The sequence below is a fragment of the Mobula birostris genome, chromosome X (genome assembly GCF_030028105.1).
Source record: "Mobula birostris isolate sMobBir1 chromosome X, sMobBir1.hap1, whole genome shotgun sequence".
NCBI classification, from domain to species: domain Eukaryota; kingdom Metazoa; phylum Chordata; class Chondrichthyes; order Myliobatiformes; family Myliobatidae; genus Mobula; species Mobula birostris.
The window spans coordinates 48,927,638-49,071,816 of NC_092402.1; the positions used below are offsets into that span (position 1 = coordinate 48,927,638).

General features: G+C 44.1%; 2 protein-coding genes across 12 annotated transcripts; one reads left to right on the top strand and one right to left on the bottom strand.

Moving 5' to 3' along the window:
- Positions 1–2,441: 2,441 nt before the first annotated feature.
- On the bottom strand, positions 2,442–68,545 carry cdk4 (cyclin dependent kinase 4). 11 transcript variants are annotated; one of them, XR_011883890.1, is made up of 9 exons: positions 68,273–68,452; positions 49,822–50,078; positions 48,757–48,892; positions 43,867–44,034; positions 40,741–40,850; positions 39,202–39,252; positions 20,819–20,996; positions 19,115–19,200; positions 15,553–16,310 (listed from the first exon to the last, which is right to left on the bottom strand). XR_011883890.1 is itself a non-coding variant. In XM_072249406.1 (8 exons), exons 2-8 carry the CDS (start codon positions 50,037–50,039, stop codon positions 2,468–2,470), a joined length of 867 nt encoding a protein of 288 aa, XP_072105507.1. In that variant the 5' UTR covers positions 50,040–50,078; positions 68,273–68,452; the 3' UTR covers positions 2,442–2,467. The 11 variants fall into 11 exon arrangements, 10 of the variants coding, with proteins under 10 accessions (XP_072105507.1, XP_072105506.1, XP_072105504.1 ...); XM_072249406.1 differs by lacking the exons at positions 15,553–16,310; positions 19,115–19,200 and adding an exon at positions 2,442–2,473; XM_072249405.1 differs by lacking the exon at positions 19,115–19,200.
- LOC140191722 (tetraspanin-31-like) lies at positions 15,794–31,879 on the top strand. The gene is made up of 6 exons (XM_072249410.1): positions 15,794–15,957; positions 19,726–19,893; positions 22,644–22,724; positions 24,712–24,849; positions 25,528–25,635; positions 28,159–31,879. Exons 1-6 carry the CDS (start codon positions 15,895–15,897, stop codon positions 28,231–28,233), a joined length of 633 nt encoding a protein of 210 aa, XP_072105511.1. The 5' UTR covers positions 15,794–15,894; the 3' UTR covers positions 28,234–31,879.
- Positions 68,546–144,179: the final 75,634 nt, after the last annotated feature.

Here is a 144,179-nt window from a genome sequence, read left to right on the forward strand (position 1 = left end):
TCTCTGCAACTGGATCCTTACCTTCCACAATGGGAGACCACAGTCTGTGTGGACCGGAAATAATATCTGCTCCTCGCTGACAATCAACGCTGGTGCAACTCAAGGATGCGTGGTTAGCCCACCGCTCTACTCTCTCTACATCCACAACTGCGTGGCTAGGCACAGCTCAAATACCATCTATAAATTTGTCGACGATACAAATAATGTTGGCAGAGTTTCAGATGGTGATGAGGAGGCGTACAGGAGCAAGAAAGATCAGCTGTTTGAGTGCTGTTGCAGCAACAACAACCTTGCACTCAACATCTGTAAGACCAAGGAATTGAATGTGGACTTCAGGAAAGGAGAAGTTGAGGGAACACACACCAGTTCTCATTGAGGGATCAGCAGTGGAAAGGGTGAGCAGTTTCCAGTTTCTGCATGTCAACAACTCTGAGGATCTATCCTGGGCCCAACATATTGATGGAATTATAAAGAAGGCACAACAGAGGCTATACTCCATTCAGAGTTTGAGGAGACTTATTATGTCACCAAGGACACTTGCAAATTTCTACTGACATTCCGTGGAGAGTGCTCTAACCAGTTGCATTACCATCTCATATAGAGGGACCAATACAAAGGTTCAGAAAATGTTGCAGAAAGTCGCAAACACAGCCAGCTCCATCATGGGCACTAGCCTCCCCAACATCAAGGACATCGTCAAAAGGCAATGCCTTAAAAAGGCAGCATCCATCACTAAGGACCCCATTCACCTTGGACAAGCTCTCTTCTCATTGCTGCCATCAAGGAGGAGGTACAGAAGTGTGAAAACACACACTCAGCAGTTTAGGAACAGCTTCTTCCCCTTGCCATCAGAGTTCTGAATCACTATTTCTTCCTCCCTTGTTGCACTACTTACGTAATTTAATTTATAGCGTTTTTATTATGTATTGCACTGCACTACTAATGCAAAACAACAAATTTCACAACATAATGCCAGTGATATTAAACCTGATTCTGATATGCAGAGTTTGGAATATTATCCTTTGATATACTTAATTTCTCACATATTTATAAGCACCGTGTCCTCATCAATAGTCAATTGTACATCCACATTCAATTTTAACATTTGATTAAGGCAAAACTATTCCTTCGTTTTCCTTTTACCCACGGTAATTGCCCTTCACTGTCCATTTTGTGCCAAATCTGATTTTAGGATAAGCTGATGAAGTAATGGTTGTGCTATCTGGCTCAGTGACCTGGTGCAAGTATCCTAGAAACAGACAAGATGATTCTGGCCGACTCAGCTGCAGTCCTTGCCAATTCAAAACATGTGGAAAGAGCCATGGCCGATATTTCAGGACATTACAGAGGCTGAAAAGAATAGGAGAGAAAACAGAAAAAATAGCTTAGGGACCACCAAAAAGTAGGTAATTAACACATAGATTGTTGGAAGGAAAAAATACAGAAGGGAGAATAAGAACACTAGAACAGGATAGAAAGAGGATGCAGAGCCTCAATTTTGGCAGAGAATCATAACACTGGTGTTTCTAACATTGAGCCCTAGAGGGCGACAGAGTACCATTATCTGATATAAACCTTCAGTACACTAGTGTAAAGGAGAACAAAATTTTACTTTTATTTTCCAACAGGATATACAGTGGATTCCAGTTAATTGGGACACATCTGGACCAGTACATTTTGGCCCAATTAAACAGACGCTCCAATTATGCAAAGTTTCATGGAAATAGTTAAAAAGGTATAAAAAAGACAAACTACTATTGAACTGAGTAAAAAATTATGTATTTAAGTGAAATACAGAACCAATTAGAACATTACTAATTTTACTATAGTAATATAAAACTGTGTATTAGTTTGTACTGGTTAGCAAAGGAGGAATTCGTCAAGTGTACTCTGGCATCGTACTCGATTGGTAAACTATCCCCTAAAGCATTGAGGTTTAACCAACAATTTCTTCATATCAGTTCCAGGCATATTTGAATAGTTATGTGATCCATTGCTTCCTTTGAACCTGAAAATGTTGTATGTTTTGTAGCAAAGGAAACTATCCAGCGCAATATGATTTAAAAAAAAGGCCTGTTTCATTGGCATTGTAAATACCATCTGCACAAAATTTTTTTAACATCTCTGGAGCAACCATCTGTTGCTTTGAAATTTTTGTGATCTAGCTTCTTGGCTAGCTTTTCTGAGTTTATTTTTTAAATACTGGTCCATTGGACACACATGCCTCGTCCAGTTACAATGGAAAACCATTGATTTGAGGGCCTCTTCAACATCTGGATTCTTACCTTCACACTTTCGTTTTTGGGACATTCCCTGTTGTCCCATTCTTCTCGCAGTTTATCTTGCTGATGTATCAAGCGTGCAATTGTAGATTTCGGCACTCTAGTTATCTCTGCTAGCTGGCGATCAGTGGTCTTAGGTGGGTGGCTTTTAATTTGGTCCAGAAAGGTAAATTGTCCAGCTAGTGTCAAACCTGTTCATGGCGAGAGTTTCAAAAAAATTTAAAGTCAAAATTTTTAAAAACCAAAATGATCAAATATCATTGCTTTTAAAATCGGCATCCGTCAGCCTGAATGGATAGCATAACACAAGCACACACAACTGACGAAAATGTTCACTCTAAGCACTGTGTAGCATCTAATGGCCATACAAATGCACATGACTGACCGTCTCCTGCCCCAATTAAGTGGCAGAGTGTCCCAAATAAACAAAGGGAAGCTCGGCTACTTTCTCGATTTATTTTCTTTAAGAGTTGTCCAAAATGAATGGCTGTCCCAATTAACCAATGGCCCAATTAACCAGAATCCATTGTACTTTTTTTCTTTTGCCACTCATCAAAAGTGAGAGGCATACTACACAACCTACTTCTACTGCTCTGTCAAATTCGTGGTTATCACTGCTCTGATATATTTTAAAGGTAGTGGGTAGTGGCTCCATATGTCACTACTACAGGGCGTGACAACCCTGCCTTACACGAGTCCCGGGCTCAGCTGGCTCTGGCTGACAGTACCCGGTATGGGTCCCTATCCAGGGTTACGGATCCCACTGCCTTGTGGGTATCTTCGGGAGAAGAGAAGGCTAAGGAGGAAACCCTACACAAATCCGGAGTGGAGCCCCTAAGGCGGTTGGATGATGTCACCTCCCGGCAGCTCCTGCAGCCAAGATGATGCCAAATGTACTGCTTCACATTCCTTTGGACCACATCCACGAGGCTGAGAGGGGGATCTTGATGTCTGAGCAGCCCAGGATCTCCATATTCATCGCCCAGGTCTGCACCCTGAAAACCAGGCGCATCCATTGTCTACTTAGACAGACGGAGCCATGATCCATTAGGTATATGTTTTAGTAATATGGGAAGGAAGGATAAAGTTGAGATGCTACTAAATATCAATAAACCCTGATGGTAAATGCTTCAAAAACTATGCCTTGGGAAATTGTTCTTCTCAGCTAATTAAGAGTATACAGGTTCCACAGCATGACTGAGAATTCATGGACACAAGTCAAACAACTAGTGATATTGAACAGTAAAACAAAGCAATGATTGCCTTTAAATTTAATTAAATGTGCGTTATATGTAAAAATAAACTAAAACTCAGAAGTCAAAGTAAACCTATTATCACAGTATGTATATGTCACCATGAGATTCATTTTCTTACATTTACAGGAAAATAAAGAAATACAACAGAATTTATGAAAAACTACAGACAAACAAAGACTAACAAACAACCAATGTGCAAAAGAGGACAAACTAAACTGAACTGTTCAGTTCAGGAGCTTGATCGGTGTAGGGTAGTAACTGTTCCTGAAGCTGGTGGTGTGGGATCTCAGGCTTCCGTAACTTTTGCCTGATGGTAATAGTGAGAAGATGCTCCTTATAAATGTGCTCATTGGTGGGGAGGGCTTTGCTTGTGATGGACTGGGCTGTATCCACTATTTTCTGTGGACTTTTCCATTCCTGGGTATTGGTGTTTCCATATCAGGCTGTGGTGCAATTAACTAGGATACTCTCCCATGCTCATTTACAGAAGTTTGTGACATTTTTTGGTGTTATGCCAAATCTACAGAAATCTCCAAGAAAGTAGAGGTGCTGTCATGCTTTTTCTGTGGTGGCACTTATGTGCTGAACCCAGGACAGGTCCTTGATTTGATAACGCCAAGAAATTTAAAGTTACTGACCCTCTCCACCTCCGAACCCCTGATAAGGACTGGCTCATGGACATCCAATTTCTTCTTCCTGAAGTTGATAATCATCTCTTTGGTTTTGCTGACGTTGAGTGAGAGGTTGTTGCTGTAGCATCAGTCAGCCAGATTTTGAATCTCCCTCCCATGTGCTAATTCATCACCACCTTTGATTTGGTGTCATCAACAAACTTAAGTACGGCATTGGAACTGTGTTTAGCCACATAGTCATAGGTACAAAGTGAGCAGAGCATCTGCAAGTTTTTATTGAACTGACAAACCTAATACTAAATTGAAGGTCAAAACAGTAAATTAGAACAATCCATATGAAAGAGTAATAGGTTCAGCCAGACCCTCTTGGTCAAAATTACATGGGATAAGAGTAAAGGTAAGGGTAAAAATCATGTTGATTATCTGATTCTTTCAAAGAGATCATGAGACCTTAAAACTTCAGATCAATGTCAGAAAGTGCTGGGACATATACTGCAGGTATGTCAGCATCTGAAGAAAGAGAAGACAGGTTAATGTCTCTGACCAGCATAGATTTGATTTTTTAAGCAGAATCTCAAGAGCTTTGCAGAAGCCCCACTATTATCATTAGAATTGTCTGCAAATATTGCCTCATTCTGTAGAGCAAAGAAAAAGAAATTGACAAAGGTGAACAAGATCATGATGTTATGCAACACACATAAAAGTTGCTGGTGAACGCAGCAGGCCAGGCAGCATCTCATGATGTTATGGTTTAGTTAGGATAAAGAAAGGGAAACTGTTCTCATTAGTAAATGCCTTGAGAAATGGGAACACTGATTTAATGTGAAGGGTAAATGATATACTGAAATGTGAGAAAAAATTCTTATTTTGCAGAGTGGTTGTGATCTAGAACCTATTGTCTATGAGGGTGATGGAAACAAAGTCATTTGTGGTTTTCAAAAGGGAAATGGACAGCACTTGAGGGAAGTCACGTATAGGATGGGCCAAATTGCCTCAAGCTGTATAATAATTCAATAATTCTAAAGTTGAAGTCAGAAGTTAACATACACTTAGGTTGAAGTCATTAAAACTCATTGTTTAACCACTTCACAGATTTCATATTAGCAAACTACAGTTTTGGCAAGACGTTGAGGACATCTACTTCGTGCATGACACGAGCAATTTTTCCAACAATTGTTTTACATACAGGTTATTTCACTTTTAATTGACTATATCACAATTCCAGTGGGTCAGAAGATTACAAACAAAATCAAAAGAAATCAGCCAAGACCTCAGAAAAAAAAATTGTGGGCCTCCACAAGTCTGGTTCATCCTTGGGAGCAATTTCCAAATGCCTGAAGGTACCACGTTCATCTGTACAAGCAATAGTACGCAAGTATAAACACCAGGGGACCACGCAGCCCTCATACCACTCAGGAAGGAGAATAATTCTGTCTCCTAGAGATGAATGTACCTTGGCACAAAAAGTGCAAATCAATCCCAGAACAACAGCAAAGGACCTTGTGAAGATGCTGGAGGAAACAGATAGACAAGTATCTATATCCACAGTAAAAAGAGTTCTATATCGACATAACCTGAAAGGCTGCTCAGCAAGGAAGAAGCCACTGCTCCAAAACCGCCATAAAAAAGCCAGACTACAGTTTGCAACTGCACATGGAGACAAAGATCTTACTTTTTAGAGAAATGCCCTCTGGTCTGATGAAACTAAAATTGAACTGTTTGGCCATAATGACCATTATTATGTTTGGAGGAAAAAGGGTGAGGCTTGCAAGCCGAAGAACACCATCCCAACCATGAAGCATGGGGGTGGCAGCATCATGTTGTGGGGGTGCTTTGCTGCAGGAGGGACTGGTGCACTTCACAAAATAGATGGCATCATCAGGAAGGAAAATTATGTGGATATATTGAAGCAACATCTCAAGACATCAGCCAGGAAGTTAAAGCTCGGTCGCAAATGGGTCTTCCAAATGGACAATGACCCCAAGCATACCTCCAAAGTTGTGGCAAATTTGCTTAAGGACAACAAAGTCAAGGTATTGGAGTGGTCATCACAAAGCCCTGACCTCAATCCGATAGAAAATTTGTGGTCAGAACTGGAAAAGCATGAGCGAGCAGGGAGGCCTACAAACCTGACTCAGTTACACCAGTTCTGTCTGGAGAAATGGAACAAAATTCCAGCAACTTATTGTGAGAAGCTTGTGGAAAGCAACCCAAAACGTTTGACCCAAGTTAAACAATTTAAAGACAATGCTACCAAATACTGACAAAGTGTATTTAAACTTCTAACCCACTGGGAAAGTGATGAAAGAAATAAAAGCTGAAATAAATCATTCTCTCTACTGTTATTCTAACATTTCACATTCTTAAAATAAAGTAGTGATCCTAACTGACCTAAGACAGGGAATGTTTTCTAGGATTAAATGTCAGAAATTGTGGAAAACTGAGTATAAATGTATTTGGCTAAGGTGTATGTAAACTTCTGACTTCAACTGTATATACAAATTGTATGCCTAGAAGGCTATCCTTTGGATGCCCTAGGGGATAGAATCATTCTTTGTCTTAGTATTTATAACATTGAATTGCTGACATTCTTGCTACTGCTATTCTTGCTTTAGTTGCAATGCTACCGTTCAGACCAGGCAAGAATGTACTCGGCATAATCATTCTGAGTTATACCATAAATATGAGAAAAATGTTAATCCAATAAAATGCTGTCACATTCACAACTCAGATTTGGAACTATTCCAGCAACACCTCTGAAACACACAGCTTTGACCACCTAGAAAGATAAGAGCAGAAGGTGCATGGGAAGACCACCACCTGAAAACTCTCCTCCTGACTTGCAAATATATTGCTGGGCCCACTTTCCTGGAACTCCTGCCCCAACAGCAATGTGGGAGAACTTTCACCCGAAGGGCTGCCACGGTTCACCGCCACCATCTCAAGAGCAATTAGGGACGGGAAGTGACACCCAGATATTGAATGAAGAAATATAAAGGAATGCAAATTTACTAAGGGCTTGCAGGGCCATTTCACGAAGGCCATTAGTAAACCAGGTGGGTGTTTACAACAATGGTTATCATGACAGATTAGTTTTTAAAATCCAGATCTATATCATTAATTGGATTTAAGTTTGCTAGCTATTACGCTGGGATTCAAATTCAAATATCCAGATCAACCGTTCAGACCTCTGAATACTAGTTGAGCACTTAAGCAAAATGCTCCCTTACCTCTTTAATTTTTTTTTAAATTTTAGCAATACTACATGGAGTAGACCCTTCCAGCCCTTCGAGTCACACAACCCCCAACAAACTCAATCAACCCTAATCTAATGGGGACAATTTCCAAAAACCCATGAACCTACCTGGTACGTGTTTAGACTGTGGGAGGAGACCAGAGCACCCGGGGAAAACCCGCACGTTCCACAGGGAGGACGTATAGAGACTCCTTACAGAACAGCAACTAGAATTGAACTCTGAACTCTGAAATGCCCTGAGCTGTAAAGGTGTCATGCTAACCGCTACATTACTGTGGTGCTGATAGGGTATCCTCCTTCCTTCATCCTGCTTGGGCTTGGGGAAGATAAAGCCTATAGATTTAGCAGAATGAAATGCAAGCCATAAACAAGTAGCTTTCATGTAACTTTTCCTTTTCTCGTTTTTCCTAAAGCACAAAAGAATGAGATTCTACGTTTGGAATTTCAACATACTTTATTTTCATTTAAAAGCAATTTTCAGCTTTTCTAATTCTAAATGGCAACTGCGAATTTCTGCCAAGACCAGGTCATTCAGCAGACACCAAGTACGGTACGTTCAACTAACAATTTTTCCATGGTGAAGCAGCATCCAAGAGAAAGGACAAAAACCTTGTCAAACCTTAAGAAGTTATCGTCCATAAAGAAGCTTGAAACCATTGTTAGAGCACAAAGTCATACTATTCTTAAAAACAAAGTTAATGTGAAAGAAAAACCACAGGTCCATTTTGTGTTTAAAAGTAAAGGGGAGATAGAATGTGAGAACCTTACCTTTGATTGTGGTAGAAGTAAAAGGGAAAAGTGAGAATTCAGAAACTTAAAGAACATCAGCTTGACTTCCGATTCTTTTGTACAACCACATTTACACAATGTTATTGAAACCACTAATCAGGTCTGGGGACAGTCAAACTAACCAGTAGCAGAATGTTTCTAATTCTTATTCATGGTTATCTATAAAGCAATAATCGATTTTCAGGGCTTGGATTAAAGGTAGGTGCACCTTCATGTGAATTATTTAAGCTTAGGAACTAAATCAATACCCACTTCCCATTCTAGCATCCCGGATACAACTTACTTCAAAATAAAACTCAAAGATTGCCAGAACTAGTTTGATTCTGGCGCATACCATCTCTGAGGTCAGAGCAGAAAACCTGGGGCCTAAAGAACAGATGGTGGGGTGGAATGAGCACAGGAGGCTCAGCAACTTGCTGACAGGTTGCCATGCTCTAAAAAACATCAATGGCCTAAACACCTAATGCCCCACGTCACTGAGAGCCAAGAACACTTGTGAACCCATCAGGGCCGGATAGGCAGTCAAGATCCACTGGAATGAACACCACCTCAACCATGACCCTGTCCTTATTGGTGAGACCCCTTGACTCCATCCCACAACAACTTATTTGAGCCACCATCCTAAACAGCAAGAAGTTAAGAAACCCTTATTCCAGATCAAAAATAACAAGGCCTCAGGAATAAATGGAGTCTCCACTGAGATCCCAAAGCTCTACAAAGTCACAATTCCACAACCTCATAGTCTGCATCTGAGAAGAAGAAGATCCACCAGAGGACCCCAGAGATGCTGTAATTATGACTGTCTTCAAGGAAAGACAGATTTCCCATGGGTGTCTCCCAGCTTTTTGCTACAGGGAAAGCCATTACTAGGGTCTCTGTCATCTACCTCCTCACAGTAGTCAGAGAACTGCTCCATATTTTAAAACATAGATTCGGATTGTAGAAAGGCACAATGACCTTTTTCAATCTCCATTTTATGTTTGCTTCATGACACCATACAAACAATGATACTACCAATTGGCTCCCAAATGTACTCTATTCTAAGCTCTGACATGGGAACAGATTATTAGGCTCTAACCTCAGCAGGCCAGGCAGCATCTATGAAAAAGAATAAACAGTCAACGTTTTGGGTCGAGATCCATCATCAGGATTGGAAAGGAAGAGAAGTCAGGATAAGAAGGTGGGGCAGGGGAGGAAGTACAAGTTAGCAGGTGATAGGTGAAGCCAGGAGAGAGGGACAGGTGAAGTAAAGAGCTGGGAAGTTGATAAGTGAAAGGGATACAGGGCTAGAGAAGGAGGAATCTGATAGGAGAGGACAGAAGACCATGGAAGAAACGGAAAGGGGAGGAGCACCAGAGGGAAGTGATGGGCAGGCAAGGAGATAAGGTGAGAGAGGGAAATGAGAATGAGGAATGGTGAAAGGGGGTGGCAATTATCAGAAGTTCGAGAAATCGATCTTCATATCACCAGGTTGAAGGCTACTCAGACGGAATATAAGGTGTTGCTTGAGCGTGGCCAATACCCACCCCTTCTCAGCAGGCCAGGCAGCATCTCTAGGAAGAGGTACAGTCAACATTTCGGGCTGAGACCCTTCATCAGGATTAACTGAAAGAAGGGATAGTAAGAGATTTGAAAGTGGGAGGGGGAGGGGGAGATCCGAAATGATAGGAGAAGACAGGAGGGGGAGGGATGGAGCCAAGAGCTGGACAGGTGATTGGCAAAAGGGATATGAGAGGATCATGGGACAGGAGGCCTAGGGAGAAAGAAAAGGGGGAGGAGGGGGAAAAAAACCCAGAGGATGGGCAAAGGGTATAGTGAGAGGGACAGAGGGAGAAAAAGGAGAGAGAGAGAAAGAATGTGTGTATATAAATAAATAACGGATGGGGTACGAGGGGGAGGTGGGGCATTAGCGGAAGTTTGAGAAGTCAATGTTCATGCCATCAGGTTGGAGGCTACCCAGATGGAATATAAGGTGTTGTTCCTCCAACCTGAGTGTGGCTTCATCTTTACAGTAGAGGAGGCTGTGGATTGATATATCAGAATGGGAATGGGATGTGAAATTAAAATTAATAAGTTCCCTGGCCCCCTCCCCCTTTCTTTCTCCCTGGGCCTCCTGTCCTATGATCCTGTCATATCTCTTTTGCCAATCAACTGTTCAGCTCTTGGCTCCATCCCTCCCCCTCCCGTCTTCTCCTATCATTTTGGGTCTCCCCCTCCCCCTCCCACTTTCAAATCTCTTACTAGCTCTTCTTTCAGTTTTAGTCCTGATGAAGGGTCTCGGCCTGAAACATCGACTGTACCTCTTCCTAGAGATGCTGCCTGGCCTGCTGCGATCACCAGCAACTTTTATGTGTATTGCTTAAAATTCCAGCATCTGCAGATTTCCTCATGTTTACCCACCCCTTCTCATAGCCCTGTTCCAACAAGGCCTAACTTAAGTTTGAGAAACAGCACTTCATCTTCTGTCAGGGCCTTTAGAGCACATATTGAATTCAACAACTTTGGATCACTCCTTTTCTCTATTAGTATCAGAACTGGCAAGAACTGCTCTTAGGTTACACAGGACAACCATTTTTTTCAAAAATGTTGCTTCCTCAGAACTTTTTATTTGTTTATGATAGACTGTTTGAAGCTGAACACAAGTATAATTTCAGAATTTGGAATTTGGAGAAACAAGAAATTAACTTCAATTGAATATAATGTGTTTAATTGCATAATGGTGCTGATGCTTTCCAATAGCTTGACTAAGCTAAAATGGTTTGTTGATGATTTTTGTTTGTACTCAGTGTCTAAGGCTTCTCGCTTACGTGTCCAACTTTAATCAGCCAGCATTGATGGATTCCAGTTGCCCTGATACCGTTTCTCCATGACCGCAATGCCCTGGTGAAACCTTTCACCGTGCTCGTCACTGATAGCGTCAAGATTTGCAAGAAATAAATCTAAATAGGAATGTAGAAAATAAACCTTTAATGACATGTTGCACTTCATGGTTTTGTCTGCTTGTAGCATGTTGTCAACCAGCTGCATGTAGATTGCTGCTCTGTAGTTGCCAAGAAAATTTCAACAACATCCTGGTATGCCTTCCATGCAATTTTCTCCAGTCCCACTAGGAGTTCTTCAAATTGCCTGACATTGATGATGTGGTTGATTTGTGGGCCAACAAAAATGCCTTCCATAATCTTGGCATCAGTACTCTGGGAACCGTCTGTCTCAAGTATCGAAATCCTTCACGGAAATTTTTGCGCCTGGTGACAGCAGATCCCATCGTTGCAGTCTTGAACCCAGTAATTCTGCTTTTGCCTTTGACAAACCCAAGTCTCTGACCAGATCATTTAACTCAGATTGAGTTATCAGATGAGGCTCACTTGATGTAAAGGGTTCAAAAGCTGTATCACTGTCTGTCATTTTCCATTCCTGGCTCGTGCATCATGACATCTTCGTCTACCTCCGCTTGACTCCTTGTCTCTGGTGGCTTTGGTACTGGAAGATTATCAACATGGCTGAAGGGAGATTGAGGTACTCAATGGATTTCTTGTTTTTAGCAGAGGAACCATGGTCACACTGGTCAGACAGAAGGAGCAGTCTGTCATCTGATCCTTTTGCTCATGCCATAGCATCAGGACAGTGAACGACATTGACTTCCGAGTACCTTTGAGCCAAGGTCTAAGATCAACAGCGCATGTTGCACAACAAATGTGAGGAGCCCATGCTTTGGACCCCAATTTTACACCCAAATTAGAGCTCATAGGGTTTCTTAGTATGAGGAGTCATGCTCCGTCTTTGAGATTTAAGCGTATACTCGCCACAAATATATGCAGGAAGTATTGAGGCTGTTGCAACATTGGTGAGACATTTTGCTGTCACAAATACTCCTGAAAATACAATTACTTTTTTAAAATGAGTCCACGCAATATGCTATGAGAATAGAGCATGCATATTAATGTGATTGCAAAGCGATTTACATGTAAACACAATGCACAGAACGGTGTGTGTGTGATGCTTTTGTAGCCTTTCTAAAACCTGTCCTGCCATGCAGCATCCACCCTGCCTAGGAATGCCCGGACAAGATAAAAAACTTCCCAGCTTACATTGTAGGTAACATTTTAATTGTCTTGAGTTATGAATTGAAATAACAAATATCGGCAATTACAAAAAGATGGTGCACGATAGGGAAATGTCATGGTGACATTCATGATCAGCAGCCCAAAGTCTACAAGACACACCCAAAAATATCCAGGAAGCAAAATCTTTGTTGTGAGTGTAATAGGTTAGTTTTTCTCTCTCATCTAATACTTCCTGATCTGCTGAGTATTCCCCATAGCTTTGAGCCACATTTCATAGCAGTTACATATCCCTTTCTTCTCTGACTTTTCCCTCTCATTAATTAACTAGATGGTTTCATTCCCATGGCATCCTAACACAGATATGCCCTTTGCCCCATTCTGTTGACAACTTAAAATTAATGCTTTCCCAGTTCTGATGAAATGGCTTTTCCCTCCGTCTCTCCACAGATGTTGTCTCCTTCTGAGTCTTTCCAGCAGTTTCTGTTTTGAATTAACATTTCCAGTATCTGATTTTCAGGAACAATCAAAACTCCACGTTTAAACTTCATTATAATCCTTAATGAAGACGTGATGGCATAAAAATGAGTGGAAGGGCAAATCATGATGAGGATATTGTGACTCTACAATGGGATTTAGATAGACAGAGAGAATGGGTGAAAACTTGGCAAATGGAGTTTATGGAGGGAGGCACTTCAATAAGTGGAACAAAAAGGCAGATTATATCTAATGCAAATAAAACAGATCTTGTTCTCATGCATGAATCCCAAAATGCCAATATGCAGGTGCAGCAAGTAAATAAGAAGGCAACTGATATGTTGGGACTTCATTGCAAAGGTGTTGGGAGTTCAGAAATCAGGAAATTACAAACAGGGTTCTGGTGAGGACACGCCCAATGAGGGATATAGCAGCATTTGAAACAGTCCAAAAGAGATTCAGTCGACTAATTCCTGAGCTGAGCAGACTAAACAATATTCTTCGAAGTTTAGAAGAATGATGATAGGGTAGATGTGAGGATGTTTCCATTAGTGGAAGCGTCTTGAACAAGACGTAGCTACAAGATTAGAGGACCATCATTCAAAAGCAAGGTATGAAAATTTTTCTCACAGATGGTGGTGAACCTCAGGTAAATCTCTGCCCCAGAGAGTAGTGGAGGCTGGATCATTAAAGGTGCTTAAAGTGGAGGTAGATACATCTTTGAAAGATCAGAGAATTAAAGGCAATGGGGAACTGAGAGTTGAGCAGGGTTCGATCAGCCATGATCATTTCAAATGGTTAGGCAGGTTTGAAGCACCAGATACCCCACTCCTATTTTCTTGTGAAAAGACTACTTGAGGCATAAACTTAGTCACATTGTTACAAAATCTATTAATTATATTTCCTTCTTTAAAATTATTTACTTTAGCCTTAATTTTGGGTATCTGAAATATCAATCATGGACCAAAAAATAGTGGGCAGGAAAATAATTTTAAAAATAGTTTGGGAAATTTCTATACCCTACAGTTAAATGATATCCTTCCAGTATTAGACTACAAAACAGTGCAGCAACTGCTATGTGCCATACAATGTGTAGTATCCTTAAAGTTGAGTGTACCTAGTACAACAGCACTATCTACAGCAGTAAATGTATTGCTGGATTGGTAATATTAATGTCTGTGGTAGGTATACTCAGGAAACATCAGCTGCAGATAACATGATTACCTTTTTAAATGGAATTATTGGGAGGTATTCCCAAAGTACAGATTTTTTAAACTCCCAGAGTGAGAATAAGCCATCGGCTTTGGCAAATAACATGAGGCATCTGAAATTTGAATCCAGTCACAAGCAGGCATTAAAAAATTCCTGCATTCCTCTCAGCTTGGCTCCTTGTGCATCCCAAACACGATCGGTCCACCACTGGCTGCCATGCTTTCGTTTGTTTAGACCAAACATCTCCATCTCTCCTCCCTAAAGCCTACTTTGTCCTCCTGCCTTAAGTGGCTCAGCTTCAATTTTTGTTCGTAATTCTCTGACAATCTTGGTACATTTTACTACATTCAAGGACAATGTAAAATGAAGTTCTTGTTGCTTTCGTAGTTTCAAGTCCTGGTCTTCTCACGTCTACTTTATTAAAATCACTCAATAACCTCAATCAGGTCACTTCTAAACCTTCTAAGGTGTGTGGAGCCAGACTTATTGTGAATCATGAAATTTGTTGTTGTGTGGCAGTACAGTGTAGGCAGATCAAACTACTGTAAGTTACAATAAAAATAAGTAAATAGTGCAAAAAGAGGAATAGTGAGGTAGTGTTCATGGACTGTTCAGAATTCTGATGGCAGACAATATGAAGCTATTCTTAAATCATTGTACAAAATTCTGGAGGAACTCAGCAGATCAGGAAGCATCTACGGAGAGGAACAAACGGTTGATGTTCTGGGTCAAGATCCTTCATCTATCCTGAGGACAGGGTGGTAGATGTTGCCTACAAGAACTTTAGCAAAGCCTTTAACAAGGTCCCAAATGGCAAACTGATCTGGAAGATTAGAACACATGTGGTCCTGCATGAACTGGCCAATTAGAAACAAAAATTGGTTTGGTGATAGAAGTCAGGGGACGATGGTGGAGGGTTATTTTACAGTTTGGCGACATGTGACCAGCAGTGTGCCATAGGGATTGGTGCTGAGTCCACTATTGTTCATCACATATATTAACAATTTGAATAAGAATGTAGGTGGCATGAATAGTAGATAATCTATTTGTGGATATTTTAGTGTCTTCTACTGCAAAGGCTGGTCAAAAATTACTATTTAGAATCGCTGTCACTTTTCTACTTCCCATTACTAATTCCCCAATCTCATCGTCCAAGGGACTACTGCTATCTCACAATTCTCTGCAATCTTTAAGCAGAGGAAATCCTAGATGCTGGAAATCTTAGAACACACACAACGCTGGAGGAACTCAGCAAGTCAGGCAGTATTTATGAAGGTGAATGAACAGTCGACTTTTCAGGGCAAGACCCTTCATTTTTGTATTGTTTGCCAGTTCTCACGGTGATGGGCACAGATTTAGAAAAAAAAAGGTTTAAAATACTTTTTCTGGAATAATGGGTACCTTCTGAAGAGGGTAAATAAAATAAGAAAATACAAACTGCTGAGTTGAGAACTATCAACTTAGTGCTTAGGATAGTCGACATCAACGTACCTGAGAATCTAAGTTAATAAAACCAGTTAAAATTTGTAATACTCTGAGAAGCAAAGAGCTTTCTCTTTATTATCCCGCCTACCATTGGCGAGTGGATATGACGCCAACATAGGACAACAAACATATGATTGGCAGGCAGGTAAACCAATGATAGGCCATGTTGACTTGCTAGTCTTCCGGGTTTGTCGCCGTAAAAATGAAGTCATAATAGTCATCATATGCCCTTCAACCAATTAGTCAAAGGCTTTCAAAGTAAAGGCAGCGCAGAGAGATTGACTGTCAGTATTTTAGACCAATAACGATATGAATAGACAGAGCGCTTCCAATAGCACCAATGAGCTACAAGAAACGGAGTCTGGGTGCGGTCGCCATTGTCATTGTAGTCAGTCCGATAGCAATTGCGACTTATTGACAGAGGAGAACCTGAGAGTCGTCAAGATGGTTTGTGGTGGCTTTACCTGCTCGAAGAACGCTCTCATCGCTTTAAACGTGGTGTATATAGTAAGTGAGGCCAGAAATGGGAATGAGCATGTGGAAGTGAGGGTTACCATGGGTCCGGTGTAGCGTTTGCAACGGGCGATCTGGGGGCCCGACTTTCGGAGCATGCGTAGCACGCGTCTCCTTACCAGCTGACAGCAAGAAGCCAGTCCGTTCGCTGAACTGTCTAGGACGTTTAGTCGTTTCTGCGACTGCTGACATTTCAAACTGTAAACTTAGTTTACTTTTTTTTTAATGTGTTTGTGCTCTTGTTTGTTGTAGCATTTTATGCTCAGAATCCGATTTAGGTTTATTATCACCGGTCTATGTCGTGAAATTTGTTAACTTAGCTGCAGCAGTTCAATGCAATACATAATCTAGAAGGAAGAAAAAATAAATAAGTAAATCAATTACGGTATATCTATATTGAATAAACTACAAAACGTGCAAAAACAGAAATAATATGTTAAAAAGTAGTGGGGTATTGTTCATGGATTCAATGTCCATTTAGGAATCGGATGGTGGAGGGGAAGAAGCGATTCCTGAATCGTTGAGTGTGTGCCTTCAGGCTTCTGTACCTCCTTCCTGACAGTAACATTAAGAAAAGGGCACGCCCTGGGTGCTGGAAGCCCTAGATAGCTCTGGATAGTTTGTGCAATTTAGTTTAATAAGTATTTTTACAATTAGGAAATGTTTAGTGGAATATGGGCAAAATGTAGAGAAATAAAGTAAACTCAGATTAGTTGGTCGGCACGGAATATTTGGGCTGAAGGGTTTGTTTTCGTACTGTGTAGCTCTGACTAATTAGGTTTGCAGTTCACCAGATAAAATAGTGGGTAGTGTTTTTTTTATTTGAAAGATCGTGGACTCTTCTGACGTAGAGAAGATATTTTAATCATTTGTGGAACTTGTGCCCTCCATGATTTTGTCACACAAGAATGCAAGAAAATAGAAGTAGGAGCAAGCAAAGAACCCTTTTTGCCTGCCATTTAATGTAATCATGGCTGATTTCTACTTTCAAATTTATCCAACATCATCTTAAATGCACATGATCTAGTTTCCGTGACTCTTGGGAGTGGGTAGGACAGCGAATTCAAAGATTACTCTTGAGTAATGGCTCTGGCCCTGATTTGTGCTGAGATACTGGAGCAAAAGTTGCTTCCAACAGTGAATACATGAGTCTGATACTGAATATAGCCTTAAAAAGGGCTAAAGTGGGGAGCTAGTCTACTAACCTATGTTGCAATTTCAGCGTGGCCTGTGATTCTACTATTCTGCAATCAATATTGTCAATCATTGTTAATCTGGTTTAGTGAAAATGCTCTAAGATTTTGTTGGGTGGTATGCTTGAAGCTGTAGGTGAACAAGTCTCTCTGCTCTTGATATGCAAAAAAAAAATCTGGTAATAACTGTTGCCTTGTGACATCATCTGGTTCACATTTCCTGTACCCATAAATGTTAAATTCAGTTTATTTGAATAAGCAGATTAAATATTGCTTTATGCTGATAGTGAAAGTGTGATGTGACACTTCTACCTACTGTAAGAGAATAAAAGAGAAGTTGAGAGTGCTTCTCCAAGTAAAGGGTTGTAGAAGTTTGGAACTGTTTTCTGAAAATGGCAATTGGGGCTTAAATTTGTACAATTAGAAATCAATAAGCATTAAAGAATATAGAGCATGGGTACAGTATGTGTGACTATCTTTTCTGACTCCTTGGTCTGTTCTATGATTCACACCAACCATCAGCATTTTCCCTGCAACTACAGGTGATGAAGCACTTCTTCCACCTCTCCCATGCTCACCATTCAGGGTGAAGCAGTGATTTTAATTGGTTTTGCTATCTAGTTTACTGTATTTGGTGTTTACAAGGTGGTCTCCTCTGTGTTAGAGAAACCAAACAAAGGTGGTTTTGTAGCGCATCTGCATTCAGTCCGCGCAGTGACCGTGAGCTTCCTGTTGTGTTCCATTTTAATTCCCTGTCCCATTTTCACTCTGATCTGATAGTAGCCTTTTTTTTTAAAAACTCATCTTGGCAAAAATAATCATGAAACTATCAGGTGAGCTTTTGTTTAAGCCCATTTGATTCACTAAATTTTATTGTTCCTACCCTATCTGATTTATGATTCCAAACTCAACAATAAGTCGAGCTCTTAAGGTCCAGAACAATTGGTGATTAAACATAAAAAAAAATTGCCATCACCCTGTAAACAAATAAAGTAGCATAGATTTCTTAGTGTACTTTCCATGTCATCTTTTAATTGCTTCACTTTTGAGAAAAGCTAACGGTTTGTGAAGATGGTTGGAGGTAAGGAAGAGGGGCGACTGAAAAGTTTGTGTGGATCAATTGAATGTAATGTGCTTAAAAATGTGTGCTTTTTTTGTGGACTTGTGGAGAATGCCTGGTCACATTGTGATGTTGAGGAAAAATGACTGGCAAGATTCATCACATTAGCAATTTAGAGTGACTGGATCCATGCAAAGAAAAAAAATCTGTTTTTAGGCATCCAGAGCGCTCCTAAATTTGGGAGAGGAATTGGTCACTGCAAACTGGCATTCGTGTAGCCTTGCTGTGGACAAACCATGCTTTTTGGAAGCCAAAGTTGAGGCAATGAGGAAACAACAAGACATTTGTGGGTACTAGGGGAGAGATGGGAGTATCATTAGAAGATAAAGGAGAGAGGGGTGTTGACTGAATACTGCAGAGACTGCTGAAGGTTTGTCATGGTTATGGGTAGGAGAGTAGATTAGATGTAATAGTCACATATACATTGAAATGTGCAGTGAAATGCATCATATGTGCTAAAAGGATGTGTTGGGGGCAGCCCACAATGCTGCCACACTTCTGGCGCCAATATGGCATGTCCAGTGTTCAGCAGAAAGACACAACCAACATACAACAGCAGAGCAAACTCCATCAAACCCACCCCAGGGGGTCACTGGCCTTCATCCTCAAGGCCCAACCAATCTCTGCCCTTGAACTTGGGGATTGCAATTCTTTGCAAAGAAGCCTTCATTAAAAAGTAATCAGAAGGGGAGTAGATCTAATTAGCAATAATAATTAACTTCTGAGTGGTCTTTGACATGTGCCAACACAACTATTAAGTTCAAATGTTTAACAGCAAATTAAGCATTAACCTTTGTATAATCACTTAATAGAATGTGATAATCTTTGAAGTTTGTACCTTGTTAGCTGACAGCATGCTCTGATCCTGCAGCAGTAGTCTTCATTGACGTTAATGCCTTTAACCTAAATACCTCAAGGTGATAACTTTATATGGAGACAAACAGAATTGATGAAATGTTGGTTTTATTGCACAAAAGGGCAAAGTGGATGTTAATGTCCAGATACATGTTAGCAGTAGTATACCATCCTCTTAATATGGTCTCAAAGAATTTGGAAGCAATCTTGTCAGGGAACCAATGATTATTTTAATTTTAAAAGAAAAAGTTCCATTTAATCTGTTCTAGATAAAGTTGGTGGTGGGAGAGTAGGGAGTGAAAAGAAAATCTTTTCACATTTAGATGCAGATTTTTGATATTAATATACTTTGTAAAATTCTGCCTTTGGTAGATTTGTACAGCCTCTTTTTTTAAAAAAAAAAATAAATAAATCCATCAAACTTGTTGAAATGCCATCTATTTTATTTTGTCTACAGATCCAGTATGCACTGCAAAACGTTGGTCCTGATCGTAAATTGCTGGAGGAAATGTAGAGGATGCCACCATTTACTTCAGATGTGGTTTGCCAGTGGGTGGATGTTATTTTTAATTCCTGTTTTTTTTCCTCTTTCAGTTAGTCGGGCTACTGCTTATTGGAGTGGCAGGATGGGGGAAAAGCTACGGCATAGTTTCCAGTATAAATGTCATTGGTGGAGTCATTGCTGTGGGAGTGTTCCTTCTTGTCATTGCTGTTGCGGGGCTTGCCGGAGCACTGAATCACCATCAGGTCATGCTGTTCTTTGTATCCTTTCATTGGCCTTAACACTGAATTGAGTATAATTGCTGTATTTGCTGTTAATCTTCTTTCCCCTACTTCCCCCTGCCCCTCACACAACCAGATGTGAGCTGGACTTGTTCTCAATCTCCCTTTTCTGTACACACAAGCTACTATATTTGTGTAATATGTTTGATGCTCTACTTTTGAGACAATATGAAACTGCCCACTGAAGGTTTGTGAAAGTGACCCTCAAAGACATTATGTATGAAAGTGCCTGGCTGGTGTTCACAGCTTCTTAGCAGGCTGTGATTAAATGTATAATTTTGGTTTCTGTTTGGGTGGGGGGGGGGTGAGAAAATAATTTAGAACTGGGTTTAATATCTCTGGCATATGTTGTGATTTGTTTTGTGGCAGCAATACATTGCCATACATAATTAAAAGAGAACTACAAGTTGTTATTTTTTTCAAACACCTTATGGGTGGTGTGTATGTGTATATCTTGGTGCAAAAAGAGAGCAAAAAAATAGTGAGGTAATGTGGAAATCTGGTGAAGGGAAAGAAGCTGTTCCTGAAATGTTGAGTTTGTTTTCATTCCCCTGTACCATCTCCTGGATGGTAGTAATGAGAAGAGGTCATGTCCTGGGTGATGGGGGTCCTCAATGATGGATGCTGCCTTCTGGAGGCATTGCCTTTTGAAGGTGACCATGCTGCTGAGGAGGCTAGCACCCATGATGGAGCTGGCTGAGTTTACAACTTTCTGCAGCTTTTTCCAATCATGTGCAGAGCCACCCTCCATACCAGATGGTGAAGCAAACAGTTAGAATGCTCTCCATGGTATATTTGTTTATATTTTTAAAAAATCGTCAGTCTTTGGTGTCATACCAAGCCTCCTCAAACTCTTAATGAAATATAGCCAATTCAGAAATGTTGATGCCCAGAAACTGCTCACCTTTTCCACTGCAAATCCCTCGATGAGGACTGGTGTGTGTTCCCTCGACTTGCCCTTTCTGAAGTCCACAATCGATTCCTTCGTCTTACTGACATTAAGTACAAGGTTGTTGTTGCAACACCACTCAATCAGCTGGTATGTCTTGCCCCTGTACGCCGCCTCATCACCATCTGAAATTCTGCCAACAATAGCTGTCATCAGCAAATTTATAGTTGGAGTTTGAACTGTCTAGCCACAGAGTCATAGGTGTAGAGATTAGAGCAGCAGGCTCACATCCCTGAGGTGCACCGGTGTTGTCAGCTAGGAGATGTTATTTACAATTTGGCACTGACTGTGATCCCCTGGTGAGGTCAAGGATCCAGTTGCAGAAGGAGGTATAGAGGCCCAGGTTTTGGAGCTTGTTGATTAGAACTGAAGGTATGATTGTGTTGAACACTGAGCTGCAATCAATAAACAGCAGCCTGATGTAGGTATTGTTATTGTCCAGGTGATCCCAGGGCAAGTGAAGAGCCAGTGCAATTGCATCCAGTTTAGACCTATTGTGCAATGGGCAAATCCTTCAAATGTAACTGGGGGAAAAAATTGCACAGAATCTTGCTTGGGCCTTCTGGCAAAGACATTCTTTAAAATCGGACTGATTACAGTAATCCCTGGCACAATATTAGCTGCAGCTTTTCTAAGCCACATCTTGCAACAGAAATAAAGCCACTCTCACTACTTAATCCCTTGTCAGGGATATTTTATCAATATTAAGGAAATCCTGTGGAACAAAGTATATTCGTGATGTAACAGTTATCTTGGTTTTGTTATTGGTACTTTAATAATAATTGTTTTTGGAATGTGGGCATTATTGCATTTGAATGGACTAGCTTGCTGAGCCATTCCAGAGAGTACACTGCTATAAATCTGAAGTCATACACAAGTCAAGCTGAGACCTTTTTCTAAAAGGCTTTCCTTAAAGCTTTTTTTCAGGAACCAGGTTAGCTTTTATGACAATCCAATAATTCCATAGTGCTGTTATTTTACCAATTATTAACAATTTAAATTCCATAGTATTTAAACTCGTGCCTCTGGTTTGTTTGTCCAACTCTCTGAATTACTAAAGTAATTTAACAGCAGTACTAGAGCAGTAGTCATGTGACCAGTTTTGCTACCATACTTAATTGCAGATTTATTTCATTAACTCAATTTGTGTTTCTATAATGGGATTTGAGCTTGTTCATCTTTGGATTCCTGGTCCCACAACATAATCACATGCACTAGATCCAATGTGGTGTAGTGCATGGGTGAATGATTTAATCTTGCATATCTATGTCTGGAGAGTAACTATGTTGGCTCAATTTAAGGATTAGGTAATGACTCAATAGTTGTATTTATTTTAATGCTACTTGTAATATGTAGATAGAAAGAGAAGTAGAGTGGTAAAACTGCCTTTATTAAAATATTAAGAGTTTATCTAAACAGAATGCTAGATATTTAATTGCTCCGATAACAAAGACTTTGAGGGGTTTTGCACACTGGTATCATTTATCATTAAATTTGCTCCTACTACATGGGAGCAGTGTTGGTTCATTTTGGGCAGCTTTAATGTATTTCCAGTGACCTTTAAGTTCGAGTGTCATGAAAGCTTTGCATTTAAACTGTAATCTTTCTTGCATGAGGGCACTTGCTGCAGACATGGGGTGGAAACTGCTGATGAGTTGCAATTGATGTTATTAAATGTTAGCTGGCCTTACTAGTTTTGTATGTACAGCTTTGGGGCTGACATTTCAGTATTTATTTTTCATCAATTATTTCTCCTATGCTTCTTTGACTTTCATTGCAGTACATGGTTATTTTATTTCTAGTCTTTGTGATTCAGTTTGGAGTTTCTTGTTCATGTCTGGCACTGAACCGAGGTCAACAGGTAAGTTTCACACTATGCATTGCTCTGATATATTTAGTTTTATGCTTCCCTTTTTGATGCTTGATTGTACATTAGCTTTACAGATGATGCATATGGTATAGGAAACTCAAAAGGTCTAGTCCCTTCATCTGATCATTATTTTTTCCTTTGTATTGTTCTAAACAGTTCAAATTATTAGTGGCCTGTTTTTAATTGACATAAATCACAGCAAACCATGCTCTGTGTTGTCAGTCATTTTGTTTTGAAACATTCTCTAGTATGCCTCGGTGTTTAAATGTACATTCTTTTAAGGTAAAATTATTCTTTAATTCAAACCCGTATCCAATGCTTATAACTTTTCTGTAGCAGTCCCCATGTAATTGAGATTCACTTTAGGGTTAAATGGCTAAACTCAATGTGGGCTATACTACTGTTCGCAAAGCTGTGGCTTTTGGGCTTCTGTGCAATCAAAAGTATTGCTTTTAAGTGGATGCAGTGAGCCAGGTGGGGGAAAAAAATTGCATGATTTTGTGTTAGGTAGCATATTAGCCAAATCTTTCATCCACAGAACTAGAGTTGCAATCCAACGGAATCTAATGTGGACCAGAGTTGGAAGGGAGGGGAAAATGTCTCATCTCTAATTAATCACTCCGGCCTGATGAATGATTTTGTATACAATGTTTTTTACATGTGTTATATATGGTATACAGTATCATTCATCTTTCTGTATGTCAAAATTCTTTGATTTCAGTTGTGTTCAATACCATCGTCCTTGAGATACTGTAAGCGAAACTCTCCAAGCTTAACTTGCCAGTGAGCTGCAGTCTCCATGCACACCTCCATAGCCCACTCATTTAGCAATGGTGTGCCACAGGGGTGTAATTTCTCTGTACATCAGTGACTGCATCTCCAGTGTTCATCAGTTAAATTGGTAGTTTATGGATGACACCACTGTTATTGGACTGATCACCAGAGGCAACAAATCCAAGTACCACCAAGTAGTGTCCTGGTGCGATCACAACTTGGACCTGAATGCCCTCAAAATGTGAGATGCTTATCAACTTCAGGAGAAATATTTCCTCTCCACACATTCTTTATCAAAACTTTACAGTTTAAACATTCAGGTTCCTGGGCATCATTATTTCACAGGGCCTCATGTGGAAGAACCGTATCTCCTTCATTAACAAAAAGGCTCAGCAGAGGATGTACTACTTGCATAGTTGGTAAAAATTCAATCTTCTCCAGAATATACACTGCTGTCATGTAGAGTATCCTTGCATCAGCCGTTACTGTCTGATTTGATGCAGCATCCTCTCAATAAATGAAAACTACAGTAAGCTATTGGGTCAGTTGAAAAAGTCATTGGCTGCAGTTTACTATCACAGCAGGGCTTGTATGTGTCCAGGGGAAAGAAGTGGGCAATTAATCATTGCAGATATTACCCACCCTGCAAACTGCCTTTTCCCAAAGCTCCCTTCTGGAAAGTGTTGTAGGGCTATTAAAAGCAAAAAAAAAAACTTCGTGCCATTTTAAAAGTGACTCCTCTCCCTGCCCCAGACTGTTAAATCTGATCAACCATTTAATTAGTCCCTCCGCCCCCATTAACTCAGTCACAAACTGCAATATAAACACTTTAAACCACTTTTTATAAAGTGTCTGCATTGTAAATACATGTTGTTACAGGGATATTTGTGTTTATGCAGATTTTATTCCACATCTGTACCTTAACCTCCAACTTATTTTTATATAATTCTTTATAATTGAGTTTTTTTTTTGCATGTTAGTGCGAACACACCATAGCAAATCCCTAATACATGTAAATGTATATGATGAATAAAGGTGATCCTTGATCCTACTTTCAATCTGGAACTTGTGTCAACCTGGTAGTTAACCATATAACTGCCTCACCCATTCAGAATGATGTTTGCTTTAGGCATGCAGTGATGCACTTCAGAAATGGCTGTATTTGGGAGTTGGTGTGCAGTGAAACTCTTTTTTTTCTGTCTAGGAACATTTGCTAAAACTGACTTGGGACAGAATGTCAAATGCAACCAGGAAAGATCTAGAACACCAACTCAACTGCTGTGGATTTATGAATGATACAGAAAGTGCCACCTATGAGATGGATTGTTTGCTATGTGACGCAGTGAGTATCTTTCTTGCTGGATTTTATTGTTCTTGTAAAGATTTGATAAGAGTAATATGGTTTGCATTCATCATGTTTTAGGAAATGTATTTTCACTACATCCCGATTCCATCAGTCTTTTGTGATCAGAAATGTCACAATGAGCTTCTGTTCATCCACTGAAGTGGCTTTTATTTTATTTGAAATGGAAATAAACTGATCACTGCCCTCATTGCAATGAAGGAAGGTTTGAACTGCACTTGTTATGGCTATGGTGGTTGAGAGGAAAGTGAGAGAATGGCCTGTGGTCAAATCTTGGGTAAGACTGGTTAGGTCACAAAAAAATGACTGCACTTCAAAATTGCCTGTAAATACTTCAGGACCTCCTTAAAAGGGTTCTTGAGATTGTGTAACTGCAAGTATTTTTACATGGAGAAAATAAGGGGATTAAAGTTTCCAATCTTCCCTGCCTGAAACCAAAGTTAAAATTAGTTACATTATGTAAATCTTCCCCTATGCTGTTCAGCAAAATGGTCACAAACCAAGTATAATAGTGGCATTAAATGATTGAAAGGAATCCTCTTTAGCTGCTGAGCATCTATGATGGATGATGACCTCTGAAGGTATTATTTTTAAACTAGTGTAATCCTTGCAGGAAGTGCTCAGATTTTAAATGTCTATTTCTTTAACCTTTGACAGTCCTGCAAATCCACTCATTGTGAAACTTGTGGTGATGTCATGCTGACACATGCTGGCGAGGCTTTGAGGATCCTTGGAGGCGTGGGCCTTTTCTTCAGCTTTACTGAGGTGAGATTTGTTGTCTTGTAATGTTGTATTTGCTTCAAAGCTCTGAATTTTATAAATACCTTGACTGATGAAGTGGAAGGGTGGGTTAGTAAGTGTGCAAATGATAAGAAAGTTGGTGGAGTTGGGGATAGTGTAGAAGGTTGTAGATTACGATGGGATATTGACAGGATGCAGAACTGGGCTGAGAAGTGGCAGATAAAGTTCAGCCCAGAGAAGTATTAAGTGATTCACTTTTAGAAGGTTGAATTTGAGGGCAGAATACAAGGTTGTTGGCAGTATTATTAAGTGTGGAAGAACAGTGGGATCTTGCAGTCCCCATCCTTGGATCCCTCATCTTAGTCGGGGAATTGAGTTCAAGAGCTGTGAGGTAATGTTACAGCTCTCTAAAATCCTGATTAGACCACACTTGGAGTATTGTGTTCATTTCTAGTCACCTCATTATAGGAAGGATGTGGAAGATTTAGAGGGGGTGCAAAGATGATTTATCAGGGTACTGCCTGAACTAAAGAGCATGTCTGAGGATAGGTTGAATGAGCTAGGGCCTTTCTCTTTGGAGCAAAGGAGATCGAGAGGTGACTTGATAAGAGATGTACAAAATGGAGCCATATATAGACTGGACAGTCAGACTTTTTCCCAGGGTGGAAATAGCTAATATGAGGGATCATAATTTTAAGGTAATTAGAGAAAAGTATATGGGTGTGTCAGAAGTTTTAAGAGTGGTGGGTGTGTAGAATGTGCTGCCAGAGCTGGGGTAAATGGTAGATACATTAAGGGCAATTAAGAAACTCCTGGATGTACAGATGAAAAGAGGAAAGGATTATGCGGGAGGGAAGGATTAGATGATCTTGAAGTAGGTTAAAAGGTCAGTATAACATCATGGGTTGAAGGACTTGCATTGTGCCGTACTGTTCTTGTTCTATAATGTATGGAGATAAATTTTATAAAAGGAATTTCTCATCGGGGCTATTGAGTCATTGTCCTTCATTTTGGTGTAAAACCAAAACTTGAGCTATTAAAACATGTTTTGATTTTTTTTCCAGTATATCTGAAATTAAAAATAGACCCTGACTCTGTTCTTTGACATATTCCAGGTGTGTGCAATCTACAAAATGCACTGTAGTCAGTTCCCTCTGCTACTCTCAACATTCCTAAACCCATGAGCACTATCAACATGGATGGGGGTGTCCGATGTGTGGAAATGCCACCCCTTGCAAGTTCTCTTCCACGTTGCACACTATCCTAACATGAAAATGCACGAGTTCTACATCTTCAAATGCTCTCCCTACTGGAGAACGTTTTCCTTCACCAGAAGCTCACCACCACCTTCTCAAGGGCAGTTAGGGGTGGGCAATAAGTGCTTTTGTTGTGACATGATTTTTAAAAGATGTTGAATTGGTCTATGTTCACAAGTTTTGATAAGTTGTGTTGGAAAACTGAAGGTGGCACAGTTAGAATACAAGACTAGTAGATGCTGTCCAGTTGTTAAGGCAAATAATGGTACCCAGAGTAAAGTGACATAGTACCCGTAAACCTGTATCATCTGGTCTTGGAAATGACTTCCTTGGGGAAATCACTTATTATTTACATTAAATAATTTTATATACCTCCTTCAGCCTCTGCTGTTCTAGAGAAAACAAACCCAGCCTAAACAGTTAACTCTATTTTACGTTCCATCCCTGGCAATATCCTGGTGAATTTCCACTGCATCATCAGTGCAATCTTGTCCTTCCTATGAAATAGACACAATATTTAACCAATGTTATTATTAATGGCATAACCTTTCCACTCTTGGTTTATTCCATGTCTAAAGGCAGACAATCTGTATACTGCCTTCCCAATCCTCTTTGCTTGTGCTTCTGCCTTTGGGCATCTTTGGCCTTGTACCCAAGGCCCAACATAATAACTGATCAATACACTCATTGGCCACTTTATTAGATAACTCCTGTACCTAATAAAGTGGCTACTGAGTGTATGTCTGTGGTCATTTGCTGTAGCTCATCCTCTTCAAGGTTCGATGTGTTATGCACGCAGAGATGCTTTCCTGCACAACACTGTTGTAATAGATGATTATTTGAGTTACTGTCAGCTTGAACCAGTCTGGTCATTCTCTTCCAACCTCTCATTAATAAGGTGTTTCCACCCATAGAACTGCTGTTCACTGGGTATATATTTTTTGTTTTTCCACACCATCCTCTGTTAATTCTAGAGTGTGAAAATTTCAGGAAACAGCGGTTCTGGGATACTCAAACCACCCCATTAGGTACCAACAATCATTTCACAATCTGTCACTTGGGTCACATTTCTTTTCCATTCTGATGTTTGGTCTGAACAACTGAGTCACTCTTAGTCATTCTAAGCTGAAGACTGCCCTCAGCTCAATGTCCTTCTTGGCATGATGTAGTCAAACCTTTGATTATGGATGATGTCACATTCACAAATGCCACCCCTGCACATAAATGTTGTAGAATAACTTTTCTGATAAGTGAAAAAGATAACGTGCTTTGTTTTCTCCTCTTCCACCAGATTCTTGGAGTTTGGCTTGCAATGCGTTTTAGGAACCAGAAAGATCCACGAGCAAATCCTCGTGCCTTTTTGTAGGATCCTTCGCCATTCTTGTGACAGTTGTATCTTGTAGCTGCTCAAAGTTATCTTTCCCAGGGATTATTTTCATCAAAACCCTTTGATTCTTTAAAACAAGAGCCTTCATAATGTATGATTGGATGGAGCAAATGGTCACACTGCATGGATTATCTCGGTGCCATGGACTAGACTTAGTGAAAATTTACCCAAACCCACCATCCTTGATGTGAAGTTCTTGCAATATAATGCCATCGTACAAGACTAGGACTTGGGGGAAAAAAAAGTGCAAAGTGTTGGAAATTTTTGAAATTAATATGGAGCCTCTGTTTCTTTATCATGCAGCTATAAATACAGACTTGGCATAATTATAGCTACCATTGATGCTTGGCCAGTTCTTTGTTAACAGAGGGCAATGGAGTTGAGAGGAAGCAAGAATTCAGTCTATCCTCTCACAACCATTTTGAGTCAAAGCCTTTTTTAAATAGTACAGAATATTTATGAGCAACACGATCAGAGTTTAAGCTTGACAGTAACTACTTTTAATTTGCCAGCAAAACCAGCCATACTGATTTCAATTTCCTTCTGTGGGGTCAGGTTTAGCCTTGGGCTTTATCAGGCTATGCCAGTGAAGCCACACTTAGAGTCATAGAGAAGTATAGCACAAACAGGCCCTTTGGCTTATCTAGTCCATGTCAAAACTATTTAAACTGCCTACTCCCAATGACCTGTGCCTGGACTATATCCCTCCATATCCCTACCATGTACTTATCCAAACTTCTCAAGTGTTGAAATCGAGCTCACATGGACAACTTGTGCTGGCAGCTCACTCTACACTGCCATGACCTCTGGTTGTAGTCCCACCCAACTTCAGTGGAAGAAGCCTCCTTGTATTTATCGTATCTATACCCCTCATAAATCTAGATCTATTCTGTTGGTCAAAGTGAAAGCTGACCCGGTAGCTTGTTGCGTCCTCTGTGATGCCTGACCCCAAGAGGTATGACAAATTCTCAGACTGGCAGCTGTAACTCGGTGGTAAATGGAAATTGAGTACATGTGAATAACCAACTTCAAGTCTTTATTTTCCAAATCTTGGTTGTCATACTGTCATTGTTTAATGTATACCAATACTACTGAAATTGTTTTCTCACTTTGTAATTGAGGGAGCGTTCTAAACATGTTTGGAGCCACAGTTAATTTGATGGGGTATCTTGGATATTACAAAGTTGAGGGCTGACTGTTAGCAGTATTCTCCACAAATCTCAAACACCATGTCTTGCTCTACAGCACTATTAAGTAATCTTTCTAGAAGACTGTCAGCTATTTAGTGTATAGTTACATTTTGTACTGTATCTCTAATACAGAAGACTTGTCAGGTCAAATCACACAAACTATGTCTTTTGAGCTAAGAACAAAGTGAAATGTCAGTATTTTAGGGGCTGAATTATTAAGTTATCTAATAAATGCAATCAACTAGTTTTGTCAAAAATCCTGGTTGGTGATGTGTATACTGGCTTTAACTCACTGTGTCACTGCTTTGTTTAGGTGTAGTATACAGACTTGACTAGAGGAGAGCAAGACCAGTGTGATCTCCAAACAAGTGTAATTCTACTTTTTATTTAAACTAAGGCTTTTGTTCGTTTTGATGTTTCTAGTTTTCACTTGACTTTTTGACCAGGATGTAAGGTTTGGTAGGAGTAACTTCCTCAGACATCGCATAATGATGGCTTACTGGTCTCTTCAGGTTATCAATGATGTGAAAAGACAGCCCAAAGATTAATGTATAATGCCTATACAAGGAATTTAACAGCAAAATCTATAGCAATGTGCCAACATTGCCAATGCATACTGAATTATATTGTTAAGGATTGTTGTGTCTGAACAACTTATAGCACACAAGTAGTGTGAACAACTGTATTGAGGGCCAGATTCAGGCAAGGATTTTGTATGCTTGCCAATTGAACTAGTGTACATTTCCACATACTGATCCTTAAAAGCCTTTCAGTTTCTTATTAAGATCCTTTGTTAATTGAGGAGGGAATAAACAACATTTTGGTCTATATACAAGTCCTGGATATTAAGATGGAAATAAAAAGGCAGGGATCAATGAAATTAACCATAATCCTAATGGATTAAAATAATAAGGTCTCTACCCCTCCCCTCCCCACAAAATCAATATCTAGTTAGGTTGAGAAATTGACTTTGCACTGGCTTAGAAGGTCCTGTTGTGCAAAATTTACATGTAGCAGCTCTTTACCACCCAGCTCATGTGGGAATGGGTAACAAATCAATTTTAACTTTTTTCCCCTCCATTGAGGAGGTTGTGCATGAAATTCCTACAGTGCTCACCACAATTGATTTTCCTGGGAATTGTACTGATTTATTAATAACATTATACAGGTTAAGTTTAAACAATCTTCAGCACATATTCCCTGATAGCTTGATCCTCAATGTGAAAATATTCATTAAATATTTCAATTTATTTCATGTAATTAAGATTTTTGTAACATCTTTGACCTTTTCAGGGAGTATTTGCTTGACACTGAAATCTTAATACACCTTCCCAACCCCCCCCCACTCCAGTGTAATGGTTAGATTGTATAGGTGGCTGTCCCATTTCCCCTTCAAACCCCCCCCCCCCCCAAAAAACCACATGCACTTTCACAAGGGATAATGCAGTTGTATACTATACCTTAAAGTTGAAGCTGCATTCTCTGGCAGGGCCAATGATCCTGAGGAGAATCCAGCATGCAGAAAGGCAAGAGTTGCAATATTTGAGTTGGCAAAAGTTAATTGGTGTTAGTGAATTTTTTGAGAACTGTGGCCTTTATTCTGAGATGGGGTGGGGAGGAGAGAGAGAATCCAAAATGTCAATGAATTTGGTTAATGTTTATCCCCCAACATGGAGATGGGAAAGATCCTTGTGGCAGCGCACCATTTGTGGGTGTCATTCTTGAGCAAGTGTATAATCAAGCATTCTATGAATTGAGTAAAGTGACCCAAGGCTTCTGACGCAGTGACAGGAATGAGGCACAGGCTCTTGTTCTACAGCCGGTTTGAAACTTAATTTACACTCTGTATAACAGTTGCAGTAACATACTGTCGATCTAGAGTTTTGCACTTGATGGCTGCAGGTTTCACCAACAGAACAGTGTTTGTGTACCTACTGTGCAAGTGTGGAGGCCTTTTTATGGCACTGGTTTAAAAAAAAGTGGTGAGCATCATGGAGATTTCATGTTGTGGGTGTTAATAAAGAATTTGAATATATTTTTGGTTTGGAAATAGATCAAACCTAAGAATTACTACTAAACAAGTAGCAAGTTGGCCACAGCTTTCCATAGCCCAGGGCATTGATGTTTTCCTGTGTAAGGGCAATGTTGAAGAGCAAAGATGTTTAACAGGGAATGAAATAAACACGATGTAAGAGACGCTAAACCATTCATTTGTTGCTAAATTAGTGATAATACCTTAAGGCCTACTGAAGATTTCTAATAGCTGCCCCTAGCATTGCCTGAATCTGAGTGCCCAAAACCATTGCTTGCTCCATAAAGGTTGGCTGGATATTGTGTAAACATGACTTGGATTTCAAAAATGCAGAAAATGACAATTTTATGCAAAATAAGTGAAGACACCTTTTCCTGTAATAAATGCTTTACTAATTCACAAACATTTTTGTCAGTACTTTGTAGAATTAGTCAGTGAAAATCCTTTGGGGGTCAGAGTGGGTGACAAATGAGCATTATTTTGAGGGGGGGGGGAAGGAGAGGAAAGATCCAGTGTTTGCAGTACAGATCCAGATTTCTACCATTCTGTGGTTTAATTCAGCAGTGCTCAGGAAGGGTACGATCATAGTTTTATGTAATAGGTTTGATTTAAATAAAACTATTTCCATTGGGACTTGGGGCACATCTTGTGCCATAAGCCATGCTCTCAGCAATACTGTTCCCTCAAATTGTTACTTTTTCTCTCTCTCATTCCCATGAGCTTCAGTATGCAATAACTACTTAATGTACCACCCAGCACAAACACGTAGTACAACAGGACTCTTAGGCCGCCCATGACCTAAACTCGATTAAGAACAAAATCAGGAAACACTGTGCACACAGCGATAGAAATCTGGAACCTGCTTTTGTAAACAGCAAGTCATCCTGATAAAATTAAGGATTTGTTAACCGAAAGGCTCTAGGAAACACGTATAAAGAATTGGATCACATGAATGACAAACTTAAGGCTACTGGAAATAGTGTTTCAACCTGTACAGGCCAATCCCCTGTACTATGGATACAACAGATTACAGAAACATTGAGCTCCAACCATACCATTGAATTTTGAAAGAACAGGATCCTACACAACTTACAACCCTTGTCAAAGTCCATATCTACTGTGGGTACCTGGAATGTGAGAACCATGCAAGAATAACAAAGGTGACACTACAAAAACCGTAAGCCTTCATCAACCAGTGCCTGGGAAGGATCCAAAGTAACCAACCAGGAATACATAGATACAGAAATGAAGTTAACCAACATCATCTCCAGGCAGCCATTAAAATTGAATCCCCAAAGAAAGGGGGGTGGGGGGAGGGACATCCAAAGAACACATGGAGCAGAAATACTGAGGCTAAAATTAGAAAATTGGAACACTCCTGATCCGACCTTACAATTGACTCTTAAACAGAGGATGGAGACAGTAGGTCATCGATGGCCTATGCTCCACTGGGAGCTAAGGGCCCAAGACAATGACAACTGAGCATTAACACAAAACAAGACAATATACAATGAATACTGACTAAAGGTTTAAAATACTTGTGGCTTTCTATCATGCAAGGCTGTTATGCTATCAATCCACTTTCAAGTCATGTTGGCAATACTAGGCAAAAGTGCATCATCGTTCTGCCACTCCTGAAGGTGAGGAACATTTTCTGATACAAGGATCCACTGACAGTTGGTATACCTCAATGGCCCATCTTTGAGCTACTGCTAGCCTCTATCAGAGGAATAACTGAATTTCAAACCAGAAAGCATTCACCAGAGGGGTTGTGATGTGCAACTTTCTCCCTCCACATGGCTACTAAAAGCAAGTCCCCTATTTTAAGCTTGGTAGATAGAAACAAAACACTACAGCATTAGCTCTAAACATTGAGAAACACTCTCACCACACATGCTGGCTGACCTACTGAGAATGTGCAGTATTTAAGGTTATTAAGAGTAAATCTTTTGGCTATTTAAGGCTTCTATTGTCCTATTTAATCCTAAATATCCAATTATAATTTATCCCTTACAGTCACTGACTTGATTAACTGGCTATTACAACACTGATCACACAACAATACCTACTGGTCAAGACACTTTGGAATGTACACATAGTTTGTGAGAATTACAGTAAATAGAATCAAGGTACAGATCAATTCTGATCTAATTGTAAAGCAAGACAAGCTTGAGGGGCTGAACAGCAGCCACCTCTTGAAACAGGAAAACTGGCCTGGGAGAGGGGTGCCAGAGCCCGAGTGGCTGATTTCCCTCTGCCAGATCCAAATTGCACCAGACTAACAAAAGGTGAGGCACGTTGTAGTGGAGTTGAAGTTTAACAGCATTCCCAAGTTTAACAGCATTCCCAAGTTTAATCCAGGGAAGTCCAGAGACCATCAGCTATAGTGACCCATCCTAGAACTGGTGGGAAAGTGGAATTCTTTGTCAGAGACAAAAGACAATCAGAGGCCATTTATGAAAAGTCCCAAATTCTAGGTGGGTATTATTAGGAATTCTGAGGTTTGAAAGTGGCAGAGGAATAACCAACAACTTCACAACATGCAAGGCAGTTGGCCTTTGGCAGCAGACAGACTCCACCATTTATCTTGGCCAGGGAACTGGTACTTGGAAAGCCAACCTGGCATTCCTATAGCACTGTTCAATTTGGGGACAGCAAGATCCCAGAAGGACTGCGATAGTGATCCAATAATCTGCAAGTGTTCAAGGAGAGAACTACTGACCAAATTTACATTTCTCTTCACAGAATGGGAGGTGCTAGTAACACTGGCATTTACCGTGCAAGCCCACTTGGGCTGTGATTTGAAGTCATCGTACCTGTCTCTCCCCCCCCCCCCCCCCCCCCCCATTAGGTTTGGATTACATACAGGGCTCAAACCTATCCTCCCTGCACTACTAATCCCCTAAATTATGGATACTGCCAGGCCAAATAAGGATGCCCAGACATTATTCTAAGGAGCTGGATCTTAGCCTGAAAAACAAGCCACCAGGCAAAATAATCTGCCATGTTAATCAGGAAAATGTGCTTTGAGTCCTTTAGAAAGTTCAATACACTCAAATACAGCCACAGCAAACTGTTTGGAGAGGGGGAAAAAAATTACTTTCTTTTCCTCCTCCCTTCATTTTCCCCTCAGTTCCAAGCCAGGTTAAAGCAGCACAGGGTCACACTGTTACAGCACCCATATACCTTCCCGGAGAGGGCTCAGCCTCCCAATTAGAGGGGCAAAGTTGATTCAAGGTGGGAGTGTATGAGTTAACTTCAAGGGGTTTGTGTGTGTTTGGGGGGGGCGGGGGTAGCACTAAATTCCCAGCCTTCATGCACAGTGTCAACAGTGCCAAAAGATTGGCATGCAGACAAATGCAAGAGAACAATGCCAGGTGCAAAGCTGACAAATTTCAAGCTCCCCAGACCAGTGTCACACTGCCACCTGGTGGCTTTGGGCAAAGAAACCAGCTTCACAGATCAACAGCAGAACAGAAACTAGGGATATTCTCAAATGGTTAAAGCTCAATTTGCTTCTCCCCTCCCCTCCCCCCCCCACCCCATCCCCAATCCCCCTCCAGCAGTACACATCTGTAGAACAGCTGTAAACTGCTGTAGCACCCAAGTGTGGACAAGCAGGCAAAGCTGTTTACAGTTTCCTATCTACGGGGCACAATTGGTTGGCTTAAACATAAGGCTTTGGCCTAGGAAATAAGGATGTTGCAGGGCCTTGAAGGCAGAGATTCTTTTCATCGGGCTGAATGTCAGCAGTTCCTGGAACAAAGAATAAAGTAATATGTCAGGTGCACCCTCACGTGGATATTGCAGCCACCAATCACTTTGCCAATCAAACACAGCTCATTTTTATTTCACAAAATAATCCAGATGCGCTCTGGCTACAAGCAGCAAGGCCGACTTGCATTTCTATAGCGCCTTGCAGGATGTCCCAAAGCACTTTTCAGCCTGAAGTTACGAATGCGGGAAAAGCGACAGCAGATTTGCGCGCAGCCGGCTCCCAGAAACAGCAGTGTCTTAATGACAGGATAAACTATTTGGGAGTGATAGCACTGGGGGGATAAATACAAGCCTGGCACAATACACCAAACAGCTTTAGTTTCTTTTAATAGAGCCACTGGTTTCAAAGTTAAATCCACTAACTTCTTCAAAACAGGGCTCCACTTCTCAACTACAATATTTGAACTCTGCTTCCCTCGGTAACAGAAGCACAGCCTCAAAACAAAGTGGTACACTTTCTAGGCAGGTTTAAAGGGGTTGGGAGCAGCGAGAGTACAGTTGACTGGCATACAACAGCCTCAGAACTGTACCCAAAATTGCATTACCATTCAGCTCACTGGATGGCAGGGTTCCAAGTGAATCCCTGCCAGGAAGAATGGTGTACAGAAGCCAAGTAGTCCCATGTGGGGGACAAAAGAGATGCATCATTAACTGCTCATGTGGCTTCTAAAGTAGCCATGGGCAGCCCCTGCACCCAACTAAGTTCACAGGCATCATATCCATTAAGGATATCACACCTCCCACAGTGCCCTTCTTAGGATATTAAGCCAGAATAAAAATCGCTTGGGTGCCCACACTTCAGATCCTGGCATTCCATTTTAAACTGGCCAATTCCTAGTGTGCTTCTCACCAGCAGCAGACTTGCCCCCAAGTCATCGATTTCGGGTATAAAGTTCTTGACCGACTGTGGAGGCCGGTTGGTGAAGGCGCTTCGCGGCAGGGTCACGTCCTCCGGCCAGTCCTCCTCTGCTGGGAGCCCTGTCATGCTGAAAGCAGAGAAGTTTCCAATAAAGAAAAAAAATGACTAATTTCCACAGCATGACTTACACTCCATTCATGACGTCCCAAAGTGTTTCACAGCCAGGGAGCCATTTCTGAAACACTGCCACTATTGCAATGCAAAAAAACATAGCAGCCAATATGCGCGCAGTAAGCTCCAGAGACAGCGACGGAGCAATGCCCAGATCATCAGAAAGTTGTTTGAGAGGTGAATACTGATCAGTACACTAGATTATTACCTTGCTAAAACCAGGAACAATTTGAAGTTATAGTTGCAAGAGATTTGTACCATGACGCAAAGCAACAGGCCAGTTTTCAGAGATTTCAATGGTCAGACACCCTTCATCAGCTTAGTGAGCTGTAATTGGGCAAAATTGCTAATCACCAAAATGTCATAAACTCCAAGCCAGTTAGACATCCCAACCCTTCCTTAAGGCCTGAGGTAGTCCTGTGCTCGATCCAACCTGGATCTCTCATTTCTTCTCCAGTTGCCCCAATTGGATTTTACTAACTTAATTTGAGTTTTTTTAGCGAGGTGACGAGAGAGATTGCTGAAGGCAGAGCTGTGGAAGTAGTCTACATGGATTTTAGTAAGGCATTTGACAAGGCCCCTCATGCGAAGCTCATCCAGAAGATTAAGATGCATGGGTTCCATGCTGCATTGGCCATTTGGATTTGGAACTGGCTTGCCCATAGAAGACAGGGGGTAGAGGTTGATGGGACTTATTCGAACTGGAGTTCTGTGATTAGTGCTGTTCCGCAGGGATCTGTACTGGGACCTCTGCTGTTTGTGATGTACATAAATGACCTGGATGAAAATATAGAAGGGTGGGTTAGTAAGTTTGCAGATGATACAAAGATTGGTGGTGTTGTGGATAGTGTAGATGACTGGCAAAGAATACAGCAGGATATACACAAGTTGCAGATATAGGCAGAGAAATGGCAGATGGAGTTTAAACCCAGATAAACGTAAAGTGTTGGACCTTGGTAAGCCAAGTGTAAAGAGACTGTTAGTTGCAAGATTCTTAACAGTGTTGATGAGCAGAGGGATCTTGGGGTCCAAGTTCATAACTCCCTGAAAGTGGCAACACAGGTTGATAGGGTGGTTAAGGCGGCTTATGGCATGGTTGTCTTCATTCGTCAAGGCAATGAGTTCAAAACTCAGTAAGTTCTGTTGCAGCTTCATAAAACTCTATTTAAGCCACATCTGGAGTACTGCATACAGTTCTGGTCACCCCACTGTAGGAAGGATGTCAAGGCTTTGGAGAGGGTGCAGAAGAGGTTCATCAGGATGCTGCCTGGAGGGCATGAGCTATAATGACAGGTTGGACAAACTTGGGTTGTTTTCTATGGAGTAGCAGGGACTGAGAGGAGATCTGATAGAGGTTGATAAGATTATGATAGGGACAGACAGACAGTATCTTTTTCCCAAGGGTTGAAATGCCTATTACCAGAGGGCATACATTTAAGGTGAGAGGGGGCAATTTCAAAGGAGATGTGAGGGACAAGTTTTTCCCCTTTTTTTAAAAAATCAAAACTATAGAAGTTCATTTACAACACAGACACAAGGCAATCAATATTTACAAGACAGTAGCTACACTCAAATTACTATATGATTACTACCATCTATAAAACAGCCTATACTGCGGGGAACAACAGGAATTCTGCAGATGCTGGAAATACAATCAACACACATAAAAGTTGCTGGTGAACGCAGCAGGCCAGGCAGCATCTCTAGGAAGAGGTGCAGTTGACGTTTCAGGCCGAGACCCTTCGTCAGGACTGCGGGGAAACCAGTACTCACGGAAATTCCCCAATGTGCCCATCGCGACTGCGTGCTCCCTCTCCAATGACAGCCGGACACGGATGTATACTCGGAAAAGGAGCAGGCGGTCAGCCCGGGCAGCGCCCTCCACCTTCCATCGCCTAGACCCGTGAGTGGCCATCTTGGCTAGGCCCAGGACCAAGCCCAGCTGGAGATCCTCCTCTCGCCCCACCCCCTTCAAGCTTTTTTCCCCTCCCACACAGTTGTGGGGGCCTGGCATACACTGCCTTGGATGGTGGTAGAGGCAGAAACATTGGAGATGTTTAGATAGGCACACAACTATGAAAGAAATGGAAGAATAAGGACATTGTGTAAGTAGATGGGCTAACTTAGTTAGCCATTTGATTACTAACTTCATTGGTTTGGCACAACATTGTGGGCCAAAGGGCTGTGCTGCACTGCTCTATGTTCTAACACCGTGGCAGTTGAGAGTGAGGGGGGGGGGGGGGGGTCCCTGGTGGAAGTCCCTTTACTAGGATGTCCTTTCCATGTCCATTGGGGACCTGGTAGAGACTGCTGAACAGAGCAGTACCCTGTTACAAATTCATCATTTTATACATGGACCCCCAGCTGCCTGTCACTTCTGAGGGCTGGAAGACACCGTGTAGCATATGTACAAGGAGTGTGCGAGGCTGCAGCCCCTATTTGCCGATCTGCGGGGGCTGCCCCTCACCTTCCGGCTGCACTTTAGCCCCACCCTATTTCTATGTGGTCATCCGGTAAGGAGGGAGGAGGATGTCCTAGTAAACTTGCTCCTGGGGTTAGCCAAGATAGTCCTAGAAGCAGACAGCAGAGGTTCCGGCCGGGAGGACTGCCTAACGATGTTCCGGGACAGGGGGTGTCTGTGCCAGGGTGAGCGTGGAGAGCGAACACGCAATATCCATGGGTACAATGGAGGCGTTCCAGGACTGCTCGGCACCGCTGGGAATAAACGCCATTCCTGACAGAGATGGGAACATCTTAATTTAATTTTTGTTGGCATTGTTACTGCAGCTAGTGTTTAGTTGTAGTATTGTAATAATGTAGAAGTTGCAATAAACATACTTCAGTTTGGGGAAAAAAAAAGAGGATTAACTCATTCAGCCTGGCACTGAGCCCTGCTGGAATATATTAATTGCACTTACTCAAAAATTTTTCCTAATTGATCAACTTCTGATTTCCCACAAAACAAGGGCCTGCAAATAAGAAAAACAGAACAAATCATTTACACTCAAATGGATAGTGAAAGCCCATTGGCTCAACATACAACATCAGGAGATAAGAGCCCCTCCCCCACCCAACTACCACCTCATCTCTCCACCTCCCTGCTTCCCACTTTTCAGTTCACAGGTAACATCATTAATATTCACTATCAATTCCCAACACTATGAGAAAGCAGTGACAAGCCACTGCACTTCATATGCTGAGGCTGCTCCCATGGTGTTAGTACAGGAGAGGTTTCACCAACGATGTCTTTGCAAGATCCTCCAAACCTAACAATGAAACAGCCAAACTGATGTCAGCACTTCTCTCCCAGGCCAATGCCCCCAGCACTGAATCATGATCATGCTCAACCAGCTTCAAATGGTGGGCAACATCACCCACAATCCTAATGGCAGTCATCACAAATGAGGAAGGAACAACCTGCTGGAGGAGCTCAGTGGGTTGGGCAGCATCTTCCTGGGATGGGGGGGGGGGGGGGGGGGGGAGAAAGAGAGGAATTATCAAATTTTCAGGCCAAGACCCTGCATCAGGTCTCTTTTCCCCCTGCAGATATTGTGGACATCAGGCTCCTCGCCATCGAGGATATGTTCAAATAAACTAGGCCTCAGGAAGGTGGCATCCATTATTAAGGACTCTCACCACCCAGGACATGCCCTCTTCTCATTACTACCCTCGAGGGGGAGGTACAGGAGCCTGAAGACACACACTCAACAATTTCAGAACAATTTCTTCCCCTCCATCAGATTTCTGGCAGTCTATGAACACCATTTTACTCTTTTAGTAATAATAATAAAAAATATATATAAAAAATAGAAATTTCCAGGAGGATCGGGAAAATGGAAAATGCTTCTTCTTACAGGCCTATGAGGGAAAAGTAACATTACCGCTAACTTCAGTGAATGCCTGGTCTGTGACTGCGTAAACTATACAATAGCGTAGCGGTTAGTGCAACACTTCACAGTGCCAGCAATCAGAATTCAATTCCCCTCACTGCCTGTAAGGAGTTTGTACATTCTCCCCATGACTGCGTGGGTTTCTCACTGATGCTCCAGTTTCCTCCCACAGTCCAAAGGTTAAGGTTACGCCAATAAGTTACTGGCATGCTACGTTGACACTGGAAGCATAGCGACACATTTGGGCTGCCCCCAGCACATCCTTGATGTTTCAAAGTACATGTGACGAATATGGTTTTAACTATTTGGGAAGACGGGCAAATGCTGTTCTGCATTTGGAGAGTCACCCTGGAATTTTCTGCTCGAGTCTCTAGAGTGAGACTCAGAGCTCACGGACCATCTGCCCCAGAGGCAAGGGCAACCCCAAGCTACAATCAACACTTGCCCAATCAAATAAGAAACAGTCACAAATTAATCTACCATATCCTTCAAAACAGTTTACAGTGTCCCCAGGAAGCTTTGGCTCCTCCCTTTTTAAGAGATTTTAAGCTGCACTCCTGCACTGACCTTCTGCAAAACATCTCAGCAAAGATGCAGCCTGTGCTCCACAAGTCAACAGGGGTGGCGTATGTTGATTGAAGTAGCACTTCTGGTGCACGGTACCACAGTGTCACCACCTGGTTAGGTCAAACACAAAATGAGGGCAAAGCAATGTGTTGAGTAGCACCCAGAATGCTGGAAGATACCAGCAGTTCAGGCAGCGTCTAGACTCCTTCAACGATCAACTGTTTATTCCCATACAGTTATTGCCTAACTTGCTGAGTTCCTCCAGTATAGTGTGTGTTAAACATTTCCAGCATCTGCAGAATCTCTTCTGTTTATGGGCTTCCCCAATCTTCTTCTCAGAAGGCCAACAGCCAGTGAGACTGCTCAAGACCAACATGGCCAGGCATACAGTGCTATAGGAAGGATGTGATTAAGTTAGAGAGGATGCAGGAAAGATTCACAAGGTTATTGCCTGGACTGCAAGGCTCACGTTATTAGGGGAGATTGGATAGGCTAGGAGCAAGGAGACTGAGGGGTAACCTGATAAGAGATTTATAGAATTATGAGGAGTATAGACCATGTCGATAGTCACAGACCTTTTCCCAGGTTAGAGGAATCGAAAATCAGAGGGCATATTTTTAAGATGAGATGGGGACCCAAGGAGCAGGTCTGTCTGTGAGTGGTGGTGATAGAAGCAGGTACAATTACAACTATTTTTGTTTTAAATCTGGATAGGTACATGGATAGGAAAAGTTTAGAGTGGCCTAATACAGAAAATGGGACTGGCTTAAATGGCCACCTCTGTCAGCACGGATGAACTGGGCCCGCTTCCACGCTGTTTAAGTTGATGAAATTCTACATCAGATAATCAATCAACAGTGCGCAAGTCAACCTATGATAGGAAACCCGAATTATGTAATCAATTCACAAGCAATGCATTTGTCATTGATCTAATAATCTCTATGGTGTGAATGTCTATTCTGGGGGATTCCCTGCCCTTCAGCAGTTACGATGTAATCAAATCTGAGGAGCCAATCAATATCAATGATTTCTCATGGGTCACTAATCAGAAAGCTAAAAGCAGAACTGACGTTTTAAACATTTTGCAGAGTGGAAAAAAATACACAAAATTATAGAATTTGAAAAAATAGCATAAACATAACATAGAACATAATAGCACAGTACAGGCCCTCCTGTCCACAATATGTCAATTGCTTAACCTACTCCAAGGCCAATCTAACCCTGTCCTCCTGCATGGCCCTCCATTTTTCTATCACCCATGTGCCTATCTAAGAGTTTCTTAAATGCCCCAGTGCATCTGCCTCTACCACCACCTCTGGCAGGGTGTTCCATGCACCCACCACTCCGTGTAAAGAACTTACCTTTGATATTCCCCCTATACTTTCCTCCAATCACATTAAAATTATGCCCCCTCATAATGGCCATTTCTGTCTTGCCTGTCCACTCTATCAATGCCTTTTGTACATCTCTATCACCTCTCATCCTCCTACACTCCAAACAGAAAAGCCCTAGCTCACTCAACTTTACTCATAAGATATGCCCTCTAATCCAGGCAGCATTCTGAAAAAACTCCTCTGCACCCTCCAAAGCTTCCACATCCTTCCTATAATGAGGCAACCAAAAGTGATCACAATATTTCAAGAGTGGCCTAATCAGGGTTGTATAGAGCTACAATGTTATCTCACAGTTCTTGAACTCAATTCCCCAACTAATGAAAGGCAATACACCATAGGCTTTCTTAGCAACCATATCAATCTGCATGGCAACTTTGAGTGACCTATGGACGTGGACCCCAAGATCCCCGTTCCTCTACACTGTTAAGAAGCCTGCCATTAACCTTGCAAGATTAAAACTAAAATATTAACCTTTAAACACTTAAACTAAAATACAAGTTGAGCACCCCTTATCCAAAATGCTTGAGGCCGGAAGTGTTTCAGAATTTTTTTGGGGATTTTGGAATATTTGCATCTATGTAATCAGATAGCTTGGGATGGGTCACAAGTCTAAACACAAAATCCATTTGCTTTACATATATACATCCTGTACATATACCTTGAAGGTAGTTTTATACAATATTTTTACTAATTTTGTGCATGAAACAATATTGTGTACATTGAACAATTAGAAAAACAAGTTCTCGCTACCTTGGCCGCCCAGGTGGATAGTGAGTGGCTGTTTGGCATCACCATCATTCGCGACTCTGAATTTGTGTGCTACCAGTAAGCAGTCTTCGTCTTGCACTTGTTCATCACACATATGTACTGATGCGACTGTTCAGCATCGTCTCTTGGTGGCTTCCCTCACTAGTCCCCTTCCTGCACACTCAGTTTTTGAGGATGGCCTACTCCTTGCAAAGTTACAGCTGTGCCATATCCCTTCCATTTCTAGACTTAACTGTGCTCCAAGGGATAGTCAGTAACTTGGAAATTTTCTTGTATCCATCTCCCAACTTGTGCTTTTCAATAAACTTTTCGCAGAGCTGCTTGGAGTGTTGTTTTGTTTTCATGGTGTAGTTTTCGCCGGGATACTGACTCACCAGCAGTTGGACCTTCCAGATACAGGAGCATTTTTACTACATCAATTAAAACACCTTGACTGCACACAGGTGATCTCCATTTAACTAATTATGTGACTTCTTAAACCAATTGGCTGCACCAGTGATGATTTGGTGTGTCATGTTAAAGGGGAATACTCATACAATTTAGTAATTAACATCGATCACTTTGTAGAGATCTGTTTTCACTTTGACATGAAAGAGTCTCTTTCTGTTGATCAGTGTCAAAAAAAAAAGCCAAATTAAATCTACTGTGATTCAATGTTGTAAAACAATAAAACATTAAAACTTCCAAGGGGGTTGAATACTTTTTATAGGCACTGTACTTGTGGTATGAGGTCATTTCTAAGAACGGTCCGTGGTGCACAGATCTCTGTGCATTGCCTAGGAACTTTTCCAGCGCCTTGTGAAATTTTCCATTTGTGACATCATGTCAGCGCTCAAAATAAAAATCAGATTTGGGGAGGCTTTTGGCATTTCAGATAAGAGATGCTCAAACTGTAATAATTTTATACTCTCCCTGAGAAAACCCCTCAACCAAGCTTGGCAAGTGCCTGTGGATTCTCGCTTACCACCGGAGTCAGAGCCATTTGGAACCTGTAGATGCGAGCCAAGCCAAAGTCCGCCAGCTTCACTTGGCCCCGGCTGGTCACTAGAATGTTCTCTGGCTTCAGATCCCGGTGCACTACATTGTGAGAATGTAGGAATGCCAGGCCGTTCAGCAACTGCTTCATTAGGTCCTGTCCAAAACAACACACACAACAATTTTATTATGAGAGACTTCAGTCAATGGTGATCCCCATCACTCTCCATCACCAAGCCCTCCTCAATCCCCTCATATTCAGAATCAGGTTTATTATCACTGATGAACATTGTAAAATTTGTTGTTTTACGGCAGCAGTATGGTGCAATACAAATTACTACAAGTTATAATAATACATAAAAAATAAATTAGTGCAAGTAAAGAACAAAATAGTGAGGTCATTTTCATCATCTGTTCAGAAATCTGATGACAGAGGGGAAGAAGCTGATCTTAAAACAATAAGTGTGTCTTCAGGCTCCTGTATCTCCTCCTTGATGGTAGTAATGAGAAGAGGGCATGTCCTGGGTGTGTCTAGATTAGAGAGCATTTCTTATGAAGGAAGGTTGAGTGAGCTATGACGTTTCGCTTTGGAGTGAAGGAGGATGAGTGGTGACTTCGTAGAGGTGTACAAGATAAGAGGCGTAGATAGAGTGAACAGTCAAAGCCTTTTTCCCCAGGGAGGAGGAGATGGCTAATATGAGGGGGCATAATTGTAAGGTGATTGGAGGAAAATATTGGGGGGGGGGGGGGGGGAGTGATATCAGAGGCAGTTTTCTCCACCCCACAAAGTGCACGGCCAGGGGTGGTGGTAAGCGCAGATCTATTAGGCACATGTAGGAGATTCTTAGGTAGGCACATGGATGATAGCAAAATGGAGGGTTACGTTGGAGCGATGGAGAGACAGGTTAGATTAATCTTGGAATAGGTTAGGTCAGCACAACATTGTGGGCCAAAGGGCCTGAACTGTGCTGTATTGTTCTATGGTCTAGATTCACAATTTTGTAGCCAAGTGTCCACAGTCACTGAAAGGATTCTGAAGTGCAGATATGGTTGCACTGTGTCAATTTGCATACAGCAAGATTCCACAATCAACAATTAAGAATAAATATTGTTATCCTTTGTTCTTGTTATCCCTACTGTTTGAAGTAGCCAGTGAGAGAGCAACATCTTGCAGGGCAGGTGCCATTTGAAAACTGCAAGTCTCACTGGGAGACTCATTGTTTGAGCCTATAAAAAGAAAGAAGGTGCAAGTGGAGCAGCCATTGTAGGAGTGAGACAGCGTTAGAGTGGTCTGGCTTTGGCACAACAAGCTAGGGCAAGCACAGATGCAGGCTCAAAGTAAGTTTTCAGCAAGCCTTTTGTTCTGTAGTACATAGTGCACTGAGAATGGGTTGAGTTACTGGTATGTTCCTTGTAAGATGTGGGAACTTTTGGACACCTCCAAATACCTTGATAACTATATCTGCATGAAGTGCATTGAGCTGCAGCTCCTTAAAGACCGTGTTAAGAAACTGAAGCTGCAGTTCGATGACCTTCAGCTCATATGGGAGAATGAGGAGATGATAGAGAGGAACTACAGGGAGGTCATCACCCCCAAGTTGTAGGAGGCGGGTAGCTGGGTGACTGTCTGGAAAAGGAAAGGGAATAGCCAGTCAGTCCAGAGTAGCTCTGTGCTCAATAATAAGTACATCACTTTGGATACCGTTGAAGGGGGGTGACCTTCCAGGGAGAAGCCACAACGAGGTCTCAGGCACTGAGTCTGGCTCTGTGGCTCAGAAGAAAAGGGGTGAGAAGAGGCAAGCTGTAGTGATAGGGGTTTCACCAGTTAGTGGAGCAGAAAGGAGGATCTGTGAAGGAGAACGAGATTCCCAAATGCCTCGTTCTGGGACATCCCAGATCAAGTCTCTCAAGTGGGAGAGGAAGTAGCCAGAGGTTGCTTACGTCAGTACCGATGACATGGGTAGGAAGGTCTTACAAAGTGAGTTCAGGGAGTTAGGTGCAAAATTAAAGGACAGGACCTCCAGAGATTGTAATCTCAGGATTCCTACCTGTGCCATTTGCTAGTGAGGCCAGAAATAGGAAGATCATACAGTTTAACACGTGATGAAGGAGATGGTGCAGGAGGGAGGGCTTCAGATTTTTGGATCATTGGGTTCTTTTCCAGGGAAGTTGGGACCTGTACAGAAGGGACAGTTTGTACCTAAACTGGAGGGGGGCTAATATCCTAGCAGGAAGTTCTAGTGCTGCACACGGGGCATGGTGGAAGGGGGAGGGGTTGTGGTTTAAACTAGAGTTGCAGGGGGATGGGAACCACAGCACCAGAACAGACAGTGGAGAGGTTGTGGGGACAGTTGTTGTTAAGCTTACATACAAGTCAGGAATCAAAAAGTTGAGCATGCTGGGACTAATGTTCTGAGCTGTATGTATTTCAATGCAAGGAGTATTGTAGGAAAGGCAGATGAGCTTAGAACATGGATCAGCACATGGAATTAAGACATTATTACTATTACTGAGACTTGGATACAGGAGGGTCAGGACCGGCAGCTCAATATTCTGGGGTCCTGTTGCTTTAGACGTGACAGAGCGGAAGGGATTAAAGGAGTGGGGTGGTGTTACTAGTCAGGGAAAGTGTCACGACAGTGCTCAGTCAGGGCATCTAGTGAAGCTTTACAGGTAGGTTGAGGAATAAGAAACATTAACGGGGTTATATTACAAACCACCCAACAGTCCACAAGATTTAGAAGAGCGGAAACACAAGGTTGCGATAGGTGATTTTAACTTTCCACATATTGACTGGGACTCCTATAGTATAAAAACTGGATAGGAAAGAGTTTGAGAAATATGTTCAGAGAAGTTTCCTTAATCAGTACATAGAAGTCCCAACTAGAGAGTGTGATACTTGATCTGGTATTAGGGAATGAGACAGGGCAGGTGACAGATGTTTGTGTAGGGGGACACTTTAAAACTAATGGCATTATGGTCACTAGATGCAATATAATTGTGGGAAAGGATAGGTCTGGTCCTCTGGTTGATATTTTAAATTAGAGAAAGACCAATTTTGATGGTATCAGAAAGGATCTGGCATGTATGAATTGGGACAGTTTGTTTTCTGGCAAAGGTGTCCTTGGTAAGTGGGAGGCCTTCAAAAAGGGAAATTTTGAGAGTACAGAGTTTGTATGTTCATTAACAATAAAAGGCAAGGACAACAGATTTATGGAGCCTTGGTTTTCGAGAGACATTGAAGACCAGGTTAAGAAAAGCAGGTATACGCAGGCAGGAACAAATGAGATACCTGAGGAGTACAAGAAACACAAGAGAGCACAAGGAGGAAATCAGGAGGACGAAAAGGAAAGATGAGCTTGCTCGAGCAGACAAGCTGAAGGAGCCAGGGAGTGGTAGCGGATGGTTGCCTCTCTAACGGGAGGCCTATGCCTAATGGAGTGATAATGTGGTGAACTGGATCAGCAAATCTGCAGATGACACCAAGATTAGGGGTGTGGTGGACAGTGAGGAAGGCTATCAGAGCTTGCAGAGGGAACTGGACCAGCTGGAAAAATGGACTTCAATGCAGACAAGTGTGAGGTGTTGCACTTTAGGAGGATAAACCAAGGTAGGACTTGCAGTGAACAGTAGGGCACTAAGGAATACAGTAGAACAAAGACATGGGAATACAGGTCCATAATTCATTAAAAGTGGTGTCACAGGTACACAGAGGTGTAAGAGAGCATTTGGCACGTTGGCCTTCATCAATCATGTATGAGTACAGGAGTTGGGATGTTATGTTGAAATTGCTTAAGATGCTGGTGAGGCCCAATTTGGAGTACTTTCTGCAGTTTTGATCACCTACCTCCATTAAACATGTTATCAAGATTAAAGGAGTGCCAAGAAAATTTACAAGGATGTTGCCAGGACTTGACCTGAGTTATAAGCGTCAAATAGGTTAGGACTTTATTCCCTGGAATTTAGAGGATTGAGGGGAGATTTGACAGAGGTGTACAAAATTATGAGGGGTGTAGATAGGGTAAATGCAATCAGGCTTTTTCCATTGCGGTTGGGTGAGACTAGAACTAGAGGTCACAGGTGAATGGTGAGATGTGGAATATTTAAGGAGAACATGAGAGGGGAACATTTTCCCCTCAGAGGGTGGTGAGAGTGTGGAACGAGCTACCATCCAGCTGCCCTGGATACAGCTTTGATTTCATCATTTAAAAGAAATTTGGATAGATACATGGATGGGAGGAACACGGAGGACTATGGTCTGGGTGCACATCAATGGAATTAGGCTGATTAATGGTTCAGCATGGACTAGATGGGCTGAAGGTCCCGTTTCTGTGCTGTGGTGTTCTATGACTATCGGACCTAATTCAATGGGAAAAGCTCAGAGGACCTTCTACACCAAACCTAGACACAGTTGTTTTTTTTTGAAGAAAGATATAGTACAGCATAGTAACAATCTCTTCTGGCCCAATGAGCCCATGTCACTCATGTTACACCCAGATTAAAGCATCATCCCAAGAAATTACAAGAATAATATTGTGGTGCTCCCTCAACACTGACCCATTAACAGTGTGCCATTGCAGGGAGTTTGCTCCAACAGGGCATCAGATGCTCCACAGCAAGCCACATGCTCCACAGCAAGCCAGCCCTTTCCAGCAGAAGTCCAGCCCAAAGCCTGAACACCGAAGACGCATGCAGGCACCTCAACAGCTGGTTTCACCGTCAATGGAATCCCCACCCCAATCAAAAAATGGCAGAGGAATTTACTGAGGGAGGGTGGGCTAAAGCGGCGGATCACAAACATCACCCTCTTTTCCACTCAAGAATTAGCGTGCAGCAGCAGAACAATAGGAGGAACCCCAGCAACCACCCTGTCCATTACCTTTATCGTTTCCGGTGGCAGTCCAGGCGCCGGGGCCTTTTCCAGGTAGGTTTTCAAATCCTGGTCAACATGCTCAAACACCAGGGTGACCTTGGTTTCTCGATCAGCTCTCATGGTGGCACACACATCGAACAACCTGCAGCAATGCACACACAGGCAGATCACCGTGGCTGCACAAGACCCAGGGTCATTGAGTCACATCATATAAAAGCATGCCCTTCGGCCCACCATGTCCCTGCTGGCAAAGACTTACCAGGTTGCTGGCTGGGTAAGAAAGCATGTGTTATGAGGATAGGTTGAGTGAGCTCAGGCTTTTCTCTTTGGAGCGAAGGAGGATAACAGGTGACTTAGAGGTGTACAAGGTAAGAGGCATAGACAGAGTGGACAGCAAAAGCCGTTCTCCCCAGGAATGAAATGGCTAATACGACAGGGCATAATTTTAAGGTAATAAAGAGGAAAGTATGGGGGGGTTGGAGGGGATTCTTATGCAGTGTGTTGTGGGTGCATGGAATCCACTGTGAAGGGATGGTGGTCGAGGCAGATACATTGGGGACATTTAAAAGACTCTTAGATAGGCACATGGATGATAGAAAAACGCAGGGCTATGGGGGAAGGGCTAGGTTGACCTTAGAGTAGGTTAAAAGATCGGCACATTATCATGGGCTGAAGGACCTTAGCTGTAGTGTTTCAGGTCAACGAACTGGGAAAAGTTCAAAATTAAGTTGCAGAGAGGGGGTGAGGAACATGGAGTGCACAAACAGAATGTTTGTGACAGAGTGGAGACTGAATGACAAGTGACTGTGGTGCCGTGAAATGTCTCCACTAGCAAGGACAGCATTTACCACCCACCCTGGTTGCTCAAAGGTGGTGCTGAGCTGGTTTTGTCCTGTATGGTGAAGGTGCTGCAAGCTCAGAGCAGGAAACACTTAAAAGAAAATGCACAACCAAATGAAATGATTTCAAATGGAGAAAAAAACCAGTGCAGCACAGTCTCCCCAATAGGATCCCCCACATTCCCCCACCAAACTAGCACACGAGCAGCAAACCCGCGCCCCCCAGAATTACCTGACAATATTGGGGTGGTCAAACTGCTCAAGCCGCTTCAGCAGTGCCACCTCCCTGACGGTGGAGGCGGGGAGGCCTTCTTCATCTCTGTGCACTCTCACATTTTTCAGAGCTACAAACTTGCCACTCCGCAGGTCTCGGGCCTTGTAGACAGTGCCGTAGGCCCCTCCTCCAATCTCTGCCACAGGCTCATACTGAGTCACAGGACTCTGCTCCATCTCGCAGCCCCTGACAACCTCCAACCTGCTGACTGGCACCTGGAAGGAATTCAACAGGAAAAGTGCAATCAGCCACCTCTTGGTCTTCCTCTTTACCTCCAGCAGCCCTTCGCCGAAGAAGGGCACAAAATACCCACTCATGTCTGGGCCAAAACACCAAGGGTCACACATTTTACCGCAGAGCTTGCAGCTTCAACTGCACTTCCCAAATCCATTAACACTTGGAAGGAGGCAGCACTGTGGTGCAGCTGATAAAGCTGCTATCTCACAGTGCCAGAGACCCAGGTTCAATTCCAACTTCTGGCCCACTCAGGGCAAACTTCACACACACTCCCCATGTGACTGGGTGGGCTTCCCTCAGCTGCTCCGGTTCCCTCCCATGGCCCACCAGCATGCAGGCCCAGTGCATTGATCGGCTGCTGGAAGCTGTCCCCAGAGCGTGGGTGAGGAGTTGATGGTCGGCACAGACTGAGTGGGCTAGGCGGCTTTTTATTTCTGCAAGGCTGCTTGCAGAAGGGAATGACACTAGCTTGACTTTCCTCTCCAAGTCACACTCACAAATACATCATGTAAACATTGCTGCACACAAACCCCAGAGCTTGGGGTGGCGTAACACTATGACAGCAACAGAGACCAGAGTTCAATTTTGCCATTGTCTGTAAGGAATTTGGACGTTCTGTCCATGGCCTCATGCGTTTCCTCCGGGTGCTCAACTTTCCTCCCACATTCCAAAGATCACAAGACATAGGAGCAGAATTAGGCCATTCAGCCCATCAACATTGCTCCACCATTCCATCACAGCTGCTACTGGATCCCACTCAACACCATACACCTGCCTTCTTGCCGTAACCTTTGATGCCATGACTGATCAGAAAACTATCAACTTCCATCTTGAATATACCCATGGGCTTGGCCTCCACTGCTGTCTGTGGCAGAGCATTCCACAGATTCACTGTTCTGGCTTAAAAAAATTCCTCCTTACCTCTGTGCTTAAAGGATTGCCCCTCTAGTTCTGGACATTCCCACAATAGGAAACATCCCACAATAGGAAACATCCTCTTCACATCCACTTTATCTAGACCTTTCAAAGAGATCCCCCCGCATTCTTCTAAATTCCAGTGAATACAGGCACAAAGCTGCTAAACATTCCTCATATGTTAATCCCTTCATTCCCAGAATCATCCTCGTGAACTTCCTCTGGACTCTCTCCAGTGACAATACATCCTTTCTGAGATAAGGGCCCAAAACTGTTGGCAATATTCCAAGTGAGGCCTGACTAGTGTGTTATAAAGGCTCAGCATTATCTCCTTGTTTTTATACTCTATTCCTCTTGAAATGAAAGCCAACATTGCATTTGCCTTCTTTACCACAGACTCAACCTGTAAATTAACCTTCTGGGAGTCTTGCACGAGGACTCCCAAGTCCCTCTGCGCTACAGATGTTAGAATTTCCATCCCCATTTAGGTAACAATCCACATTATTGTTCCCTTTACCAAAATGCATTACCATACATTTCCAAACACTATTCCATCTGCCAAGATGTACAAGTTTGCAGGTTAATTGATCACATGGGTATAACTGGATGGACCAGAAGGGCCTCTTACGATGCTATATCTCTGAATAATATAAAGTAAAATCTCCCTTCTAACAACTGTTGTCTGGAGCCACCATCACCACCTTGGGTGCAATCTTGAAAGGGCAAATAGAAATGGATGTTAAATGCCGGCCATGCCAGCAACCCCCACATCCTGAGAACGGACACAACTTTCAAACTCAGTACCAGGGTGGTCCCACTGACTCCCTCTGTCACACCAACAGTGTATCAATGCTGACATACACAGCTGCAACTGATACAGTCAGCCCTCCTTATCCGTGAGGGATTGGTTCCAAGACTCTCCCCCCGGCCCCACCCCGTGGATACTAAAAAACACGGATGCTCAAGTCCCTTATTTAACCTGCCTCCTTGCGGGTGGACTTTAGGACCCAGGGCAGCACAGAACCCGCCGCCCGCAGTGTTTCTGTTCTGTTGACTTATAATACCTAATACAATGTAAATGCTATGTAAATAGTTGTTATACTGTATTGTTTAGGGAATAATGACAAGAAAAAAAGTCTGTACATGTTCGGTACAGACGCAACCATCGTAGCTCTTCTGGAAATGCTGATACCGCCTCGGCATCATCCAATGCCGATTCTCCTGTGATCTTTAAGTTCTTGAGGCTGTAGCACTTTACACAGCCAGCCAGCCATCCCTAGCACTAACACTTCCATGAATTTCAGCCTCTTTCTGCTTTATCGTGCGAATGCTCGATTCGTTCTGACCGACCTTACGGCCCACTTCAGAATGCGACATGCCACTTTTCAAAAGATCTACTCTTAGCCTTCGAGGAATTGCTTTGACCACGTAATTGCTTTTTAGGAGCCACTTTTTCACAGAACCAAAGTAGCGAATGAACGAGACGCGAGACGAACAATGCGCAAATGAGTGCTGGAGAGAGAACTTCCGCGTTTTCCCGAGTCGCGGTTGGTAGAATTCGCACATGCGGAACTCTGGATAAGGAGGACTGACTGTACTAGCACATGGTACTGCCCTGCTGAACGAACAAAGACACAGTATATTGAGTACAGGAGATGGGATGTTATGTTCAAGATGTTGGTGAGGCCTAATTTGAGATGTAAATAAGATTGGAAGAGTACAGAGAAAATTTACAAAGATGTTGCCAGGAATTGGAAGAGTCAAAGGAAAAGGTTGAATAGGTTAGGACAACAGCACAGGAGAATGAGGGGAGATTTGATAAGAGGTATACAAAATTATGAGGGGTATATATAGGGGAAATGCTTTTTCTACTGAGGTTGGGTGAGGCTGGAACGAGAGGTCACAGGTTCAGAATTTGAAGGTGAAATGTTTACGGGGAACCTCGTCACTCAGAGGGTGGTGATGTAGAATGAGCTACCAGCGGAATTGGAGGATGTAGGTTTGATTTCAACATTAGAGAGAAATTTGGATAAGTACATGGATGGGAAGGTTATGGAGGGCTGTAGTCCAGGTGCAGGTCAATGGGACTAGGCAGAATAACATTTTGGCACAGACTAGATGGGGCAAATGGCCTGTATCTGTGCTATAGTGCTCTATAACTATGTTTGCCCAGCACCTATCCCCTGGGAGCTTCAAACCCATTTCTGCAGCATAGCCTCTACTGTAATGTAGAAAACAATGAACAGAAACAAAAAAAATCCCATCTCTGGAAAGAGTCAAAGGAAGGGAGGGACACAGAGAAAGAAAGCAACAAAGAAAATAAAAGTTTTCCATTGGCACTTCTCCCGTCCTCCATGTCCCAACATGCTTCACATTGTAAAGGATGTTAACAGCTCTCAGTCAATTCTCTCAGCAAATGCAATGGCCAAGTTGTACAAAGGAAGGCCAGATTTCCTAGCATATTTTCTCGTTCTTAATGCCCAAGTGTCGGCCAGCTCTCCCTCCTGCAGTTCAGAGGCTCGGGGGCCTGCGCTATCACCTCCCTCAGAAGCTCCCAAATTCACATTCTGACGAGTCCACCAGAGAAATCTCGGCTGAGGCTTCAAATAACCACCAAGGGAGCAGTGTATACCACAGAAGGGTCGGCACCAAGGGAGTGCCAGGCTGCAAGACGAGCAGCATTCACGGCACATTTAGCTGTTGTCTCCCTCTGCCATCTGAGGCAAATGTAAAAGATCTTACAGCTACCCATTTTAAAGGTGAGTGGGAGCAATTGTCAGCAGGAGGGCATAACTGGAAGCTCAGGAACGGTGCTTACACACAAATTTTGTACTAGACGATCACACGAGATTGGTCAGAACACTCAAATACAAAATAGTCTCATTCCCCATCTGCAAAGCTTTCCTTCTCGTAACACCACAAAGTAGCAGTGGTTAAATTATTGATCAAATTTTTAAAAAAACTACATCTGCTTGAGGTTTTAAATAAAAACTGAAAATACTGGAAACAATCAACAGGTCAGGCAGCATCTGTGGAGAGATAAAAACAGTTCTTCAGGACAAAGACTAGAATATCATTCAATGGCCTGGAATGTAGCTCAACTGATGCCCTGGCAACCAAGTAATTTAAAGTCAAGTGACCTGAAATTAAAAAGTTAGCATCACTAAAAGCAAGCACAAAAGGTTACTGAGAAAGATTCACAGCAATCCCATTGAATGGTAGAACAGGCACAAGGGGCCATGTGGCCTACTCCTGCTTCTAGCCTTGTATAAAACCCAAGCACACGTGCTTCGGGGAAGGACATCTGCCACATCTGGCCTGTTTGTCAGACCTCAATTTTTACAGTACTTCTGCTTCAGCTCAAGGCCATTCTTGAGTGGTTGTTCATCAAAAATGTGTTTTCTGTCATAAAAAAAACTTTAGGCAAATGCAGCAACTTTTGACTTCTGTAATAATTTGCAAACAAGCCATATGACAAACAAAACAAATCTCTCTTTAACGAACTGATAAGTCAGCAGTCTTAGAAAAATTTCCACATTTCAAATGCTAGAATATTCAGACAGCAAAATGCAGTGTGTTGCTGTATAAATGTTGTGTTGGAAAATTTGTGTCACAAAAAAAGCATTGGGAGTTCACCAGTTTTAGTAAGAAAAAATAAAGAAAATGAAATGCTGAACTATGTGACTCCAGACACATTTTTCCCTAAAACAGCCTCAAACGGGAAGAATGCAATTCAGAACAGAATCCAGAATACAGGAATGACTACATCTCATAAGTAGACTAAATACACTACATATTAGGGGTTTGTTTTGGGGAAAATGGGTTTAAAGGTTGTTTGCCGATGCTATTACCATAGCAACAGTTCTGTCTGCTGCTATCCACAGCACACTGCCTCAGGCAATGAGACCCTAGCAATCCATGTAATTCTCTTCTTTTACTTCCACCCCTTCCCTCAAAAACTGGTGAATATTTTCAGAAGCTCTTCTGACTGTTATAACTGTCTTATTTCTCATATTTTTCCACAGAACACTGGAGTTAGCCACTGGGCCCGTCAAGCTGATGCCAGCTTTGAGCAATCCCATCGGCCTCATTCTTCTCCACCCATTCTCCCTCCCAAATCATCAACTCCACCAAATTCTCCTGCTGCCCACACTTACACTAGGAGCAATTTACAGTAGCTAATTAACATACATCTGGTCTTTGTGATGTAGGAGGAAACCAGAGCACTCAGGGGGGAAAAAAAAGTCACAGGGAGAGTGTGCAAATTCCACACAATGCTGGAAGTTGGGATTGGTCACTCCCAGCTGTGTCACCCAAAGCATACATTCCTCCAAAATGGCTGAACATGTATTCTGAGCTAGTGCTAAGCAAACGTTAAGCAAAACCAGGAAGTTAAGACCCCACTGTATTTCAAAAAGTACAACCTTCATCCTCCAGAGTCCCAGTAAGCAACAGATCAGCCGTTACCCTCCTTGTGAGACAGTCTCAGACTAACTCAGTGCACGGATGGGAGACAGAACAGTACAGTACAGCACAGGAACAGGCCTTTTGGCCCAGCTGAGTAGCCACTTTCAAGGGGCTATGAACTTGGACTCCAAATGAAACACCTCACATTTATCTGGGTTAAACTCCATCTGCCATTTCTCTGCCCACATCTGCAAACTGATCTATATCACGCTGTATTCTTTGCCAGTCTTCTACACCATCCACAACTCCGCCAATCTTGGTATCATCTGCAAATTTACTAACCTACCCATCTACATTTTCATCCCGGTCATTTATATACATCACAAACAGCAGGGGTCCCAGCACAGATCCCTGCGGAACTTCACTAGTTACAGACCTCCAGCTCAATTAAGTCCCATTGATCACTACCGTTGCTCTGCCCTCATACCCCTCAACTCCCAAGTTGTCCAAGTGTCTGTCAGAATGGATTCAATCACTACACCTCCGCATAGAACTCTAATGAGTCATCACCCTTGGAAAATAAATTCCTCACCTTCATCTTAAATGGACAACTGCCTACTCTGTATTTACGTCCCACTCCCAGTTCTAGATTCCCCATTGAGCATCCACACTGTCAAGCCCCACCCCCCAACTCAAATGAGATTACCTCTCTTTTGCCTCAACTCCAATAACCATCAGCTCAGCCTATACAATCTTCCTTCTTGCCAGAAAATCAACCTAGTGAACCTTCTCCACGCAAACACACAATTCTTTAATCAGAGACTACAACTGCAGCTGGGTGTATTCTCATTAGCACCCTGTAAAGTAACATCAAAACTCCTCCACTTTTATATATACAAACTGCTGGAGGAACTCAGCAAGTCAGTCAGCATCTGTGAAAAGGAATAAACAATCAACGTGTCAAGACAAGATCCATTTTTACACTTACAGTCCTTGCAGTAAAAACCAATATTCTATTAGCCTTTCCAACTTAGTGTTTCACACACACAGTGTCACAACATTGTGTAGCCTCACTCCATGCAAACAACACTTCTCTTTTTCAATTTTCCCTTCTAAAGCAAATAACTTCATATTTCCCTATGTGTATATTCCACTTCCCAAATCCTTTCTTAACCTATCTATTGTATATCCCTTTGCAAGCTCACCTCAAACTTGATGCAAATATAGGTGGGTAGCAGCAGTAAATGTGGCAAGAGAACAATTAGACCCTGATTCAACTCATTAATATACACTCAGTGTCCACTCTAATTGGCATACCAGATCATTAATGCAAATATCTAATCGGTCAATCACAGGGCAGCAACTCAATGCATAAAACATGCAGATATGGCCAAGAGGTTTAGTTGACGGGAGAGCTGCAGTAACTGAAAATGACCCTGTTGGCTGGTTTGAAATGGACACCAAGGAGACAGTGATGTCTTCTTGTTTAAAGTGGCAGAGAAGGGTTTTTGACTACAGCTGGCTTCCAACACATCAGGGTATTCACTTGGAGCTTTTTCCTGACATTGTTTAGCCTCTTCACTTGGATTATCTTGATTAAGTGCAGCAAATGGCCTAGTCAGTAACTCAGTGATAGTCAATCAGTGCTGGAATATTGTTGTCCCTATGAATCCCCCAATTTTCTTAATCATGAAAAGACTTTGGAGTCCAGGTGCTACTTTAGAGAGCAACACTCATGTGCACTGTAACTGTAGGCTTTACATTGGAACTGGGAGTGGTCTGGGAGTTCTGTAGGCGAGAGAGGGGGAGGGAGTACTCCAATCATTGCTGCTGTTCTCGGGCTGGCGAGGAATTACAGGACGCCCTCTGTTCAGCACTACTTTAAAGTGCGAGAAGTTCTTGAAGCATTTAGTGACACTGGATTCAGTTTTATGTTTGGAAGATACAAGGACAGCACAATCCAGTTGGTGGTAGTAATGCACCTTTAAATTGGACTGCCAACTGCCATTAAAAGACAGAAGAGGTTCAGTTGTTGTTCAGACCAAACATCAGAATGGGGAAGAAATGTGATCTAAGTGACTTTGACCGAATGTTGGTGCCGGATGCAGTGGATTAAGTGTGTGAACATCCAGGAAAAATAGGCCAGCAGTCTCTAGAGTTTACAGAGAATGGTGCGAGAAACAGAAACCATCCAGTGAGCAGCAGTTCTGTGGGTGAAAGTGCCTTGTTAATGAGAGAGCCCAGGAGAATGGCCAGAGTGGTTGAAGCTGACAGGAAAGGGACAGTAGCTCAAATAACCATGTGTTACAACAGCGGTGTAAGAGCATCTCTGAATGCTCTACACATCAAACCTTGGAGTGGATGGGCTACAGCAGAAAGTGGCCATGCTGGGTTCCATCCCTGTACCTAATAAAATGGCCACTAAGTTAATACAGAATAGTTGAGGCCGCAGCAATGATCTATGCGGCACCTTGCTTGTTACTGAAAGGCAATTTTAAAACATCCCATTCATCCTGTTTTCTGTTAATTAGCTAATCCCCAAATTTGCCAACATACTGGTCCAACACCATATCTCTTGTGTAGTAACTTTTTCATGTGACACCTTATCAAGTGGCTTCTGGAAATGTAAACACACATCCACTTTTTTTTAAAAAAAATCCATCCTCAAAGAACTTTTATCAAACTTGGCAAATAAATTCCTTCTCCTGAAGGAAACTGGTCAACTACAAATTTCTCATCCTTCTATTCAAATCCCCCCTTTGCCTTAAACTTACCTCCGCCCCTATCCCTCTACCCAGTCTCTGTAACCTCACCCAGATCCAAGGATTTCTGCCTTCCTCCAACTCTGGTCCCAACTTCCATCAGCAACTGGGCCCTAAGCTCTGGAATTTCCTTCTGAAACATCCCAGCTCTCACAATGCTCCTTTAAGTCACTTCCCTTCAAACTGCTCCCTTTGAACAGGCAGCTGGTCAACTCCCTAATATCTTCTGGCATCAGTGGGTGTTGTATTTTGTCTAATAATACCTCTAATAAGAGTCTGTGAATGTAGAAGCTGCCGCTGTCAGAACCCTTAAACTCATGAAGACTTTCAATGGGCTCAGGGGAGCTGGAGAATTTGGGTCAGCAGTACAAGACTAAGAAATATCAGGAATTCAGAGTGGAGGAGTGTAGGACACGTTTACACAGGGAGTATTTGAGATGAACAGCAGGGACGCATTTCAGGGGAAGCTACATAAATGCATGAAGGAGAGGGGAAGAAGATGATGCAGTGATAGTTGGGGGAAACAGGCTCAAGTGAAGAATAAACAGCACTGTTCAAATGCAATGATTTCTCCGGGCTTTCAATCACTTGCAATGCCACTGCAGACCCATATAGGTTAGTCCTCAAGATCAGCTCAGTTTAAGAGCTTGCATGCACCTTGCTGAGAGTCCAAGTGCTAGGAGCAGACAGGCAGGCACACACCAGCTGTCACTGCCACATTAAACACACAAAACGCTTACAACCAGGGAAGGAGGGGGAACACGGCACCGGTTAAAGCTCCGACATCTGGTAGCTTGGAGGGGATCACACGCACAGGTCTGCAGAACATGGGTTCAGTCATGCTGGAGAGCCCACGGCAATCACCCAGAACAAGTGGAATTCCACACTGGAGAGCGAGCGCCAAGGCAGCTCCATGCTGTCAGAGGAAGCGGAGCAGAGGGACGTTCTGTTTTCAGGATGTGATGGCTACACCCTGTCTGCACTCCAGTGAGCACGTGCGAGAAAATAAAACAGCACTGCTACCAGAAAAGACAGGAGTGTGTGGACAAGGCACAGGCAGGGGGAAAGAGGGGATGCACAGACAGGGAGAAGGCATAGGAGGGGGAAGGGGCAAGATGCAGGAGGGGAGAGGCAGGGAGGGGGAAGTGGAGGAGGCAGTTCTGATGAAAAACATTACTCACTTCTCTCTTTCAAATGCGGTCCACAGTGCTGAGCATTTCCAGGTTTGTCTTTTATTTTGACAGAGGTTCATGCCTACTACCCAGCTACCCCTTTAAGGTCTGGTTTACTTAACTCCTGCTACACCTTGAACTGCTGATCTGGCAACAGCTTGGGCCTGGCAGTGTCCAGAGTTCTAGAGAGATTCCAACTCTTCTGAGCTGCTTCTCAAAAAGAGACCAAAGAAAAAAAATTAACCGCACTCACTAACAACACCGTCCTCGATCCCCTCGAAAGTACTCGATGGGATTAATCCACAGAACAGAACAGCTGAGCTTTCCATTTCAAATGCTGTTGAAAGTAAGCACAGTGGGAAGGAGAGAGAATTTGAGGTTTAAATGAGCAGGAACCCAATCAATTACATAGAAGCATTTATCAGTTTCAAAGAAACCTGTGAACAAAAACACATAACCTCAATATCCACCCGCACCACAGTACAGGAAGGCAGGCTTTGCACTGGGCAGGACAACTTTTTTTTTTACTTTTGAATGTGTCCCAGATTCCTTGAAATTGATGCAACTTCACTAACAGAGAATTTCCAAATGCTAACTACTTGTCATGTATCATGAATGCCAAGCTCACCCACAATCAGGAAATGAAGCCTGTGGGCATTTTGGCTTTTGTGGCAAAATTACACTCTGAGGCACCATCAATTCTTGCCTCACAAACTCATTCTTGTTGCATCGTGTACAAAGTTATCACAAAAGTCAGAGCTGTAGTCAGGTACAGGCTCATTCATTACCCAGAAGACACCACTTATTCTCTCACCCCACGTACCTTACATTATCCTTTCTCACACGATGATTGCTATGTCTTCCCTGGTGCGTATCTAATGATGAGATCTCACCGGTTACTTGTGGGTTCACACCTGTTGTTGATTGCTCATTATCCCATTGTTAAGCAGTTAGCTTTTGTTATCAGGTCGGCCATTTTTTATCACTTGTTCATTTCAGTCAGTTTGAAGCACTTTGTTCGAAGTTGAAGGAATTTCAATCAATATTTGAAACTACCTTTCGTTAGAACACCAAGAATACTGTCTTTTTACACCGGCTCCTTGCGTACGGTAACACATTGGTGAATAATAAACCTGCCTTCAACTACAGCTACACCGGGACTGGAGTTATCTGTCTAGCTTGAGAAAATGGGGAAAACTCTTGAGGGAGGGCAGAATATTAAAAGGACACTCTCAATGGTGATTCAACTAGATAGTCTAGCAGATTTGCAGCAAGTATGGCAGCACTAGAAGCCCGTGCAAGGGCCAAGGCAGCACTAGTCAAAGTGTCATTTGCAAAAGGAGAAATTGATGTTAAAGTAAAACAGGCTGAATTACAAGTAGAGGAGACCCTCCTGGAAGCTTCATTTGAGGCCCTTCAGCATGAAAAAGATGCGGCTTTAGCCGAGACCAAAGTCTTTGAGGGGGGCATGGAGCAGCTAGCTGACAATGATGATGTCACACTCACCATGTCATTCAGCAGAGGGGACCAAGAAGTATGTTAGGGACCAGTCTGCTTATGATTATATCCACCTACCAACAGACACTGAAGACTCAGGCCAGCCAATCAAGACTAAAAGGGGGCTCTTCTTCCACGGAATAACACCCCGCAACTCGACACCTTTTACCCAAATGGGACAGAACAAAGACCACCTCCCTCACATGCTCAAGGCTGCACTGCAGCCCCAATGAACCCAACCTAATCACGCTGTGTCAGATCTTGCAAGATTCCTAGCCCATTGTGACCAGCTGACGGCCAGACTTGCCAAATTTGACGATAAGCCAGAAAACTACTGGGATTCTAAGTCCATTTTCTCCAATGCCACTGAAGACCTCAAGCTCAAGCTGAGTGAAGAACTCGACCTGTTGGTAAAGTGGTTTGGACCCAAGTCTGCTGAGCATGCAAGCAGATTAAGCGTCAGTCCGCATCAAACACCCCAGTGCTGCTCTCAGTTTAGTCTGGCAAAGGTTGGAAGAATGCTACTGATCCACAGAGGCAATGGAGACCATTCTCTTCAACAAACTCAAGTCCTTCCCTAAAATATCTAGCAGGGAGCCCCAATGTCTGCAAGAGCTAGGAGACCTGCTACTGGAGTTGGAGGCAGTCAAAACTTGAAGGCTACATACCTAGACACTGCACGAGGAATTCATCCCATCTTGTAGAAGCTCCCCTTTAGTCTACAGTAGAAATGGATGTCACAAGGAACCAGATACAAACTGGAAAATGGAGTCAGCTTCCCACCACTTTCCTTCTTTTTTAGTTTCATCCAAGATGAAGCCAAAATGAGGAACAACCCCAACTTTATCATGACCACCTCCAGCTCAGCGCCACTTAAATCAGAGAAACCTGTTAGAGGTCCTGTCATGGTGCACAAAACTGAGGTGGCCAACGCTGTCCAAAAGGAAGATACTAACAAACAGTGCCCTCTACATCAGAAGCCACACTCAATCCGGTGCAGAGGCTTCAGGGACAAATCTCTAGGAGCGAAGGGCCTTCCTCAAAGAGCACTCCATATGTTTCCACTGCTGTTCTTCAACCAGCCACCGGGCGAGAGACTGTAATGCTTTGAATGCAACACCAACAAACACATTGCAGCTCTTCATGTTGGCCACCTCCCTGGTCTGTGGAGAACAACACAAGTACCTCCTTACAGCATGGCAGGGAGGGAGATGTATCCCCATTCCTCTCTAGTTGCCACCTTTTCCTATACTGAGGTCTGTGGGGACAACTCCACTAGTACGTCATGCTCAAGGATCTGTCTTTAGCCAGAAGGCCACTGTGAGAATAGGATGAGGACATACGTTGTCTTAAATGATCAGATCTCTAGCCAAATCATCTTTCTTCAAAGCCTTCAACATAACCGATGGTGGATGCCTCACTTAAGACATGTGTAGGTGTGTCACAGAAACAGCTGCGCGAAGAGCAAAAGGCTTTGCTGTCGAATCTGTCGATGAAAAGACTCATTTAGCTCTCCCCATGCTCACTGAGTGCGACAAACTTCTGGACAACAGGAAGAAAATCCCCATTCCGGAAGCAGCAACTCACCACCTTCAAGTCCCTATCCAGCTAGAAGCCGAGATCCTACTCCTGCTAGGAGACATCATAGACATACGTAAGGTACTGAGCCCCCAAATTCACCCTTTGCACAGAGGTCAGCACTGGGTTGGGTCATAGTAGGAGAATGCCAAGGGAGTGCACACAAACATTCACCCAAGGACGTCTTTAGAACTAGCATTCGAGAAAATGAACACCCCAGTCTCATAACCTCCTGCCACATGAAGGAGAGCTTTGGCCAGTCCTGCCAGCTTCCCATCTCTCCTGCCTTGACCTCGCAACAAAGAGGTTTGACAAGCAACACATTAAGCATGGGTGAATCTGTCTTTGTCCATACATGGATGTCTACAAACTAGCTCCTTCACTGGATGACGTGACTTTCCTAAGGGTGATGGGTAGCAGGTTCCATCAAGACAACTCAAAACAGCTGGGTGGCACCACTACCCTTCCTTAGCCCCCAACAACGCCTCCCTAACAACCTTATGCAAGCAAGCAGCCACTTTCCTTCACCTACACACATGCTCAAGAAATGTCCTGAAGTTACTTAGGGAAAAAAAGAATAGCATGAATGGAAAAATAAGACTGTCAGAAAATGATTGAAATGTGAACTCTGGTTACAAATCTGTAAAACCTAAGTCAATATTTTGAGTTTGTACAGATTCTAGATTTCTTTTGGACTCTGTTGTATACTTGATACAATCTAATTGACTTATTTCAAAGTTTGGGTTAGTGATCCTGCTTGAAGGACAGAATTTTACTCCTGTATTTTGAATCTGGTTGATGGTCTTAATATTCTTTAGTATTTGACTGTGCTATTCGACTGATCAGGAGCATTGATTCTAATATGTTTAATGTTTTTTTCATGAAAGCTATGAGTACAGTTGGTGGTATCTTTTACAGATACCAGCCGAGGAGTGTTATGTCTTCCCTGGTGTGTATCTGATGACTAGATCTCACCGCTTACTTGTGGGTTCACAGCTGTTGTTGATTGCTCATTATCCCATTGTTAAGCAGTTAGTTTTTGTTATCAGGTCAGCCATTTTATATCACTTGTTCATTTCAGTCAGTTTGAAGCAATTTGTTAGAAGTCAAAGGAATTTCAATCAATATTTGAATCTACCTTACACGAAAATGCTGGGAAGCTTTTTACAATGGTTCCTTGCGTACTGTAACGCATTGGTGAATATAGCTTAAGAAAACGGGGAAAACTATTGAGCAAGAGCAGAATAATGATTAAAAATTCAAATTAGATTATTGTCATATACATCAGGGTGCAATGAAATAAAAACAATTCCCCATGTCATATCTCTCTCTCTCATACCTCCCTCCACTATTTGGAAACAGGGTGCCAATTTCAGTACTGTAAATTTTTAACCAATGATTGTTTGAGTTGACCTCATGTTTAGCACAGGGAGGTTGGTTGGACTAGTCAAGTCCAAGAATGACAAAGGCATGAAAGAAGGCTTCAGCAACAAGAGACAGAATAGGCAGTATTAGAGGTTGAGGCAATGGCCTTATGAGTCAGAGTGAGGAACAACTATTCATTTATTAAGGATGAGGTTTCTGGGTACTTGGAGGCACATGATAAAATAGGCCAAAGTCAGCATGGTTTCTTTTAACAGGAAATCTTGCCTGACAGATCTGTTGGAATTCTTTGAGGAAATAACAAGCAGGATAAACAATGGAGAGTCAGTGGATATTGTATATTTGGATTTTCAGAAGGCCTTTGACAAGGTGCCACATATGAGGCTGCTAAACAAGATAAGAGTCCATGATATTACAGGAAAGATACCAGCATGTTTTGAAGATTGGCTGACTGGCAGGAGGAAAAGTGTGGGAATAAAGGGATCCTTTTCTGTTTGGCTGCCAGTGACTGGTGGTGCTCACAGGGGTCAGTGTTGGGAATCACTTTTCATGTTATACATCAATGACTGAAATGATGGAATTGATGGCTTGTTGGTCAAGTTTGCAGATGATACAAAGCTAGGTAGAGGGGCAGGTAAGGTTGAGGAAGCAGGGAGTCTGCAGAAGGACTTGGACAGATTAGGAAAAGTGGCAGATGGAATACAGTGTACAGAAGTGTATGGCTATCACTTTGATAGAAGGAATAAAGGTGTAGACTAGTTTCTAAACAGGGAGCAAATTCAGAAATGGGAGGTTCAGAGGGACTCGGGAATCCTTGTGCAGGATTCCCTAAAGGCCAACTTGCAGGCTGAGTCAGTGTTGAGGAAGGCAAATGCAATGTTAGCATTCATTTTGAGAGGACTAGAATTTAAAAGCAAGGATGTAATGCTAAGGCTTTATGAGGCACTGGTCAGACTGCAATTGGAGTATTGTAAGCAGTTTTGGCTCCTTATCTAAGAAAGGTCCTGCTGGCATTGCAGATCCAGAGGAGGTTCACAAGAATCATCCCAGGAATGAAAGGGTTACTTCAGGAGAACTTGCACCACTCACACCCTTCTTTACGTCGGCAAAACAGCAGTGGAAACTGGGAGCAGTTTCAAACTCCTGGGAGTGCACATGTTGCACAACCTCTCATGGTCCCAGAACACACTATACACAATGAGGAAAGTTCACCAATGCCTCTACTTTCTGGGAAGGCTGAAGAGAGCAGGATTATACAGCTTCCTAACATGCTGCATCACTACATGATACAAAAACTGCACTGCAGCAGACTTTACAATGGGTAGTCAAAACAGCCTTACGCATCATCACTGACACCTGCCTACCTGCCATCAAGGACATGCATACAGAAGTGTGCCAGAAAAAGACCAGCAATACCAGAAAGGATCCTGCTCCCACCAGGGGGCTGCGTAGCATCCACACCAGGACGACCAGACTCAAAAACAGTTACTTTTCCCAAGCAACAAGGCTGATCAACACCTCCACCCACTACCTCACCATCATTACTTTATTATTTCCAGCCAGAATCACCTTATGTACAGATGCCCAGTGTTTTTGTTTTTGTTTTTGGTTCTGCATTGGATCCAGAGTAACAATCATTTAATTCTCCTTTGCACTAGTGTACTGGAAATGACATTAAACAATCTTGAATCTTCAACATATGAGGAGCTTTTGGAGGCTCTGGGCCTGTACTCACTGGAGTTTAGAAGAATGGGGCAGTGGGGGGGGAATCTCATTGAAACTTATTGAATAGTGAAAGGCCAAGGTAGAGTGGATGTGGAGAGGATGTTTCCTATATGGGGTAAGTCTAGGACCAGAGCACAGCCTCAATAGAAGGACGTCCCTTTAGAATGGAGGTGAGGAGGAATTTCTTTAGCCAGAGGGTGGTGAATCTGTGGAATTCATTACCACAGACAGCTGTGGAGGTCAATTCATTGAGTATATTTAAAGCAGAGATTGCTAGGTTCTTGATTAGTGAGGTGTCAAAGGTTATGAGCAGAAGGAGGGAGAATGGGATTGAGAGGGATAATAAATCAGCTACAATGGAATGGTGGAGCAGACCTGATGGACCAAATAGCTTCAATCTGCTCCTCTGTCTTATTTGCAGTGACACTGATGTTTTGGTGATTTTAACATCACAGCTCCTCACTCTCTTCATCACCTTCAGTCTTATTTTCCACAACTCCAACTTCCCAAAACTGACATGCTCTAAACCAGGGGTTCCCAACCTGGGGTCCACGGACCCCTCCGTTAATAGTAGAGGTCCTTGGAATAAAAAAGTTTGGAAACCCCTGCTCTAAACCATTTTGCTCCACATTTTATAAAATCCCTTCCCACTGACAAATGGCCCCTGAGAAAAGCTAACTCCTGCTTCTTTCACAACAGTCTCCACTCAGTGACACATTTACCCTTCTGCTGCTTTCACATGGCCCCAAATAGTTCTGATCCAACATTCACCTCCAGCCAATTGACTGCAAACAGTCCCATTATCTTGGAAATTATATCACTTCCTTCCCTGGTTGTGGATTACAGGAGGAATGGAGACAGGCTAACCCCTATTGACATCAATGGATCTGGGGTTGAGAGGGTGAACAGCTTTAAGTTTCTTGGCATCCACATCACCAAGGACCTCACGTGCTCTGTACATACTGGCTGTGTGGTGAAAAAAGCACAACAGCACCTGTTTCACCTCAGACAGTTGAGGAAGTTTGGTATGGGCCCCCAAATCCTAAGAACTTTCTACAGGGGCACGATTGAGAGCATCCTGACTGGCTGCATCACTGCCTGGCATGGGAACTGTACTTCCCTCAATCACAGGACTCTGCAGAGCGTGGTATGGACAGCCCAGTGCATCTGTAGTTGTGAACTTCCCACTATTCAGGACATTTACAAAGACAGCTGTGTAAAAAGGGCCCGAAGGATCATTTGGGGACCCGAGTCACCCCAACCACAAACTGTTCCATCTGCTACCATCTGAGAAATGGTACCGCAGCATAAAAGCCAGGACCAACAGGCTCCAGGACAGCTTCTTCCACCAGGACATCAGACTTATTAATTCACACTGATACAACTATATTTCTATGTTGACTGACCTGTTGTACATACTATACAATATATTGCACATTTAGACGGGGATGTAATGTGAAGATATAAGGAATAAAGTCAATTCAATTCTCTCATTAATCCTCCAATCCAGACCCACCAGCCACTCTCCATTCCACTGGTTACTCACCAACCTGAACCTCATACCAAGACCAGTCTCTCTGGCCTGCCTTCCTGCTCCCCCCTCCTTCTGCCAATTATTCTAGAGCTCTACAGTGAAGTAAACCAGCAACAACCTTTGAGGTATATAACATGCACCACCATAGCCTTCCAAAGCATTGCTGATATTTGAGATTGCGACAGACTCAAAGAGCAATTATCAATGAAAAACATTAACTCAAGAAACCAGATTACTTGCATCCCACATCAGTACCAATGGGACAAAAACCAGTAGCTTTAATTGCCTTTGCCTTTGTTTGCAATACAAGAATGTGGCACTCGGTCCCACAGAAAGTGGTTGAGGTAAGCAGCAGAGATGCAAGACGGGAGAATGGGGTTGAGAGGGATCAGTCAGTCAAACGGCGGAGCAAGCTCGATAGACCGAATGGCCTAATTCTGGGGAGTCTAGATAAATGCAAAAAGGGGAGTGGAAGTATGGGGATGTGGCAATGGTAGGAAAGATGAGGGATAGGAAAGCTATTTTGCAGTAGAAACAATAGTATAGAGCAGAAGGGCTAAATGGTCCGCTTCTGAGACGCAGAACAATGTCACATCAATTCCTAGCGGATGATTCTTAAACTAAAATCCCTAAGCTTCATAACCGGAATGACCGATTTCTGAATCATTACCCGAGAGAAAGGCCTCGTGTTCCTCCCACACCCAACATTAATCACAAAGGTTTAAACAGTTAAATTAAGTTTTAATTGTTTAGGAGGTGTAGAGAAAGAACATTCGCTTCGTCTCTTGCCAATTGGACTGAAACTGTAAATATCTACTTGGTTTTGAAAACTATGAGATCTTCGATGTAGGTTAAATAAACGCTAAACGTGGCAGCATTAAGTAATCATTTCATCAGCCTCCAAAAAGGGCCAAAATCTCCACTGAAGACCCCGCTAAAACAAATGCACACATGTGCATCACAAAGGCTTCTATGAATATACCTGTATATTGAAAGCGTTGTTTCTCACACTCGCACACAGACACCATTAAGAAAATCAACCAACAACCTTTTCTCGCAGGCGCGGGCTAGTTTATTTAGCCATTCAAATTTGCCAACGCGGTCGCAAACTGTTCCTACTTCTTTTTCACGAAAGTTTTGCTTTGCAATCGAATGCAAGGTCATCGAGAAAAGCCAACAATGCTGCCTACAGTACTCACAAAACTTTCAATGAAGACCCCTGGATTTCCGAGAGAAAATCAAACACAAGACAAACTCATTGTCCTTCGCCGACTCAGAGACCGTCTCCAAGTAATGGCTTCAGTTACGATTTGCAATAGATTAGTACTTAAATTGGATATTTCGAAGTTAAATAAGAAGTTGAAATCTCGCACTAAAAAACTGACCAGTTTACAAGTTAGGACATGAAGTCATTCACTGAGCATTGTCCTTCCGCTGCCATGATTGACTCCCTTCTGCATGTCCCTATTGGCGGATTGCAATCGGTGATCTGCCCAGTTGGGGGAGGGTGAAAAGAGTTTGCCGCTACTTTTACTGTCTCGCTCTTGTGGCTCTAGGGTTTTTTTTTAAATATCAAAACATGAGGCTGAAATCCGGAACAACTCAGGGAGTCAAGCAGCATCTGTGGGGGTAAAAGGCATAATACCCTGCATCAGGACTGAGAGGGAACAACAAAGATTGTCAGTATATATGAGGAGGAAGGAGAGATGAACGGAAATTGAGGAGGAGGGATCTGAGGCTGGTAGGTGGTAGGTGTTAAACGGAGCCATACTGATGTACAGTTGGCACCAGGCGTGGTAGGGGATAGGAGGGATGAACAAAGGGAGAGAACTAGGTGGGAGCTGAGTGGGTGGGGGGAGGGGCTGTTGTAACCTGAAATTAGAAAATTCAGTGCTCATGCCATTGGGTTGTAGGCTACCCAAGAGGATGGACTTCCTAATCCACTCATCCCTCCCACCTACACTTCTCCATCTCCTGACACTTTCCCCTGCAATGTTAGGAAATGCAACACTTGTCAGTCACCACCAATCAAAGGATTAAACAGCTCTTCTGGGTGAAGCAGCAATCCATGCACACTCTGTCCTGGAATGTCCACCTTGAGCTTCCAGTTGCAATATTCCATCCCTTGCCCGCACCCACCTACTGTCCTCTGCCTTCTCTATTACTATGGAGAAGCCAAACTCAAATTGGAGAAACAATCTCTCATAGTCCACTCAGGTAACTTACAACCCAATGGTATGTATATCGAATTTTTCATCTGCTTATCTACCTGTTTTTTCCTTCCTTTGTTCATCCCTCCCATCCCCTCACCCAGCCTAGTTCCATCCACCCATCATTCCCCACATCTTCTGGTCCCACCTATCACCTACCAACCTTTGTCCCACAGAATCGATATTCTAGCATGAATATCGATTTCTCCTTCTGGTTAAAAAAAATCCCTCCCACTCCCCTCCATCTATTCCCTACTCTGGCGTCTTCCCACTTCTCACCTGCCTATCACCTCCCCTGGATCCCCTCCTTCCCTTTCTCCTATGGTCTGTTCTACTTGCCTATCAGGTTCCTTCCTCCCCAGCCCTTGACCTTTCCCACCCACCACCTTCCAGCTATCTTCCTTCCCCTCCACCCACCTTTTTATCCTGGCATCTTCCCCTTTCCCTTCCAATCCTCAAGAAGGGTCCCAGCCCGAAACGTCAACTGTTTATTCATTTCATAAATGCTGCCTGATCTATGGAGTTCCTGTGTGTGTTGTTCTAACCCCCCCCCCTTCATAGTGCCATGAACTGGCAATCTTTCCTGTTCCCTCTCAGTCCTAATGCAGGGTCTTTTGCTCCTTGCTCCTTTTACCTTCTTGGCTTGCTGAATTCTTCCGACATTCTGGCTTTATTCTCATTTTTGTCGATCTCAGCATTAGAGAGTTTTCTTTTATCTTTAAAATAAATATATGTAATTTATAGACTGACAAATAGGCCGCATGAAACAATGCATACATTGACTCACATCGCATTTTATGGAGAATAATCAGCAAGGTCCCAGGACATTATTAATCCACTTGTTATTCTTTCTGTCATATTGGTTTCGGGATAAACACTGGTCCCAAGATATCAGGGAAAATGTCCCTGCTGTTCTTTGAAACATTGCCAAGTGGTTAAACTAGACCTCAGTCTACTGAGTCAATGCAACCCTTGCCTCTAACAGTACTATCTTGTCTTAGCACTACTTCTCCATTATGCACTGCTTCCCCAACTGTCTGGTGCACTCTTAGCATCGTCCCAACAATGCAGCACTACCTCAGCACTGCGCATCAATTGTTCTGTCACTGCAGCACTGCCTCTCCAATAGTCCAGATCGGCAAGTCCCCGGGTCACAGGTCTGAACTCGAGGCCCTGTGAGGCCTGGGGTCGATACCAGAGGTCGAAGGCCAAAGACATTAAGTCTGGAAGTTGAGGCCCCGAAGACCCTGAATTGCTGTGACCAGATATCAGAGGCTCAAAGTCTGTGAGTCTGAGGCTCTGGAGGCAGGCTGTCCTGGGTTTGGGGGCCAGTCTGTTTGTGTGAGCGAGAGGAGAGGGGATTGTTTTGCTGTTGCTGTTTGTGTTGTTCTGCTGAACGTCGTGGGCGTGCTATGCTGCCACTGGACTGTGTGGCGGCTCTTGCAGGGTGCTCCCGGCACAGCCTCAGAGTCTGTTGGCTGCTAATGCAAACAACGCATTTTGCTGTATGTTTCAATGTACTTGTGATCAGTAAATGAATCTTAAATCTGTTCCTTCAGAGCTTCCTCTCTGACAGTGCAGCACTCCCTCAGCTTCATCTCTCCAACAATGAGCCACTTCTTCAGTGTGGCCCCTCTGGGTACAGAGCTCCCTCAATGCTTCGTTCAGCAGCGCAGCACCTCCTCAGCGCTGGCCTGGAGGCTGGAGTGTCGTCCTGGACGCTGGGTTTGAAAATGCAACATTCTGAATCTGGAACAAAGGGTTACTGTCTGAACAAATTCTAATGATTTATCTCCTTTATAAAGATTTCATCCCTGCACTTAAAGATTAACTTTGTCATATGTATGTCAAAACGTTGAAACAACGAGTGAAAAGCACCATTTGCATCAATAACCAACACAGTCTGAGATATGTGCTGGGGGCAGCCCACAAGAGTAGCCATGGTTCCAGTGCCAGCATAGCACGCCCACAGCTCACTAACCCTAACCCATATGACTTTGGAATGTGGGAGGAAACCAGGGCGCCCAGAGGAAACCCATGTGGTCACAGGAAGAATGTACAAGCTCCTTACAGACTTATGTCTATGAAGTTCCTCAATCATCCAGGTACTTTAGACATTTGGTGTCAATGTTGCATGGCTGTTCACAGGGTCTGGAAATGGTACCAGCCCCTCAGTGATTGCTATACCATGAAACAACTCACAGACCTTATAAGCATGAAAACTACCCACCATGGATCAGAACAGAAGAAGCCTCTCTGATGAGTGGTGAAACATCTTCTAGACATCACAGCAAGTCCAGTTGCCTTGATTTATTACTTCTTGATATCCTTACAGACAAGTGTGACAACTGAACCCCAATCACAGGTACTGTAAAGCATTACACTAATCACTATGCTACCAATCAATCTTATAATAATTTTATGGTCATTAGGCCATAAATCCTTTTTTACCCCTTGGTACAAATATTTTATCTGGTATTTTCTTAATGACACAAACTCAAACATTTCCTTCTGAAGGTAATACTGAAATTTTCCTTCATAAAACACTCCTGCTAGATAAATATACCGTATCATTTCAGCAGGGTATGTGTTTGCAAGGCTCTTTCAAGCTGTGTGGCAGACAGATTGTTTATCCGGTTAACTCCCTCTATGCTGACTTCTTGGCCTAAGCTAGGATTCCTGCAGTGAGGTGCTTTTCCTCAACAAGCAAATGAAACATTAACAACAACAACCACCTCCATTTATGTAGCAACTTCAACAAAGCAAAATCTCCAAAGTGTTTCACAGGAGTGTAATTAGACAAAAATTGATATTGAGTCACGTATGGAGGAAATATTAGGACAGGTGCCTGTGTCTCACCAATCTGAAGACATAGGTTTAATCCTGATCTCCTTTGATCTGCTAATGCTGCCGAGGATCACTAGAGACTGCAGATGGTTGTAGACTCAGCCAGATCCATCACAGGCACAAACCTCCCCAACATCGAGGACATCTGCAAAAGACAATGCCTTAAGAAGGTGGTGCCCATCATTAGGGACCCTCACCACCTGGGACCTGCCCTCTTCTCATTACGACCATCAGGGAGGAGGTACATGAGCCTGAAGACACACATTGATAATTTTTTTAGAAAAGCTTCTTCCCCTCCACCAACAACTTTCTGAACGATTCACAAACATTATCTCACTATTCTTCTTTTACGCTATTTAGTTTGTAACTTATAGAATTTTTTATGCCTTGCATTGTACTTCTTCAGCTGTCCATCGAATTTCGATGATGACTGAGGCCTGGACAAGGTTGTATGGAAGACCAGCAGGTGCTCATGCTGCAAGTCTCCCCTCTCCACGACACCGATGTTGTCCAAGGGAAGGCACTAGGGCCAATACAGCTTGGCACCAGTGTCGTTGCAGAGCAATGTGTGGTTAAGTGCCTTGCTCAAGGACACAACACGTTGCCTCAGCTGGGGCTCGAACTAGCAACCTTCAGATCACTAGACCGATGCCTTAACCACTTGGCCACGCCCCACATACGTGCACTGTACACTTGCCACTAAACAACAAATGTCAGTGATAATAAACCGGATTCTGATTCTGACCATGTAGGTTTCCTCTGCGAGATCCTGTTTCCTCCCACATGCTAAAGATGTGCACATTGCTGGATTAGTCAGCCACTGTACGTCGCCCCCAGTCTAAGTGGGCAGCAGGAGAATAGGGTGAAAGATGTGGGAGGCAGTTAAAATTGATGTCAGAGAAAATGTACGATTGGTGTAAATGAATGCTTGATGGATAATGTGAATGGCTGATTGGCTTCTGAACCCGAGGACATAAATTCACTCACCTCAACTCCAAAATGATTCCACAACCTATGGACTCACCTTCAAGGACTCTACAACTCACGTTCTCAATACCATTCGTTCATTCATTCATTTATTTACACAGTTTGCCTTCTTTTGCACATTGGTCAGTCCTTGTGTATAGATTTTCTTTGATTCTATTGTATTTCTCCGTTCTATTGTGATTGTCCACAAGCAAATTAATTTCAAGGAAGTATATGGTGACATGTAAGTACTTTGATAATAAATTGACTTTGAACTGTGATGGTCTGAAATACCTGCTTCTGTGCTGGATGAGCTTTTGGCTCAAAGCTCAGCTGACAAGATGGGCTTTAAGAAGCACCTTAAAGGAGAAGAGAGAGGCTGCAAATCTAATAGCACAGATGCCAATAGTGGAGAAGTGGAGAAGTGAACAAGAGGTCTTCCACGCCGAACATTAGCAAGGGCTCTCCAAATGGCAAAGTTTGTGTAGGTTTTAACCATGTTTATATCTGTGGTGTTGATTTGATTGATCAGGAGAAACTGAGCCACTGAAGCAGGCTTGGGGCCAGTCAGCTAGAAAGCTGTTCATAATCTGTCGAGGGGCTTTGGACATACTGTACACACCTCCCAATGGACTTCATGTGCCTTGGGACTGATGGTTTTCAGCTTTCCTTTATTGAGAGAAGAGACTTGAAGCAATTGGGTTCATCTTTAATCTGCACCTGAAGGTGGCAAAAGCAGTATAACAAAGCAAAATGTCATGAACCTCGAATTTACAGGAGCCAGTGACATCCTTCATAGGCACGGTGAATCAGGAGCAAGTTCCATACTCTCAGGCTTCCTTTACATTTTAGAAATACTCCTATCAGAAAATTCAGGCTTATGTAATAATCCCCTTAGGACAGCCTCTCCAAAGCTGCAGTGTTCCCTCAGTACTGTTTTGAAGTGCTCAGTCCTTCAAACAAAGCTAAGACCACATTCCAGCCATGACTAGGATCACCCTACCCTCCACGGCACCCATGTCTTAGCTCGTCTACATCTTCAGTGCTCTCCTCCTGCACAGCGATGAGGTCATCGCGACTAAAGACCTCATCAGGACAGTGGGAATTACTGCTGAGGCTTTCTGGCCCAGTCTTTTGCTAATGCTGTAACAGACATTGATACCTTTAGCAGATATTGTCTGATTAGCAGTAATGGTGGGTGCTTATTTTCAACAAAAATGCATTTATTGTGAATTCAAACCACAACTATACTATCACATTACAAACAAAAACCAGACAAATCATGACTAACGTAGACTAAGCAAATGCATTCCCATCAGATTCAGAATCAGGTTTATTATCACCGGCATGTGTTGTGAAATTTGTTAACTTAGCAGCAGCAGTTCAATGCAATACATAATATAGAAGAAAAAAAAGTAACAATAATTAAATTAGATAAATTATAGTATACGTATATTGAATAGATTAAAATCGTGCAAAACCAGAAATAAATTCAAATTCAAATTCAAATTCAAAAAACTTTATTGTCATTCTAACCGTACATCAGCTCTGCAGGGCAGAATGAGACAGCGTTTCTCAGGGGCAGTGCAATCATAACATAACAAATGCAACACTAAATAATAAACATAACAATAAATAGTAAAACACAACAGCCACATGTCAGTTAAAATCAAGTTATAAGTGTCCAGTGCAAGTTAAAAGTGCCCAAAGCAGAGTCAGGTAGAGCAGCTATTTAGCAGTCTGACTGCCTGTGGGAGGAAGTTGTTTAGTAGCCTTGTGGTTTTAGTTTTGATGCTCCTGTAACGTTTGCCTGATGGCAGAAGAACAAACAGTTCATGGAGAGGGTGTGAGGGGTCTTTAATGATGTACCGTGTCTTCTGGAGGCATCGACTCTGAAAGAGGTCTTGGACGGAAGGTAGGGAGACCCCAATAACCTTCTCAGCTCCCCTACCCACCCTCTGCAAGGCTTTTTTGTCGACAGCACTGCAGCTTGAGTACCAGGTTGTGATGCAAAAGGTCAGCACACTCTCGACCACGCCTCTGTAGAATGTAGTTAAGATGTTAGTGGGGAGTGATGCTTGTTTAAGCTTCCTCAGAAAGTGCAATCTCTGCTGGGCCCGTTTCACAATCCCAGTGGTGTTCCTGGACCAGGTGAGATTGTCCGAGATCTGCACCCCAAGGAACTTGATGTTTTCCACTCTCTCCGCTGTGGAGCCGCTGATGCTGAGGGGTGTGTGCTCAGGCTAAGACCGTCTGAAATCGACAATCATCTCCTTGGTTTTGGTGACATCTCCTTGGTTTTGGTGACATATATATTAAAAAAGTGAGGTAGTGTTCAAAGCTTCAATGTCCATTTAGGAATCGGATGACAGAGGGGAAGAAGCTGTTCCTGAATCGCTGAGTGTGTGCCTTCAGGCTTCTGTATCTCCTACCCGATGGTAACAGCCCTGGGTGCTGGAGGTCCTTAATAATGGTCGCTGACTTTCTGAGACACCACTCCTTGAAGATTTCCTGGGTACTTTGTAGGCTAGAACCCAGAATGGAGCCAACTAAATTTACAACCCTCTGCAGCTTCTTTCGGTCCTGTGCAGTAGCCCCTCCATACCAGACAGTGATGCAGCCTGTCAGAATGCTCTCCATGGTACAACTATAGAAGTTTTTGAGTTGAATTTGTTGACATACCAAATCTCTTCAAACTCCTAGTAAAGTATAGTCGCAGTCTTGCCTTCTTTATAACTACATCGATATGTTGAGACCAGGTTAGATCCTCAGAGATCTTGACACCCAGGAAATTGAAGCTGCTCACTCTCTCCACTTCAGATCCCTCGATGAGGGATCTGAAGTGTTACCCTTACCCTTGAAGGGTGTTTGTCTTACCCTTCCTGAAGTCCACAATCATCTTTGCTCACTCCGGATCAAAGATGTAGTTTATTTCCCGTGGTGCCCAAAAGTCTCGAAACACTTTTCTATTACCCGTGGAGGCCATGTATTTTTTCCCCCCACAGCTGTCCAGCATGGACAGAAACTCAGAACACTTCCAGGCAGCCAGCCCGGGAGGAACACTCTGTTCCTCTTGTCCAGGACACACAGATCACAATCTTAGCAAGCCCCAGGAGAAGGTTAACTAGTGTTGGTGCTGGTGCTGGTAAAGGAGATCACACTGTTTCTGTGGCTGTAGAAAAGAAACAAGAAGAGAACAAAACACAAGACTGTGTGATTATTATAGTGACATCGACTTCTATTCCTTTGAATAATTGCCATGAAACATTTGTTACAATTAAAGAAATAAAAATTGGTTTCAAAAGTGTAACATTCCCTCGGTACTACCTCTCTGACAGTGCAGCGTTCCCTTGGGACAACCACTTCCACAGTGCAACATTCCCTCGGGACAACCACTTCCAGTGCAGCGTTCCCTCATGGCTACAACTTCCACAGTGCAGCGTTCCCTCGGGACAACCACTTCCACAGTGCAACATTCCCTTGGGACAACCATTTCCAGTGCAGCGTTCCCTCGGGACAACCACTTCCACAGTGCAGCATTCCCGAAGGACAACCACTTCCAGAGTAGCGTTCCCTCAGGACTACCACTTCCACAGAGCAGCGTTCCCTTGGGACTCCCTCTCCAACAGATTTTGCTAGAGTAATTTTAATTCTTCAACTGCTGTGGTGGCATTAAATCTTAATGTCTCAAACGATTTGTTGAAGCATTTGGATAGTATTGCAGTAATTTAGTCACCATACTACTGTGCCTTGTACATCAATGTTACATCTTTAACATACCAAAGCTGTGGGGATCTGGCACAGAAGGGAAGATGAGTGCTGGGACAGGTCAGCCATGATCGTATTGAGTGTAGCTCCTGTGCCAGCGACCTGGGTTTAATTCCTCCACTCTCTCTGAGGAGTTTGTATGTTCCGTATGTGACTGTGTGGTTTTCCTCAGGGCACTCCAATTTCCTCCCATTTTCCAAACATGGACAGGTTAGTGTAATTGGTTTAATTGGGCCGTGCCAGTTGCCAGTTCATTGGTCCAGAAGGGCATGTTACTGTGCAGTATCTGTAACTAATAAAAAATAATATTGAATGGCAGGGGCTGGCCTGAGGGGCCAAGTGGCCGACTGCTGCTCCTGTTTTCTTATGTTCTTATCAAATGTCGTTCAAAAAAGAACCTTAAACTCGCAGGGTTAAACTGATTAGCACAAGCTTTACTGGATTTAAATTCACCACTTGCTGCTTAAATCTATCAACCAGAATAGAAGATGTGATGTGTCGGAACACCCATTGTTCTCAATGCAAACTGAGCCATTAGCTGTTATTATGACATTTTGCAATCGTCAATTGCAAATGCAAAATACAACAGCCTTCAACTGAGCAAGTCTGGACCTCAGCACATATTGTGAAAGCCAAACAACTGTGTACAAAAATATACAACCTGGAGCTGACAGCTTCTGCGCTGATGGGTGTAACTGAGGCAGTGGATCAAAGAGACACACTCCTTCTTGCTCAGTTACTTCCTGAATCACATGAGGTTATCAATCATTCTCTGGCAAGTGAATGTCCCAAAGATTATTAAAAGTCTGCATTACTTTTGAAAATAATCAAAGTTACCCTGAGAAATTATGAGGGCAGATTGCACAGATTCACTTTGTATTCCCGTAGAACATTACAGCCAGTACAGGCCCTTCATCCCATGAAATTGTGCCAACCCTATAATCTATTTTAAAATCAATCCGACCCTTCCCTAGGCATCTTTCTTTCATCCGTGTGCCTATCTAAGAGCCTCTTAAATGTATTAGAAAAGAGCCCTGGCTGCACTTTCTACACACCTACCACTCCCTGTGTAAAGTACGTACCCCTGGCATCCCCCAAATGCTTTCCTCCAAACACCTTAAAACTATGCCCCATGTGGAAGGGAAGGTTAAGGACTAGATTTGAGCTAGGGCGGGAGGACGGCTGCAATACGTGTGGCAGGTACAGTGTGAAGAGGGTTTAATGTGGATGAAGGGTACGGTGTGCAAACGTTGCAATGCACTGTTTCCGATGTGCATGCAGCATTGCAGTGACTGAAGTGCATTGTGAGGATTGCAATGAGAAGACTGGTGCAGTGGGGGGGCATGGTGGGAGCACGGTTACACTGTGAAAGGTTGCATTTGGGAGGGTTGCAGCACAGGCTGTGGTGTGGGAGTGTTACATTTTGTGGGCGTGGGGCTCCAGTGCAAAGATACGACATTGTGTTCGGGGGCGTTGCTGTGCGTATGAGTTGTGTGGGGGGGGGAAGGTGCACTATGGTGTGGCAAGTGGTGTATCAGGCATTGCAATGCAGGAGTTTCAGTGGGAGGGGGTAGCAGTGCTGGGTGCAGTGTGCAAGTGCTGAAAAGGTCACGGGCTGCTGAAGAAGGAATCCGATAGGAAAGGAGAGTGGACCCTCTCATAATTTTTTCTACCTCTGTAAGATCTCCCGTGCTGCAGTGCTGCCACGTGTTTGTGTTTGGAGTATAGATGTTTGGTGTCAGCATGGATTAGATTGGCCAAAGGGCCTGCTTCTGTGCTGTAGTTATGCAGTACAGGAGCAGGGTTGCTGTAAGAATACAATTCGCTGTGTGGGGCTGCATTGGAGAGATGCAGCATGGCGACCTGCTGAGTGGTCGGGGGAAAGCAGAGCAGCGGCAGAGACGTTGTGTGAGAGTGATGCGCTGTTTTCCTCTGTATGTGTCAGGTGAAGAAGCCAGAGGACCACGTCGAGGAAGCAGTGAGGGGGTTGCAGTATGGGTCAGGGTACAGAGTGGATGGTGGCAGACTGTACAGGGTGAGGGGTGCTCAGTGTAGGGCTGTTGCATTGCTGGAGAGCTCAAGTGCAGTGTGGAAGCAGCAATGCAGCCTGAGAGTGCTCACGGTGGGTTGGGGGAGGGGAGTTGTGGGGAGCTCCCAGAACAAGGAAGGTAATTGACAAAGGTGTTCAGCTCCCTAAAGAGCTCTTTAGTTCATGAAGACTAGCTTCAGGACGTAGCAGTCAGCGTAACGCTTTACATTGCCAGTGATCTGCGTTCAATTTCCTCTGCTCCACACTCCATTCTCCCCATTCTGGTTTCCTCTCACATTCCAAACACATACGGGTTAGAGTCAGTAAGCTGTGGGCATGCTATGTTGGCGCTGAAGCGTGGCAGCACTCGCGGGCTGCCCTCAGCGCATCCTCGGACTGTGTTGGTCACTGATGCAAAATGATGCACTGTATGTTCCAATGTACAAGTGACAAATCTTGAATCTTTAAAAAAGCTTTCAGAGAGCAACACCGTCCTACAATACAGTACAGCCACTGTCCCACCCGCACCTCCCCTCCCCCCTCCCCCCTTTCTTGGAATTCAAAGATTGTCCATATCACAAAGGGAGTTAATTAACTGTGAAATGTTTTGCAACATTCCAAGGATTTGAGCAGTGCTATTTCACTCATTAATCCTGCTGCAATTTAAAGAGAAAATATTTTTTTTGGAGATTTAATAATAGCTTTTGGGTTGAAGATTACTACATCTATAAATCACATTACGCTGTTGCCCTGAGAACTAACTCTAGCAGTCAATAGATATGCCACCAGAGATCATTCCTCACCAGCAACTTCAACAATAACTTGAAACGGAAAATGCTGGATATACTCCAGAGGTTCAGCACAATATCTGGAGAGAAGCGGTATTAACATTTCAGGTTGATGACCTTTTATAAGCAGACACTCCCTGATAACTATGGTTGAACCAGAGAAAATCTGCAGATGCTGGAAATCCAAGCAACACACACAAAGTGCTGGGGGAGCTCAGCAGGCCAGGCAGCATCAATGAGAAAAAGTACAGTCGATGTTTTGGACTGAAACCCTTTGGCAGGACTGGAGAAAAAAAGCTGAGAAGTGGATTTAAGAGGCGGGGAAGGGTCTCGGCCTGAAACGTCAACTGTACTCTTTTCCTAGACACAAGATAATCTGCAGATGCTGGTGTCAAAGCAACACTCACAACACGCTGGAGGAACTCAGCAGGTCGGGCAGCATCTGTGGAAAAGATCGGTCGACGTTTCGGGCCTGACGAAGGGTTCCGGCCCGAAACGTCGACCGATCTTTTCCACGGATGCTGCCCGGCCTGCTGAGTTGCTCCAGCATTTTGAGTGTGTTGAACCAGTCTATTCTGTTCTGGGATCCCTGTTCTTTGTGATTTTTATAAATAACTTTGACGAGGAAGTGGAAGGGTGGGTTAGTAAGTTTGCAGATGACATGAAGGTTAATGGAGATGTGAATCGTGTGGAGGGTTATCGTAGGTTGCAAGGGGTCATTGACAGGATGCAGAGCTGGGCTGAGAAATCACAGGTTCAAGGTTGTTTACAATTGCTTAATGTCATTTCTGTACACAAGTGTAAAGGAGAACGAAATAATTGTTACTTTGGATCTGATGCAGCGCAAAAAGCACAATAAGATAACGAACATAAATGGCTGCATCACAGCCTGGTGTGGAAGCACTAATGCCCTTGTACGGAAAATCCAACAAAAAGTAGTGGATACGGTCCAGTCCATCACGGGTAAAGCCCTCCCAACCATTGAGCACATCTACATGGAGCGTTGTCGCAGGAAAGCAGAATTTATCATTGAGGACTCTCACCACCCAAGACATGCTCTTTTCATGCTGCTGCCATCAGGAAGGTGGTACCGGAGTCTCATGACCCACACCACCAGGTTCTGGAACAGTTAATATCCCTCAAACATCAGGCTCTTGAACCAGCAGGGATAACTACCACTCAACTTCACTCGCCCCATCACTGAAATCTACCCACAACCTATGGACTCACTTTCAAGGACTCTTCTTCTCATGTTCTCAGTATTCATTGCTTATTTATTTACTATCAGTATCCTTCTTTTTGTATTTGTACATGACCCACCCAGCCAACACACTTTTCGTCCCTCTTCCCTCCGGGAGAAGGCTCAGGAGCTTGAAGACTCGTACGGCCAGATTTGGGAACAGCTTCTTTCCAACTATGATAAGACGGCTGACCGGATCCTGACCCTGATCTGGGCCGTACCCTCCAAATATCCAGACCTGCAACTCGGTTTTTTTGCACTACCTTACTTTCCATTTTTCTATTTTCTATTTGTGATTTATAATTCAAGTTTTTTTAATATTTACTATCGATTTGTAATCCAGGGAGCGGGAAGCGCAGAATCAAATATCGCTGTGATGATTGTACGTTCCAGTATCAATTGTTTGGTGACAATAAGGTATAAAGTATAAAGATTATTGCCTTTTGTACATTGGTTTGGCAGCAAGTTGGTTTGATTATTCATTGATTCTGTTATGGTTATTATGCTATGGATTTATTGAGTATGCCCGCAAGAAAATGTATCTCAGGGTTGTATATGGTGACGTATATGTACTTTGATAATAAATTTACTTTGAACTTTGAACAATGATAAAAGCACAATAAATATAAATGCACAAGATAGCTGTAGACTGGAGGTATAGTATGTCCACAAATTGACGCTAATCACAGGAATGCCTGTACATAAGGTGATTCTTACAGAACGTGATAAAGTTGTGATGGTTGGGCATGTGGAGGGGTGGGTTAGTGGGTGGAGGTGTTGATCATCCTCACTGCTTGGGGAAAGAAACTGTTTTTGAGTCTGGTGGTCCTGGTGTGGATGCTACATAGCCTCCTCCCGATGGGAGAGGGAGTTTAATCCAGAAAAGTGTGAAGTGATTCGATTTGTAAGGACGAATTTGAAGGTAGGATACAGCATTAATCGTAGGATTCTGAGCAGTGTGGAGGAACAGAAATTTCTTGAGGTCCAGAACCATAGATCCCTCAAAGTTGCCCTGCAAGTTGAAAGGGTGGTTAAGAAGACGTAATGCTTGTGTTGGCCTCCATGAGTCGCGGATTCAGTTCAAGAGCCACAAGGTGATGTTGCAGCTCTGTAAAACCCTAGTTAAAACCACACTTGGAATATCGTGTTCATTTCTGCTCACCTCAGTAGAGGAAGGATGTGGACATTATAAAAAAGGCGCAGCGGAGATTTACCAGGATTCTGCTCACCATCCAGGGAGTCAGAACAGTCTTTCCAGGCAAAGCCGTTCTTGCATTTCTTCCGGTCATGTGTACTGCATTCCTTCCAGTCATGTGTACTGCATTCAGTATTCATCGTGTGGCCTCCTCTACACTGAAGAAACCAAACATAGATTGGGGGATCATTTTATAAAACAACGGAGCTCAGTCCTCAGCGGAAACCCTGAGCTTTCCGTTGCCTGCCACTTGAATTCCCTGTCCCACTCCTGTCTGACCTATTGGGCTCTGAGCTCCTGCACTGTTACAGTGAAGCCCAGTGCAAGCTGGAGGAACAGACGCTCATTGTCTGTCTGGGAGCGTTTCAGCCTTCTGGAATGAATACTGAATTCTACTAAGGCAACTTGATCTGTGTCTGTATCAGTTGTCCATCTGTGATCAGTAAGGAGAGACAGCAACACCTCTGCCAGGTTTATTCTAAACAGAATGCTCCACATGAAAGAAATTGACCATGTCCCTGTTCATCATTCACCATAGAAAGCATTCTGTATGGATGCATAGTGCCTTTGGTCTGCCTGTGACCACAAAAAACTGCAGAGTTGTGGACACAGCTCAGCAGATTGCAGGAACCTGCCTTCCCTCCATGGACTCTGTCTACACTACCCGCTGCCTCAGTAAAGCAGCCAGCACACTCAGAGACCCCACCCACCCCAGACATTCGCTCTTCTCCCCCTCTTCCATCGGGCAGAAGATACAAAAGCCTGAAAACATGTCCCGAAAGGTTCAAGGACAGCTGCTGTTCCACTGTTATAAGCCTTTTGTACAGATCTCTCGTACGATAACATGGACTCTTGGCCTCACAATCTACAGTACCTCATTATGATTTTGCACTGTATTCCTTTGGTAGCATTTACACTTTATTCTGCATTCTGTTATTGTTTTACCTTGTTCTACCTCAATACACTGTGTAATGATCTGATCTGTATGAACAGTATGGAAGACAAGCTTTTCCACTGTATCTCAGTACATGTGACAATAATAAACCAATTCCAAATATTGGTTCAGCTTGTTTGTTGTTTTCTATCCCTTTTTCTCTCTGTCAGAACATGCTCAGCCTAACCTGCCGGGTTTGTTTTCCAACTCGACATTTCATAACTCTCACATTCCTCTCACTGTCTGTTCCCATTCACTCACTGACCAGATAAACTTTTTTACACAAGAGAGGCAAGGAAGGGAAATAATTTGGGGATGGGACTCCAGAGGTTAAGGTAGATAGATAGATACTTTATTGATTAGGCTCTATAATGAGTGAAGCTGTGGCTGGGGAAGTGATGACCCCCTCCTGTTAGACTCTTTGAGGTAACTTATTTTTTTATTCTTTCTTACTTCCCTTCTAATATTTGTATATCTGTGCACTTGACTACTATGACACAGTAATATCCTTTGGGATCAATAACGTATCTATCTACCCCACCCCCACTACCCTTGCTGCAGCTTCAGTTTTACATTGTCTCCTCCCCAGTTCCGATGAAGGGTCTCCAAAATGAAATATTGTCTGTTCCTTAGCCCGCAGGTTTTCCACATTTTTTGTTTGGTTCTGTTTGCAAATTTGATGTCACATCTGATGCTGGGATGAGTTTCCAAGCAGCAGGAAGCGAGCACATGATTTTCCCCTTTGTGACATTGCCCGACTCCAACCCTTCCTCAGTACATCTGCTGAAGACCGCCTTTCTCATGCCTTTGTCATCTCCTGATTCAGCACACTGCTGGCTGGCCTCCGTTGAGCTGCCCTCTATAAAATAAAGGTCATGCAGAACTGAACCAGCACCAGGTCCCATTCAGCTGTTGCCCTGCATTCAGTTGCCTCTACTGTTGAGACAATAGTCAGATCATCCATGATCATATTAAATAGTGGAGAGGTCTTGAGTGGCTAAGTGACCTACTCTTGCTCCTGATTCTGGCTTCCATTTGAAAATTCTTATTGCTTTAAAGTTCCTCTCACCTTCATCTCTCACTTGACTTTTGTCCAACCCAAGAACCCTCTGAAACCTCTGCTTAGGAGGGTTAACGGCACCTAACGGCGACTCCTTTGCTTTGCATCTTCAGAAACAGCTCTATTTCCATCTTTAATATCCCTTTTTTTCCCTTTCAGAGTTCTTTGGAAGACCCTGACCTGGACTTACACGCTGACTATAGTTCTTTGGGGGAACGGGACCCGCTCTCAGGGTTCCATAACTGGCCGTTGTTCGGCACGCCCCAAGGCTAGTCCGGTTCGGATTCAGAAGCCTAGGATCTCGGGGCTCTGGAGACGGGTGGCTCGAGGGTCGGTGTCATGACAGGAAACCCGTGTGCCATTGGAGGAGTCGGGATATCTACAGTTGTGTGCCTGGAGACCCAGAATCTTTGCGATCTTCGGGCACAGAGCTCGAAAAAAGTGACGTAATGGACTTTTAACATCGTAAACCAGCGACTTGTTTGTTATGTCTCCCCACTCGCTGGGAAAATGGAGACACCTCATTCTCCCTTAATAGGGAGAGCAAGAATCTGTGGTATGTCGTATACCGGGTGAATACGTAGTCTTTGAGGTAACTGCAAGTCCGTGTCTTTGCTATTGTTTTGCTCACGCTTGAGCGCTCGGTGGTGGGTGCCGATGCTTTTTTTTGCCCGGTGGGGTGAGGGGGATTGTTGCTTGCAGCCGCTTATGCGTGGGAGGGAGGGGACTTTGGGGTTCTAACATTTGACTGTCGTTCATTCTTTGGGGCACTCCTCTGTTTTCGTGGATGTTTGCGAAGAAAAAGCATTTCAGGATGTATATTGTATACATTTCTGCGACATTAAATTGTACCTTTGACCCTTTGAACTGTTCTGCTTTGACTCTTTGATCATTCTCTAAATGCAATCACTGTTGGTGGCCATGCTAAGCTCTGGAGTCCCATCCCCAAATTATTTCCCTTCTTTGCCTCTCTTCCCACTTTTCAAGGTGCCCTCTGTATAAACTTCTTCCCATCAGTCGTAAGTTATTTGTAGGAAGCCTGGTGTGAATTATCGTTCGTTAATGAAGCACCTTGGGACATTAAAAGAAAATGCAAGGTGCTGTTGTAAACCACAAAAAAAAACACCAGATAGATGAAATTTTAATCAAACCACTAATTGCTGTCACCTCAACCCCAACAACCCTCCCCTGCCAACTACCTTTTCATTATTCCAGCCTATGTCACGTGAGATTTCAGCCTGGAAGATTCTAATAAGCACTTGGCGTTTAAATGACCCGAATTTAAAGCTGGTGCCATCATTAAAGCTGGTGCCTGAAAAGCGATGAAGTCAAAAGACTGAAAGTATATCACGTGTCAATTCCAACACATTACTAGTGTTTTTTTCTACCTGTCAGTTTCCGCATATGGCCAAGATTTTCTATATACTGATTGTATGAGCTTTGCAAAATTTAATTCTAATGTAGTTGGTGATGCAGTCCCCTCCTTGGGAGAGTTCAAAATGCCCATGACGGTAGAAGTTCCAGTTTGAAGTGATTTCAAACCATGACTCGCCATGTTCTTACAATGATCCACACTCAAATCAATTTCCTTGTGTATTGCTGTAAAATAATTCATCCAGTGCTACTCCTTCACTGGAAATCCTTTACAAATGATTTTGGCTTAATAAATCTGTGTCACATTAGTAAAGCTGATGGTTGATATAGTTCATTAAGTTTAACTGACCATACATCATTCTTTCACTGCAGGGTTTGGCAGTCAGCTTTGTCGTCTTGAAGTTGTTCTTTTAATTAAGTTGTATTTCCTTATGCCTCTAGGGCTAAGCAGTGATTTCATACAGAAATTGAAGATGATGGAAATCTGAAATAAATATAATGTTCAAAACATTCAGCTCATCAGCAAGCATCTGTGAAGCGGGAAATGGTGTTACCGTTTCAGGTTGCGGTCTCATTATAGATCATTGGGCTGAAATACGAACTCATTTCTCTGAGCAGCAACTTTGTTCACTGTTGGTGCCCCTCCCTGTTTCTTTTCATCCTTCCATGGGACTAGGTCACTGCTGGCAAGGCCCAGCATTGATTTCCCATCCCAAACCACTACAGGGAAGGTGGAGCTCAGCAGCATTCCTGAGCAGCTGCATTCTGTGTGTCTAAGGATTGCCACTGTGCTGTTCAGGAGGGAAGGTCACTTCTGCATGATGAATCCTTCACATTTGACCACGCTTTTAATCTTTACATGTTGTGTGGGGCTGCCCTTGTTATTATCAATAGATTATTCTCCAGTGACCAGTGAATTCAACGAGACATTAATCACATTATCTCGAGTGAATCCATAGGCAATGCAGGCTGTTAGTTTTTCATAATCACTTTATAACATAAGATATTTATTTGCCCTCTACATGAATGTCTTGTCCAGATATCTTAGGTATAACTAAAGCATGCCCTGGGACTGAGGGAAGAATGGAAAGAAAGGCTTCCATTTCCACACCTCCATTCATATCCCTCTCAAAATGTCTCGATGTGCTCAGTAGACAATGAGCTAATTTTGAAATGTAGTCACTATGGTAAAATAGGAAATGCTGCAGCCAATTTCAGATAATTTATTTGTAACTCTCGGTTCAGCTAGCGGCTTAATATGATAGCCTCCGGCCCGGCCAAACTTAAGAAATCTCTTTCGAGTGGATGCTGCGCAATGTGTCCCCTGTTACAAATCAGTACCATGAAATAACAAACAGTTCATAATATGCGATTCAATGATTGAGCTTTATAATTCTTAATTTGACTATATTGTTAGTAAAGAAACAAAAAATGAAAAGGGCCCATTCTCATGAAACAGTCTAATGTGCAATGTTGGAGCTCACTGATAAGGCCGTTCGTCCATCATCGACCTCCTCCAATCGTCGCTGACCTTCAGACCCTCGCTCCAAGTCCACTCCGTCTGGCGGTCTAGCAACCCTCTCCATTCGCGTCTTCTCTCCTCATATCTCCCCGACAAAAGACTGTGAAATCCCAGCTCCCAGAAACACAAGAAAGAACAATATCCCTCTCATTGGCTAACATGCCCCGTTATCTCTAGACATAACCCAAACATTGCTGCTGCAGAGAAACCATTACCTTAGCAGTGGAACATTACAGATAAACCATTACATTAGCAGTGAAACCTTACAGCATGTTACACTCTCCCCCCACCAAATTTAGTCATGTCCTCATGACATTAAGCTACTTTGCCAACCTTTCCTGCAAAACACAAAGTCCAATCCAGGTGTATAAGGCTGTGACATAGCTCCCCAAATCAGTAGGGGTCATACTCTGTTCCCCTGGTGCTATGTAGGCCAGCCTATCTGGTGGTCTCCTAATTCTCTGGGACCTCCGCGCCCCCTCACCTAACTCTTCAGGTTCAGACACTACTGGGGATGCTCCCAGTCTACCTGGCAATGCCTCCCCTGACCTATCACTTGTGCCCACCCACAACTCGGACCCCTCTGTCCTGTGACCAAGCCACGCTTCCTCCCCTGCAGAGCCCTGCTGCAACCCAGGTTGCCCACAGATAGCCCCCCCCCCCGCCCCCATTTCACCTGACTCAGTGGGAGAAGGGCCGGGAGTCTCTTCCTCAATCAATGAGGAGTTAGTGAAAGGCAGCATATACCACATATCCAGGTCCTCATCCTCCGAATCAGTATCCCTCTCAGTGGTTGGGGCCGGCCTAACCTCAAACTTGGCCCCGTAGAGGTAGTCACTCAACTTATCCACCACCGCCCATTTCAACGCCAGAAACTCCAACTTGTGCGTGGGATAGTTTTCCTCAGAGGGCGACAGACTTTGACTGACAAACACAACGAGCCTCAACCCGCTGCCCTGATCCTGATACAGGACACCCCCTAAACCCTTTCGGCTGGGGATCAACCTGCAAGTGATAGAGCGTGGTCCTTGACTTCTCGACTCCAAGCACGCCCAGTAACTCATCGATGAGTCTGCTCTCGAAATCCTGTCCCTGATCACTAGGTATTCACCTGGGAAAGCCATACTAGATGAAATTCTTCTCCTATAACACTTTTTCCACCATGGATGCCCTCTGACCCTTGGTAGGAAAAGCCTGAGCATATCTGGTGTAGTGGTCTGTGATGACTAAGACATTTGCCATGTTGCTGGCATTGGGTTCTATGGACAGGAAGTCCATACACACCAGGTCCAGAGGCCCCGTACTCTGCGGGTAGGACAAGGGAGCTGCCCATGTAGGCAGTGTCTTCCGCCATATGCATCGAATGCGCGACTTGTAGTATTCTTCGACCTCCGACTTCATTCGGGGCCAGTAAAACCGGTCTCTGGGCAATCCATAGGTCTTTTCCACCCCCAAATGTCCAGAATCATCATGAAGTGACTTCAACGCAATCCTTCGATACTTCTCGGGCAGAACCAGCTGGCAACGCCGAGGTCGGTCCGGGGGGTGACGTGACTCTGTATAGGATCTGGTTCCACAACTCCAACCAGGACCATTCTCTCAGTAATGGAGGCACTGATGCATGTCTCGTCTTCTCCACCTGAGCTATGTCTCCCTTTTTGACTGCCACCCAAATGGTACCAATGCCTGGATCATCTCGATGAGCAGCTATCACTTCCCCAAAACTCAATTCCGGCAGCTGATTTGTCTTCAGAGCAGTCAGGTTACAGTAAACTTGTGGAATGGTGTCATCAGAATCTCCCAATTAATCCACAGCTCGATCCTGCCCCTCCTTCACGGTGCTGGCAAACTGACATAATGGCCTTCACCCCCAGGGCAGGAACGCTCTCCCACTCCTTGTCCCTGTCCAGTCCCTCATGCGCCCGTCGGGACAAAGCATTAGCGTCAATGTTCCTGCCTCCCGGCTGGTACTTCAGGCTGAAATCATAGGCAGACAACGCCGCCAACCACCAACGTCCTGTGGCATCCAGTTTCGCCAAGGTCAAGATATAAATTCGGGGGTTGTTGTCCGTCCTCACCTCTGCAGGGGCCAGTCACTGCGACCTCTCTCTGAACAAGGTATCGTCAGTCACCCGGATAGTGTGACGCACGCTCTTGGAACAACTCACATCAAACTCGTCAATGGAAAAGACACCTTCCAGCTTCAACATCGTCTCTATCAACCTCCTCTTCCGACCTGCAGGAACCGGGGAGTCTCCGAAGTTGAATGACTCAGTGGTCACCTTTTCCCTTTTTCCAATAGTTTCTCCCCGGCTTGTCTCACAAGGACACTAGACATTACCATCACCAGGAACAGATGCACCAGAGGCATTCCCCGCTTGAAGGTGACCTCCCTCTTCGCAGTGTTCCTGACGATCACTGCCAATCTGTTTGCTTGTACAGCCGAGGGCTTCTGCAGTTTGGGCCTCACCAGTAACTCAGCCGGAAATCTCGACTGCCCCTCGTGGTCTTCTGGAGTGTCCACTAAGGGGGCTTCGCCCTCAGGCACTCCGGGAAATTTGGGGTTTCCCATCACTCTCGCTACTTCCCCGGGCTGTACCACCATTGGCTTCGACTGAGTGAACCACACAATCCCTCATTTAAATTTGGTATCCAGCCCAATGCAGCCATGCACTTCCTCAAAAGCAGCTCAAAACACTGGGTGCACAGACAATGTTCCCAGAAATCTCTCCCCAGCCTTCTCCTTACAGGCCCCCATGAGCCTCCTCACAAGAGGGGTGTTGGTCCCCACCAGAATTGAAACATCACCCTTCTCAACAGGGTCTGGACAAACCAGCACTAATGTATCAAGGACCTCAGACACTCCCACATTGACCTCCAAGAACTCCAACTTCACTGACAAATAACCGTCGTATGGATAATCACTAGCACTAAGCCCCCAGATCTCCAGTGCTGTGAATGGTGTCAATGGTAAATGCTTCAGATACCGGGTGTAAAACGAATGGTACAACAACGTGCGACCCGGTGTTGGGTATGGCTTTAGCATAAATACCCCCTATCTGTAGCGACACACTGGAGCATGGACCCACTAAGCCTTCCGGAATTGGGCCTTTCGCTTTCGGGGGTTCCGTGGTACATTGCTGAATTCCAGTGAATACAGGCCCAGAGCCATCAAACACTCCTCATATTACAAGCATACACACAATGTTCAATAGAACAACACAAACAGCAGCAACGATGGATCAAAAGCAGCAAAACAAGCCCCTATTTCCCTCCCACTCACACACACAAACAGTTCTCCAAACCCTGTACAGGCCATCTCCAGGCCTCCAGCCCCCCAGCCCCCAGTGGACTGGCAGACACTGGGCCTCCAACTTCCCAGTGGACTTGCAGACTCCAGACCCAGGGCTTTGGCCATTGGGCCTCGGTTCCCAGTCTCATTCGGTCTTCAAACTTCAGTATCAACCACAGCACTCGAGGACCCCCAAAACAACAATGTGATAAAGGCCAGCACTCCATCAGCTCTAATCCTACACCAGTGTGGCACTCTCTCAGCACTGCATCAGTGACCACGTTGAGGGGCAAACATTGGCCTCAGAGTACTGAAGAAATCTTCTTGTTGTGGTGTACTGTCTTTGGCCTGAAACAGTAACTCTGTTTCTCTTTCTACAAGTACCTGGCCAGCTGAGTGTTCCCTGCATTTTCTGTTTTTATACTGGGAAGAGTCACCCATTTTGTTTTTGAAGAGCGTCTGTGATCTTTTCTAACACAGAAGGCAGGGCCTCTATTAGTTATCACATCTGAAAAGTCGTACTCCCTCATCACTACTCCTCCCACTGCCTCTCTGACAGTACAGCACTCACGTAGCAGTGTCTCTCCAACAGTGTTATGGTCCATCAGCAATGCCACTCTCTGTCAATGTAGCAGCCTCTCCCAAAATGTGACATTCTCTTTTGAAAAAAAGTTTATATTCAGTACTACAATAATACAACAAAAATGTTTGTTTATAGTATTTTGTTGTAGCACTAAAAATAAACGTATTTCTGTAAAAATTAATACATTCCCATCCTCATCTAGGATGCAATTTATCCTCTAGGGTGACGGATCGTCCTGGAGCACCTCAATGGTGCCAGTCGACACTGTGTCTTCTTTCTCCATGCCACTGGAAAACTGCCAGGCGGTCAGCCCGGTGGCAGCCCTCAGCTGCCTGCCACCCAGTATGAGGCCTCTTTGGTACTGCATGCCCGACGTTAGCACTGACCCTCTAATACTGTGGTGTTCCAACAATACTGCTGTCTGACAGGGTGGTGCTCCTCCGAAGAGCTCTGCACTTTTTCAGCACTGCTACTCCCACAGCGTGGACCTCCCTCAGCATCAGATCATAAGACATAGGAACAGAATTAGTCCATTCAGTCCATGGAGTCTGCTCCGCCATTCCATCACGGCTGATTAATTATCCCTCTCAACCCCAATCTCCTGCTTTCTCCCTGTAACCTTTGACACCCTGACTAATCAAGAACCTATCAACCTCCTCTTTAAATATACCCAATGACTGGGACTCCACAGCTGCCTGTGCCGACAAATTCCCAGATTCACCACTGTGACAGGACAGCTAATTCTCCGGCTAACTTTGCCCCTTTGCCCGGTTAGTCACTCCTCCTTGTTCTGTCCCTGGTCTAGCTCCCCCAGTAGTTCACACACTTTGCCCTCCTGTTCTGCAGATCTTGGGAGTTCACCATTTACATATGCCAACAGTAAAACAATCTTGGCTAATCAAAACAATCCCTTCAGTTAATGTGCTCTACGAGTTTATAACTCATAAAAATAAGGATTCTAGATACAGGCATTCATTTATTTTCACTCACACCATTAAATCGGTTTGTAGACAGCAGAACAGCCACAAAAGACCCGAGGGACAGTTTGGGGCGTCCTGAAATAATGCCTGGGTTAGTGGGAGCAGGCGCACCACACCCTACACAGGCAACACCACTGCGGGTGAGACATTATTCTTTTATATTCATCTGAGCACGTGGACACTGATATATAGGTTTATCTAGGGCATTTATTGTGGAATAAAACCGAAGGATGTTAGAATCCCTGTTTAAAATGTTCCAATTCTGCATCTGAAATAATTGTTAAGTTCTGGTCACGTGATTATCCCCCACTCCCCTCAGACCACCAGTCACTCCTTCCTGGTCCTTCTAAGCCCAGCGGAGGCAGATTTAAACCCTCAGTCTGGTTTTGCTAGAGAGGTGTGGAGGTTGCTGAATAGTTATATTGGAACGTTAAAGACAAAGTGTGTCATGGAGAAAGCCTCTGTATATTTTTAAAATTTTTGTACATATGTGTGCCTTGTTGTAAATACTTCTTTTTCTTCACAACTTTTGGTTAGCTTTTGCATTTTGTCACTGACACTAAATAAAACCCCTTACACTGACGTGCTGTGATGACTTACCATCTGTGTTTTACCAACTGGTGACCCCTGTCGAGCCGCTTACCCGCACCTGATAGAGAGGTGTGACAGACGGTGGCAGGTTGGGATGGTAAGCTGAAAAGGTGCGGGGATGTTGAAAAGAGCTGCGCTCATGGAAGACCAGAGTTGCAGGTTTGGAGTCTCAAGAGAACGGACGGTGGGACGCGAAGGAGTCTGAGGAAGAGTACGTAGCCCAAGGTGCACAGCCCAAGACTTGTTGGAATTCTTCTGAGGAGCCGGGAAAGTCTGAGTTGGCAGCTCTTCTAGGCCAGTTCATCTCCACGCAGCAGGTCGAGGAAGAAATACTTCAGCAGGAGTTCCGAGAGCTATGAACCAGCCCGAGCGGAACTCCACCACCAGAGACAAGTGTTGACCTGGGATCACCCACTGCATTAGGTTCATAGCGTCTCCAGTCCCCTCGGAGAGCAGAACCCCAAGAGTGCTGCTTCCACCACCAGCACCTCGGCACTCTCTGTTATCTGCACCTGAGCAAAGATGCGGAGACTTTGCCTACTGGTCAGAACCCAAGATGCCAGCCTTCTAAGAGTGAGAAGGTATTGAGAATTATCTCCCGCGGTTCGAACAGCTGGACAAGACGTGGGGGTGGCCTGTGGAGGAGTGGGCATGTCGACTCATCTCTCTCCTGACTGGTAGAGCGTTGGAAGCCTACTCAGCTATGGATGAGAGAAGGTCCAACTGTTACCCTGAACTGAAGGAAGCACTCCTGGCAAAGTTCGATATAGCGCTGGAGACCTGTCGACTGAGGTTCCGGGAGAGGTCTGTGCCAGCTGGAGAGTCTTCAAAGGAGGCCTACCACTGTCTGAAAGGACTCTCCCAGTGCTGGATAAGGCCAGAGGTCCACAGCAAAGAAGAGATTGGGGAATTTATTATCCTCGAGCAGCTGCTGCAGGTCTTGCTGGGGAATGTTCATACCTGCGTTCAAGAACGCAAGCCCTCCAATGGACTGGTCGCGGTGCAGCTGGCTCAACTGTACATCGATGCCTGGAGAGGAGCATCCATATCATCCGCTGCTCAGTCACAGCAGTGGTGACCACTTGGAGGTAACCTTGGTCCACAAATTAGAGACACTGGAGAGCCTAAAACTCCCCTAACTTGCTATTACTGTCAACAAGTTGGTCACAAAGCTTCTGCTCGTCCTTTAAAAAGACCTAAACTGTCCAGCTCTTGTTATGTCCAAAGGGAGGGGGATGTCTCATTGCTAGAGGCAGGGGTGGCTATTAACCTTGCAAGGAGGGAGAACCAGGTGAAATGTTCTGCTGAAATACCAGTCTTGGTGACTGGGCAGAGGTTGCACGCTCTCTTGTATGCAGGAAGTATGATTACCTTGGTCAGAAAAGAATTTGTACCATCTAATCTTGTTGATTTCTGTAAACATACTTTGATTCAATGTGTACATGGTCCAAGTGATGCTATGTCTTAGTTTGGAGAAAATTAGAAGTCAAACCTTTGAACCTTTATTTGATTTTGAGAAAAGATGGGGTTCCTTTGCTCGTTATTATCATTCGAGTTAATTGACAGATTTTCTCCACGATCTAATTGTAAATTTCTGTTTTTTTTTCTTGCTGGCGGTTTGATGTTTATCTTTAGAAGCTTTTTGTATGATGCGTGGCTCCGGGGTTGAACACCTAATGGGTTTCCCCCCCACTTTTCTGCTTAGTAGGGGTTTTTATATTATCACAAAAAATTTTCAATCTTTAAAATAATGATTTTTCCTTGAGACATAATAAGTGTTGCTTACTTCAATGTACTCGTGTTATTTTTTGAATAATAATAATAATAAAAAGATTTGAAAAGAAAAAAAAGACAAAAAGATCATGAGACCATAAGACATAGAAACAGAATTAGGCCATTCAGCCCATCAAGTCTGCTCTGCCATTCCACCATGGCTGATCCCAGCTCCCACTCAACCCCATATCCTTTGGTGCCCTGACCAATCAGGAAATGATAACTTCCACTTTAAATATACCCACAGATTTGGCTTCCACCACAGAGCATTCTACAGATTCACTACTCTCTGGCTAAAAAAATTCCTCCTTACCGCTGTTCTAAAAGGCCGCTTCTCATGTTTCCATGCGTTGCAGTTGTACCAGCTCTTCTGGTTCTGCTGGGCCCTCTCTAGATTGCACCAAGCCTCTTTTCTGTTGGTCTCCAGGTGATCTGTCATTTGTAAAACGCAAGAGACAATGCCCTCACCTGTGCTGCCTTGGGGCTTGTCCTCCCACTGGTGGTGGAGCAAATCGAGGGGTCACTGGACATCCCACCCACACAGAGCTCAAACGGGAAGAAGCCGGTTGATGCCTGGGGGACATCCCAATATGCAAAAAGGGGGGAAGGCAGTCACTTATCCCAGTCTCTTCCTGTGTTGGAAGAGACTGGGATAAGTGACTGCCTTCCCTCCTTTTTGCATATCTGTGGATTGAGGAACTGCTAGAAAGGTTGGACTATGCCAAGGATATAACAACCCTTGACTTCCGCAAGGGTTATTGGCAGATCCCACTGGCAAAGGACTCTGGCGGGTACACCGCATTCAGCACTCCGCTTGGCCTCTTTCATTTCACTGTCATGCTGTTCGGGCTGCATGGAGCCCCAGTGACCTTCCAGCGGCTGATTGACTGTGAGCTGAGGGGATGCAAGAAGCATTGCACAGCCCACCTGAGTGACGTGGTCATCTTCAGCACCAGTTGGACGGACCACCTGAAGAACCTGGAGGATGTTCTGAAGGAGATTGCAGCCGCTGGCTTGACACTGAACATCCAGAGGTGCGAGTGGGCCTGCGTTGAGACAGTACCTGGGCTACCAGCTAGGGTGAGGACTAGTACAGCCACTGGTCAACAGGTCGAGGACCTCAGAAATAGTCCCTGGCCCTGCACAAGGAAACAGGTCCGGTCCTTCCTGGGGATAATCGGGTGGTATGGCCCATTTATCCCTCAGTCTGTCACCTTGGCAGTCCCACTAACAGAACTGATGCTGAAGTCTGCAAAGAATCCGGTCTGGTGGGCTAAAGAATGCAAGTTAGTCCTGACGAAGGGTCTCGGCCTGAAACGTCGACTGCACCTCTTCCTAGAGATGCTGCCTGGCCTGCTGCGTTCACCAGCAACTTTGATGTGTGTTGCGTAAAGAATGCAAGGAAGCCTTTGTGACTCTGAAGGAGGCTTTGTGTTCCCAGCCAGTCCTCATCAGCCCAGACTTCACCAATCCATTCATCATCCAAGTCGAGACCTCAGCAATGGGGATTGGAGCAGTCTTGGCCCGGGGGGAAAGAGGGAGGAGAACAGTTGGTATTGTACCTTAGTCAGAAGCTGCTACTACAGGAGACAGGTATTCCCCTGTTGAGAAGGAAGCTCTTGCCATAAAATGGGCCTTGGAAAGCCTCCAGTATTACCTGCTGGGCAGAGAATTCATTCTGGAGACCGACCACAAAGCACTCACCTGGGTCCACTCCATGAAAGACCACAATGCACGCATCATGAGATGGCACCTGGCTCTACAACTGTTCCATTTCAACATCTGTCATAAGGCAGGTCAGCGCCACGTCATGGCAGACCATTGCTCCCAATTGCCCTCCTCATGCAATGCAGAGGAGGTGGGTGAAGTAACAGAGCAGGTTGGCAATGCTAATTTTCCCACTAACTTTGCCCCTTTGCCCGGTTAGTCACCCCTCCTCGTTCTGTCCCTGGTCTGGATTTCCCAGTAGTTCACACACTTTGCCCTCCCATTCTGCAGTTCTTGGGAGTTCACCATTTACATATCCCAACAGTAAAACAATCGTTAGCTTGGCTAATCAAAACAATTCCTTCAGCTAATGTGCTCTACTGGTTTATAACTCACAAAAATACGGATTCTAGACACAGGCATTCCAAACAGTTTCATTTATTTTCACTGACACCATTACATCGGTTTGTAGACAGCAGAACAGCCACAAAAGACCCGAGAGACAGTTTGGGGCGTCCTGAAATAATGCCTGGGTTAGTGGGAGCAGGCGCACCACACCCTACACAGGCAACACCACTGCGGGTGAGGCATTATTCTTTTATATTCACCTGAGCATGTGGACACTGATATATGGGTTTAACTAAGGCATTCTTCTAAACTCCGCTGTGTTACAAGAATCACCTCTTGTAATAATGGTCAGTGAGACACAGAGAATCTGTATTTACCTGTAAGTAACTTTTATTGTCTCAACTAAAAATCATGTGTGTTCACAAACTAACTACCTGTGCACACCCTACTAGAACCCCTGACAGTCCATGAACAGTCAATGAAGAGAAAAGGTATTACCCGGGAAAGGAGTCTGCACTGGCCAGGTGTTCCTCATGGTCCCAATCTCCACGGGTCTGTGGGGTCCTCCTTATCGGCGATGGTTGGTCTCTGGCTGCTGGAGAGTTATCGTCTCTGTGTATTTGGTGCTCCTGAGTCTTCTACAGTTCCTCATCAATTCAACCATTGGATCTCCATCCCATTGGCTCAAGGTCACCTGACCTACCTGGGTCACCTTCTTACTGGTCATTGTACAGGGCTACAGCCAACATTGTTCCATGGCTCTGCTCACCCCAGCTGTGTGTATTCCAGCCCTGACTGGTCCAAACCAGTTAAATGAGGCAACCCAGACAGAGTTTAATGGGATTACAGATTGCTTCTTTGGTAGGCCGGGCATTTTACATAATAAGTAGCTACTCCTCTGAAAGTGGTCTTGGGTTCAGTAGGTCATTACCTGAAGCTCCTTGTGTTCACATTCACTTACTCTGTTTAGGTTATCCCAGAGCAAGAATCGGTTCAGTGTTCACACCCTTTACATAACAAATAGCTACTTGTCTGAAAATGGTTTGGGGTTCAGCAGGTCATTACCTGAAGCTCCTTGTGTCCACATTCAATTGCTCTGATTAGATCATCCCAGAGCAAGAATTAGTTCAGACTCCACAAAATGGGGGAAACAAAGACTTGTCTGGTTGTCTGCTTCCCCTGTCCTTGATCAGACTGCAGTTTCTTCTGGCCAACAAGTGAGTACAGGACCAGAACCATCAAACGATATTCATATGTTAATCCTTTCATTCCCAGGATTATTCTCGCGAACCTCCTCTGAACTGTCTCCAATGCCAGGACATCCTTTCTTAGATATGGAGCCCTGGGATCATTGCACTGGGAGTATCAAACCAGGATCTGGGATCGTGCTTCATGAGTGGAACTAAAACCCATAACCTTTCTGACTCGAGAAGCAGATTGGTACACAGTGGGCTCCAGATTTTACACAGCACTTTCACATGAACACTTCCTGACTTCTTGCCAGATGAGAGGATAGGACAGGCAGCACTCCACTGAATGTGATTGATTGGGTGCCAAACAACTTTATTAAGCAGTGAATGTGTAAGTGAACAGGAGCAGTGACAATAGTGTTTTCTATGTGGTTGTGAGGTTTAGCCAATTCATCCAGTAAAGGAAAATTGGAAATGATTTTAAATCTGAGATACACAATCTGCCAGAGGAACTCAGTGGCTGGAGCAGCATCCGATGCAGGATTTCCACTCAAGACGTTGACAATTCCTCCAGCAGATTGTGTGTTGCTCCAGATTCCAGCATCTGCAATCTCCTGGGTCTCCAAGAACTCAAAACAGTCCACCATTAATCAATTTAAAACATCCAACTGTGTTTTCATCAAAGCCAGACTCTGACACCCATCAGCTTTCTTGTTGGTTATCCAGATCCCTTGGCAACGATAATTTGTCAGTTTAATGGACCTGTGGACCAACAGTGGTTCAGATCCAGAGCGGAGGAGTGGAGAAAGCTCAGATTGATGCAGGAACAATTCTTTGCATTTTGTTGACCAAGTTGCTGCCTAGCAACTTATGTTATATGTATGTATATGAGGAGTGTTTGGTGGCTCTAAGCCTGTACTCACAGGAGTTTATAAGAATGAGGGAAGACCTCATCGAAACCTATCAAATATTGAAAGGCCGAGATAGAGTGTATGAGGAGAGGATGTTTCCTAAAGTGGGGGTGTCTAGGACCAGAAGACACAGCCTCAGATTAGTGGAGTGTGCCTTTAGAACAGAGATAGGTAGGGAATAAGCATGAATCTGTGGAATTCATTGCCACAGACGGCTATGGAGGCCAAGTCATTGGGTATATTTAAAGCAGAGGTTGATAGGTTCTTGACTAGTAAAATATCAAAGGTTATGGAGTGAAGGCAGGAGAATGGAGTTGAGAGAGATAAAAATCAGCATGATAGAATTACTGAACAAACTCTGGGCTGAATGGCCTCATCCTGCTCCTAAGTCTTATGGTCTTATGGTCCATACCAAAGCTTTCTGCTTTAACACCACCCTCCCCACGTCGTGAACGAAAGTAGATGAATCTTCAGTGACCTGGTTGGGAAACCTCAACATTGTCACCACAACATTCGGACAGAAAAGTGTCTCATGAATCCGTGCACACTGAAAAATGGAAATGCGCAGGAACTCACGAGTCCCTGTATCATGTTTAGCGTTGAGGATCTGTTCTTGAAGAGCAAAGAGGTGATTTCAATCAACACTGCTGTTCGTGGACTTGCCAACAATGCCACACCCTTACTAGTGAAGGCCATGGCTGCTCTTGTGCAGCAGTCCGGAGTTCGGAGACCAAAATCGGTGAGTCCGGAGGTCGAGGCCTGAAAGTGGAAGCCCATGAGTCGGCATTATCACAACCACGGACTCTGCCATGCAGTCTGCGCGCCTTTGCAGGTGGGCTGCTGAATGGAGTTGGCAATCACGCTCTTGAGTATGCATGTTGTAACCAATTAGTGCTTAACTCCCTTCCTCTCGTTTCAGTCTTGTGTCTTGACCAAAACCACAGGAACGTCAATGTTCCCTGCTTACCTTTGTCCTTGTCCTGGGGGAGAAGACTACTGTTTAGATTGATGCTAAAAGGAGCGGTATTTATTTAGTCAACACACACAAAATGCTGGAGGAACTCAGCAGGCCAGGCAGCCTCTATGGAAAAAAGTACAGTCGACCCTTTGAGAGGTACTTATTTAGTATTAAGTTACTGCTTCAGAGCTGTGGCGTTGGAATTAGCTTTCAGTTTAAGAGTTTTAGTTAACGACACAGTTGGTTTTTTGTTTTTTTTTCCTTTTGTTCTGTACAGTTTTCACTAAAGTTCAGTGAACTGTTCATCTGCTTCAGTGTCTCTCCCTCCACACTTGGGCCATAACCGCACACTTGTGTTAGCAAGATTCAACCACCAAAAATAGACCCAGTGGAGATAGAACAGCTGATCTCAGCCCTAAATTTCATCCGGCCGGTAAGAGAGAAGCTAAAGTCAGTAGAGGCTGGGCTGGCAGAGTGGTCAAGCAATGCAACAGCTACTCAGAGTGGCAAAATCAAAAATCATCAGTCAGATGGAGGAGGAGTTGAAGTCAATGGAGTCTGGTTTTGCAGAAATGGCTCGCGCAGTGCAACAATTGCTTTCAGAGCGGTAAGCCCAGTCAGAAACTGATGTCAGCACTTGAAGCAATGGCTCACCAACTCACCACAGACAGCCAGAATCAGGTGGCAGCCATTACCACTCTCACTGCTGCAATTCAGCTGCAGCAACCTTCAGCCAGGACAGTCCCACTCCCAGCACCTCCCACATCTCCTTCTGTAACAGTCACATCAGCCTCAGCCTTGATTCCCTTACCAATTTCTGGATCAGGAATAAGTATTCCTCCACCTGGCAGACACTCTGGTGATCCCAATGGCTGCAGGAACTTTATTACACAGTGTGGGCTGACTTTCCAAGCCCTGCTAGGTCAGTTCAGTGATGATGCATGTAAACTGGCTTACTTGGTGAATGTCTGGACAGACAGGTAAGACTCAGCCTGTTCAACGCCCTACCCGAATAAGGGTCTCCTGCAGCCCAAACTTCCCAACAATTCGTGCTTGAGTTCAGGGGAGTGTTTGACCTTCCAGTACTGGGTCAGGAGGCAGACCCCCAGACATGCGCCAAGGAAAGGGACAGCGAGGGACGAAGCAGTAAAGTTCTGCATGCTTGCGGTCGAGATGGAGTGGAACGAGAGATCCCTCATTACTGCTTTCCAGCATGGGCTGGACACAAGGGTTCAGCACGAGATCGTAATGTGTGATGAGCAGGACAGCCCGGACAACCTGATAAATCTGGCCATTCTAAATGACACCCAGGCAACTAAGTGGTGCAGGGAAAGAATATCCCGATCTTCCTACTCTTTAGATCACTGTCTATCTTCAACCTCTACCTCATCACCTAGTACTGTGGCTCTCCGGGACACTTCTGGGCATCATTTGCCATGCGCCCAGTAAAAGAGGATTACCCGTCAGCAGGAAGGGGAATTCTGACAGGTTGATTCTCCCTGCAACCATCTTCTTCTAATTGTGTAAAGCTCCCAGCTTCCTTGTTGTGGGGGGTCTCAGACCCATGAGATTCAGGCATTTATTGACTCTGGGGCAGCCAGCAACCTCATGGATATCTCTCCGACTCAAAGATGGAGAGTTTTGACTCGACAATTGAGAAAAATATTGACGTCAAGGCCCTGGATGGTTGGCCTCTGGCCATCGGCAAGATCCACCTTTCCACAGAACCCCTCCAGTTTGTTCTGGAAGGCAATCATGGGGAACAGCTCTCCTATCTGCTTGATTCCCCTGAACTGCTGCTGGTGCTTGCTTTTCCTGGCTATCTCAACACAACTCATGGATCGATTGGTCCCTAAAGACACTCCAAGAGTGGGGACAAGAAGGATGGCAAGCTCTGTTCCTGCATTGATTATCAGCCCTTAAACAATATCACTGTGAAGAACTGCTACCCTCTATCCCTGTTTGCCTCTGCGTTCGAACATCTCCAGGGAGCAACTATATTCTCCAAGATATAACCTGGTTTGCATCCGAGAAGTGGATGAATGGAAGACAATGTTCAACGCCTCCACTGGCCTCTGTGAATACCTCGTGATACCCTTAGGTCTGGCCAACGCCCCTGCTGTTTTTCGGGCGCCGGTTAATGATGTGCTCTGGGACGTGTTGAATCAGTTTGCTTTCATGTATTTGGATTGCATTCTCATCTATACCCGTTCTCATCAGGAACACGTCCAGTATGTCCAGAAGGTACTCAGATGGCTCCTCGAGAACAACCTTTATGCCAAGCTGGAGAAGTGTGGGTTCCACAAAGAGCAGGTGTCATTCTTGGGCTATATCCTCACCCCTTCCAGTGTTCAAACAGACCTGTGTGAAGTTTAGACAGTCACAGAGTAGCCCAAACTATCTATGGTCAAACAGGTGAGGTACTTCATGGGATTTGCAAACTCTTGGTCCCAGTTGGCCTAACGTTTATTTTTTCCCTTTTGTCCTGCACAGTTATTAAGGTTCATCCGCTTCAGTGTGTCTCCCTCTGCACTTGGGCCATAAGCACACATCCCTGTCGGGCATGTGCAGATGTTGGTGGCCCAATATCTGCAAGTCTTTGGGTGTGGGCCAGGGAATGGAGACTGGGGGCCCAGTGTCTGTGAGTTTAGAGCCTGGGTCCACGGACTCCAGAGATCTGTCCGGGGGAATGCAGACATATCCACGTGTCAGTGTGCAGGTGGGAAAGGGGTTTGCTTTGTTGTTGTTGTTCCTTGTGTTGTTCTACTGAAGATGGTGGGCAGGCTGTGCTGAAACAAGAACATGGGGGACACTTGCGTCTGCCCCCAGCACATCCTTATGTTGTGTTGATTGTTCACACAAACGACCCATTTCACTGCACGTTTCCATGTACGTGTGATAAATAAATGAATCTGAAAATGTACAGTAAGTGCTTAAGCCTTCCCTTTCTTTGGAGCAACAGCATCAGCAATCGTGGTTCAATTCCTGCCACCGTCCGTAAGGAATTTATGCATTCTCCCCGTGATCGCTTGGGTTTCCTCCACGTGCCCTGGTTTCCTCCCACAGTCCAAAGACATGTGGGTTAGGTTTAGTGAGTTGCGGGCACGCTCTGCTGAAGCTGGAAGCATGGTGACGCTCGTGGGCTGCCCCCAGTATATCCTTGGATTATGTTGGTCATTGATGCAAACAACGCATTTCACTGAACTGGATGTTTCGATTTTTCAATGCACATGTGACAAGGCTGATATTTTAAAAAATCTTCCTAATCTTTATCTTGTTCAAAGTCTGTAGAAGCTATTTTTCCTGGCTCTTCTTCCTTGCAAGGTACAGAAAGTACACCTGCCCCTACACCTCCTCCCTCACTACCATTTCAGGGCCTCAAACAATCCTTCCAGGAGAGGCGACACTTCACCTGTGAGTCTGTCGGGGTCATATACTGTGTTCGGTGCTCCCCGGTGTGGTGTTCTGTATATTGGTGAGACCCGGCGTAGATTGGGAGACTGCTTCGCCGAGCATCTACACTCCGTCTGCCAGAACAAACAGGATCTCCCAGTGGCCACCCATTTTAATTCCACTTCCCATTCCGATTCTGACATGTCAATTCATGGCCTCCTCTACTGTCACGATGAGGCCACACTCAGGTTGGAGGAACAACAATTTATATTCCATTTGGGTGGCCTGCAACTTAATGGCATGAACACCAGTTTCTCCAACTTCTGATAACGCCTCCTCCTTTCACCGTTCCCAATCCCCCTTTCCCTCTTTCACCTGATCTCCTTGCCCACCCATCGCCTCCCCTTGTGCTCCTCCTCCCCCCCTTTTCTTTCTTCCATGGCCTTCTGTCCTTTCTGATTAGAATACTGTACCCCTTCTCCAGCCCTGTAGCTCTTTCACCAGTCGACTTCCCAGCTCTTTACTTTACCCCTCCCCTTCCTGGTTTCACTTATCATCCTGTGTTTCTCTCTCCCCTCCCCCACCTTTTAAATCTACTCATCCTTTTTTTTGTCCAGTCCTGCAGAAGGTCTCAAAAACGTCGACTGTTTACTCTTTTCCATTGAAGCTGCCTGGCCTACTGAGTTCCTCCAGCATTTTGCGTCTGTTGTCCAGTTTAAAAGAGACAGATTGATAAATAAGTGACAAATTAATTCATTGCTTAAGCTTCTGGGTGCAAATCCCATTCTGAAAACAAGATCTCAGCTAACAGGCTCAGTGCTGTTTTGCTATGGTGCCTCACCCACAGTACGGTATTCTCCCAGCACTGCCTCTCAGTCAGTGCTGACTCTTCAACAGCGCATTCCCTCCGCACCAAGCTTCCTTCACTGTGCTGTTCCCTAAGCATTGACCTCCCAACAGTGTGCTGCTCCACACTCCAATACTTAACACAAGCTTTTCTTTTGAAATACAGCTCACTGGAGAATATACCAAAAAAGAGATTCCCAAAATCTTGGTCACAGAGAGAGGTATTGAGGGGTGTTTCAAATGAGGTGAGAGAAGCACAGAAGCAGCGTGAGAATCCCAGGTTTTAGAGAGAAAAAACATATAATCCTGGTAGTGCCTCTAACAAATAGTGAGAGATTAAGGTCAGAGGTAGAAACTTCAAAGGGGATCTATGGAGTAACTTTTTCTTACACAGAGAGTGGTTGATATTTGGATCTTGCTGCCAGCGGAGGTGATGGAATCAGATACAATTAAGTAAGGATTCCTTAAGATTGTATAGCCGGGGGTGGTGTAAGTTTTCACAATTAAAAACAGCGGAGGCATTTTATGTTTAAGAAAAACCGTAACAATTCATTTTTTGCACTTCAAACACTGAACACAAAGAGAGGTAAAAGTACATTATATATTATGTCATCACGTCAGACCAGCCTCTTAAAACGAACCTCAACTCAATGTTGGTGGTTGTGGATTATAAATGTTTCCACCAATTACATTGCCCTACGCAAGCCCCCCCCCCTCCCTCCAAGAGTTCACTAAAACTGGCATTGTGAACCTGCCAGGCTCGGGTCCTGTGCTCCGTGGGTGAAGTAACAGCAGATGCCTCTGGCTCGTCCAGAGGTGTGTCAACATGATGGTGGGGGCATGGCAGCAGAATCCTCTAAATCTTGGTGAGTGATCGACTGAAATACGTGCAGGTTTACCCCTCTTATCCATGATTAAAATCTCCTCGTTTCAAAACGTGGGACAGGCCATCGTAAGGGGGCCGAAGGGGACGTTGGTGTGCATCATGGCGGTCAAAAACAAACGGGCCAGAATGTGGGTCAACAGGAACCCAAGTGTGTTGTACGCCATGATGGGAGGTAGGAATAGGTGCAAAGGAATTGAATTTACTGAGGAGGGTGGAACGCTGTTGAGAGGCTGACTGGGCACTCATTGAGTCAGGAATGAAATCACCTGCCACTCGTAACAGGTGCCCATGTACCAACTCAGCAGTGAACCACTGCAGTTCCTCTTTTGGGGCTGTTCTGAGCCCCAGCAGGACCCACGGGAGACGATCATGCCAACACTCATCGGTCAGGGAAGCCCTTAGAAGATGCCTTAAGGAGTGGTGAAACCGTTCACATAGTCCATTGGACTGCGGGTGATATGCTGTGGTGTGATGTGGCCTAACACCGAGGTTCTGGGCCATTGCAGCCCAGAGGTCTGATGTGAATTGGGGACGCCGGTCAGAGGAAATACAGATGGGGTGCCAAACAGTGCGATGCAGGTGCTGATGAGCGCCCGAGCCATGTCTGCGGCCGTCATCGAAGCGAGAGGGATGACCTCTGGCCACCTGGTGGTAAGGAGCTGCGTGGAACCGTGGGAGGGGGAAGAGGACTAACAGGGTCCACAGTGACATGGTCAAACCGTCACTCAGGGACCTCAAAACATGCCAGTGGTGCCTGAACATGATGGTTAATTTTTGCCCACTGGCAATCCACACAGGCTGCAGTCCAGTCACACGAGTCCTTCCTAATGCTGCGCCAGACAAACTTCAGTGCAACAGGTTTCTGTGAGGCCCTTCAAGCTCAGACGCGTGAGGCCATGTATGCAGTCAAAAACAGTCCGCCTCCAGTTTGCAGGCACGACTGGTTGAGACATCGCACCGGAGGAAAACCCTAGCTTCCCTAAACTGAACGTCAGCCATCCACGGCTGTTTGGTAAGCTTGGACCTCTGGGTCAGTAGCTCGGTCGGCTCCCATGCTGGCATAGTCAGCTCCCTAGGTGTACGGTCTCAACGGCTGGCCCAGAGAGGCAATCGGCCACGGCATTATTTTCCTCCTTGTATATCAGTTGTGAACTCTGATACGTAGGCCGACATTGCTGACATGCAGACCAAGGGTCTGATATTTTGCCCATCATGTGCACAAGGGGTTTATGGTCAACAAATGCTGAGAAATGGTGACCTCCTAGAAGAAAACAAAGAGACCGAGAAGCTCACAGTCAAACGTCCGGTACTTCCTTCTGGGGATGGAGCTGGCAGCTGAAGAAGGCGAGCGGCTGCCACACGCCTCCGACCAATTGTGGTGTACAGTGCCCAGCACAGTCTGAGGCATCGGTGGTAATGGCTATGGGTGCACTGGGGAGTGGGTGTGCCATGGGACATGTTAGAGAGAGCTTGTTTGGTGTTGTCAGATACCCTGGTCCTGTCTGCTGACCAGTCAAGCACTTGATTACGGATATTGCCTTTAAGCACAGTACAGGGGAGCATAAATTCAGCAGCTTGCAGAATGAAGCGGTGATAGAAATTCACCATGCCTAAAAACTCCTGTCGTTTTTCAGTAGTAGTGCGGGGGGAGGGTGGGAAATCCGTAATAGCAGCTACTTTTGATGGAAGGGGTTTCATACCTTTTGTGCAGGTGCGATGGCTGAAAAAGTCAATATTTGACAACCTACACTGGCACTTAGCAGGGTTAATAATCAACCCGTGTTGGGTTAAGTGCTTGAAAAGTGCGTGGAGATGAAATATGTGTTCAGATTTGGATGCACTGGTGACAGGTGTGTCGTCCAGGTAAACAAAAAGACGATCTAAGTCTTTTAATACAGAGTCCATCAGCCGTTGGAAAGTCTGCGCAGAAACTCCAAGGCCAGACGGGATTATCACAGCCATTTTGGGAATGTCCTCCAAGCACACAGGTACCTGATGGTAGCCCCTAACTTGATCAACTTCGGAAAGAATGGACTTTCCGGCTAAGTGTGCTGAAAAGACTTGGACGTGTGGGATCGGGTAATGATCGTGTGTGCTAGCCCCATTAAGGCGTTGGCAATCACCACATGGACAGCAACCACCATTGGACTTAGGGACCATATGGGGGGGTGAAGCCGAGGGACTATTCAAAATGGCATACAAAGCCACGTCTTTCCATGTTGCAAACTCAGCCTTCCATGTTGCCAGCTATTCTGGGTCCAGTCTATGCACACGGGCACGGACCGGCGGGCCAGTTGTGGGGATGTGGTGCTCAACCCCATGTTCTGTGACTGTAGTGGAGAATGTGGGCTTGGTGAGGTTTGGGAGTTCACTCAGCAGCCGAGTAAACTCACACGTGCTGGTATGTGTGCTTGACAGAGTCGATATGGGAACTTACTGGGGGAGCAGGGTAATGACCCTAAGTCCTTGATAGCCACAAGCCTTAAGGTTGATTGATAGTCCTTGTGCACACAAGATCACAAGACAAAGGGGCAGAAGAAGGCCATTCAGCCCATCGAGTCTGCTCTGCCACTCCACCATGAGCTAAACTATTCTCCCATCTATTTCCAATTTCCGGCTTTTTCCCCATATCCCTTGATACCCTGACTAATTAGATACCTATCAATCTCCTCCTTATAGGACATCTGCACCGAGCAGAGGTCTATCCTCATTAGCCAGGCCGAGCTCTCATGTGTAACGTGGTCCACTGAAGCAGAGTGTCACCCATCCTGTCCCATAAGTCTGGACCTTGCTTCTGTTGGTGGACTCCAGCGAGGTTCTGTCACCCTTTGCCTTCTCACTAACAGGTGATGCTGGCAGTACACTCACTTGAACACACGTGTCACACAGGAAGCAATGCACTGAGAGAGTGTCCGTAATGAACAGTAGACGTCCCCGGCAGCGGGAACCCACGGTGTTCCCAGACCTCCGATGTCCCGACGTTCTGGCACTGTTGACGCTGCAAGGTAGTCAGCACTTGCTAGTGTTTATACCAAAGCGAGTTGGGTAAAAGCACTGGCCCGGCTTCGTCTGTTTCACAGCCGCAGGCGTTCTTGAGTTGGGGGCCTTGCTGACCGGGCTTATTGAGGTAGAGAAAGGAGGAGAAATGATACACTGGGTGAGTGTAGACTGTCAGCCATCTTAGCAAGCTCCCTATAGTCCATCATGGGTGCATTAGCGAAGTCTATGTGAACTTGATCAGGCATTTGCTGCATGAAGAGTTCTTTAAAAATAAAACAAGGATGGTGATTTCCCAGCAGAGACAGCATGTGGTCCATTAGCTCCGATAGGTTACCAGCACCGAGAACGTATAAGTAGAGCAACTGTTTAGTGTGCTCAGGCTCCGACAGTCCAAGAGTCTGTAAAAGGCAAGTTTTCAGTGATTGGTATTTATCGTGTTCAAGTGGGTGTCCTGGTAGATTCAGCACTCTCACAGCCATGGAGTTGCTGAGTGACACTACCACCACCAAATATTTGGTGTTGTCAGCAGAGATTTCTCAGAGCAAACTGGGCCTCAGCTTGTACAAACCAAGCAACGGCATTTTGCTCCCAAAACTCCGGCAGTTTCAAAGTGACTGCATTGGCTGACATATTTAATAACTCTGAAATCGGGGTCACCAAAGTTGGTTTCCACAAATAAAAACAGCAGAGGCGCTTTATGTTGAGGAAAACCTATAACAACTCATTTATTGTACTCCCAAACACTGAACGCAAAGCATGGTAACAGAACGCCGCATAATATGTCATGACATCAGACCAGCCTCTTAAAATAAACCCAACTCAATGTCAGTGGCTGTGAATTATGTACATTTCCACAAATTACATCCCTACAATGGTAATGTGATAAAGTCCCACTATTAAATGCTCCCAGCTCCTGACCTTCTCGTGTGACTTAGCTACTAAGCCCAGCAGAACTGTTTCTACTGACAGGAGAAGGGGCAAAGGTGGGTAGCTGGTGCCTCAAGATCAGTCTCTTTGGGTAGGTGGGGCTTGTCAGCCATGGTTGGCAATGGCTATACCTACTAACGGGAAAGGCTTCGTGAGTAAACCCCAAGGAAAATTCTGGAGCTGGAGTCCTGAAGGCAGTCCTACGTTGAGTTCAATGCTGACTGGCGACTCCTGCAATGCTGCTGGTGCCAAACTGTATCGGCCTCTCGGCCTCTGCCGTTCCTTTCGATTCATCAGCTGCGTGGAGAGGGGGAGCCTGCGACATGTTCTCCATTTCATACTGCCCTGGTTTGTGTTCTGGCTTGCGTATCATGTAGACAGCTGCGACGCAATATCTCTGGTCAACCCTGAGCAATGGATGGCGTTAATCTATAGAGGGTGAGATATACAAGTAAAATATAGATACATATTTGAGAAAAGCCCAGTGGGAATCCATTGTAAGTACTGATTCATTCCTAAAACTCCCCTGTAAATATTGACATATTCCCGAAGGACCCTGTCCACACTGACACATGACCCAGTACCCCTGTAAGTACTGACAGACATCTGGGGGTCCTCCTGTAAGTACTGGAACACTCCTGGGGGTCCTTACAAAACCTGATACAATCCCTAGAGACCCACTGTTAGTACCAATATACTCTCTAGGTACCCCTGGACCCCCAGAGAGTTGTGGACACAGCTCAGCACATCACAAAACCAGCCTCCCCTCCATGACTTCCATCAGGCAGGAGATACAAGAGCCTGAAAGCACATACCACCAGGCTCAAGGACAGCCTCTATCACATTGTGATAAGACTATTTAGATAGTTCCCTAGTATGATAAGTTGGACTCTTGACCTCATATTCTACCTTGTTATGATCTTGCTCCTCATTGTTGACCTGCACTGCACTTTCTCTGTAACTGTGACACATTACTCTGCATTCTGTTGTTCTTTTGCCTTGTTCTACCTCAATACACTGTGTACTGATCTGACCTGTGTGAACAGTGTGTAAGACAAGCTTTTCACTGTATCTCAGTACTTGAGACAATAATAAACCAATACAATCCCCTGAAGTATTAACACACTCCTGGGGATTGCCTGTAAGTACCAGCAAACTTCCCAGCGACCCCCTTAAAATATAGATACACTTGCAGGAGTCCTTTGTAAATAATGATACACTCTTGACAAAAATTCTCTCTCTCTTTTGTAAATATTGACACAGGTATGTGGGGCTCCTTGCACTGAAATTGAAACTCTTCTGTGTCAAAAGTTTGCAAATGAAGACTTGTCTCTTAAACCATTGTAGGGATAGTTTTGGGGACAGAGACGGGGGTTAGAGATCAGATTAAAGCTTAGGGACAGGGATATGGAGGAATTAGAGCTCAGCCTCCACTCCACGCTCCACGTTTGACGTGAATGGGTGATGAAGAACATCCACAGTCTAAGCCTCCACCCCATGCTCGAAGGCCAGCAATGTGGACAGGTGACAAAGGACTTCTGTGGATGTCGGGCCATCTCAGGTCAGTGGGCCCTGGGATCGGATGTCATGTGAACAAGAGGCATGAGAGCCAGTGAGTTGGCAAATCCGGAGTTCAGTCTGAATCGAAAATAGCAACTGTCTGACATTCCCTCAGAAAATGGGAGAAAAACAGTCTTCAACCTTATCATCCTGACTAAATTACATCAGCTGAAATCTCTATGCAGCAAGCTCTCTCCTCCCTTCCTTGTTGCTGGGTCGTAGGTGATAGGAGCTGGGGAGATAAGGTTAATTAGGACCACGGTAGCATTACTTAGCAGATAATTCTTTACATGAGGCAGTATTAAGTTGCATCGCTTTGTGTTTTCGACAGCATACAAAAAAAATTCAAATGAAATTTGATGTTGATTAATGAGAATCAAAACTAAAATATAAAAGACACAGGGGAACTTCAAGTCTGCCAGTAATTTCTTCTGTGCCTCACCATCATATGGAAGTAACAGTCCATGTGTTAAGACACATTTTCTTGGTGTGAAGGCTGTTGCACAGATTCCAGCATGGGCTGCTAAAGCAATTCTACTGCTGTGCTGCATATCAATTCAGTCAGATATTGTGGATGTGAGATTCTTGTCCTTATTTCCAGATTCTTCCGACCCTTGCCTCTGTAATCTCCAAACAACAATCCTGTACTCCTTCAATTCTGGCCTCTCAGGTCTGCTCACCTCTACTGACCACAGTCAATCCAAATCCGAGGATAGTCATTCTTTGGAATTATCTGTCCTGAAGCACTGTGGAGTTTGTATTCAAATTCCATTGACTGCATTCAAAATAGAGATTGGCAGGTAATAAGGTTGGAATTTTTACCTGAGCTATGTGCACATTGGCACAATGCTAAAAAGATCAGAGAACTAGTAAATACAGTACATGGCTCAAAGGTTGGTTTGGGAGAAGTCAGTTTGAATTATTGGGATATTGGCACCAGTATTGGGGAAAGAGGGATCTGTTCCAATGGGACAGACCTCACCTGAAACAGACTGGGGCCAATTACATAACTAGGGTTGTGGATAGGGCTTTAAACTAAATAGCAGAGGGAGGTGGGGTTCGACATCTTGGAAAAATAAGAATAAAGTAAAAAGGAAGAAGAGTGCAGGAGAAGTTATAGAGGTCTCTGGAGTAAAGAAAAAGACAGAAAATTTAGAAAGGGATTAGAATTTAACTTCAGGTAACATGGAGACAAAATTGAAGCGGTTGACAAATACAGAACTGAAGGTGTTAAATTTGAATGCACACAGAACACAAAATAAAGTAGATGATTTTGTAGCACAGTTAGAGATTGTCGGGTATGTTGTGATGGCATCACTGAGTCGTGGCTGATAGAAGATCATAGTTGGGAGATTAATAACCAAGGATACAAATCATAATGGAAAGAGATAGGTGGGCAGAGGGAGTGAGCTGGCTGTGCTGGTAAAAAATGAAATTAAATCCTTAGAAAGAGGTGACACAGGGTCAGAAGATGAAAAGTCCTTGTGGGTAGAGTTGAGAAACTGTAAGGGCAAAAAGATCCTGATAGGAGTTATATACAGGCCTCCAAATGTAGCCAGGATGTGGGCTCCAGTTACAACAGGAGATAGAAAAGGCATGTCAAAATGGCACTGTTATGGGGGATTTCAATATGCAGGTAGATCGGGAAAATCAGGTTGGTGCTGGATCCCAAGAGAAACAGTTTGTAGAATGCCTACAAGATGGCATTTTAGAGCAGCTTGTGATTGAGCCCACTGGAGGAATGGCAATTCTGGATTGGTGTAGTGCAATGAACCAGATTTGATTAGGGAGCTTAAAGTGAAGGAGCTCTTAGGGAACTTAAGGTGGAGGTAGTGATCGTAATATGATAACATTCACCCTACAGTTTGAGAGGGAGAAGCTAAAATCACATGTACCTAACCAATGTTGATTGGAAGGGGCCACTAGTAGAGATGATGGCAGAGCAGCAATGGCTGGAGTTTCTGGGAGCAATTTGGAAGACGCAGGATCACTTCATCCCAAAAAAGAAGCATTCTAAAGGGAGTTTGAGGCAACTGTGGCTGACAAGGGGAGTCAAAGACAACATAAAAGCAAAAGAGAGGGCTGATAATATAACAAAAATTAGTGTGAAGCTAAATGATTTAACAACCAACAGAAGGCAACTAAAACACGGCAAGGAGAGAAAAGATGAAATATGAAGGTAAGCTAGCCAATAATATAAAAGAAGATACCAAAATATTTTGTCAGGTACATAAAGAGTAAAAAAGAGGCGAGAGTGGATATTGGACTGGTGAAAAATGACACTGGAGAGGTAGTAATGGGGAGACAAAGAACTGGCGGGAAAACTGAAGTATTTTGCACCAGTCTTCATTGTGGAAGATACCAGCAACATGCGATAAATTCAAGAAAGTCAGGGGCAGATGTGTGTGTAGTCATTATTACTAACCAGGAACATCTTACGGACAGCTATTCTCCGAAAGAGGTCGGAGATGGAATTGGATGTACATTCAATTCTGGCTGGGTTTGCAGGCCATTACTTCTACAAAGCAAAATCTAACACCATGAATGGCAGTGATGCTTCACTCCTAGAGGAGCTCAATGCTTTTTGTGCTCGCTTTGAGAGGGGGAATAAAATCACAGCTATGAGGATCCCTGCAGCGTCCAATGACCCTGTGATCTCTGTCTCGGAGGCCGACGTCAGGCTGTCTTTCAAAAGGGTAGACCCTCGTAAGGTGACAGGCCCTGATGGTGTACCTAATAAGGCTCTGAAAACTTGTGCCAACCGACTGGCAGGGGTGTTCAAAGACATTTTCAATCCCTCACTGCTACAGTCGGAAGTTCCCACCTGCTTTAAAAGGGCAACAATCATACCAGCGCCCAAGAAGAGCAGGGTGAGTGGCCTTAATGACTATCACCCGGTAGCACTCACATCTACAATGATGAAGTGCTTTGAGGGGTTGGTTATGGCTAAGTGAACTCTTGTCTCTGCAAGGACCTGGACCACTGCAATTTGCCTATCGCCACAGTAGGTCTATGGTGGATGCGATCTCAATGACTTTTCACGCAGCCTTGGATCACCTGGACAATACAATTAACTATGTCAGGAGCTGTATATTTACTAAAGCTCAGTGTTTAACACAATCATTCCCACAGTTCTGAATGAAAATCTCCAAAACCTGGGCTTCTGTACCTCCGTCTGCAATGGGTTCCTTGACTTCCTAACCGGAAGACCACAATCTGTGTGGATTGGAAATATCACCAACTCGCTGATAATTACACTGGCACACCACAAGGATATGTGCTTAGCCCACTGCTCTACTCTCTCTACACCCATGACTGACTGGCTAGACATAGCTCAAATGCCATTTATAACACAACTATTGCTGGCAGAGTTTCAGATGGTGACGAGGGGACGTACAGAAGTGAGACAGATCAGCTGGTTGAGTGATGTCACAACAACAACCTTGCACTCAACATCAGTAAGACCAAGGAATTGATTGTGGACTTCAGAAAGGCCAAGATGAGGGAACACACACCAGTCCTCAGAGGGATCAGAAGTGGAAAGGGCGAGCAATTTCAAGATCCTGGGTGTCAACATCTCTGAGGATCTATCCTGAACCCAACATATCGATGCAGCTACAAAGAAGGCACAGCAGCGGCTATATTTCATTTGGATTTTGGGGAGATTTGAGATGTCGCCATGGACACTTGCAAATTTCTACAGATGTACTGTGAAGAGCATTCTAACTGGCTGCATCACCATCTGGTAATGTGGGGGGTGGGGGGGGGAGCTACTGCACAGGATCGAAATAAGCTGCAGAGACTTGTAAACTCAGTCAGCTCCATCATGGGCAGTAGCCTCCGTTGTACCCAGGACATCCTCAAGGAGCGACGCCTCAAAAAGGCAGCATCCATCATTAAGGACCCCAGGACATGACCTGTTCTTTACTTTAATTCACGTTTTTTTTTTATTATTCTGTATTGCATTGTACTGCTGCTGCTGCAAAGACAACAAATTTCATGATATATGCCTGTGGTATTAAACTTGATTCTGATTCTGTAAGGTCTGAAGGTGGATAAGCCACCTGGATCAGATGGACTACACCGCAGGTTCTGAAAAAGGTAGCTGAAGAGATTCTGGAGACTTTAGTAGTGATCTTTAAAGAATCACTAGATTTTGGAATGGTTCTAGAAAGCTAAAAAATTGCAAATATAGAACATAGAATAGTACAGCACAGTACAGGCCCTTCGGCCCACAATGTTGTGCCGACCCTTAAACCCTGCCTCCCATATAACCCCCCACCTTAAATTCCTCCATATACTCCACTCATTAAGAAGGGTGGAGGCAAAAGAAAGGAAATTAGCCTGACTTCAGTGCTTCGGAAAATGTTGGAGTCAATTGTTAAGGATGTGGTTTCGGGATATTCGGAGGCACATGACAAAATAGACCAAGGTCAGTATGGTTTCCTTGAGGGAAAATCTTGCCTGAAAAATCTGTTGGAAATCTTTGAGGAAATAACAAGCAGGATAGACAAAGGAGGGTCAGTGGATGTTGTTTGCTTGGATTTTCAGAAGACCCTTGACAAGGTACGGCACACGAGGATGCTAACCAAGATCAGAGCCCATGGTATTACAGGAAAGATACTAGCATGGATAGAAGATTGGCTGACTGGTAGAAGGTGAAGAGTGGAAACAAAGGGGACCTTCTCAGGTTGACCACAGTGACTAGTGGTGTTCTGCAGGGGTTGCTGTTAGGTTCACTACTTTTCATGTGAAATGTAATTAATTTGGATGAATTGATTTCTTTGGGGTCAAGCTTATGGACAGTACAAAGATAAATGGAGGGACAAATAATGTTTAGGAAACAGGGAGTCTGCAGAAAGATGGGCAAAGAAGAGGCAGATGGAATATACAGTAGGTAAGTGTATGGTCCATGTACTTTTGTTGAAGGAATAGAAGCATAGACTATTTTCTAAACAGGAAACAAATTTAGAATTTGGAGATGCAAAAGCATTTGGGAGTCCTAGTACAGGATTCCCAAAAATGAACTCTCATTAGGAACGCAAGTGAAATGTTAGCATTAATTTTGAAAGGACTTGAATATAAAAACAAAAATGTAATACTGATACTTTATAAAGAATTAGTCGAATGACATTTGGAGTTTTGTGAGCAGTTTTGTGCTCCATATCCAAGAAAGGATGTGTTAGCATTAGAGCGGGTCCAGAGGAGGTTTACAAGAATTATCCTGGGAATGAAAGGATTAATGCTTGAGGAGTGCTTGATGGCTCTGGGTTTCTATCGCTGGAATTTAGAAGATGGTGGGGTAGGGTGTGGGGAGTCTAAATAAAACCTACCAAATATTGAAAGGCCTGGATAGAGTGGACATAAGACCATAAGATATCGGAGCAGAATTAGGTCATTTGGCCCATTGAATCTGCTCCACCATTTCATCATGGCTGATCCAATTTTCCTCTCAGCTCCAATCTCCTGCCTTCTCCCTGTATCCCTTTATGCTTTGACAAATCAAGAATCTATCAACCCCTGCCTTAAGTATACATAATGACTTGGCCTCCACAGCTGCCTGTGGCAAAGAATTCCACAGATTCAACACCCTCTGGCTAAAGAAATTTCTTCTCATCTCTGTTCTAAAAGGATGCCCCTCTGTTCTGAGGCTGTGTCCTCTGGTCTTAGACTCTCTCACCATAGGAAACATCCTCTCCACATCCAATCTATCAAGGCCTTTTACCATTCGATAAGTTTCAATTTCCTTTTTAAGACAAGGGACCCAAGCCTGCTTACAATACTCCAAGTGAGGCTTTATAAAGTTTCAACATTACATCCTTGCTTTTAAATTCTAGTCCTTTTGAAATGAATGCTAACATTGCATTTGCCTTCCTCACCACCAACTCAACCTGAAAATCAATCTTTAGGGAATCCTGCACAAGGACTCCCAAGTCCCTTTGCATCTCATTTTTTGTATTTTCTCTCCATTTAGAAAATAGTCAACCTTTTCATTTCTTCTACCAAAGTCGCATAACCTGACACTTCACGACGCTATATTCCATCTGCCATTTCTTTGCCCGTTCTCCTAATCTAAGTCCTTCTGTAACCTCTCTAATTCCTCAAAACTACCTGCCCCTCCACCTATCTTCATAGTGTCTGCAAACTTTGCAATAAAGCCATCAACTCCATCATCCAAATCATTGACATATAACGTAAAAAGAGTTGGTCCCAACACAGACACCTGTGTAAGGGGGTTTCGTCTTTTATGTTACTGTGTAGGCTAATTAAAATAGCTTCTTTGTTATGTTATACTTGGGAATGCTTCTTTGTTATGTTAAACACTGAGAAAGTTCTTGCGCTAGCAGCTTGTTTTGGGTTAGACTGTGATAAGGAGATGTTACGAACCAATTGGGATAGTTGTTATGTTTTTAGTGTATCTGAAGATATTGTATGCGCGGGGTTTTGGGGCAGAAGGCGGGAGAGAGAGAGAGACAGAGGATGGACCAGGTGCTGTGAGTCCGCTAACGGGGTTGGACCCCAAGCGGGGCGTTCGGCAAGGAGAGGAGATGGAGACGGACTCGTGTGGAGCGTCTGGTCGACCACCGTTGTTGGTCCCAGGCGGCCAGTCCGCGTGGTTCGAGGGGTCGCAGGGTGAAGAAGAAAGGTCCTGAGTTCCAACTGTTTGTGCATGAAGAGATTGAACTTTGATAAGTGTGGCACCTTTTATGTTCCTTTTATATTTTATTCTCTATTAATTATATAGTTCCAGTAATATCTATAGACTGTAAAGCATTTAATTGTATCTGGTGTATTGTCTGTTATTTGGGCGGGGTGGGGTACATCACACAGCATCCACACAAACTATTACCCAGATTGGCGGGGCTGAGGGCTGTTTCCCTAGACGACAGCGAGCCGAGCGACTCTGAGGCTGGCCAGGGGGGCTACACCTGTGAAACACCACTAGTCACTGGCAGCCAACCAGAAAAGGCTTCCTTTATTTCCACTCTTTGCTGCCTGCCTATCAGCCACTGTTTTATCCATACTAGAATCTTTCCTGTAATACCATGGACTCATAGCTTGTTAAGCAACCTCATGTGTGGCACCTTGTCAAAGGCCTTCTGAAAATCCAAGCACATAACATCCACTGATTCTCCTTTGTCTATCCGGCTTGTTATTTCTTCAAAGAATTCGAACAGATTTGTCAGGCAAGATTTTCCCTTGTTGAAACCATGCTGACTCCTGCCTATTTTATCATGTGCCTCCAAGTACCCTGAGACCTCATCCTAAATAATCAACTCCAACATCTTCCCAACCACTGAGGTCAGACTAACTGGCTTATTGTTTCCTTTCTTCTGCCTCCCTACCTTCTTAAAGTGTGGAGTGACATTTGCAATTTTCCAGTTGTCCGGAACCATTCCAGAATCTAGTCATTCTTGAAAGATCATTACTAATGCCTCCACAATCTCTTCAGCCACCTCTTTCAGAACCCTGGGGTGTACACCATCTGGTCCTGGTGACCTATCTACCTTCCGACCTTTCAGTTTCCTAAGAACTGACTCTCAAGTTATGGTAACTTCACACACTTCATGTCCCCTACTAGTGTCTTCCACAGTGAAGACTGATGCAAAATATTTATTCAGTTTGTCTGCTATTTCGTTGTCCCCCATTAGTACATCTCCAGCATTGTTTCCCAGTGGTCTGACGTCCACTCTCACCTCTCTTTTACACTTTTATGTATCTGGAAGAAACTATTGGTATCCTCTTTAATATTATTGGCTAGCTTACTTTTGTATTCCATCTTTACCTTCTTAATGACTTTTTTAGTTACCTTCTGCTGGTTTTTCAAAGCTTCCTAATCCTCTAACTTCACACTAATCTTTATTATATTCCCTCTCTTCGGCTTTTATGTTGGCGTTGACTTCTCTTGTGAGCCATCTTTCCTATAGAATACTGTTGTGTCATCTTTCCTTTAGAATACTTCTTCCTCTTTGGGATGTAAATAACCTGTGCCTTCGAATTTTTTCCAGGAGTTCCAGCCATTGCTGCTCTGCTGTCATCCCCGCCAGTGCTCTTTTCCAATCAATTTTGACCAACTCCTCTCTCATGCCTCTGTAATTCCCTTTACTTCACTGTAATACTGATACATCTGACTTTAGTTTCCCCTTGTCAAATTTCAGAGTGAATTCAATCATATTATTATCACTTGCCCTTAAGGGTTCTTTCACCGTAAGCTCTCTAATCAATTCTGGTTCATTGCACGACACCCAATCCACAACAGCTGATCCTCCAGTGGGCTCAGCCATGAGCTGCTCTAAAAAGCCATCTTGTAGGTGCTCCAGAAATCCACCCTCCTGTAATCCAGCACCAACCTGATTTTCCCAATCTACCTGCATATTGAAATCCCCCCAGACTATTGTAACATTGCCCTTTTGGCATGCATTTTCTATCTCCCGTTGTAATTTGTAGGCAACATCCTTACTACTGTTTGGGGCTTTGTACACAACTCCCATCAAAGTCTTTTTACCCTTGTTTCCAATAGTGGGGGAGTCTAGGACCAGAGGGCACAGCCTCAGAATAGAAGGATGTCTTTTTATAACAAAGATGAAGAGGAATTTCTTTAGTCAGAGGGTGGTGAATCTGTGGAATTTATTGCCACAGTGGCTGTGGAGGCCAAGTCAATGGGTATATTTAAAGCAGAGGTTGAAAGGTTCTTGATTAGTCAGGGTGTCAAAGGTTACAGGGAGAAGGCAGGAGAATTGGGTTTAGAGGGAAAATAAATCAGCCATAATGGAAAGGCAGAGCAGACTTAATGGGCTGAATAGCCTAATTCTGCTCCTATGTCTTATGGTCTTAAGGATAGATTTCTTGATAATGAAATCAAGGGATACAGGGATAGGGGTGATAAAAGAGCGTTTAAGGTAGCTCAAACATAATCTTATCAAATGACAAAGCAGATTGAGGGGCCAAATGGGCTATCCTTTTCTTACTTCTCTTATGTTCCCTATGTGGGAAAATGCCAGAGGATTGCAAAGTGTCCAATATGGGATTAGTCAAGAGAGGTGGCATTGAGGTAGAAGGTCAGATGTGATCTTGATGAATGGGTGCATACTGAAAATGTCAAATGGCCTCTCCTGCTCTTAATTCTTATATAGTTGAGCCCCATTGGGCTTGGATCAGGTAGGCAGGCTCGACGCTTCTCATCTTTCTCATCAGTGATTTATTTCCCCTTAGTCAGCTGGGGAATTCCCTCTATAAAGCTTCTTCACAATTCCTTCACACCTTTTAGGTACCAGCCTCTTAGGCCAAGATATTGGTCACCTGCTCCACTATCTCCTATGCTGGGCGAATCTCAAATGTTATATTGTATAGAGTTTTGGGAGGTTTTTAACTGTGTTAAAGGCACTACGTGTTGTTGCTGTTAGGGTTTCCTTTTTAAACTGTAGGCACTTCCAGCAACAAGATCTCACTGAAGCTATATCTAGACACCCAAAACAGGGCTATGGATTCCTCGAGAGAAGACAACAAGCTTGGCAATTGGTCTGCTCTCAGTGTGGAACTCGAAGTCTCTGCTGAGGAGCAACTGTGAGTAAAGCCAGCCTTCTCAGTGGTTGTCGGAGCGAGAATAGCTTTTGGTTTTGGGTTACACGGGATAAACAGAGAAGTTATTCCCATTAACAGATGGTTCGCAAACCAAGCAGCACAGATTTGAAATTCTGGGCTAAAGATGCACAGTGGTTCTATGGAAAACAATTTAGTCTGCAGGAAATGGTTAGGAGATTAGAAAGAGATGAGAGTTGACTTGATGGATGATAAGAGGGATAGATCGAGTGGATAGCCAGAGACTTTTTTCCTCAGGGTGAACACGGCTAATACAAAGAGTATAATTTTAAGGTGATTGGAGGAAAGTATAAAGCAGGGGGTGGATGTCAAATGTCAAAGGAAAGTTCTTTACACAGAGAGTGGTGGGTGTGTGGAAAGCCCAGCCAGGGCTGATGGTAGAGGAAGATACATTAGGGGCATTTAAGAAGCTCTTAGATAAGCACATGGATGATAGAAAAATGGAGAGTTATATAGGAGGGACAGGTTAGATAGATCTTAGAGTAGGCAAAAGGGTCGACACAAAATTGTGGGCCAAATTACCTCTACTGTGCTGTAATCTTCCATGTTCTATGAATATAAACAGAAACATTACTTGCAGAAGAAGGCCCACTTTTAAATCACCTCACCACCCCACCCCCCCCCCCACCACCTTCTTATAATCAGTTGGATATTGACTTTGGATCTGATTTGGTTTCGGAGCCTTGGAATTTTTGGTTGCTCCCACTGAGCCGTACCATGTGGAACTCAAAGGCTCTGGTAGGGATCAACTGTGAGTAAAACCATCTGTCCCAGCAGTTGTTGGCCGTGCTGCCAACAGGAGCTGGGTTGAGTTCAAGTTTAAATTTAATTATCATTCAACCATACATGAATATTGCCAAATGAAACAGCGTCTCTTCAGGGCCAAGGTGCAAAACACATTACCAACAGCACATTGCACAAATAGCACATGTGGTTACAATTTCAGAAAAAAGACATACAGTTACAAAGAAAAAAAATAATACAGGTCAGGCCCCTGAAGTGGCATGACTGTAGATTGTCCTGGTCCAGCTTGTTTTTCCACTAAGTGAACACCAAAGGCAACACTGAGCAAACACTGGAGAGCAGCACCAACGGGAAGGGCAAGCCCCCAACCCGGTCAGGGTTCCAGCACACCCAACAGAGGCCCCTGCTCTCTCCCATGCGAGGGAAACATGCCAATGAGGGTAGAGGGTGGGGACAGCTGGCCTTGTCCTGTACTTTAGCATTCAGAGACGCAGTGTACGCTAACTTAAGGAAAGAGAAACAGAAACAAAAGCAGGAGGAGACCATTCAGCCCCTTAAAGCTTAGTCTATTATTTAGTAAAATGTGATTAATAAAGAGCAAGAGTGGATGGGAGTTGATAGTTGATACTGATGGTGGAGCATCTCTCCATGATTCCATATCAGATTAGTACAAGAAAATAGTGATGAAGTAGAGGATGGATTACAACTTACAAGTTCTTGTTTCTTGTTTTTTGGGTGGCTCAGCAGCACAGCTAGTAGAGCTCTCATATGACAGCTGCAGCGATTTGTGTCTGTTCCTGGCCTTGGGCACTGTCTGTGTGGAGTTTGCACGTCCTCCTTGTGACGGCTGGGCTTTCCCACATCCCAAAGACAGGCATGTCGGTAGGTTAATTGGCCATTGCAAGTTGCCTGTAACGTGTGGGGAGTTGATGGGAATATGGGGAGAACAGAACAGGATTGGTGTAATTGAGTGCTTAATAGTTAGTACCGATTTGATGGGCCGAGAGGCCTGTTTCCCTGACTCTGTGACTAAGATCATGAATGACTCTGCACCTTGTTCTCCTACCCAAGGCCTTAAATTTCAAAACCCATCCTTGAATATTCTCAATGACTGAATATCTACATCCATTTGAAGGAGAGAATCTTGATGGTTCACAAACTTTTCAGTGAAGGAATTCCTCTTCATCTCACTTGTAAAGGGCTAAGTGCTTATTCTGAGACTGTGTGCCCAATTCTAAAAGCTCCGGCTGAGGTGAAATGGTCTCTTAGCATCCATCTCGGAGAGTCTTGTCAGAATTTAATGTACTCATGGACATCAATGCCAGTCCAGTCCAAAGTACACTTGATGACTTGTTCAGTTATTTCACCAGTCGCTCTGGAGCCACATATGGACGAGCAGATTGGGCCGAACTGCACTGACTGAGCACCCTGTTCATCTCCGCTCGGCCTGTTCTGGAAAGCTCGCCTGTTCTTTGCTCCATAAGCAACATTCTCGCTTTTGAGTTGTGGGTTCTACAACTCAAAATAGTTGAACACAATACAGTTCAGCACAAAGTCCAATCTGCCACTCCCAGTATGGTACCGAGAGCGTCGAGATTTCGATAAAACTTGGATGGCACATCCACAGCAAATAGGGCTACTATCTCGCAGCTCGAACAATCCCAGGTTCTATCCTGAACTTGGATGCTACTTGGATCCGTGTGGAGTTTGCACAGATTCCCTGTGAGTGTACGACTTTCTCCTGGGTGCTCTGGTTTCCTCTCGTTTCCCAAAGATGAGCAGCTTGGTAGGTTACATTGTAAATTGCCTCTCGGATGTAGGTGAGTGGTAAAGTCTGGGTGGGAGGGGAGAGTTAATGGGAATGCAGGGCGAATAACATGGGTTGGGGTAGGACTTGTGTAAAACTGTGTGCTTGATGGTTGGTGTAGACACAGTTGGCCATAGGACTTGTTGCTGTATCTCTTATGATCCTATGATTTATCCATCCTATTCCCCAAGCAATTAAATCACCTATTCACCATCACCTTACTGTTTGTGAAAGCTTGCCGTGCATAATCTAACTATAAGTGTTACATTTCAAAAATCTACTTCAGTGGCTGTGTAACACACACAGGAGCTCAGCAGGTCAGAAAGCTTCTATGGAGGGGAATAAATAGTCGACATTTCAGACCAAGTCCCTTCATCAGGACTACTTACACAAAATGTGGGAGGAACCGACATATCCTGATGAAGGGTCTCTGCCGGAAATATCAGCTATTCATTTCTACCTATAGATGCTGCCTGATCTGCTGAGTTCCTCCAGTATTTTGCATGCATCTGCAGAATCTCTTGTATTCAGTGGTTGTGGACTGCTTTGAGCCTTGTGAAGGTTGTGGTAATGGAGCTGGGCTGAAAGACAGCGGTATTTGCAGATGGATGGATCCAAGGAGATGATGATGGAATATTCGCTGCTTCTACTTGTGGGTTGGGAATCAATGGGGGGGGGGGGGATTGTGATGACAGTCTCCTGAGCCAAGCGTAGTTGCCTGGTAGGTTATTGCTGGGAACTAAGGGTCAAAAGAAGCCAATACATTGATGTTGTTGACCCACTGAAACACCATTCCCACAGCACAGGGAGAGAAGGAAATGTAAACTAATAACCATCTACAGTGATTTATTAAAGTGGATCAGTGCAGCTTGTGCACTGTCAGGCTGGCTCTAAGACAGGTGCTGCTTCTATCAAAGGTCGTGCTCTGCCAGAAGGCCATTTCCAGAGAAATGGTAGATAATGCAGCCTTGATTCGGAAAGGTTGTGCTATAGATAGCTCCTATCTTTCAGCATGTAAATTACATAGGGGAACAGTTCTTTTTGGTAATTAAGGGTAATGACAGGATATTGCTCTCTGCTGGCGGAAGTCTGCTTTCTTCTCTCTCACACCACTTACCCAGACTGGAGTAAAGTACAACAGATGGCTCCTACCAGTTTAGCCCCCAGTTAGGTGAATGGTCACAGATGTGCAGCAGGCCAGTTGGCCACAGAGTGGCTGATTAGAGAGGGAATGGGCGTGATAGCTGAGGACAGTTCTGCTCTGACTTGACCATCCATGCTTGCCACAGATCGCTGGTTGCTCCCCACACCCCCCCCCCACCAGTCCAAAACAGCAGCTTCCACCGAGAGAGGGCCTTCAGTTAGAAACAACCGCACAAGGAGGTTTTTCGGGCAGACCAAAAGGAAGGTTTCAATGAAGGGAAAGAGAGGCAGTGGGCTTTGGGGAGAGAATCCTGGAATTGAGGACCCAGGCAGCTGAAGGCATGGCCGCCTGACGGAGCAAGGTGGATGGGAGGTTGGAGTCAGAGACACACAGGGACCATGGAGGCAACGATTACAGAAGCAGCAAGGAACAAGGCCATGGAGAGTATTTAAAAAGATTAAAATGGTAAGTTTGAGACTTTGCCAGAATTAGGAACAATATGGGTTCAGTGGGCACATGGGCAATAATTGGAAATAATTCACCTTAAGACGAGGCAGCGTACCCTCCATTTAAACCATGAGGGATCGAGCACACATTTAAAATTCTCCACCATCTGGTCATGATAGCTGCTGAAGCAGCCATTCTGTCACCTTCCTAATGAACTGGTGCTTGGGCATTCTGAGCATTAATCTCGAGTCGGACACTTTCAAAAGGAGGGACACAGCAATACATTTCCACCCACATTCTTGGAGACAGCTGTACAACACATGTTGTAATTAAGCAGATTATGCACAGCAGAGGTACAATGTCTAGACTCCAGTGCACTTATCACCACTTCATTTACAGAACTTAAAATAAATGTACAGAAGCAACAAATAACATTTTACAACTAATTACTGTAATTGTGCTGCAGTTGCAGGTGATTTCTGTTTGTTTTTTTTCTGCATAATACACAGAATAAGGAATAATTAAAGGGTCAGCTCACAAAGGCAAATTGGCTCCAGCATTATACTGGCACTGGAGATTATAGCTGGTTGTCAAGGCCTGACACCGCTGCCAATCCTGAATGAGTCTTGTGCCAGCAATGGGGGCGATAGGTTTCACACTTCGTCAGCTTTTACTAGTTTCTCCCTGCCTCCTTTCTCCAACGGATCATCTTTCAGACATTTGACCTCACTCTGCATGGACATGGTCTGCCATTCCCTTCATCCTAACCCATGCCAGTCATCCTGTGCTTTCCTAGTTGAGGGTGAGGTATAAACTCCTATGTCTTGAAGGAATGGCAAACCATGTCTGGGGGGAGGTCTAATTCACTCCAGCTGAGCAAGTTGCAAAGGCTGCTTAATTATCACAAGGCTTTCTTAATTGAGGCATAGAATATATGAAACAGGAACAGGAGTATACGGTCCCTTGAACCTGCTCCACCATACAATAATTTTTTAGCTGGTCTGATATTAGCCTCAACACCACTTCCTGTCTGCTTCACATAACCCTCGACTTCCCTGGAGACCAAAAAAATATCCATTTCAGCCTTATATGATTCAGGCTCCATAGCTCTCTGGGGTAGAGAATTCCAAAAATTGACCACCCTTTGAGAGAAGAAATTCCTCATCTTTGCCTTAAAATGGTCAACCACTTAATCTGAAAATAAGAAGGAAAAGATAGAATATGAAAGTAAGCTAGCTAATAGTATTAAAGAGGATACCAAAAGTTTCTTCAAATACATAAAGTGTAAAAGAGAGGCAAGAGTTGATATTGGACCGCTACAAAACAATGTTGGAGAGGTAGTAATGGGGGACAAGGAAATGATGGTCTAACTTCATAAGTATTTTGCATCAGCCTTCATTGTGGAAGACACTAGCAGTATAGTGGAAGTTCCAGTGTGTCAGGGGTCATGAGGTCTGTGAAGTCACCATTACTAGAGAGAGGGTACTTGGGGTGTTCAAGTTCAACGGTGTGTGACAGGGAATGAGGAAAGGTGCAACTGACTCATATCGTTTCATATCACCAAATTATATCGTTTCCACGTGGCACGATAGCACATGCTCAGGGACCACTGACCTAGACCAAATGGTGCACATCCCAGGGTTCTGAAAGAGATAGCTGAAGAGATCGTGGAGGCATTAGTAATGATCTTTCAAGAATCACTAGATTCTGGAATGGTTCCAAAAGACTGGGAAATTGCTAATGTCACCTCACTCTTCAAGAAGGGGGAGAGGCAGAAGAAAGGAAACTATAGGCCAGTTATTCTGACCTCATTGGTGGGGAAGATGTTGGAGTTTATTATGAAAGATGAGGTTTTGGGGTTCTTGGAGGCACTTGATAAAATAAGCCAAAGTCAGCAAGATTTCCTTAAGGGGAAATCTTGCCTGAAAAATCTGTTGGAATTCTTTGAAGAAATAACAAGCAGGATAAGCAAAGGATATGTGATGTTGTGTACTTGGATTTTCAGAAGGCCTTTGACAAGGTGCCACACATGGGGCTGCTTAACAAGTTAACAGCCCATGGTATTACAGGGAAGATTCTAGCATGCATAAAGCAGTGGCTGATTGACAGGAGGCAAAGAGTGGGAATAAATGGAACTTGCTTGAGGTGTTGGTGTATCTGGATGACCTCAGTGTTTGGGTCCACCTTGGAAGAACATGAAGCGAGGCTACTGAAGGAGCTGGGCCGCCTGAAAGGTTAAAACTTTCCCTGGGCAAGTGCCAGTTCTGCAAGACATCTGTCAACTATGTTGGGCATATAGTCTCATGGGATGGAGTAGCTATGATCCGTCAAAGGTAGAAGCGGTGACCACATGGCCAAGGCTCCAGACTGTGAGCGCTTTGCGCTCGTTCCTTGGATTCTGTGGGTACTCTCAGAGGTTTGTGAAGGACTGCTCTAAAGTAAGTCATCCTTTGAATCAGCTTCTGTGCAGTTACCCTCCCTTGAGGAAGAACAGGAGGCGGGTGAAAGGAGAAGATGGTAAAGATTATATTAGCCCTTCAGGGCCTTTTGGAGCGAGATGGGATGCAAAATGTGAAGTGGCCTTTCAATTTAATCATGAAGCCTCTTGGTGCCACTAGGAATCCTTTAATTTTTCCAATGGTATCAAAATCCGACATAACTTTGAACACCTCTTGAAATTCTTAACTCCAATTTCTCCAGCCTGTCTTTGTTGATTGAAGTTTTTTGTTCCCTTAGGACCACAGTAGTTAAACTCCTTCCCCCACCTCCACAACTCCTTCCCCAGGGCCTTGAGCTTTCTGAAGAATTGAACATTAATATGCCTGTCCATGACAAAGATTTCACATAGCTTCCTGTCATGGTCCAGTCCGCGAGGTCTGCATTCCGGTTCACGGTCCGGTCTGTTGATTCCTTATTCCAGGTTTTCCTGTTTTCCCTTGTTCCATTGGGTGCCTTAATTGAGGCACCCGATTCTTGTTTTGGCCTGGCACATAAATACCTCTCAAACCAAGGATTCCCTGCTGGACTGTTCCTTTCCCCTTCCTTCTGAATCCTTGTCTGCATCCCTGTCAAGTTCAATTGCCAGAGTGAGATTGGAGCCTTGCCATACCAAGATAAGGAACTATCTATTGTTGAGTTTGGAACTATCTCTTTGTGTCCCTGTGTTTAGTGTCTGTGTCAAAGAGGCCCTAGGTCCTGTTCCCAAGGAGGGGTCCTGACTCTGTGTTGTGTTCCTGTGTTCCAAAACCAAGTCCAGGTGCTATGTTCCAGCCCTGTCCAAGTCTGAGCTTTGTGTCCTCTTCCAGCCCAGGAGTGCCTCTTCCAGCCCGGTGCGGGAGATTCCTTGTCCTGTGCTAGATCGTCCCTATCTGAAACCTTGGCAGTTTACCTCAGCAGTCATCCTGGCCCTGCGTCCTAGAATGCGTCCTGGCCCTGCGAAAGCATCCCGGCCCTGCGTCCTAGAAAGGGTCCTAGCCCTGTACTCCAAGGAGGGGTCCCGGCTCCGTCCCCAAGAGCCTAACCAAACTGAGTCCAAGAGCCTCATCCTGCCCAGGAGTACCTCGCCCAGCCCGGTCTAGGAGTTCCCTTGCCCAGTCCATGTGCCTCGTCCTGTGCAGGAGTTCCACGTCCATTCCTGTAGCCATGTCTTGTCCTCGCCTAGATCCGGAGTCTGAGCCCGAGTCAAGACCCAGTCTCTGGCTTGGGGTCCAAGCCCAGGCTCCTAGTTCCAAGTTCCTTGTCCTGGTCCCACTTTCCTTGTCTTAGTCCTAGCCCAGGCCTGGTGTCCTTGTCTCGTCCAGGCCTGTGTACATGTCCAGCGGCGTTTCTTCCTGACTCCCCCTGCTTTCTTGATAAACTTTGTCCTGTTCCTAGTACTTCAGTGTCTGTGTCTTGCATTTGGGTCCACTCCCAACGCCCCCTTATAACACCTTCCTTTATCTTGTACTTTAGATTGATTCTTCAGATGAAGGGGAAGTCATATAAGGAGCAAATACGGTTTACAAGAGTGGGAGGTGATCTTAGTGAAAGATTTGAGCATTGACAGGATGGTTATTGAATGAATGTTTCCCCTTCTAGGGGAATCCAGAATGGGAGAGTCATAAGTCCATAAGATATAGGAGCAGAATTAGGCCATTTGGCCCATCGAGTCTGCTCCGCCATTTCATCATGATTGATCCAATTTTCCTCTCAGCCCCAATCTCCTGCCTTCTCCCTGTATCCCTTCATGCCCTGACCATCAAGAATCTATCAACATCTCCCTTAAATATACATAAAGGCTTGGCCTCCACATCTGCCTGTGGCAACAAGTTCCATAGTTTCACCACATTCTGGCTAAAGAAAGTCCTCCTCATCTCCATTGTAAAAGAATGTCCCTCTTTTTTGAGGCTGTGTCCTCTGGTCCTAGACTCTCCATCATAGGAAACATCCTCTCCACATCCACTCTATCAAGACCTTTCACCATTTAATAGGTTTCAATTGGACCATCCCTCATTCTTCTGAATTTGAGATTACAGGCCCAGAGCCATTAAACTCTCTTCATGTGCAAAGCTGTTCAAACCTGGAATCATTTTTATGAAATTCCTTTGAACCATCTCCAGTGTCAGCAGATCCTTTCTAAGATAAAGGCCCAAACCTGCTCAAATACTCCACTTGAGGCCTCACCAGTGCTTTACAATGTCTCAACATTACATCCTTGCTTTGATATTCTAGTCCTCTTGAGATGAATGCTAATATTGCATTTGCCTTCCTCACCACTGACTCAACCTGAGAATTAACCTTTAGGGAATCCTGCACAAGAACTCCCAAACCCCTTTGTGCCTCAGATTTTTGAACTTTCTCGTCATTTTGAAAATAGTCAACCCTTTTATTTCTTCTACTAAAGTGCATGACCATACACTTCCCGCCACTGTATTCCATCTGCCACTTTGCTCGTTCTCCTAATAGGTCCACTGTGTATCCCCTGTGGAATGTCTCTAGTCACCAGTAGCCAACCAGAAAAGGCTCCATTTGTGAACGCTAGCTTAACCAAAGAGTTAGTAAAGAAAAGAAAGAAAAAAATAGAAGGGCCCATTATCATTAAACAGTCCAATGTGCATAGGTTGGAGCTCAAATCTTCCAAAAGCCGTTTGCACCAATCCTTGGCAGACCTCCACGCCTGGGCTCCATCGAATCGTGTTTCCCCACCAGATCAAATCCTAAGACCAGTTCTCTCCAGTGTCTTCTCTCTTCATTTCCTGCTGAATAAAGACAAAGACCCACCACCAGTGTCAGTCACAAAGCTGCTCCCCCAGCCTTCTCTAGAAATTTCTCCCGGTTCCACTCTCCTGATTGGATGGCCCACATTGCTAAGCATCCCGTATCTCCTACAGGAGCCCAAACACTGCTTCTACAGAAAGACCATTACGTGAAGCACCCTACAACATTAGCAGTAAAACCTTTACCAGGGAGTTACTCTCTCCCCCCACCAAAAATAGTTATGGCCTCATGACTTTGAAATTTATCAACCCCCCCCCACCCCCCATTAATAACACAGTTTTCAAAGGAGTTTTGTGATGTCGGAACCTCTGATCCATTTGTAACTGGTAGCGACATATCTCACTAGTGGAATAGGTACAACACACTGTTCCCCCAGTGCGATATAGGCCAGCCTCTCTGGGGGTTTCCAGTCTCTTTGAGACCTCCTTATCCCATCATCTATTTCCTCAGTTTCAGACACTCTCTGGGATCTTTCATGTCTACATGGAGAGGCTTCCCTCCATCCATTACTCGTGCCTTCCAACAACTCAGGTCCCCATGTCACTTGGCTGAGCTCAGCTTATTTCCCAGTTACTCTAGAGCCCAGTCTCCCTTCATTGTCCAGCTGCAAGCCTGCCTGTCCACTGTTATTCCCCCCCCCCCCCCACTTTGATCCACATCACAGTGGAAAGGCTTGGGAATTTCTTCGTCAATTATTGGGGAGTTTGCATAGGGTAGCATATGCCACATTCCTATATCCTCACCCTGAGTCCATAACATTCAGTGGTTAAGTCTCTTCCAGGCCTTTCCACTGTTTGTCCTTCTGTTCTCCCATGTCACCACGGAGTCCTCTTACTAGGTGTAGGTTCCAGGTTGGGGTCTGGGTCAACCCCCACCTCTTGTCCCAGAGGTAGAAGGTAGCTCCAATGGAGAATCTTGACAGATCTGTTCCCGTCCTCTGATTTTACCCAGTAAACTGGTATGTTTGGTATCTGACTTTCCACTACGTAAGGAGTAGTCACCCAGCCGTCAGCCAACTTATGCTTCCCTGGTAGCCCTAAATTCTTCATGAGAACTCTGTCTCCAGGCATAAGTTGGGACAGCCTAATCTTTTGATCATATCTCCTCTTATTTTCTTGATTCTGCTTGGTAGCAGAGACCTCTGCTCGTTCATAAGCCTTTTGCAATTCCCTCTTCATGTTAGACGCATACTTCAGATAGGTCTTCTGTGGCAAGTCTTCCCCGGCAAGTCTTCCCCACCAGTCCCAAAAGAGGTCAACAGGCAATCCCGCTTCACACCCAAACATCAAGTAATATGGCAAGTATCCAGTAGCTTCATTCTCTATACAGTTGGAGCCGTGGACCAGATGCCCAATATGCTGACTCCATTTGTTCTTTTTGCTGACCTCCAAGGTTGAATCCTATGACTGGTTCTCTCCAGTGTCTTCTCTCTTCATCTCCCACTGAACATAGACAAAGACCCACCACCAGTATCAGTCACAAAACCATTCCCCCAGCCTTCAAGAACCTTCTTCCCCTTCCACCCTGATTGGATGGCCACATTCCTAAGCATCTCATATCTCCAACAGTAACCCAAACACTGCTTCTACAGAAAGACCATTACATGACATACCCTATATCGTAAGCAGTAAAACCTTTACCAGGACGTTACAAATATAACCAATGACTTGGCCTCCACAGCCATCTGTGGCAATGAATTCCACAGTTCCCTCTGGCTAAGGGAATTCCACCTTATCTCTGTTCCAAAGGAATGTTCTTCTATTCTGAGGCTGTGCCCTCTGGACAAATCTCTCCCATTATTGGAAACATCCTCTCCATGTGCAATCTATCCAGGCCTTTCAATATTTAGTAGGCTTCAAGAAGACTCCCTCTCATTCTTCTAAACTCCATTGAGTACAGGCCCAGAGCTATCAAACACTCAACATGTGTTAACCCTTTCATTCCTGGGATCATTCTCGTGAACCACCTCTGAACCCTCTCTAATGCCAGCACATCTTTTCTCAGATAAGAGCCTAAAACTGCACATAATACTCCAAATATGGTCTGAACAATGCCTTATAAAGCCTTGGCATTACCTCTTTGCTTTTATATTCTAGTCCTCTGGAAATGAATGCTATCATATAACCGACTTAACCTGCAAGTCAGCCTTAGAAAATAGTCTATGCCTTCATTCCTTCTGTCAAATTGCATTTCCATACATTTACCAACATTGTATTCCATCTGCCACTTCTTTGCCCATTCTCCTAAATCCTTCTGCAGGCTTACTGCTTCCTCAACACTACCTGTCCCTACACCTATCTTTGTATCATCTGCAAACTTGACCACAAAAACATCAGTTCCATCATCCAAATCGTGACTGAACCAAATGGCAGGAGAAGACACTCAGGACTGGGCACCAGCCAGAAGTCTGTGTATGCACAACACAACAGGATCTTGTGCTTCCCTTTGTGATTGTTCCTAGTTACATTTCAGATTAAGATTAAGACTAAGATTAGCTTTATTTGTCATATGTATATTGAAACATCGAAACTGCAGCATCTGGAAGAGACACATGCAGTTATGGTAAGAACGTACAAACTCCTTACAGACAGCAGTGGGCTAACTGCCACATGAGGGTGCTGCCCACAGGCCAGGGCCTCAAGCATGAAGCACTGTAGATATGTTAAGACCAAAAGGACCGCAAGGGACAAAATTGGTCCTCTGGAAGATCAGAATGGTAATCTATGCATGGAGCCAAAAGCGATGGGGGAAACCTTAAATGGATATTTTGCATCTGTATTTATTGAGAGATGGACACAGAGTCTATAGATGTGAGACAATGCAGCAGCGAGGTCATGAACCCTATACATAGAACAGTACAGCACAGGAACAGGCCATTCAGCCCACAATGCTGTGCCGAACCAGCTAAAAAACAAATCAAAAACACCCAAACTCAAATCCCTCCTACCTACACCATGTCCATACCCCCCCCACCATCTTCCTTACATTCATGTGTCTATCCAAAGGTCTCTTAAAAGCCTCCAAGGTATTTGCCTCTTCTACCATACCAGGCAGCGCATTCTCAGCATCCACCACGCTGAGTGAAAAAACTTACCCCTCACATCCCCTTTGAACCTACTGCCCTTCTCACCTTCAATGCATGCCCTGTAGTATGAGATACTTCCAACCTGGAAAATGATACTCCCCGTCTACTCTATCTATGCCTCTCATAATTTTATAAACCTCTATCAGATGATAGCACATGCCCTCTAAACCGGATAGCATCCTGGTAAACCCCTTCTTCACCCTCTCCAAAGCCACAACGTCCTTCCTGTAGTGAGGTAACCAGAACTGTATGTAATACTCCAAATGTGGTCTAACCAGAGTTTTATAAAGTTGCAACACAACCTCTTGATTTTTGAACTCAATGCCTCAATTAAAAAAAGCAAGCATTCCATAAGTCTTCTTAACCATATTATTAGATTCAGAATCAGGTTTATTATCACCGGCATGTGTTGTGAAATTTGTTAACTTTGCAGCAGCAGCACAATGCAATACATAATAATATAAGAAAAACACAGTAAGTATATATATGTGTATATTAAATAGTTTAATTAAATAAGTAGTGCAAAAACAGAAGTAAAAAGTGAGGTAGTGTTCACAGTTTCAATGTCCATTCAGAAATCGGATGCAGAGGGAAAGAAGCCATTCCTGAATCGTGAGAAGTGAGAAGAGGGCATGCCCTGGGTGATGAGGTCCTTAATGATGGATGCCACCTTTGAGGCACTGCTCCTTGAAGATGTCCTGGATACTATGAAGGCTAGTACTCATGGTGGAACTGACTAATTTTTCAACTTGATCCCTGTAGCCACTTTCAAGGAGCTATGAACTTGGATCCAAAGGTCTCCCTGCTCAGCAACACTGTTAAGGGTCTTGCCCTTGCATTTTCCCTACCAAGGTGCCACACTTCACATTTATCTGGGTTAAACTCAACCTGCTATTGCTGTGCCCATATCAGCAACTGATCTATACCACACTGTATTCTCTTCCAGTCTTCCACACTATCCACAACTCCACCAACCTTGGTATCATCCACAAACTTACTAACCCACCCATTACAATTTCATCCAGGTCATTTATATGCATCACAAACAGCAGAGGTCCTAGTATGGATTCCCATAGTACACCACTAATCACAGACCTCCAGCTCAAATAAGTCCCTTCAACCACTACACTATCTTCTATGCACAAGCCAGTTCCGAGTCCAAACAGCCAGTTTGCCGCGTACTCCATGCATCTTAATTCTGCCCATCTAAACCCCCTGCACTCAGAAGGTCCCAGGTTTAAATTAGAGAAGTTGAAATCCCTATTATTTTTACACATTTCCATAATCTGTTTACATATCTGTTCCTCGATGTCCCGGTGGCTATTAGAAGGTCTGTAGTACAATCTCATCAGTTTGGTGCTCCCTTCCTATTGCTGAGCTCTACCCAAATGGACTCTGTCTGACAGATCACAGAGGAGGTGGCGTTTGCTGCCTTGAGGCAAATTAGGATGGATAAGTTCCCAGGGCCTGGGAAGCTATTCCCTCCAGCTTTGTGGGAGGCTAATGCAGAAATTGCAGGGGCCCTAGCAGAGATATTTAAAACATTCTTAACCATGGGTGAGGTGCTGGAGGATTGTAGGAGTGTTGTGTGCAGTTTTACTCACCTACCGACGGGAAAGATGTAAATAAGATTGAAAGAGTGCCAAGGAAATTTACAATGATGTTGCTGGAACACTCACAACACACTAGAGGAACTCAGCAGGTCGGGCAGCATCCGTGGAAACGATCAGTCAACGTTTGAAACGTTGACTGATCGTTTCCATGGATGCTGCCCGACCTGCTGAGTTCCTCCAGCATGCTGTGAGTGTTGCTTTGACCCCAGCATCTGCAGAGTATCTTGTGTTAATGATGTTGCTGGGCTTGAGGACCTGAGTTATAGGTCTTCATCAGGTCTTGATGAAGGGGTTTAGCCTGAAATACCGACTTTTTACTCCATTCCATAGATGCTGCCTGATCTGCTGAGTTCCTCCAGCATTTTGTGTGTTTTGCTTGTATTTCCAGCATCTGCAGATTTTCTTGTGTTTTTTTCCCACCGAGGTCGGGTGAGACTACAACTAGAGGTCATGGGTTAAGGTAAAAGGTGAAATGGGTGAAAGGTCCTGTTTGAAAAACACTGGAGTTCTTTGAGGATATAAAAAAGCGCAGTGGATAGAGGGTAGCAGATGGACGTTATTTACTTGGATTTCCAAAAGGCATTCGATAAGGAGCCGCATAAAAGACTTATCCATAAGATAAGGACGCATAGAGTTTGGGGTGATGTATTAGCATGGATAGAGGATTAGTTAACCAATAGAAAGCAGGGAGTTGAGATACATGGGTGTTACTCTGGTTCGCAATCAGTGGTGAGCGGTGTGCCACAACGGTCAGTGCTGGGCCCATTAACGATCTGGAAGAGGGGACCAAGTGTAGCGTATCTAAGTTTGCTGATGATACTAAATTGAGTGGAAAAGCAAATTGTGCAGAGGATACGGAGAGTCTGCAGAGAGATATAGATAGGTTAAGTGAGCAGACAAGGGTCTGGCAGATGGAGTACGATGCTGGTAAATGTGAGGTCATCCATTTTGGAAGGAAAAATGGAAGATCAGATTATTATTTAAATGGTAAAAGATTGCAGCATGCTGCTGTGCTGTTGGACTTGGGTGTGTTTGTGCAAGAATCACAAAAGGTTGGTTTGCAGGTGCAGCAGGCTTTCAAGAAAACAAATGGAATGTTGGTCTTCATTGCTAGAGGGATTGAATTTAAGAGCAGGGAGGTTATGCTGCAACTGTACAGGGTATTGGTGAGGCTGCACCTGGAGTACTGCGTGAAGTTCTGGTCTCCTTACTTGAGGAAGGATACAGTATACTGGCTTTGGAGGCAGTGCAGAGAAGGTTCACCAGGTTGATTCCAGAGATGAGGGGGTTAGACTATGAGGAGACATTGAGTCGCCTGGGACTGTACACACTGGAATTCAGAAGGATAAGAGGAGATCTTATAGAAACATATAAAACCATGAAAGGAATAGATAAGATAGAGGCAGGAAAGTAGTTTCACAAAAGGTTGGTTTGTGGGTGCAGCAGGCTATCAAGAAGGTAAATGGAATGTTGGCCTTCATTGCTAGAGGGATTGAAGTTAAGAGCAGGGATAGAATGCTGCAACTGTATAGGGTACTGGTGAGGTGCAGTTCTGGTCTCCTTACTTGAAGGATATACTGGCTTTGGAGGTGGTGCAGAGGAGGTTCACCAGGTTGATTCCAGAGATGAGGGGGTTAGACTATGAGGAGAGATTGAATCACCTGGAATTATGAAGAATGAGAGGAGATCTTACAAAAGCATAAAATTATGAAATGGATAGATAAGATAGAGGCAGGAAAGTGGTTTCCGCTGGTAGGTGAGACTAGAACTAGGGGACATAGCCTCAAGACTCAGGGGAGTAGATTTAGGACCGAGATGAGGAGGAACTGCTTTTCCCAGAGGGTGGTGAATCTGTGGAATTCTCTGCCCAGTGAAGCAGTGGAGGCTACCTCAGTAAATATATGTAAGACAAGGTTGGATAGATTTTTGCACAGTAGGGGAATTAAGAGTTATGGGGAAAAGGCAGGTAGGTGGAGATGAGTACGTGGTCAGATCAGCCATGGTCTTATTGAATGGCAGAGCAGGCTCGATGGGTCAGATGGACTATTCCTGCTCCTATTTCTTATGTTCAAGGGGAACTTTTTCCATTCTGAGGGTGGTGTGAGTGTGGATCAGGCTGCCAGCGCGAGTGGTGGATGCAGGGTCGATTTCAATATTTAAGAGAAATTTGAATCGGTACATTAGACAGATCAATGGTTCAGTATGGACTAGATGGGCCTAAGGGCCTGTTTCTGTGCTTTAGTGTTGTAGGAAAACAGATTATTATCTGAATGGTGGCCGATTAGGAAAAGGGGAGGTGCAACGAGACCTGGGTGTCATTATACACCAGTCATTGAAAGTGGGCATGCAGGTACAGCAGGCGATGAAAAAGGTGAATGGTATGCTGGCATTTATAGCGAGAGGATTCGAGTACAGGAGCAGGGAGGTACTACTGCAGTTGTACAAGGCCTTGGTGAGACCACACCTGGAGTATTGTGTGCAGTTTTGGTCCCCTAATCTGAGGAAAGACATCCTTGCCATAGAGGGAGTACAAAGAAGGTTCACCAGATTGATTCCTGGGATGGCAGGACTTTCATATGAAGAAAGACTGGATGAACTAGGCTTGTACTCGTTGAAATTTAGAAGATTGAGGGGGGATCTGATTGAAAAGTATAAAATCCTAAAGGGATTGGACAGGCTAGATGCAGGAAGATTGTTCCCGATGTTGGGGAAGTCCAGAACGAGGGGCCACAGTTTGAGGATAAAGGGGAAGCCTTTTAGGACCGAGATTAGGAAAAACTTCTTCACACAGAGAGTGGTGAATCTGTGGAATTCTCTGCCACAGGAAACAGTTGAGGCCAGTTCATTGGCTGTATTTAAGAGGGAGTTAGATATGGCCCTTGTGGCTACGGGGATCAGGGGGTATGGAGGGAAGGCTGGGGCGGGGTTCTGAGTTGGATGATCAGCCATGATCATACTGAATGGCGGTGCAGGCTCGAAGGGCCGAATGGCCTACTCCTGCACCTATTTTCTATGTATGTTTCTATGACTCTCTGGAAAGTGGGTGAAGAGTTGTCACAGCACAGTAAGCCCATCTCTCTTGGAGCTCTTGTCAGTCCTTCAGTGCTGGGCCCCTAGCTCTGGCATTCCCTCCCTAAACCTCATCAGTAAGGCACTCCTTAAAAACTCACCGCAAAAAGTGAGACCCGCTCTGAATTGTCAACCTACTTCTTCCCCAAAATCTCTGGCAGCGATCCTTACAACTTTAGGATTAGAGGGGGCTGAAACACCGGCTCTTTCCCCACCAGCAGCTTAATCTCAGCATCCTACAGGAGTGTTCAAAGTCAAAGTAAATTTATTATCAAAGATCCAACAAGTCAATACTTGAAGAAATACAGCCAGACTGCTCACTAGGAGGCTTGATTATGAGACAAAAGCTCAAATATTTTGGCCACATCATGAGAAGACAGGATTCCTTGGAGAAGTCTCCCATGTTAGGTAAAACAAGGTAAAAGGAGAGGACAACAGAGGCTACGATGGATACATAATATTACTCAGACAACGCGTATGACCTTGGGGGACCTTAGAGGGGCAGCTTCCAACAAGAAGGCCTGGTGTGCAGGAGTTCATGACGTCACGAAGCGTTGGACTCGACTTAACAACAACGGCATATACAATATGTCACCATGTAGTACCAGAAATTCATTTTCTTACAGGCACTTACAGGAAAATAAAGAAATCCAATTGAATTTACAAAAAAAACTATACATAAACAAGCAACCCACCTATTTGACCCTAGCCTAATCATGGGACAATTTACAATGACCAATTAACCTACTAACTGATACGTTTTTGAAATGTGGGAGGAAACCAGAGCACTCTGCAGAGAAATCTTATGTCCATTCCTCTGTGCAGAGAAATGCTTCCCGCTCATTCCTGAGAGGACTGTCTCTAATTTTGAGACTGTGCCACTCAGACTTCCCACCTAGCAATGTCCATACCGTTCCATTTTTATGCACATTTATGTGCAAATCCAAGAGCCTCTTGAAGGCCTCTATTGTACTTGCCTCTACCATTACCCCAGACAGTGCATTCCCGGTACCCACCAGACTCTGTGTAAACACTTGCTCCACACATCTCCTTCGAAATTCCCCCTCCCACCATAAATGCATACCATCTGGTATTAGACATTTTGACTTTATTGTAAACCTCTATCAGGTCTCCCCTCAGTTTCTGCTGCTCCAGTGAAAACAACCCAGATTTGTCCAGCCTCTCCTTTTTGCACATGCCCTCTAATCCTGGCAGTATCCCAGTGAACCTCCTCTGCTCCCTCTCCAAAGCCTCAATATCCTTCAATATGGAGTGATTAGAACTGAGTGCAATACTCCAGAATCAGATTTAATATCACTTGCATATGTCGTGAAATGTGTTTTTATGCAGCGCTGCTACATTACAATACATAACTGTAAATTACAGTAAATACACGTGTGTGTAAAAAGTTAAATTAAATAAGCAGTGCAAAAAGAGGAATTGCTGAGATAGTGCTCATGGGGTCATTGTCCTTTCAGAATCCTGACGGCAGAGGGAAAGAAGCTTTCTTGAATCATTGAGTGTGTGTCTTCAGGCTGCTGTACCTCCTCCCTGATGGTAGCAATGAGAAGAGGGCTTGTCCTGGGTGATGGGGGTCCTTAATGATGGATGCTGCCTTTTTGAGGCATCGCTCCTTGAAGATGTCCTGGATGCTGGAGAGGCTAGTGCCCATGATGGCTGAGTTTACAACTTTCTGCAGCTTATTTCAATCTGTGCAGTGCCCCCCACCCCCAATAACAGATGGTGATGCAGCCTAACTAGAGTTGTATATAGCTGCAACATAACTTCTTGACTTTTGAATTCAGCTCCTTGACTAATGAAGGCAAGCATGCCATGTGCCTTCTTAACCACACTTTGCAGCCTCCTTCAGGGAGCTAAGAACTTAGACCCCAAGATCCCTCTGCAAGTCCATACTATTAAGGTCCTGACATTAACAATGTACTGTCCCTTTACATTTGACCTCCCAAAGTGCAACATTTCACATTTGGCCAGGTGAAATTCTATCTGCCAATCTCTGTCAATGTCTGCAACTTACCCTTTTGTATCCTTTGCCAATCCACAGACGCTATCCACAACATACCAATCTTTGTATCGTCTGAAAACTTACTAACCCACCGGTCTACATTTTCATCCAGGTCATCCATATACATCACAAACAGCAGAGGTGCCAGTACAGATCCTTGTGGAACAGCACTAATCACAGACCTCCAGCTAGAAAAGTCCTTTTGACCACTGCCCTGTCTTCTATGAGCAAGCTAGTTCTGAATCCAAATGGCCAATTTACCATGGAATTTATGCATCTTAATCTTCTGGATGAACCTCCCATGAGGGACTGTGTCAAGAGCCTTACTAAAATCCATGTAGACAACACCCACAGCTCTACCTTCATCAATCTCTCTCGTCATATTGTCAAAAAACAGTCACATTAGTAAGACATGACTTGCCCCATGCAAAACCATGCAGACTGTCCCTAATTAGGCCATAGGTTGCTGACAGAATCTCAGATAGCAATAACAAGGTGCACCAGGAGTGAGATAGATCAGCGGTTTGAATGGTTTTGCAACAATCTCTCATTCAATGTCTACAATACCAAGGAAGTGACAGTGGATTCCAGAGAACATACACCAGTCCTCATTGAAGGGTTTGTAGTGGAAAGGATGAGCAGCTTTAGGTTCCTGGGTGTAACATCTCTAAGGATCTACATCGGGCCCAATATCTTGATGCATCACAAAGCAGACATGTCAGCAGTTCTACTTCAGATGTATGGTGGAGAACAAGCTGACTGGTTGTGTCACTGCCTGGTGTGGAGGCTCCAACACTCAGGATCAACAGAGGCTGCAGAGGGTTGAAGACCCAGCCAGTTCCATTGCGGGCACAACCTTCCCCACCATCGAGAACATCAGGAAGGCGGTGCCCATCACCAAGGACCCTCACCATCTGGGACATGCCCTCTTCTCATTACTACCTTCAGCAAGGAGATACAGGAGTCTGAAGACCCACACTCAATGATTCAGGAACAGCTCCTTCCCCCCCACCATCAGATTTCTGAACTATTCATAAACCCATGAACACTACCTCATTATTCCTCTTTTGTGCTATTTGTTTATTTTTGTAATTTATAGTAATTTTATGTCTTGCATCGTATTTTACCACAAAACACAACAAATTTCATGACATATTAGTAATAATAAATCTGATTCTGATCCTATCCCTAAGAATCCTTTCCAGTAACCTCCCTACCACCGCCATGAGATTTACTGATTTATAGTTTCCAGGACTATCCCCATTTCCCTCTTGATTTAATGGAACAACATTAGCTACTTGCCAATCCTCCTGGACCATGCCTGTGGTTAAAGAGGCCACAGCTGTGGAGCTCAGAATGGAGTGGTGTTCCAAGTGTGGTCCAACTAGGAACTTGTATAAATGTAAAATAATTCCTACCATCTTGTACTCCAATGTTCTGGATATAAAATCCAATACTCTACTACACTTTTAGTCTACTTTCTATACCTGTCTGTGACATTTCAACAATCCACATACACCTCACCAAATTTCTTTGCATTTTCACTGGCTCTAGATCATCACCATTAAAAAAATTCCCTGTCTTATTATTTGTGGGTCCAAATTGGATCATCTCACCTTGCCTGTTTTGAAATCCATCTCCCAAAGATTTGTTCAATCTACTAATCTAAATCTTTGTGTAAACCACAATGTGAGAATGTGGCTTTTGATCTGAGCATTTATATCAGTTTAAATTTCCAGCCCTAACACAGGTCCCTCCAAAATCGCCCCGGTCACACCCACCCAATCTGAGTATCTGTCCATTCTCTTTGCTCTGTCTCTTGTTGCTTTGATTTTCCTGAGCTCAAACTTCAGCTAGCAACCTCTCCTCGGGAGCTTTATCAGGTCTTTGTTTTCATTTCAGATTTTCATCACCTGCAGTTTTTCCTTTTTTATCCCCATTTTCCTGGTCGCTCCTTTAAAAATAATTGGATGGGATAGGAACAATATACGTACCTGTATCCTCTTTAAATCCACTCTCTCTGATCAGTTGAAAATTTCCAAGGTGCTCAATCACTTGTTCCCAAATTGAGAGAATTTTGAAAAAAATACAGTCTGCAAGTATCTGCAAACTTCACTATATTTAAAATCAGGATGGAAATCACCTAGTCATGGGTTTTAATCACTCTTTACTCCCATTAGTTGCTTCATCATTATTATTCCGTTTGCATTAATTTGGTTTCAATGTTACTTTTACTGGCGTGTCCAGGAAGCAATCCTCCTCCTTTACCTATTTAACATTTCCATGGTTACCTTTTTTCATTAATGATATCACTATTGTTCCTTTTTTAAGCACACACCACAATGCTGATCAACCCTTTTATCAAAATATGAATGCATAACATGTGGCGTTGATTTAAGTACCTCTTGCATTTTTTCCCCATAAGTTATTATCCATTTGCTATCCATTTTGTTAACTTTGACTGTTATACACATTGCTCAATCAACAGGATGCATGGTAGATTTTTTGTGGTTATGACACTGGAGGAGCTCAGCAGGTCAGGCAGCATCTATGGAGAGCAATAAAGAGCCAACGTTTTGGGCAGAGACCCTTCATCAGGACCTGACCTGCTGAGTTCCTCCACCATTTTGTGCATGTTACTCTGGATTTCCAGCATCCACAGAATCTCTTCTGTTTATTATTTAAACTTACCCATTTAATATTTTGATGACTAAAGTTCTTAGGGCCATAAGCTGTTTCAATATCCCATTGTACATTGTCTGCAAAAAGTATTCATCCCCTTTAGAAGTTTTCATGTTTTATTTGTTTTACAACATTGAATCACAGTGGATTTAATTTGGCTTTAAAAAAGCATTGATCAACATAAAACGACTCTTGTGTCAAAGTGAAAACAGGTCTCTACAAAGTGATCTAAATTAATTACAAATATAAAATAATTAGATTATTAGATTATGAGGACACTCAGTCCTCGTTTATGGTCATTTAGAAATGCATACATTAAAAATGATACAACGTTCCACCAGAATGATATCACAAAAAAAAAGGACAAACCAAGACTAAAACTGACAAAGCTACATAATTATAACATATAGTTACAACAATGCAAAGCAATACCGTAACTTGATAAAGAGCAGACCATGGGCACGGTGAAAGTCTCAGTCCCGATCGACTCATCATCTCACGCAGATGGTAGAAGGGAGAAACTCTTCCTGCCATGAACCTCCAAGCGCCGACAACTTGCCGATGCATTGGAAGCACCCGACCGCAGCCGACTCCGAGTCTATCCGAAAACTTCGAGCCTCTGACCAGCCCCTCCAATACAGCCTGTCCGAGCACCATCCTCTGCTGAGCACTTCGACCCCGCCCCGGCCACCGAGTAACCAGCAAAGCCGAGGACTTGGGGCCTTCTCCTCTGGAGATTCCGAACCACACAGTAGCAGCAGCAGCGAAGCAGGCATTCCAGAAGTTTCTCCAGATGTTCCTCCGTGCTCTCACGTCCATCTCCATCAAATCAGGATTGTGCACGGCACCCTACTTGACAAATAACAGACATCACCACCGGAATGGCCGCTGCGAGCTGCATTGCGCCGCCATCTTCTCCTCCCAGATTGTATAAGTATTCACCCCTTTCAAGCTGGTATTTAGTAGATGCACCTTTGGCAGCAATTACAGCCTTGAGTCTGTATGGATAGGTCTCTATCAGCTTTACACATCTGGACACTGCAATTTTTCCCCATTCTTCTTCACAAAACTGCTCAAGCTCAGTCAGATTGCATGGGGATTGTAAGTGAACAGCTCTTTACAAGTCCAGCCACAATTCTCAATTGGATTGAAGTCTGGACTCTGACTTGGCCACTTCAGGATGTTATTCTTGTTGTTTTTAAGCCATTCCTGCATAGCTTTGGCTTTATGCTTGGGGTTATTGTCTTGCTGGAAAACAAATCTTCTCCCAAGTTGCAGTTCTCTTGCAGACTGCCTCAGGGTTTCCTCCAGGATTTCCCTACTTCTTGCTGCATTCACTTTACTCCCTACCTTCACAAGCCTTCCAGAGCCTGCGGCAGTGAAGCATCCCCACAGCCTGATGCAGCCAGTACCGTGCTACACGGTAGGGATGGTGTGTCTTTGATGATGTGTGGTGTTTGGCTTTTGCCAAACATAGCATTTAGTCTGATGGCCAGAAAGTTCAATTTTCATTTCATCAGACCATAGAATCTTCTTCCAGCTGACTTCAGAGTCTCCCACATGCCTTCTGGCAAACTCTAGCCAAGATTTCATGTGATTTTTTTTTTTTTTCCCTCTCAACAGTGGCTTTCTCTTTGCCACTCTCCTGTAAAACTGTGACTGGTGAAGCACCTGGGCAACAGTTGTTGTGTGCGCAGTCTGCCATATCATCCACTGAAGCTTGTAACTCCTCCAGAGTTGTCATAGGTCTCTTGGTGGCCTCCCTCACTAGTCCCCTTCTTGCATGGTCACTCAGTTTTTGATGACGGCCTGCTCTCGGCAGATTTACAGCAGTACCACATTCTTTCCAATTCTTGATGATTGACTTATCATCAAAGGATATTCAGTGACTTGGAAACTTTCTTGTATCCATCTCCTGACTTGTGCTTTTCAATAACCTTTTCACAGAGTTGCTTGGACTATTCTTTTGTCTTCATGGTATAGTTTTTGCCAGGATACTGACTCACCAGCAATTGCACCTTCTACTTCTTCTTCTATTTCCGGCTGTTTAGACGCATCTAGGCGTATTACAGCCCTCCGCAGGATGTATAATTAATTATAGAACTTCAAGGAACTCAAATTATCAAATACAACCTAGTCTCACGTATAAACTGAATAATAAACTCTTCAATCAGATGTTGATTCTCTTGATGGCCAAACAAAGATTTAATAGAAAACCAAAATAAATTTAAGCCGGACAGCCTCTTAACAACATGCTTCTTTCAATTTTGTATCGATTACAGCTCAGCAAAACATGCTGGACTGTCTCTGGACTACCACAGTTACATAATTGTAGGATGTTTTCCTATTATCTTTAAATAATAGTTTAGCCCACAATGCCCCAACCTAAGTCTTGTAAATTTCACCATATCTCTACGATTTAAAAGGTAACAGTCTGAGACCTTTTTAACTAGTGGGTGACTAGAAAAATAATGCCTGCCCCTTAATTCATTTTTCCAATCCTCCTGCCACTTCTTCTCTATACCTTTTTTAATCCTACTTCTCAATTCTGCTCTGCCTAGGGGAACTCTAATTTCTACTTGCCTGCTCTGTAAGGAAGAGTTTGCAATGCCATTCACAATTTCATTTCCCTCCACCCCAGCATGCCCAGGTATCCATGAAAATCTAACTGCACAACCCATCTTCCCTACTCTAAACAACACCCAAGAGAATCTCAATAACTATGTCAGGACAAGCTTTTGATTTACTCCCTCTTATA

Excerpts from the sequence above, each read along its gene's own strand:
- LOC140191722 (XM_072249410.1), top strand. The coding sequence starts at position 15,895 with ATGGTTTGTGGTGGCTTTACCTGCTCGAAGAACGCTCTCATCGCTTTA. Across the intron at positions 15,958-19,725 it reads CTTTAAACGTGGTGTATATA|TTAGTCGGGCTACTGCTTAT; the intron begins GTAAGTGAGGCC and ends TTCCTCTTTCAG. Across the intron at positions 22,725-24,711 it reads CACTGAACCGAGGTCAACAG|GAACATTTGCTAAAACTGAC; the intron begins GTAAGTTTCACA and ends TTTTCTGTCTAG.
- cdk4 (XM_072249403.1), bottom strand. The coding sequence starts at position 50,039 with ATGGAGCAGAGTCCTGTGACTCAGTATGAGCCTGTGGCAGAGATTGGA. Across the intron at positions 48,893-49,821 it reads GACCACCCCAATATTGTCAG|GTTGTTCGATGTGTGTGCCA; the intron begins GTAATTCTGGGG and ends GCATTGCTGCAG. Across the intron at positions 40,851-43,866 it reads AAATGGCTCTGACTCCGGTG|GTGGTGACACTGTGGTACCG; the intron begins GTAAGCGAGAAT and ends TGACCTAACCAG.